This window comes from Diceros bicornis, assembly GCF_020826845.1.
Source record: "Diceros bicornis minor isolate mBicDic1 chromosome 21 unlocalized genomic scaffold, mDicBic1.mat.cur SUPER_21_unloc_1, whole genome shotgun sequence".
Classification (NCBI taxonomy): Eukaryota; Metazoa; Chordata; class Mammalia; order Perissodactyla; family Rhinocerotidae; genus Diceros; species Diceros bicornis.
Genome location: NW_026690885.1, coordinates 1,587,935 through 1,732,113, shown reverse-complemented (window position 1 = coordinate 1,732,113; position 144,179 = coordinate 1,587,935). Strand labels below are relative to the sequence as shown.

Below are 144,179 nucleotides of genomic sequence, written 5' to 3'. Positions count from 1 at the left end.
CAAACTCAGCCCTAATAGCAGATTCATTCATGAGCATAATGAATGATTACTATTTGCAACTAAATTTGCAGGTGGTCTGTTACCCAGCAACAGATAACTCGGACACTTGCAAAGCAAATTCTAGGAATTTACTCATTGAAGGACCCATGGAATCGTGCAGTCATGGAACCATGGGGTGGCTCTCCACAAATCTATTTCAACCCTGTTCTGACAAGTTACTCGAAATAAACCCTTGCTAGGTACTTGTTATAGAAGCACAACTTCAACACAAGTCTCCTATAGCTCCCTCCCAGATCACAGGGATGCTCATTCAGCTTTCTTTCAAGTTGTAAAACGTTAGAAAAACCTAAGTGCCTGCCAATAGAAGGATGACTCAATTTGGAGTTGACATAAAGAATAAGGTACATATTCCTTCATTCAACAAATACATATTAAATACTCACAATGTATCAGTCACCATACTGGGGGTCAAAGACATAGAGTAGACAAAATAGTTGCTGTAGTATCCATCATTTTCTATATGGTTAATATTGATTTCACCCCAAATTTAAACACCAGGGTTCGTCAGCACTACTGAGCTGACTGAATAACCCATGAACTGTAGCCCAAAGATAAAGAATGATGTTTGGGGATCCCTGGAAACTAACTGCAAAAGTGATAGAAATGCATCATCTTCTTCAGAGCTCAGCAAACTACATCCCATGGGTCAAATCCAGCCCACCATCTGTTTGTGTACATAAAGCTTTATTGGCACACAGACACATCCATTCATTTTTGTATCATCTCTGGCTGTGTTTGCACCACCACTGAGTGGTCATGACAGAGATCGTACGACTTGCAACTTCCAGAATGTTTACTCTGTGGCCCCTTACAGAAAAATTGCCAACCTATGGTCTTATTCAGAGGAATAATCAGATTTTTACTGTCAAGAGGAGAACTGGGGTTTAAATATAAGGAATGCTGACAGAGAACTTAGCTCCTTCTGGGAATTATGTTACTTTATATTATTTATATTAATATAGCTCTTAATACTGCACGTGTGCCTAGCACACTGCATACATTATTGCATTTAATCTTCCCAACTATCCTTGGAGTTGGATACTCTTATACGCCCGTTTTACAAATGGAACCATTGAGGCTTATAGAGATGAAATATATTTCACCAACATCTCTTAACTAGAGTGTGGCAGCTAAGTAACGTGGTTGAGACACCCTCAGTAGAGTCAGAAAGACCTGGGTTTGAATCCCAGTTCAACTGCATGACCCTAAAAAAGTCATTTCAGTTCTCCAAGCCTCAGTTTTCTCATCTGGACAATGGAGATCATCATAATGCCTATAGTCCATTTAATGTGACATTGCACATAAAGCACTTCGCACAGGACCTGGCACTCTATAAATATTGGAAATTCTAACTATCTCCATGGAAAGGCGACCAAACAGTGGGCCCTCACAATGAAATCAGTGGCTATTTCTGGATATTGACAGGGAGCATGATTTTAATTTTAATTTTCTTCCTAATGCTAGTCTATAATCATTGGAAATTTTAGTGGCCAGGAATAATTCTCATGATGAAAGAAATAGAAAGTAAGAGCGAGAGAGAGAGAAAGGAAGAATGCAAAGAAGAAAGAAAGAAAGGAAGGGAGGAGGGAGGGAGGGAGAGAGAGAGGGAGGGAGAAAGAGAGGGAGAGAGGGGGGAGAGGGGGAAAGGGGGAGAGGGGGAGGGAGGGAGGGAGAGAGGGAGGGAGAGAGAGAGAGGAGAGAGAGAGAGAGAGGAGAGAGAGAGAGAGAAAGAAAAGAAAGAAAGAAAGGGAAAGAGAGAAAGAAAGAAAGAGAGAGAAGGGAGGGAGGAAGGAAGGAAGGAGGAAGGAAAGCAGGAAGGAAGGAAGGAAATAAATAAATAATTAATATTTGGGGCAAAAACAAAAAGCATCTGTATCTGCTACCCAGCTAGATCCCACCTGCTTTTCCGACCACCTGTGAGGGGACGTGAACTCACCTTTGCATTCGACTCCTGGGCCCATGAACTGTGTCTCTCCCGTGCTGGACAGGAAGCCTTGTTTGCAAGTACAGTAGTAACTGTCCAAAGTGTTGGTGCAGGTTGCATAAGCTGGGCAGATGGTGGAACTTGCACACTCATTCACATCTAGGCAGCGTAGAAGGAAAAGGTTGAGTTAGCGCCCCAGAGCAGGGCTTCAAGAGAAGGCAGCATTTAAGAGTGAAGGAGACCACTGTGGGTTGAATTGTGTCCTCCAAAAAGAAATGTTGAGTTCCTAAACCTGGTCCCTTAGAAACCTTATTTGGAAATAGGGTCCTTGTAGATGCAATTAAGATGTAAGTTAATGTGGGATCCTGCTGGAGAAGGATGGTCCCTTAATCTGATATAATTGGTGTCCATATAAGAAGAGGACAAGAGGCACAGAGACAGGCTTGGGGAGAACACCATGTGATGACAGAGGCAGAGATGGGAGTGATGCATTTACAAGTCAAGGAACACCGAAGATTGCTGGCAACACCAGAAGCTAGGAGAGAGACACAGAGCAGATTCTCTCCCAGAGCCTTCAGAGAAAGCACGGCCCTGCTGACACCTTGATTCCAGACCTCTGGCCTTCAGAATGTGGGACAATAATTCTCTGTTATTTAAGGCCGCCAGTCTACAATATTCTGTTATGCAGCCCGAGCTTCCTAACACGATGGACAAGAGAATTCATCTCTGTGTGTCTCAACTTCCCCATCTGTCAGACGAGGATAATAATACCCACCCCACAAGGTCATTCAGAGGATTAAATAAGATGACCTCTGGAAAGCGCTCACCACAGAGCCTGGAACACAGTAAGTACTAGGCAAGCAAATCTTAACTAAAATAAAAATTAACCACTAACATGTCGAGCTTTCTTTGTGGCAGGTATTGCCGTAGATCCCTTACATGTGTTAGCTCCATGAATGCTCATAGCAGCCCTACGAGCTATAAACTAATATTTCCACTTTTCAGAGGAGGAAACTGAAACTCAAAAATTGTGCAACGTCGCATAGATTGTGAAAGGCACGAGGATTGGAATCCGGGTTCTGTCTGGCTCTGGAATATTTGCATGACAGCTTCTCAGGCTGTCTTGAGTGCCAGAGTCTGGAAATTTGGTGATTAAATCAATGTCTGTCCTACGCAAGCCCTCCTTGAGCTGCCAGAGGTTGCAGCCTCATTTGGAGGCAGAATGTCATGGTGGTTGTGAGCATGGGGTGTGAAGTCACTCTTGGGCACACTCAGATCCTGACTCTCCTACCTCCTATCTATTTGGCCATGGGAGGGTGATTCCACCACAGTGGAGGCTCACAGTCCTTGTCTGTGAAATGGGTGTAGAATATGACCAATACCGTCAGGTTGTTGGGAGGACTGAATGAGCACACGAGAGGGAGAGCTTAGCGCCTTGGCTGGGATCCTGCCTCCAGCCTTTTGTACCTGGTGTTCCCTCCTCCTGGAACATCCTTCCCCAGATACCCAATCTCTCACTCCCTCACTTCCTTCAGATCTTGTCTCAAATATCAACTTCTCAGCACGGCCTCTTCTTACCACCGTGTTAAAATTAGAAACCCACCTCCGGAACTTTATATCTACATTTCCTGCCTTATTTGTCTTCATCTCCTTTAGGTATCCCTAACACACAATATGTTCGTGCTTCTATTTTTTGTTATCTATCTCCCTGCAAACAAGATGATAATTTCCAGGGGGACAAATATTATTGCCTGTGTTATTCACTGCTGTATTCACCATTCCTAGAATAGAACCTGCTGTATTGTAGATGCTCAAGTAGTATTGCAGGAATGAATGAATGAATGAGTGAATGTATGAATGAATGATTATTAGCATCAGCTTTGCAGAAAAGTCTTTGAACTCAGCCGAGACATGCCCCTACTCATCACCCACCACTGCTGAATTTGCAAACAGAATGGGACCTGATTCCCCAACAGATCCCTCCACCTACTTTCACACGTCTCTCCTGGACCGCGGAATCTCATGTTTCCACTGCTAGAAACAAATCCTGGGTTGCAGACACAATAGTAGCTTCCAGGACTGTTGTGGCAAGTCGCAGGCTCTGGAATCCACACATTCATCCACATCTAGAGAGTGGAAGAAAAAACCCGGGTTGAGGCAGACGAGGAAATGAGAGCAGGAGACTGCAAGTTCAGACTTGCTCTACATGTTCTTATCTTGTGGCACACAGTGCTGAGGCTCCCCAATACCCACATTCTCCCCTTCTCCCTAACCTCCCTTGCTGTTAGGTGGGACCAAGAGAATAAATACTGGCCAATATTATGTAAGGAAAAGGGTGATGAATAATTTCAAAACGTAATGATCACAGATTGCACAAATGGCCGTAGTCTTTTTTTCTTGGCATAGAGAAAAAAGATATGTTGAAGTGCTAAACCGGGTCTCTGAGAATGTGACCTTATTTGGAAACAGGGTCTTTCTAGTTGCAATTAAGATGTAAGTTAACATGGGATCATGCTGGAGTAGGATGGTTAATCTTAATCTTATCTGATTGGTGTCTTTATAAGTAGAGGAGAAGGGGCACAGAGGCAGGCTTGGGGAGAACACGATGTGATGACAAAGGCAGAGATTGGAGTGATGCGTCTACAGCTCAAGGAATCCCAAGGATTGATGGCAACACCAGAAGCTGGGAGAGAGACACAGAGCAGATTCTCTCCTAGAGCCTTCAGAGAAACCACGGCCCTGCTGACATCTCGATTTCAGACCTCTGACCTCCAGAGATGTGAGAAAATAAATCTCTGCTGTTTAAGGCCGCCAGTCTATAATATTTGGTGATGCAGCCCAAGCTGCCTAACACAATGTGCAAGACAATTCATCTCTGTGTGTCTCAGTTTCCCCATCTATCAGATGAGGATAATAGTACCCACCCCATAGGGTCATTCAGAGGACTAAATAAGGTGACCTCTGTAAAGCACTCCACACAGAACCTGGAGCACAGTAAGTACTATGCAAGCAAACGTTAACTAAAATAAAAATTAACTACTAATATGTTGAGCTTTCTTTGTGGCAGGCATTGACAGAGATCTCTTACGTGCATTAGCTCCACGAATCCTCCTAGCACCCCTATGAGCTATAAACTAATATTTCCACTTTTCAGAGGAGGAAACTGGGGCTTCACAATTCTGCACTGTCACATAGCTTGTGAAAGGCACAACGAGGATTGGAATCCAGGTTCTGTCTTGCTCTGGAATGTTTGCATGACAGCTTCCCAGGCTGTCTTGAGTCTCAGAGTCTGTGAACTTGGGGATTAAATCGATGTGTGTCCTACGCCAGCCCACCTTGAGCTGCCAGAGGTTGCAGCCTCATTTGGAGGCAGAAGGGCATGGTGGTTGGGAGCATGGAGGGTGAAGTCACATCTAGGCACACTCAGATCCTGACTCTCCTACATCCTCTCTATTTGGCCTTGGGATCGTGATTCCACCACAATGGAGGCTCAGTTTTCTTGTCTGTGAAATTGCTGTAGAGTACAACCAATACCATCAGGTTGCTGGGAGGACTGAATGAGCACATGTATGAGAGAGCTTAACGCATTAGCTGGGATCCTGCCTCCAGGCCTTTGTACCTGCTGTTCCCTCCTCCTGGAACATCCTTCCCCAGACACCCAATCTCTCACTCCCTCACTCCTTCAATCTTATCTCAAATATCAACTTCTCAGCATGGCCTTTCCTTACCACTCTGTTAAAAGTGGTAGAATCCCATCCCTAGAACCCTTTATCTGCCTTTCCTGCCTTATTTGTCTTCATCTCCTTTAACTATTCCTAACACACAAGATGTTCATGCATCTATTTTTTGTTATCTATCTCCCTCCACACTAGATGATAAGTTCCAGGAGAACAAATATTATTGCCTGTGTTAGTCACTGCTGTGTCCGCCATCCCTAGAATAGAACCTGGTGTATTGTAGATGCTCAAGAAGTATTGGTCAAAGGGTGCATCAGTGAATGACTGTATGAATGAATGATTCAGCCAAGACCTCCCCCGACTCCTCTCCCACCACTGCTGTCTTTGCAAACAGAATTGGACCTGATTCCCCAGCAGATCCCTCCACCTACCTTCACATGTCCCTCCAGGACTGAGGAATCTCGTGTTTCCACTTCTAGAAACAAATCCTGGGTTGCAGACACAATAGTAGCTTCCAGGGCTGTTGTGGCAAGTCGCATGCTCTGGGCAGGCTCTGGGATCCACACATTCATCCACATCTAGAGAGTGGAAGAGAAAACCCAGATCAAGGCAGAGGAGGAAATGAAGACAGGAGACTGCAAGTGGAGATTCGCTCTACATGTTCTTAGCTCGTGGCACGCAGTGCTGAGGCTCCCCAATACCCACATTCTCCCCTTCTTCCTAACCTCCCTTGCAGGTAGGTGTCGTGGTTAAAATAAATTCTGGCCAGTGGTATGTAAGCAAAAGGATGACAATAATGTCAAACATAATGATCATAGCTTGCAGAAAGGCTGTAGTCTTTCTTTTTTAGCATAGACAAAAAAGTACACTGTTTATTTCTTTGTTGTTGTTCATTTGTTTGTGTCATACATCCGTCCGTCCATCCACCCACCCATCCACCCACCCATCCATCCATCCTTCCATCTATCCATCCATCCATCCATCCATCCACCCATCCATCCATCTATCCAAGCAGCTATCCATCTATCTATGCATCCAGCTTTCCATCTATTCATCCATCCAAAAGATATCTGCCACGAGTGTGATACTTCAGTGGCCCCATATATACCCCTGTATCCACACCTCAGGATGCAGGTTATGCAGTATGACGTAACTTTGACACTCCTCTCTTTAAATGTGGAGTTTGTTTCCCACCGCTGAATCCAGCTGGCCCTATGACTTCCATTGGCCAATTGAATGCAGCAGAAGTGATGTGGCACCAGTTCCTAACTTTGACCTCTAGAGGCTTCTTTGCTTCTGTTCATGCTTTGGGCCTCCTGATTCTGCCACATGAACAAGCCCTAAACTAGCCTAATGAAGGATGGAAGACATGGATCATCCCAGATGAGCCCTAGTCATGTGCGACAGCCCAGCCCAACCACAGCTGACCACAGACACACGAAGAATGTTTGAGACCCAAAGAACTGACCAGCAGAGCCCAACCTAAACCACCAATGCATGGAATCAAGAGCTAAATAAATGTTAGTTTTTTTCAGCCATTGTCATTCCGGGTGATTTGTTACTCAGCAATAGCTAACTGCTAAAAATGGACTAGACAAATCAGAGATGACTTCAAATATCTGTGACTCCAAGTCAAGGGGATGTGATGAGGGCTGGATCACTCCATGCCCTGCTGGATGGAGTCACCCTTCCTATAAATGAATGTGGAGAACAATAGAACCACACTAGACTCCGGAAGATGGAGCCTTGGTGTCTTGGTGAGAACATTCTGGCTGCAGTGTGGAGGATAGATAGAGGTGACAAGACTGCAGAAAGGGAGAGACCAGAGGGGATGCTGCTGCAATACGGATGAAGCCTGATCCAAGGATGGAGAAGAGTGGAGAGATTCAAGACATATTTAGCAGGTAGATACCCCAAGACATGATGACTGATTTAATATGGAAGGGGAAGGGGGGTGAGGGTAACTCGCAGGTCTTAATTCAAATATCTTTTAGGCAAAAGTGCTGAGGTTTGGATCTGAGCTCTCCCTAGGACAGAGTTTCTCTACCTCAGCACTACTGAAATTTGGGACTGGATCATTTTTATTTGCGGGGAGGCTGTTCTGTGCATTGTAGAGTATTTAACAGCATCTCTGGCTTCTACCCACTAGATGACAATAGCACACACAACCCCAACACCACCAGCAGCTGCAACAATCAAAAATGTCTCTAGATATTGCCAATGTCCCCTGAGGATAAAATCGCTGTAGGGACAGAGCCCCCTATTACTCTCAAGTACTGCCTGACCCACTGGTTAAGTCACAGTAGTGCCTCAACAGGAGTTCAAACCCTGGATCTTCCACTTAACAGCTGTGCATCCTTGGGCAAGTCACTTCACCTCTCTGAGCCTCAATTTTCTCATTCCTAAAGTGAGGATCATGATCCCTGCCTCAAAGGACCATCAAATGAGGTGATTCTTAATTAAGTAGGTAAATAAAGAAGGGCAGGCCCTCTGTGCCTTCACAGGCGGAGTTGTTAGAGAAGAGCCCATCATGACAGCTGCACCTGTAGCTTCCCAAGGAGTTGGAACACTCAGAATGCTCTGGGCAGATTCCACTGGAGAGGCAGTCATTGATGTCTGAGGAGCAGTGGAGGAGAGTGAGCAGACAAAAGATTGGGTGTCTACAGTGAGAAACACATGTACCCAACTCAGTGATAGCATTCCTCCAAAGACCATGCCTGAGATCCTGAGAGCATTACGTGTACAGGCAAAATGACCTGGCTTTCCAGGGTTCCAGTTGTTTCCAGTAGGAGAAGAAAAACCACGCAAACAGCTGCACTTGTACCTCCCTGGCAGGTTTTTGCAGATTGAGTTGTGACCACATTGTAGGGGATTTTGAGAACACTCATCTATATCTGGATAGAGAAAGAGTCAGAGTTACAAAGTTGCTTCATCTTGTGCTGCCGATTGTATTTTACAAAGATGGTTGAAACAATGTTTCCCTCCCATAAGCCCTTCTTTCAGTGAGACCTTGGTACTCCATCCATAAGCAGTGGGGTCTATATTCCCTCCCCTTGAATCTGAGCATGCTTGTGACTATGGTGGAAGTGACACCAGGTCATAAAAATACCATGCTGGGTCAGAAGAATGTCACGCTGGGTCATAAATATATAATGTACTTCGTTGTTCTCTTGAGTGGCTCATTCTTGGAAATGAGCTACCATACTTTGAGGAAGCCCAACAAGCCGTGAAAATGCAGCTCACATGGGGCAGAACTAAGACATCCAGCCCACAGCCCTGGGGGAGGAGCCAGTCAACAGCCAGCACCACCTCGCCAGCCTTGTGAGTAGACCCTCTTCAAAGTGGATCCTCTAGCCTCCAGTTGAGGCTCAACTGACACTGTATGGAAGAGAGACAAGCCATCCTCTCCAAACTCAGCCCTAATAGCAGATTCATTCATGAGCAAAATAAATGATTGTTGTTTGCAACTAAGTTTGCCGGTGGTCTGTTACCCAACAATACATAGGTTGAACACCTTGCAAAGCCAATTCTAGGAATTTACTTCCTGAAGCACTCACGGAATTGTGCAGTCATGGTACCATGGTGGGGGGACCCTCCCCTAATTTCCTTCAGCCCTGCTCTGCCAAGTCACCCCAAATAAACACTTGCTATGTACTTGTCATGCAAGCACACCTTCAAGACAAGTCTCCTATAGCTTGCTACCCATCATTGCACCTCTCCTAGAGAGATATCTGGAGCTGCCACTGTACATCAACATAAGATCACAGGGACGTTCATTCAGCTTTGTTTCAAGTTGTAAAACATTAGAAAAACCTAAGTGCCTGTCAATAGAAGGATGATTGGAGTTGACTAAAGATTAAAGTTCGTGTTCCTTCATTCAACAAATATCTATTTAACTCACAATGTATCAGGTACCATGCTGGGGGTCAAAGACATACAGTGGACAAAATCGTTGCTATAGTATCCATCACTTTCTAGATGGGGAACATTGATTTCACACCAAATTTAAACACCAGGGCCCACCAGCACTACTGAGCTGACTGAATAACCCATGATCTGTAGCTCAAAGATAAAGAAGGACATTTGGGGCTCCCTGGAAACCACAGTGATAGAAATGCATTCTCTTCTTCAGAGCTCAGCAAACTACATCCCATAGGTCAAATCCGGCCCATCACTTGTTCGTGTAAATAAAGTTTTATTGGCACACAGCCACATCCATTCATTTTTGTATCATCTATGGCTGCTTTTGCACCACAACTGGAGCACTGAGTAGTCATGACAGAGATCATAAGCCTTGCAGTCTCCAAAATATTTACTTTCTGTTCCCTTACAGAAAATTTTGCCAACGTCTGGTCTTATTCAGAGGCATAATCAGATCTTTACTATCAAGAGAATAAGGGTCTAAATATAAGGAATGCAGACAAAGAACTTAGCTCTTTCTGGGAATTATGTCAGTTTATATTATTTACGTTAATATAGCCCTTGATACTGCACATGTGCCTAGCACACTGCATACATTGTTGCATTTAATCTTCCCAACTATCCTTTGAGATACATACTTTTATACACCCATTTTACAGATGGAAACATTGAGGTTTAGAGTGATTAAACATGCTTCCCCAACACCCCTTAACTAGAGTGTGGCAACTAAGCCACGTGTTTGAGAGACCCTCAGTAAAGTCAGAAAGACCTGGGTTTGAATCCTAGTTCAACTGCATGACCCTAAACAAATCACTTCAGCTCTCCAAGCCTCAGATTTCTCATCTGGACATTGGAGATCATCACAATGCTTACAGTCAATTTTATGTGACGATGCACATAAAGCCTTTCTCACGCAGGCTGGCACTCAATAAATGTCAAAAATTCTTATTATCTACTGGAGAGGTGACTGAAGGCACACCCCAAAAATGAAATCAGTGATTATTTCTGGATATTGACAGATAGTAGGATTTTTATTTTCATTTTCATCCTAGTGCTAGCCTCTAACCATTGGAAATTTTTGTGACCAGGAATAATTCTCATGATGAAAGAAAGAAAGAAAAAGAGAGAGAGAGAGAGAAATGAAGAATGAAAAGAAAGAAAGAGAGAAAGAGGGGGGGAGGGAGGGGGGAGGGAGGGAGGGAGGAAGGGAGGAAGGAAGGAAGGAAAGAAAGAAAGAAGGAAGGAAGGAAAGAAAGAAAGAAGGAAGGAAGGAAGGAAGGAAGGAAGGAAAGAAGGAAGGAAGGAAGGAAAGAAGGAAGAAAGAGACAGAGGCAGGGAGGGATGGAGGAAATCATATTTGGGGAAAAAACAAAAAGCACCCACATCTACTACCCAGCTAGCTTCTATTTGATTTTCCTACCACCTTTGAGGGGGTATGAACTCACCTTTGCATTCCACACCTGAGCCCCTGAACTGTGTCTCTCCGGTGCTGGACAGGAAGCCTTGTTTGCAAGTGCAGTAGTAACTTTTTGGAGTGTCGGTGCAGGTTGCATAAGCTGGGCAGACGGTCGTATCCACACACTCATTCGTTTCTGGGCAGCACAGAAGGAAGAGTTCGGGTTAGTGCACCAGAGCGGGGCTGCAAGGGAAGCCAGCGTTCGAGAGTAAAGGTGACCGTTGTGGGTTGAATTGTGTCCTTCAAAAAGATATGTTGAGGCCCTAAACCTGGTCCCTGAGAATGTGACCTTATTTGGAAATAGGGTCCTTGTAGATGCAATTAAGATGTAAGTTAATGTGGGATCATGCTGGAGAAGGATGGTCCCTTAATCTGATATAATTAGCGTCCTTATGAGAAGAGGAGAAGAGGCACAGGGACAGGCTTGGGGAGAACACCATGTGATACCAGAGGCAGAGATGGGAGTGATGCATCTACAAGTCAAGAGACACCGAGAATTGCTGGCAACACCAGAAGCTGAGAGAGACACAGAGCAGATTCTCTCCTAGAGCCTTCAGAGAAAGCACGGCCCTGCTGACACCTTAATTTCAGACCTCTGGCCTCCAGAACTGTGAGAGAACAAATTTCTGTTGTCTTAAGCCACATGGTTTGTGATAACTTGTTACAGCAGCCCTAGGAAACTGGTTAGTCAAGGACCTTACAGACCCTAGACTTTGCCACTCAAAGTGTGGTCCGTGGGTGGGCAGCATCAGCATCGCCTGGCATTTTGATGGAAACAGAAAACCCCAGGCCCTGCCCCAGATCTGCTGAAAGAATCTGCATTTTAGCAAGATCCTCAGGTGATGTGTGTGCACAAGAAGTGTGAGAAGTACTGATCTGGACTCTTGCTTCTCCAAGTGTGGTCCGCAGACCAGCAGCATCTGCCTCACCTGGGATCCCCGAGAGACCTTGGAAAATCAGGTGCTGATTCAGCTGGTCTGGGGGACCTGAGTCTCTGCATTTCTAACAAGCCTGTGACTGATGCTGATGATGCCAGTCCATGGACCACTCTGTGAGCATCAGAGCTCCAGACAGAAGAGTATGCGAGTCAAAGCTGCAGCCTTTGGAGCAAGGACCACCTGGGTTAAAGCTCCCACAGGAAACATCAAAGCAGGGAATGGTGGCTACTCCCCCACACCCATCTCCCCCTCTTCCTTTTATTAAAATGACCACCCATTTAAGCTTCAATCCCAGCTTCTCTTGCAGCTACGTGTGGCCATGTGGCTAAGTTCCAGCCAATGGAAATGAGCAGAAGTGATATGTGCACCTTTTGGCCACACCCTTAAAAAGAAGGAGCATGGTCTTCACTTCTCCTTTCCCTTTCACCTGGGCTGGAACATGGACAGAATGAGGTGATCTGTCCATAACCGTGGGGATGATGCTTTGGAAAACCTCCACACCGAGGGACGGAGAAACAACAAGATGGGAGGCACCTGGGAGCTGAGAAGATCTCAGACGAGGTAGCCCTGTCACCTTGTTCCATCCTCAAAGTGGAGATTTATGAGAGGGTGAAGAATAAACTTCTAAGAGATAAACATTTTAAGTTGTTGTCATTTGGTTTCTACGGAAACAGTCAAAACTACATCCTAGCCACCCCAGCCCTGGGACAAGTGAAGTTCACATCTCTGTACCTCCGTTTACTTCTTTGGCCCTCAACTCATGTCCAGTGTGTTCCCAAGCCCCATTGATTCTTCCTCCCAAATATTCGACATCTACCCACATCTCTCCATTTCCATGGCTATGCTTGGTACAGATCTTCCCCTGGATGCTGCATCCCCTACATCCCCTACAGCCCCTACACCCTCCACTGTTCCCTGCAATCATTTCTGAATGCAAATCTGATCACCCACCCCCACCCCTGCCTACAACACTCCCTGTTGCACTCAGAATGAAAATGCAAGTTACTTAATATGACCTGGAAAGTCCCCAGTGACCAGACCGAACCACATCTCTCTTCACTCTCCATTTCTAGCCTCCCCCAGCACAGGGCCTTTGCACATGCTGTTCTGTTTTCCTCTGCTTTGCCTGGCCAGCTCCTATTCATTCTCCAGTTCTTGCTTAAATGTCACTTCCTCCAAGAAGCCTTCCCTGACTCCCCCATAGCTCCCTGTGCTCTCTGTTTATGGCACTTATCAAAATTATAATTGGTGGATTATTTGAGTGGTTAGCTTTTTAGTGATCATCTCCTCTACTACACTGTGAGTTCCAGGAGGACAAAGCCACAGGTGGGGGCAGGCTTCCAGGTGCTAGGGAAGGGACTCACTTGACACTGTCATTTCTGTGTTTGGCAGAATAATGGCCCCCCCAAAGATGACCACGTCCAAATCCCTGGAACCTGCAAATATGCTATGCTACATGGCACAGGGATATTAAGGTTGCAGATGGAATTAAGACTGTTAATCAGCTGACCCTGAGATGGAGAGATTAGCCTGGGTTATCCAGGTGGGACCAACACAATCACAAGCATCTTCATAAAAGACAGGTGAAACCAGGAGAGACAGAGTCAGAGTGAAGCAATGTGAGAAAAACTTGACCAGCCCCTGTTGGTTCTGGAGATGGAAAAAGAGGGACACGAATAAAGGGATACAGTTGGCTTCTAGAAGCCAGAAAAGGCAAGAAAACAGATTCTCCCCTAGAACTTCCAGCGAGGAATGCAGCACTGCTGACACCTGGATTTCAGCCCAGTGGGACCCGTTTCAAACTTCTGACCTCCAGAACTGTAAGAATACGCTTCTGTTGTTTCAAGCCACCAAGTTTTCGGTGACTTGTTACAGCAGCAATAGGAAACTAATACAACTTCCATTATATGGATGTGGAAAACTGAGGCTCAGAGAGGTTAAGTAACTTGCCCAAGGGCACACAGCCGGTGAATGGCAGCATCAGGCCGGTGAAAACCCTAAGTGCATGATTTTCATTACTTCTACACGACAAGAGGTAGGTCTGACTGGAAATGGAGTAAATTTTCAGGCAATATCTAAGATAATTCTACATAAAAACTTTTGTAATTGGTTGTTTAAAGTTTCTCTCCCTGATTGACTGTGAGCCCCCAGAAGACATGTGTGACCATCTTACTTACTACTGCATCCCAAGTGCATAGAATAGCGCCTGGTGCATAGTCGGTGCTCAATGATAAAGACCTCACTGAGAAGGTAACATTTGAGCAAAGATCTGAAGGAGGTGAGTGAGCTATGAAGCTAATTAAAGCAGAGGAGACAGCAAGTGCAAAGGCCCATTGGCAGGACCACACCTTGTGATTTTGGGGAACTACAAGGAGGCCGATGTCGTTGGAGTACAGTGGATAAATGGAGAGTGGGAGGAGGTGACATAGCAAGATCATGCAGGATCTGCTGGACCACTGTAAGACTTCAGCATTTTATCAGAGCAAAAGGGGAGCATGGGAGAGTTTTGAGCAGAGGAAGGACAGAGCATGACTTTAATGTGATCCTTCTGGCCAGTGGTTGGAAGATGCACTGTAGAGGGACAGAGGCCGGATGACCAGGGAGGAGGTGACCACACTTGTCGAGGCGAGCGATGATGGTGGATACAACCCAGGTGGGAGCTATGGAAAGCTAGGATTCTGGATTTATTTTGAAGGTAACGTTAACAGGATTTGCCAGTGGATGGGATGTGGGGTGTGAAATAAATAGAGGGGCACAGCGAGAATGCCAGCATCAATTGGTAGGATAGGACATCATAGGAAAACTCTTTATAAAGTGCCATGAAAACGTAAGAGATAGGGCCAGCCCTGTGGCTTAGCGGTTAAGTGGGCGCGCTCCGCTGCTGGCGGCCCGGGTTCGGATCCCGGGCGCACACCGACGCACCACTTCTCCGGCCATGCTGAGGCCGCATCCCACATACAGCAACTAGAAGGATATGCAGCTATGACATACAACTATCTACTGGGGCTTTAAGGGAAAAAAATAAATAAATAAAATCTTAAAAAAAAAAAAAGTATGAGATGGATTATCATTATTAGGGTCTTGAGACCCAAGCTCTTTGCTCCCTACAGCATGATTTGTTTATTTCCCTTCCCTGCATGATGCCTCAGATAACATCTTGCTTCTCATTTCCAGCTTCCTCTTTCAGCTACGAAGGCAACATTTCTCTCTTTGCAGACTTCCGGCACGTTATCACTTGTGGTCTCTCAACTCTGAGCTTCCCATTACTCACAACTCAAATCCACCCCAAACCAGACTAGCAACCCAGTCATGTCTGACTGGGCACTTGTCAACCTCTCCAGCTCGTCTCCTATCCTGCCCCATCAGCCATGCTCACTTTCACTCAGTTCTCCAAATTCCTTCCAGTCTCAGCCCGCAGATCTTGAGACTTGCCAGCCTCCATAATTGTGTGAGCCAATTCTCTATAATGAATCTTTACGTATGTGTGTGTGTGTGTGTATACAGATATATAGATATCCATCCTATTAGTTCTGTTTCTCTGAACAACCCTGACAAATACAAACACCTACTATACACCAGGCCCTATTCTAGGCACTGTGGATTCAGCGGCGGAACAAGACACACAAAATTCTCCACCTTCACAGAGCTGATAATCTGGAGATGTGGGGGTGAGGGATACAATGTCAAAAATAGAGAGGTCACTAAGAAGACGACACATGAGCTAAAACATAAAGAAGGTGAGGGAGGGAGCCACGTGTATATGTAGGGCAAGAGCTTTCCAGGCAGAAGGAACTGCGTGTGCAAAGACCCTGGGACAGGACTGTGCCTGGCATGTTGGAGGAAGAGTGAGGAGGCCCGCGTGGCTGGAGCAGAGGAAGCGAAGGGGAGAGAGGGAGGAGGGGAGGGCAGGAAGGGGATAGGGGAAGATTGTGCAGGGCCTTGTGAGCCACAAGGAGGACTTGAGAGTTTACCCAGAGGGAGGTGGGAGCCCTGAAGGGCTGTGGGCCAAGGAGGGATGGCCCCTGACTCAGGGGTTCACAGGTGCCCTCTGGCCGCTCTTGGAAGGGCAAGGAGTGGGGATACCAGGGCACAGGCCACTTCAACACCCCAACTGAGACACACACATGATCTTCAAAACAATTTAATGGTCATTTAACTGACCTAAGCAGAAAATGAGACTCAGAGAGACAAAGGAACTTATTAAAATACAAATAGAGCTTTCATTTCATAAGTGACTTCCGTGCAACAGGCCTCTTCCATGCATTTTCTGCAGTCCCCACTGTAATGCGTCGAGGTAGTTGACCAAGTCATCCTGGCTTTCCCAGGATTTTCCTGTTGTTAGCCCTCAAAGTCCAAATTCCTGGGATCCGCCCCCCCGATCCCAGTCTGGGGCAAGTCAGGATGGTCAGTCACCCTGCTTCAAGGTAAACGTTACAACTCCATTTTACAAATGTGGAAACGGATGCCCAAGAGAGTTCCCGTAGCCTGCCCCAGGCCACACCACAAGTCAGAACGCAAGAGGAGAGCAAAGTAGAGGGGATGAGTGCAGGGAGGGAGTCCAGGGGACCCGCCGTGGTCCTGGCTCTGCCCCTCACTGGCTCCCAGCTTCAGCCCAGCCGCAGCCCAGCCACTAACAACCAGATAATACGCGTTTCTCCAAGGAGGAGGAGGAGGAACAGAAGGAGGAGAGGAGGAGGGGGAGGAGGGGAAGAAGGGGAGGGGGAGGCTGAGGGGGTGGGGGAGGAGCAGAGGAGAAGGAGGAGGCAGAGGAGCAGGAGGAGAAGGAGGGGAAGGAGGGAGGAGTGGGAGGAGGGGGGAGGAGGAGGGGGAAGAAAAGGGAGAAGGAGGGGAGGAGGGAGAAGAGGAGGAGGGGGGAAGAGGAGGAAGAGAGGCAAGAGGAGTGGAAGAAGAGGAAGGGGGAGAGGGAGGAGGGAAGTCAGGGAAGAGGGGAGAGAGGAAGAGGGGGAGGAAGGGAGGAAGGGAGGGAGGAGGAGGGGGAGGAAGGGAGGGAGGAGAGGAGGGAGGGAGGAGGGGAGGGAAAAGGAGGGGGAGGAGGAGGGGGAGGGAGGGGAGGGAAGAGGAGAGGAGGGAGGAGGAGGGGAGGAGGGGAGGAGGGGAGGGAGGAGGAGGGGAGGGAGGAGGAGGGGAGAGACAAGGAGGGGGAGGGAGGAGGGGAGGGAGGAGGAGGGGAGGAGGGGAGGGAGGAGGAGGGGAGGAGGGGAGGGAGGAGGAGGGGAGGGAGGAGGAGGGGGAGTGTTAACATAATGGAGCGCTTACCATGTTCCACGTACCACTCTAAGCACTGCCCGTACACACCTCATTTAATCCTCATCAAAACCCTGTGGAATTAACTCCTCTTACCCTCATTTTCAAGGACACTGAAGTCGTGGGGATTTTATTGAAATGCCTGAGGTCCCCAAGGCAATGAGCACCAGAACCAAGATTTGAACCCAGGAAGAGTGACTCCAGAGCCCCCCTCTTAGCAACTCCACATGGAGGGGAGTCCTCACAACTATCCCATTAGGTAGGGGTCGTCCCAATACCCACTAATCAGATGATGACACCGGGAGATGGAAGTGCTTGCCCAAGGCCTGATTGCCTTCAATCTGGGGGAGTTTCTTACCAAAAGCCGTCCCTGTCAGATTCAGCAGCCGACCTGCAAGCAGAGGACAGAGAAGTTGTTAGCTGCCTTGGAGATCTGGCCATGAGCCACCCGCTCACCCAGCCAGGCTCCGTATTTCCCTGGGGGCCAAGGTCACGGTGGCAAGTTACGGAAGCAGGCATTGGTATGTGATGAAGAAAACCCAGTCTCTTCCTGGAGATTTACCTGCATCAGCTCATGAGTTCCTCACACCTTGCCAGGTGAGACGGGTGGGACAGTAGCCACTCTTGGCACCACCCCCATCCCCTGTACCAGGTTGGCACACTCGTCTGACAGCTGTTTCACTGCTCCAGAAGCGATGACAGACAGATGCAGGAGTGTAACAGCGCAGCCATCCCCTTGCCTCTGAGCAGGTGAACGTCTCGGGTGCAATTCACACTCTAGAGCTCCGGCGGGATGGGCTGTGGCTAAGCCTTTCCTGAAATGCCTTCTGAGTGGCTAGTTTCTCCCCCTGCCCTATCCTGCTTCCCTCACTCCTGCAAGTGTCTGCAAGTGCCTCCTGAGAGCCCTCTCTTCATGAATTACTCACACCAGAATCCTCATCTCAGGCTCTGCTTCGACGGAAACTAACCAAAAGCAGATGGTAATCCTTATTTTTGTTTCTTTTGTTTTTATCTTTTTTTAAGAAGGTAATAATCGCTTGTTGTAAAAAAAATTCGAACAATGCAGAAGTGTATAAAATTAAAAGTGAAGGTCTCCCCGTCCCCCATCCTCATACCCAGAGGTAACAATTGTCAAAAGCTTGAGTGAATCCTTCAAGGCTGGGTCCTATTCACAACTCAACTGTGCAAATATACTATCAAATAGAAATGAATTTATAAATTCACACAATTTTCTTAACACAAATAGGATCGTGCAATCTACAATCCGCTGTGCTCTCTAATACAGTAGCTACTATTTACACTTAAATCTATTAAAATTAAATAAAATGAAACATGCCATTCCTCAGTATATCAGCCATTTATCAGCTACTCAATAACCACATGTGACTAGTGGCTTCTGTGGATCCAGAACACTCCATCATCATGGAAAGTTCTGTTGGACAGCTCTGTTCTATTTCTACTTGCTTTTTCACTCAACAGTATGTCTTGCAAACCAAGAGGAGCAAAATTTGTCAGGCATTGAAGCTGTACAATGGGCACATGGGTGTTTGTTATACTTTCTTTGCTGCCTCTGAGTGTTTAAATATTTCTATAATAGAAATTTAAGAAAATAATACATTTTGGGCGACTTTCCATGTCAGTCCATATAGACCTAACTCATGCTTTTTAACAGCTGCATAGTATTCCATTGTATCCATGAGCTATAGCTGCGCCAGAAATAGCTAGGTAGCCAAAGATCAAACAAAAACTCCACACTCCCCTTTCCGTGGTGTGGAATTGTCACTAGGAGGCAGCCGCCCAACCATGGACTACATTTCCCAGCTCACCTTGCATCCAGGTATGGTCATGTGACCGTGAGCAGAAGTGACATGTGTCACGGCCAGGCCTAGGCTTTTATCAAGTGGGTGTGCCTTCTCCACTGTTTCTTTCCCCTTCTGCCACTGTCTGCAGAAGTCTCTGAGACCCTAGCTTGGCTGAGCCCCAATACAGAAGGATCTGGGTCCCTGAATCATCCCATGGAGGAAAGCCACTCACTAGCCAGAAATAACTGCGTTGGACTCTTAAACAAACAAGAATTAAATTTCTTTTTATTAAGCCACTGACAGTTTTGGGTTTATTTGTTACAGTAGCTGGAGTTACTCTAACAAACACAACAATTTACCCAATCAGTCCCTGAGTGCCCATTCTTGAGTATATAGCAAGGTATCTCTGTATGTTATATGACTATCTCTTTGGAGTAAATTTCTGGATGAGCGGTTGCTGTGTCAAGTGTATGTCCATTTTTATAACATTTTATTAAGTGTAATATATATAGAAAAGTGCAAGTATCATAAGTGTACACTTGGATGAACTCTCACAAAGTTAACACACCTGTGTTTATGCATTTTTAATCCTGATAGTACAGAATTTTCTCAAACGTTAAGCCTTTTGAATTCCCATTTATAAATTCCTTGTACAACCCTCTACCATACATTTCTCACACTCTCTATGTGGCGCACATATTCTTCGTTTATCCATCTAACTTGCCCACACTCTGCCAGGCTTGGACTGGGTCCCAGAGCTATGGAGATTAATACAATCTCTTTCTCACCAAGCAAAGGCTTTCTGGGCTCAGGTTTATTAAAAAATTTTATTAAAGATTTTTTATTATTTAAAAAACAATAGTTTTTTTAAATCAAGGATGACCTTTTTGGGCATATATTGATGTAACTTTCTCTTTTCCACTTATAGGGATGTGAACCCCCCCACCCCCGCTCAAACCCATCCTGCCAAAAGATTTCATCTCATTCAGGAAAATTTAAGATGTCTTAGCTGCAGACACACAATGACAGCCAAAGGTAATGTTCAGATTTTCATTATCAAATTGGGTTTTTGGGTTCCCAAGAAGACAGTAGTCTTGAAAGCAAAGCCTTACAAGATGCATATATTTTGGGAGTCTAATGTACAAAATGGTAACTATAGTTAACAATAGTGTACTATATACTTGAAAGTTGCTAAGAGTAGATCTTGAATGTTCTCACCACAAAAAAAAAAAAATGGTAGTTATGTGAGGTGATGAAGGTGTTAGCTAATGTTACGGTGGTAACCATTGTGCAATATATAAGTGTATCAAATCAACATGCTGCATGCCTTACACTTGCGCAATGTTATATCTCAATTCTATGTCAATAAATGTTTTTTTCAATAGCCAGGCTTGGAGGACTGGAAGATAGAGATTTCATTAAGCTGTGGCGTAGAGAGGACTCAGGATATGATGTAAGGGAAATACCTATTATATAGGAAGGGTGAAAACTGAAGGAAGCTAAAAGAGAACTAAGACGAAGAAGACTCACCAGGATTCCTGCTTCTCTGCCATCTCCCCTCAAGGCTAAATATAAGTGGTGATGGGTCACCTGAGAGATTTCCAGATAGGAGTGGGTGAATTTAGAGGCATCAAGGCTAAGGGTTAACTTCTCCCAACAAAAGCTTTCTTTCTGCTGTTGCCACATCCAACGCGGTGTGGGAGCCAAGGATTAGAACAAGCAGACGGAGAGAGCTGGTAGGTGACCCAAGAAAACTCTTATGGTTTCTGTAGCCTGGACATGGAAACCAGGAGCTACTGCATGGACCCCTTGGAGATGCTGAGCTTCTGAGAGGATTGATGGACAAGCAAGAACCAAGATGGGGCCATGCTCCATCTGTAGACAAAACACCGCACCTGGAGTCCACACTTCACAGCTACAAGATCCCATAAGCTGCCCCTATGCCAATACCCAGACACCATCTTGGGAGGAACAAGGGTAGGGTGAGAAATTTTGAAAGATTAAGTCTTCATACAATATAAACGGGGTTTCCCAAATAAGACTAAACCAAGAAACTGAGACACTGAGAACACTGAGAAAACTAACACTGTTTTCCTCCTCTATCCAGTAGGAGCTTATATGGAAGATGAGAATACTTAATGAAACATTAAAAAAAATGCATATTTTTTCCACATTGAGTTGTAGTTTGAGTAAATTTCATGCCCATTCCCACCACGCTACCATTTATGAAGCTCTTGTCACGCACACCAGGTGGTTTAGAAAGTTACCCCTTTTGACTCAAGCTTCACAACATCCCTGTGGGATAGGAACCTTGTTATCTGTACTTCATAGCTGAGGAAACTGAAGATCAGAGAGGTAATGTGACTTGCCTGAGGTCACACAGCAAGTCCAAGGCACAAAGGAAAGAGCCTGGAGTGGGAACCAGGAGACCTGGAAGTTATCCCTTGTTCTGCCACTAACTAGCTCTCAGCAAGTGACCAGCTGTCAGCCTCTGAACAAAAGAATCTCCTCTCCAGAAGACGTCCTCCCACCACATTGGACATATGGATTCTCTTGGACCAACTTACGCCATGCCACTGATTCCGGTGGGGTTAATGTGACTGTTTCGCAGCTACATATACCACAACACCCTGTGTAGAAAGAAAAGAAAAATACCGTGAAGCAGCAAGAAGCTTTTTGGGCTCAACCTTAAAAATTACTCCTGGCATGGCCTCAGGTTTGATGAGCTTACATGAGAGACCCAATTGAGTGAGAAACATACATTATTGCACATAATCTTCACAGCCACCATTCCTGCCTTTCTGCACTTTATTTTGGTTTTTCATTTTGATTGTATTCATTTTCTTCTCAATTACAAAAATAGCTCCAAGCGGTTTTCAAAGATGTACAATAAAACACACATTCTCAAAAGGAATGACATCTCCCCCAAAAGGGCAAAACTTGGTTCTTTTGGGAAAGATGAAAAAAATCTTACTCTTTTATGTATAATACACATATAGATATACATATAATACACAAATAGATGTACAGTCTGTGGTATTAAAATTTCATGAAATGGTAGGGCAATTAGTTTTTTTAAATATCTAAAAGGCAGTGTAGTCCTCCAGCATTTAGCTCTTCTCCAACATCATCATCATCATCATCATCATTATCCCTCACCACCATCATCATCGCTATCATCACCACCATCATCACCTTCATCACCACCACCATCATCATCTTCATCAGCACCACTGCCACCACCACCACTACCATCATCATCCTCTTCATCATCACCACCACCACCACCATCATCATCATCACCACCACCATCATCATCTTCATCATCACCATCACCATCATCACCACCACCACCACCACCACCATTATCATCACCCTCACCATCAACATCATCAAAGTCATCATAACTACTCTTTGCTGGTTGACTTCAGAGCATAACGAGGGGTGCTAATGGCTAATACCAGTGCTGACACCCCAAAGCAACAACTCTGCATTCCTGCATTTGGAGTCCATGACTTATCTGCTTCTTCTGATGAAGCCTTCCAGTCAACCAGTTCCACAGACCCAAACTCCCAACACTCCAACTCACCATCACTAACTGAAATCCTCTTGCTCATGAATTATCTTAGAGGCAACCGAGTATCGCATTTAAGCATACCAAATCTGGCATCAAAATATGCGGGTTTAAAAATCTGGCTTCACCAATTACAGACCATGTGGCCTCAGGGAAGTTATTTAATCTCATCATAGCTAAGTTTCCTCCTTCATAAAATAGGAGAAACTCTACAACAGCAGAGGAAACCCACACTTGTCACTTAGAAAAGATCCCTCATTCTTAGATTTGAACCCATGACCCAAACTCACAAGACATGTCAAAGAAACCACAACATAGAAGATAAACAATACCAAGAAAAACTGACGCCTAAAGAAGAAGCAATAAGAGGACAGACAGAAAGTCTCCATCTCATTGTTCTGATCTTAGCACAAATATCATCCCCTCAGAAATGTCTTTCCTGACTTCCGCCTTCAATACAACCCCTAGTCACACTCTATAACAACTTCTTTCATAGCACTTATTATTACCTGAAATGCTTTTGTTTATTATTTGTGGTAGCATAGTGTAGTGATAAAGCATACAGACTCTGGACCAGACTGCCTGGTTTTAAACCCTGACTCTACCCCTTACCAGCTAAGCTGTCTTGGGCAAGATATTTAATCTCTTTTGCCTCAGTTTTCTCCTTTGTAAAATGGAGCTATTGATGACCCAATATCAGAGAAATTCTGTGAAGGTTGAATGCATTCTATATTTGAGGAACTTAGAATGATGGTAAGTGGGTGGTTGCTGTTACTGTTAGTGGATTCTTTTCCACCCACCCCCTCCCACTAGGATGTTAGCCCCACGAGAGTAGGAACCTCGTCTGTTTATTCACTTCTCTATCCTCATTGCCTAGAACAGCTCCTGATACATAGTAGGTACTCAGGAAATACATGTCAAGTGAATGGCTATAAAGGAATTCTGCTCTGACGGATGGAATTCCCTGAGCTAGAGTGATTTTTGTTGAAGGTCCCCCAATAAAGGTGTTTGCAGTGTCCAACCTACATTTATGACCTCTTGGCTGGACGGTCCATGGCCCTCCCTTTTTCCTACAGCCTGTTTCCAGCCCAGGCTTCCCCGAGTGCCCCATTCAGCCTCACAGGCACCCCAGAAGAGGAGCAAGCTGAAGGTCCACATCGTGCTGCGTTTCTGTCACTCAAAGAGGGGAACCTTTTCTCTGTTCTCCGGGTTTTCAATTACAGAAAGTGTGGGAAGACGGCAGGGGTGGAGCTGGAATTGCTCAACACTGTGAGAATATCATGACCCTTTTTGCTGAGTTGCTCCCACTAAATGAGGACAGGGTGGCAAACCCCTTATTTTCTCCTCTCATCACCGTGAAGAAAAATTGGTCTGGCTGCTGTGTCACCATGTTCTCTCTCTCCCTCTCTCTCTCCTTCCCTCCTGCTCTCTTTTTTCTTTCCTCACCAACATCTACCTCCCATCTCTCATCACCTTCCTCCATTGCACCCAATAATAAATGGGCTTCCACCACTTGACCCCGATGAGGCAAGTCCCAACTCAAGGGTCTCTTCCCAGCCTGCTCCATAAAAATAAGCACCATAGCCATCATGTACCAGGCACTGTGTAGACACATTGCCAACAAAATTTAATTTCATCATCATGTCAACATTGTAAAGTAGGGATTCCCACCCCCACCTATTTTACCAAAAAATACAAAAGGAAACTGAGGCTTGGAGAAGAGATGTGACTTGTCCAAGATTACTTGGACCTGAAACTTGAATCCAGGACCCTCTGAATCCAAGGTCTAGAGTATAATCATTTTATCTGCCTTCAGCTCTCCACTATATCTGATCATATCCATCATCACCACAATGCACAGCAATACTCCCACCCCATTCCCAGCCCTCCAACCCAACCCAACACACACATGCACAATCTCATACATATGGAGGTCTAGTAATGCCTTAGTTGGGGTCCCCCAGAAGCAGATGCTGAGACAAGAATTCTGGTAAGAGTAGTTTATCAAGGAGGTTCCCAAAAACTCCAGCTAGCTAGAGGGGGAAGTGAGATAGGGAAGGGAAAGAGCCCACAGTGGGTGTGTTATCAATCAGGTTACATAGCGAGAAACTGGATCTTAATCTCCCTGGCACCTCTGGAAGGCAGCATAGAGTGCACTCTTCAGAGTTATCCCAACTGAGGGGCGAGGGAACTGGGGTGTTTATCCACCAGCTCCTGTCACTCACAGATTGAGGCTCCAGAGTGTAACCCTCTTGATAACAAAATGCAGTGGCTGGAAGATGTCAGTCTAGTGTGTCCTGAGGGGTTGAGGGTCACGGGAGTGGGCAGGCACCAAGAGTATCTGCTACAAGCTAAAAAGTGAGATGGAAAGACCAGCCCCAAGTTCTTGGGAAGAAAAGCCCCACTTGTCTTTGCATTCTCCCTTTTGATCTGTGCAAGGCAAGATACCCATCTTGGAGTTATGATCACTGAAGCAGATTCATCAAGGGACCCTGCCCCAGTGAGGCTGCAGTTAAGAGCCAGCATGAAAATGCAGCAAATTCCACTAATAAGGAGGATAAACAGAGCTGTGTTGTGTTTGAGAAGCACTGGAGGGTAAAAGCAGACTCTGGAACCAGCTTGCTGGGGGGTTCAAATCCCATTTCCACCGCTTGCCAGTCATGTGTTGTCCTGGGCAACTTCTCAATCTCTCTATGCCTCAACATTCCCATCCATAAGATGGGCCCAGTAATGGTAGGATCTACTCCGTGTGGCTGACATGAACATCCGAGGAGTGGTCATATGTGATGTGCCTGGAACAGAGCCTGGCACACAGGAAATCTCCAAGCGTTGGCTATCACAGTGAGAGGGTCTGAGGTCAGACAGACCTGGGATCAAATGATGACTCTGCAAGATATTCCCAAAGTGACCTTGGGAGATGACTTGCCTGTCTGGGCCTCAGTTTCTTCATCTGGAGAATAGGAATAACAATAGGTCCTGTCCCAAAGGATCGCTGTGGAAGGGATGCAGTAATGTCTGGTAACATTGCTACCTGGGAGGGGATGCTGGGACTTGCACTTTCTTCTATAATCCTTGTTCAATGCATCCAGGAGTGTGGACCCTAGAGGCAGAAAGACCAATGGGGTAGTTTTAACAGATGTCCACAAATTCTTTGATACTCCTGCGTTCAAGAGGGGGAGCCTAATTCCTCTCTCCTTGAGTGTGAGCTGGATTTAGTGACTTGCTTCTAATGAACAGGAAAAGGAGGATGTGACATTGTGTGACATCTGAGACACCTGAGGTTGTAAGAGTCATTGTGGCTTCCTCCGTGCTCTCTCTTTCCAGGATCACTCACTGAGGTGAAGCCAGTCACCATGCTGTTATGACACTCAAGCAGCGCAGTGGCGAAGCCCCTGTGAGGAGGAACTGAGATCTCCAGCCATCTGTTTGACTGCCACCTCATTAGAGACCCCAATCTAGAACCACCGAGCTAGGCCACCTCCAGATACCTGACCCCGATACAGTATAAGAAAATAAAAATATGTTGTTTAAAGTTGTTAAGTTTTGGAGTAATTTGTTACACAGCAAGAAGTAACTAACACACTGAGAAGCAACGTTTCCCCATCAGTAAAATGACGATAATAACTTCATAAGGTTTGAGGTTTCATGTGATAAAATCAAAAAATCCTGCATGACAGATTAAATGCTCAAGAGTATTAGTTACTGTTGTCAATATCATTATCCCACTATGCCAAATGGCTACAGCTACTCATAGGAGGCATGGTACCAGCCACAATTGAATTGAAGAGGTCGCCAAAGATCATTTCATCCAGTATCTTCTGAAGTGGGTGAAAGGGTTGAGGCTTTATCCTCAGGACAATTTAAGGAGGTTCAGGAAGGGAGTAATGGGCAGGTTGGTGTTTTACAACACTTGTTCTGTGTAGAGTGGGTGTTGCACAGGATGTGGTCATGGGTGGGGAGACAGGGAGAAAGTGAGGCTGATCCAAGAGAGAGAAAAGAGTGGTGATGGTCTGGTCTAGGACAGGGGCTGTGGAGATGGAGAGGAATTTGGGAAGTAGGAAGAGAATTGGGGTAACATCAGGATGTGGGTGGGGAGTCTGAGACAGAAGGAAGAGTTGACTTTTGGAGGTTGCATTAAGGAATTGGAAGGTTTTCTGATCAAGCCCAGATTCCTCCTGGGGATGGGAATGGGATGAGGTGATGAATGAGTCTTCTGCTGCTGCCATAATGAATCACCACAAACTTAGAGGCTTGACACAACACAAATTTATTATGTCACAGGGCTGGAAGTCAGAGTCCCACACGAGTCTTATGAGGCCGAAATCAAGATGGCAGCTGGTCTGTGCTCCTTCTGGAAGCTCCAGAGGAGAATCCATTCCTTGCCTTTTCCAGCTTCTGGAGGCCACCTGCATTCTTTGGCTCAAGACCCCTTCCTCCAGCTTCAAAGCCAGCAGTGTAGCCTCCTCAAATCTCTCGCTTCAAATCTCTCTCTCTCTCTTCTTCTTCTACCTTTTCCTCTTTCTCTCTCTCACCCTTTCGATAGATAGACAGATAGATAGATACACACATACATACATACATACATACGTGCATACATACATACATACATATATAGATACATAAATACATAGAAACATAGATACATATGTAGATACACAGACACATAGATCCCAATCTCTCTCTCTCTCTCTCTCTCTCCCCCTCCATCTCCTTCTCTTATTCTCTCTCTCTGACCCTTATGCCTCCCTCTTAAAAGGACCCTTGTGATTACATTGGACCCGCCTGGATAATCCAGAAAAATCTCCCCATCTCAAGATCCTTCACTTAATCACATCTGCAAAGTCCCTTTTTCTGTGTAAGGTCATATATTCACAGATTCTAGGGATTAGGATGTGGGCAACTTGGGGTGGGGAGCCACATTATTCTACCTACCACAGATGGGGTCTGGGGTCTTAGTGAGTGATTGAGCACACAAGATGCCATTCACCCTTCAAACCCAAAAGAGGTGACCAAGGCTATAATATCTGGACCACAGAGGTCCTGCAAGGATGAGGGAAGTTGTAAGGGGAGAAAAAGGGGAAAGATGGGATGGAGGAAATGAACCATTCTAGTCAAGCGATTGCAGAAACCTAACCCCTTGTGACTTTCCCAGCAAAGGGGAAATCTAAGGACACTCAAGACGGAAGAGGTCAGCCTGGAGGAGCCCCAGAGATGTCACTCATCCTCACACTGTGTGTGGGGGGCTCCAGGGAAGCCCTGCCCACCTTGACTATGCTCCTTCTGTGTTCTAAACCCTCCCATGGCTCCCTATTACCTTCAGGATGAAGTCCATGCTCATTAATATGGCACTCGAGACCCTCCCTCATCTTACACTGGTCTCCCCCTCTAGCCTCCCCACTCCCCCAAAACCCCAGTCATCCTAAACTAGTTGAAGCCCCCTGTAGCAGACACTGTTGATGCCTCCCTGTCCAGCCACCCTTGAGCAGCTGGTGCACCCATCCCCCAGCTTCCGGGGGTGTCGCCTGCTCAAAGCTCACAGCTTCCGCTTCCCCAGAGGACTGCTTTCCAGTCCAACAGCTGCACAAGCCCTCTGACCCAGCCCACAGCCAATAACTGGTCACAGAAGTACAAAAAGCCAGCCCTCGCCCCAAGGTGAGATCAATTCGGTGGTGTTGTTCAGGCTCCAGGGCTCCCCATGGGATTAGGCTGAGGCTAGATTCCAACTGAGACCACCTCCTTGCTCAGCTCCTCCCTCTGTCCTACCCTGCTCCCCTCACTCCTCCTCTGCTAAATGTCCTCCCTCAATAAACCCAGTGCACAAGAATCCTCATGGCAGGGTCCAAGTTCCCAGACCCCAACCAATGGCCAATTATGTTAATATTTTTCTGCACAGGTGATATTCAAAGTATAGGATTCCTGGTCTGGGCAGGGCACTGACCATACAGAACGGACACTGGCTCTGAGCCTCAGACAAGATCCTAGGGGCCACCCCTGGTGCCAGCCACTAACTCATCAGTAGCTGGATTGTGGGATATCTTATGGTAAAGGCTAGATATGCAGCTGGACTGAAGTCGTGATTTACCAACTAGAATGGAAATATATCCATACACTTTTTTAAGTTTAAGATGTACAATGGGTTGATTTGATATATTTACATATTGTAACATGATTACCACTGCAGCATCAGTTAACATCTCCATCATGTCACATGATTATCAATCCTTTTTTGTGGTGAGAACATTTAAAATCTAGTCTCTTTGCAACATTAAAGTAAACAATACGGTGTTGTTGACTATAATCACTATGCTGTGCTTGAGATCCCAAGAACTTATTCATCTTATAACTGCAAGTTTGTACCCTTTGGACAACATCTCCCCATTGCACCAACACCCCAGCACCTGGAAACCACCATTCTACTCTCTGTTTTTACAAGTTCAGCTTTTCTTAGATTCCACCTATAAGTGAGGTCATACAGTACTTGTCTTTCTCTGTCTGACTTATCTCACTTAGCATAATGCCCTCAAGGTCCATCCATATTGTCACAAATGGCAGGATTTCCTTCTTTCTCATGGCTGAATAATATTCCATCATATATATGTCACATCTGCCTTATCCATTCTTCTGTTGACAGACAGGTTGTCCCCACATCTTGGCTATTGCGAATAATGATGCAATAAACATGGGGGTGCAGATATCTTTTCAATATCCTGTTCTCATTTCCTTTGCATATGTACCCAGAAGTTGGATTACTGGATCATATGGTATTTATCCAAGAGAAATAAAAACATACCTCCACAGAATGACTCACACACAAATGTTCACAGCAGCTTTATTCACAATTACTGAACACTGGAAAGAACCCAAACGTCCATTGATAGGTGATATATCTACACTATGAAGCGCTGACTTGCTCAATGATGTGGATGAATCTCTAAGACATTATGCTGAGGAAAAGAAATCTGACATAAAAGACACAAAAGAGTAAATGCTGGAATAGTTCTGTACTAGTCAGGGTTCTCCAGAGAAACAAAACCAATAGAAGAGAGAGAGAGAGATCTTAAGGAATTGGCTCATGCAGTTGTGGGGGTTGGCAAGTCCAAAATCTGTAGGACAAGCCAGCAGGCTGGAGACTCGGGTGAGAGTTGATGCTCTAGTCTTGAGTCTGAAGGCCGGACACTCAGGCAGAATTTCTATATTTCTACATTACTGTCTGGAAGAAGAATTCCTTCCACTCTGGGAAACCTCAATCTTTGCTCTTAAGTCCTTCAACTGACTGGATGAGGCCCACCCACATTATGGAGGGCCATCTGGTTTTCTCAAAATCTACTGATTTAAGTGTTAATCACATCTGAAAGATACCTTCACGGCAACACCTAGACTGGTGTTTGACCAAACAACTAGTCCCCACAGTCTAGCCAAACTGACACATAAAGTTAGCCATCACACAGTCCAACAATAGGAAATTTTAGAGGTTGCAAACCACATATAGGGGAGAGAGGAGGAACAAATCAATGGTGGCCTAGGGTGAAGCAGAGGGAGGGATGTATCAGAAAAAGCCTCGAGGAAAGTGAGGGGGATGATGGAAATGTTCTTTATCTTGATTGTGACAGAGGTTGTCAAAACACAGCAAATTTTACATTGTGAAAGGAAGCCGTGTGTTGTATGTGAATCATCCCTCCAAAAGTTGATAAGATTGGCTCCAAAATAAAGAGTGCCCACCATTCTGCCAAGTTATTTTATTGCCCATTCTATATAAAGGGACAAAATTATTTTATGCTATACAAAGGGACCAAAAGACATGAGTTTTGAGTTTCTCCAGAGAATCGCGGTCTCTTAAATTTGTTTTCATATGGGGCTTGATCTCATTTCACAAAGATAAATACATTTGACCTTAGAAAGCTAAGATACAACCTCTAGCTATACTTCCTTAAAAATCAAGATAAAACAATAAAAATGTGTACAGTTTCTATTTCCTAATTGCACACTGACTGATAAGAAATATTTCTTGGAAACCCCTTCCTTAGCAATAATTAGAGCTCGGCCACCCTCTTTTCAATCTACATTGTGTGCTGTTCTGTGAATGTGTCACAATTTGCTTTCCCACCCCCTTGGAGCAGATTCCTGGTGTTTGCAAGCCCTGCTGGACACACACGCTCCCTCTGCAGATTACAGCAGAAACTCAGTTCCACGAATGCTCTTACTTATCATTCTATCTCAAAGGCAGAAGGAACAGCTAGAAGAACTGTCACCCTAGACCTTCAGACACTCCCAGAAGTAGAACCAGAGGAAGATGTGAAAGTGCAGAAGCTTGGAGAGGAAAATAATACATCATCACATTTGCTCCCCAAGCACAGGGCCCACGGGCCAGAATTTCAGGGAAGTGGATCTGCAAGAATCTAGAGAAGAAAAAACATGAGCCTCCAGGCCTAAGCCTCTGAGAAGGAAGAGGTTCTAGAAGGAGAGGGACGTCTGAAGGGTACAGCCCAAATCAGGGACAATAAATTCTGTGAGCTTAGAGGACTGGCTTTTCTGGCAGATAGCATGAGTTTCACAGGATTAGTTTGCTAGGGCTGCTGTAACAAAATATGACAGTCTACGTGGTTTAAACAACAGACATTTATTGTCTCACCGTGCTGGAGTCTGGAATTCTGAGATAAGGTGTCAGTGGGGTTGGTTTCTCCTGAGGCCTCTCTTCTTGGCTTACAGACGGTCACCTTCTCCCTGTGTCCTCATATGGTCTCCCTTCTGTGCATGTCTGTGTCCTAATCTCCTCTTCTTATGAGGACACCACTCATATTGGATTAGGACCCACCCTAATGACCTCATTTTACCTTAATCACCACTTTAAATGCCTTGTCTCCAAATACAGTCACATTCTAAGGTCCCAGGCGGTTAGGGTGGCAACATACCAATTTGGGGAGACGTAATTCAGCCATAACATCCGCATTCCAGATCCAACCATGTAATATGTGACCTTAACTATTGACAGTCTCTTTGACCCTCAGTTTTCCCATCTACTAAAAAATATTTGTCTACTTCACACAGTTATCTTGAGGACTAAATGAAACAATGCACGGAAAGCATTTGGCAGAGTAGGATGTACACAGTAAATATCTATCAGCTACTATCACTATTACTATACACTGCATACAAATATGTACATATATTATTTTTACAGGATATTACAATGAGGCTCTCTCTTAATTTGTCTGCAGCCCGCAAATGTGAGAGAACATAATAAGAGGAAACAAGAGAGCATTAATATTTCATCCAAGCAGAGCTTGCAAAGGAGATGACTAATAGTGAACCTTCTGATTCCTTCGCCGAAGGTTTAGGAACTGTTTCTGTAAAGGGCCAGGTAGTAAATATTTTCAACTTTGCAAGCCATAGGGTCACTGTTGCAACTCCAGTGTTATAATGTGAAAGCAGCCATAGATGTTGTGAATGGATGTGGCTGGGTGCCAATAAAACTTTATCTGTGGACAACAAAATTTGAATTTCATATACTTCTCATGTGTCATGGAATATTATTTTTCTTTTGACTTTCTTTCACCATTTAAAAATGTAAAAACCATTCACAGACGCACTATTCCCAATAGCCAAAAGGTAAACAGAGCCTAGATGTCTATCAATGGATGAATGAATAATCAAAATGTGACATAGCTATATATTGGAATATTATGCAGACATGGAAAGGAGTGAAGCAATCCACAAACAAAATAGAGGAAGATTGGCAACAGATGTTAGCTCAGGGTGAATCTTCCTCAGAAAATGAAAATATATATATATATATTTGTTAAATGCCCAATAATCTAAAACATTCTAGTTATTAGAAAATTAGTTAAAAGTCACAGCTGTTACCAACAGGTATCTGATTATCTCCAGACTTCATGCTCCTTATGCAGGGAGAATTGTAGTCCTGGATTTAGGAAGAGCCCTCAGGAGAGAGAGGCTTTCTGTTGTTTTCACTGCACTCCCTGCCCAGAGAATGAGATTTCCAATGAGACAGGTGAGTATATGCTTTACAGAGACTTTCTCTACCTCTCTGTTATGTCCGTTCTTCATCCAAGGAAATATTCTGGATGAGAACAGCAGAGTTGAAATGCTTCCTTAGTCAATTTAGTAATTGACTATTATAAGAGGCCACTCTCCTTCTTGAATTAAGTTCATGTACCCTAAATAAAAATCAAATCAGCATTCCAAATCCAGCTATATTTTATAAGAAGGCCATATCATGACTAAGCTTGGGTCATGCCATGTAATTCAGTACTCTAGTCCCTGAAAAGGGAGAAATAATAACCTCGATAACTGCAGAAAAGGACATTTAATTAAATTCAACACCATTTGTGTATTAAAAAATAAACAGCAACAACAAAAACAACTCTTACAAAATCAGGAATAGAAGGGAACTCTGTCAATCTCATAAAGAGTATTTACAGAGTCAAACTTTATGGTGCAGTGTTGAAATCAAGGATAAGAGAAGAACGTTCATTATCATTGCTTCTACGAAACACACACTGGAGGCCCTGCTTGATGCAATATTGGCAGGAAATGATACAAAAGGAATGATTTATTGGAAAGGATGAAATAAAACTGACATTATCTTCAGCCGCTCCTCGGCTCAGCGGTTCGGGTTCGTCTCTCTCCGATTTCGCGGCCACAGTTCGGCTCTTTCCGTCTCTCCCCGCCAGGTCCCGGGCTCCGCCCACAGCCTGGTCCCCGCCCACAGCCCCGCCTCTAGAGCTGGTTTCCACCCACAGCCCCGCCCCTAGACCTGGTCCCTGTCCCTGGTGCTGACCCAGCCCGCGGACCGGTCTCACATTAACTCTAGAAACTAGACACCTCCCCCGAGGCTGGGGTGCGCGGCCCCGCCCTGCCCCGCCCCCCACGCCGCCTCAACCCAGAGCCCCCAAACGTCCGTCCTCCCAGAACGCCCGCCCGAGACCGGAAGCGGAAGCGCGGGCGGCGCCCTGGATGGAGCGGGAGGTCTGCGCAGTGTGTCCAGTCTTCTCGGCGCGGACGGGATTCCCGTGGACCTTCGGCCGAAGGGGCGACGCGCGGTAAGCGGCGGGCGGTCCCGGCTCCGGTCGCGGTCCAGGGAGGGGCCTGGGCCGCGGGCAGCCCCGTCACGGCCCGGCGTCCCTCCGTCCCCCCGGAGCCCCGTGTACCCCGGGCTGTTCGCTCAGGGCGCCCGAGGCTGCTGTTCCTCCCGGCTCCGGGCGCCGCCGGCCCCTCCTCAGAGTCCCCGTCACCGTCCTCCGTGTGATTTTGTCCCCAGGGGGCTTATCCGCGTCTGGAGGCGGTGTTTGGGTTGTTACTAATGGGGGCGCTCCTGGCATCTAGAGGGGGAGGCAGGGAAGCTGCTCAGCGTCCTCCAGGGCCCAGGACGGCCTGACAGAGAATCATCCGGCCCCACATGTCAGTGGTGCCGAGGTTGGGAAACCTGCTCCAGGGCCTGAAAATCTCCCGAGCCCTGAATGAAGTGTGGGAATTGTTTACAAGTCAGTGAGTCACTTACAGGGGCCCTAATTGACAAGCTTGTTTAAAGGGTCCAGAGTCAGCAAAAAGTCTCTGTCCAGCCAAGTGAGTTGAGCGACACAAGTGCACACAGCACGAAGCTGCTTCCTCCCATCTTGGGGAGCAGGTGACTGCATAGGAATCGGGAAAATCCCGTTTCAGCCAACAGTTACAGTTACATCAGTAAATACAAAAAAGAAAAGTGAATTGGGTGGCCTTTCCATCCAACACCCTAGAAAAGGCCTCAAAAGCTTGTTTGCGCTTTTCTTCCCCCCTCAGACACAAAAAGCATCCGTGGAGCTCAAGTTTGAGGTGAAAGCAGGCTCAGAGTCCACCTGTCCTCACTGATCCATGGATTTCTGTGTGACCAGGTGAGTACCCTGTGGACCTGGTACCAGCAGGTTCCGGCAGCCTCCGCTGTGCAGAAGACCTGCTAGTGGGCTTTCCTGGGCTCAGGTTGTCACCACATGGACACTGAGAGTGAGGGTATCTTGAGAAAAATTATTGATGTTTCATGGATTATATTCAAGGGAAAGATGGTAAGCTGTGGGTGGTTCTGTGTGGTAAATATTTCAGTAAGTACAGTTATATGCAAATAAGAACACATAAAACAAATGTAAGTAACTGCAAATGTGTATTATAGTAGAAAATATAGATTTACTTGCATTGCATAATACTCAAAAGTCAGGATTTATATATAATATAAATACAGAAATGTTTTGCGTGTGTATGTAGTATTAGAAGACATCCCATTAAATATTAGCAGGGATACTCAGCAACATTCCTTAGACCCATTCAACTTGACTTCTAAAGTCCTATAAATCCTCCACAAAAATTTGAAATAAAGGAACATTCAGGGAAAAAGATGATTGGAACTTCTTTGTATTAATAACAAATTTGACATTGAATTTGCCAGTAGCCAGATTTATTTTGAGCATTTTTTTCTTTATGACATTTCAAATCATTTGGAGGAGTACTAAGCAACACTGTAGATTGCAGGGCAGGGCACTAGTCTCTAAAAAACCTGTCCTCACCACCTTGCCTTCTAAAGGGAATTAACTTTGTTTCTTGAAACTTTTCTGAAATAACGGTCTGGTGATTCACGTTGCAGAGAATCTTGTTAAGTAATTTTGTATTTAGTTGTTGGCCTCTACTAATTGTGTGTGTATGTGTGTGTGCCTTTTTCATTCTAGCTTTCCTGTGAGGTTCTTGAGGGGAATGTGTGCTTGTCATGCAATAGATAGTCTTTGAGTTTATAATTTATGGTGACCCACCATCCTCGTTTATTCAGGACAGAGGGGTTTTCCAGGACACAGGACTTTTAGTATTCAAACCAGGGCAGTCCTAGACAAACTGGGATGGTTCCTCATCTGATGAGCCAGGCCCTGGGCCACATGCATGGGGACCTGGAGAACCAGAGAGACCTTGTCCCACCTCCGTGGAATTTATATTGTATTTGGGAATTTGGATTTTAGACAGTTAATGATGAGAGTGATGTGGGAGTTTGGCACAAGGGGACTCAACCTGAGGGGGCAGGGAAGCCCTCTTGAGAAGGACTGATATTTAGCTTGAGAGCTAGAGTTTGGACAGGATTTAGCTAGTTGGAGGGTTAGACTGGAGTGAGGGTGTGGGAGTGTGTTCAAGAGAGCGTTTCAGACAGAGGGACCCGCATGAGGACACCCCTGAAGCAGAGAGCCTGGTGTGTCCATGAACTGAGAAGAGGGATGGCTGAGCCGAGTCAACACAGGGGGAGGGGTGTGAGCCACGCCGGCGAGGGGGGACAGGCAGGACCAGATCAGGGGTAACTTGGGACTCTGTTCTAAGACCAGTGGGAAGACTCTGGAGAGATGCGAGTAGAAGGATGATGTGATTAGCGTTTGGTCTAAGCACGTTGGTTCAAATGGATTTCATGGTTAAGAATGTAGACTTAAGAGGCAAGATGGGAGGTGCTGGGAATAAGATTAGGAATAAGATGATTGTTCCCTAGGCCTGGGTGATGGCTGTGGAGTATTACAGAAATAGAAAGAAAAGACCTTGGAGTGTAGAACCGAGAGAACTTTCTTGCCTGCATGTGTCAGATGTCACAGGGCAGAGACTGTTCTCCTCGCTGCTGTCCGTGCAGAGCTGCAGGCACCCCCTCACCCAGGTCTGTGTGTTCACCCCTCTTTGTCACTCACAGGCCCCCCTCCACATCCTACAGGAAGTCAGGCCTTACTTGTGAGGGGGTTGTCTCACATGGGAGACACCGAGGAGAGCCTCTCCAGACATCAGAGCAGCCCGTTCAGCCTCTCCCTCAGACTCCTCCCTTCCACTCTCTCGCTTTCCACACCCAGAAGGACCCCTGCTCAGTATTCCATGTCCCCAGGTTCTCCCTCCCCCAGGCTTGAGAAGGGTGGGGCAGCCACTGGGGTGGACATCATCTGCACCTTCCACTCTGACCCCCGCAGGTCCCGGGCTGGACAGAGAGTGACTCTACTGGGAGCCGTGCCATGAGACCCAGGGCGTCACCCACCTGGGCTCCCTCACCCTGGACGGGGACAGCCTCTACGTCAGTGGTGAGCGGCTGTGCTACAGCCACACTCTCTCTCCCAGTCAGAGTTCTGTGTTGCCTCCGTTGCTCTAAAGTGAGCTATGATCCATCTCTCTATGCTTCTGGTCTGGGATCAGTCTTCTCATCACTGTGTGATCACTGGGTCCAGCCACCTTCCATCTTGTTGCCTCCCCCCTGAACACCCCTCCCCTCTTCCCCTCCCCTCTTCCCCTCTGCTTTCCCCACCAAGCTCCCTACATCCTCCCTCTCCCTTAATCCTTTATGTTCACCCCAACTCTTGCGCAGCTCCTCTCGCCTTCTCTCCACAGATTACACCTATGGAGCCGCAGCGCCGACTACCACCAGTGAGTGAGTGAGTATTCCTGGTCCTGATCTCCTGGGTCCCGTCCACCTTTGGGGTTGGGGAGCACTTGTTCTCCTTCACCCGCTGTCCTTGGTGAGGGAAGCACCTGGAAGGGCCCTAATTCATCCCTTCTCTCCCTCCCGGGTTCTGGTGGAGAGTCCCAGCCCAGTGTGAGAAAGCCTTAGACACAGACGTGTTCTCCACCACATTCTGACCCCACGTGGTTTTCACTTTAATTCTCCTAAAGCCTCGCCCTTGGTCCTCCTTTTCCAGGTATCCCATCCGTCTGTCCAGTTTTCTGCCCGTCCATCTGTCTCTCCTCCGAGTTCAGTCTCTCTTGTTCACCTATCTCTCTCTCTCGGGCTCCTCTCATCCACAGGCTTGCTCATCCCTCTACTCACACACTCACCCCTCCCCTCACTCTCATGTATGCTTCACCTGTGAATGGTGGTCCTGGCACAGCCACTGCTGGAGCCCAGGTGAGCCTGGGGGCTCCTCCCACTCTGTCCCTCCCTGAGACAGCCCTCGAGGCCAGCTCCCGAGCCAGCCACCACGTCCCTGCATACTTCATCATCACCTGTGCCACCAGAAGCCACCACAGGTATCTGGGGGCCCCTTTTCCTTCCCAAGAGAAGCTCTCCGGCCCCACTCCTCCACCAGCCAGTTGTGATCCAGGAGCTGGGAAGCCAGGGTGTGAAATTCTGGTTTTAGGGCAATCATGCTGATCACAAAGATTATACTGATGATTCAGTCTAAGGCCAGCCCTCAGAGAGCCCCTAATATTGTGAAATTAACACACCATTATAGTACAATGTGGGAGGTTTCGGGGAGAGGCGCCTGGCATAATTTGGAGGGGAAGAGCTTGCTAGAGAAAGTTTCACCAGAATGGAGTCTTTGAGAATAAGTAGGAGGGACCCTGGAAACTAGAGGATGAAGGGTTTTCCTGGCAGAGAGGATTCCAGGATCAAAGGCTCCGGCCAGAAACAACATGCTGTATGGGGAGAATTGAAATGAATTTGGGTTGCGTGAAGCATGAAGTTTAACCCGCAGTACATGGATAAAATGAGACTGAAAGGTGAGCAGGAGCCAGATTGAGTAGAGCCTTGAGTGCCAGGTCAAGAAGGTTGAACTAACACTGAAGGCCATAGGGAGCCACGGGTGGTACTAGAGCAGTGGTGGCCCTAGTGAGGTATTCATTTCAGAAAGATTCTTCTAGTGGTCCATGTAGAACATCCTTTAGACAGAGCATCCAGTGAGCCTGCTGGGGTGTTGGTCCGGGTGAAGGAAGTTAACACCTAAGCTGGGACAGGGATGGAGAGGGAGTGTATGTGAGGACCAGTGTGCAACTGGAATTTGTGTTACTGGGAGGGAGGAGGAGCTGAGCAGATGTGCTGGTTCTGACTTGGGTGACCACACGGGTGGGTGGTGGTGCCACTGGGAGAGAAGATGACAGATGATAATGAGTGCAGGACTCTGGTCTGGTCTCAGGCCAGCTCTCAGTGATGGCCGTTGCTCTCCCTCTCGTCTTGCAGCTTTGGGGCACAACCTGAAGACCCTCACAGTCACCTTCCCCATCTCCACCCTCCAGTATTCATCAGACAGAAGCAACGGCTCAGCCATGTTCAACTCCACTGAGAGGGTCCTGCAGAGCCTGGTGAGACCCTGGTCCCTGCAGCTCCTGGTGGTTTAAATCCCACCCAGCCCCTCCCCCAATCCCTGTCCCTCCTGCTCCTCCTCCTCCTCCTTCCTCCCCAGCTGGATCCTTGTTCAAGAAGAGCAGCCTGGGCCTCTTCTCCTTGAGTTGCAGACTGTTCTCCCTCAGGTGAGACCCTCCCCTGATTAGTTGCCCCTAATGACCACTTTTGTCACCACCCCTCTCTGTCTCGCCCCTGTCCTCCCATTTCCTCCTTCCTGTTCTGACCCCCACCCCAGAGGTTTCAGGACCTCTCTCTAGAGTCCCCACGTCCCTCTCTCCCCAGGCCTGAAAAGGATGGGGAAGCCAGCAGTGTGGACGCTGTCTGCACCCACCATCCTGACCCCGTGGGCCACCATGCCTGTGTGCTGGGAGCGGAGAGTCTCCACCTGTCTGCTCTTCCTCTCGGTGGCTGCAGGCTCTGCAGCACAGAGTTTATCCATCCAGAGAGAGCACCAGCTACATTTCCACATCATCAGCTGGAACCTCAGCAACCCGGAGCCCACATCCTCGGAATACACCGCCCTGCTGAGGGACACCCAGGGCCAGGTGGGTTCTCCCCTGTCCCGTCTCTCCTTGCCCTGAGGGCACCGTCATTCCTCCGTCTGACTTACATCTGTTACGTGATTGTTTCAACCCTTCACTTTCCCTGCGTGCCTGGGTTCTCTCAGTGTCCAGAGGTGATGTCCTAGCTGCCTTCCCCATTTCTCACGTGGGTAAACTGAAGCTCAGAAAGGGGATTATTGTGCCTAAGGTCACACAGTGAGTTAGGAGCAGAGCCAGGATTTGAAGTCAGGTCTCCCTTGCCCCAAGGTCTGTGATCTTTCACTGGCTCCAGTGGCCCCCTGCATCTCCAGGAGACCTCCATCTTCTCACCCACTCTCCCTTGTGTTTGTTCTAGGTCACCAAGCTTTACATGAAATTACATGAGAAATTCAGTTCCTCACTCACACACACTAGCCACATTTTAAGTGCTTGATAACAACATGGGGCTAATAATGAGTGTATTTGGTAGTGCAGGCAAATGTTGACATTATTGCTGAAAGTTCTCTTGGACAGGACCCAGAAGCAGGGAATCTAGAATCAGGGTAGAATTCCAGACACCCTTGTTCATCCCTTGTGTCCTTCCATGTCGGTCTCCCATGGTAACCACACTGGGTGGACTCACTGTGTACCCAGCCGCCTTGGCACAGAGACTGGATAGAGTTCCCATCTATGAGGAATTCCTGCGGCTGACCAGAAGGGTACCCAGCTGCAGAACTTTACCCTGGACGGAAAGAATGCCCTTGGGGATGGTAAGGCTCCCTGGTCATTGGGGAAGAAAATGAGGCCTTTCTAGGGACTCTGGAGGCCTGGGGCTAAGAGAACACTGAACTTGCTCAGCCTGGCAGGAGGTGGCATAGTCCCCCAGTCTTTACCCACCATTGAGAGAGAGAAAAGGACACCAGTGTAGTGTGGGAGGCCCTCACCTTCTCCTAGACAGCTCTGTGACCTCAAGCTAGTCACCTCCCCTCTACGGACTTTTGTTTCCTTATCTCTGCACTGAGAGCCACTGGGCCAGATGGTCAATGAGGGCCTCCAGCTGTGTGTGAAGCAGACTTACAGGTTTGGGGGTGGATGTGGTTTCTGATCCACAGGCTATAGTTTGCCAAGTCCCGCTCTAGGTGAGCACCAACGCACTAGAACTTTCTGCAGTGGTGGAATGTTCTATATCTTTGCTGTCCAGTGAGTGCATAGCTGCATGTGGCTGTTGAGTGCTCGAAAGATGGTATTGTGACTGGTCTTTATTGTTACTGATTTTTAATGTTACTGAGGTTAGAATTTTTATTTTATTTAACTAAAATTAATTTTAATTCAAAAAGAGACTTGTTGCTGCTGCATATCAGACAGCACACCTCTAAGAGGTTGTCTGGGTAGAGGCACAAGTAGGGTGACCTGCACCCCTCCCCCCATGCCCACTCCCTCCTGGAGTTTATGTTGTAGCTGGCAATAACAAGAATAGAGAATTGAAACTTATCAATTATTTGATCTGAACAAACTCATATTTTTAGGGGGTAACCAGAGAAGACTTCCTGCAGGAAATTACATTGTAGGTTAATCCTAGGAAATGAATATTAAGCAAATAGATAAAGGAGAAGGGGATGATGTGTTTCTAGGCACGGAAGAACAATTTTGAGTGGGAATTTACGAATTTAGAGAGATCACATAGGCTTGCCAACTGTGATGACCCATTCTCCCCCCGGCCGTCATAAGATAGTCCACCCCAAATTCAGTCCTCTGTGCCCAGAGGTATTAATTTGGTTTAATTTATTACACTTTTGTTCTGTGATAATGGCCTTGGATTTTGTAGCAAAGTGTGCTCACTTTTTAGAGATGGAAAGTAAAATGAGGTGAAACATCATGATGTATACTTGACTTTAATATTTCATTGAAAACATGGGATGAATCAAGGGTGGCAAGTGTTAATAATTTATACATTGATGAAATATTGTTTTAATTGGATGGAATGTACATTGTTAAATCTAGATGATGGATGTTTATGAGACTGTTCCCTTTATTTTTCTGTGTCTAAAAAGTTTTATTAAAAAGAGTGAAACACACTCACATGCATTCTCCATTTCATTCACTTCCAGAATATTCTCCCAACAGAGATGACACCTTGACTGAGAAGCATGGTAAACCTGCAGGAAACCCCAGCCCATGGTAGGGGGCGAGTATCTTGATGCTGTGCCTCATTGAAGAGAACCATGCGCACAGGGTCTTGGATGATGAGGAAAGTTGGCCAACCCTTGTCAAGGACGGTTGAGGCACAGTGGGGTCAGCAGGAGCCCTGGGGCGATGACAGGAGGTGGCTCACCCCACCACTTGTCTCCCCAGACCTCCCCTTCTGGACCCTCATCCTCATCTGCTTGGCAGGCCTCCTGGTGCTCATCACAGGCCTGATCTGCTGTCTCCTGGTAAGCCATGACGTGTTGATTGTCTTCTTACCATTGGGTTGTAATCGCTCTTTATATATTATAAGTACACGTCCTTTTCTAGGGATATGTTTTGCAGATGTTTTCTCCCAGTCTGTGCGTGGCTTGCCTTCTCCTTCACAACATGAGTCATTGGGGAAATGTAAGTGACAGTCATCATGAGATTCTACCACACTTGAGAATGGCTAAAATTAAAAAGACTGACTATAGCAAGTGTTGTTGAAGATGTCAAGTCACTGAAACTCTCATCGAGTGCTGGTGAAAAATAGCTTGGATGCGTCTTTAATAATTACATACGTCTATCCAGCCATTCCTCTCCTAGGAATCCATCCAAGGGAAATAAACCCATATGTCTATACACAGACTTGTACACACATGTTGATAACAACCTATTTATTCTAGACAAAAACGGAAAACAACCAAAATGTCCATCTACTGGTGAACAGATACACAAAGTGTGGTATATCCCCACGATGGAATACTATTCAACCATAAAAAAGAATGAATTATTTTTTTTCTTTTTTAATTATTTTATTGAAATTATACAGGGTGTTAACATTGTGTAATTTCGGGTGTTCATTATTATTTGTGAATTTCTGTATAGACTGCATCATGCTCACCACCAGTAGTCTAACTATTATCCATCACCATGCATATGTGCCCCTTTAACTCTTTCACTCAATGCCCAGCCCCCGTCCCCTCTGGTAACCACTAATCTGTTCTCTTTATCCCTGTGTATGTTTATCTTCTGCGTATGAGTGAAATCATGCATATTTGATTTTGTCTGGCTTATTTCATTTAACATCCTACCCTCAAGGTCCATCCAGGTTGTTGCAAACATGATGATCTTGTCTTTTTTTTCTGGCTGAGTAGTATTCCATTGTATATAATACATACTACGTCTTCTTTAAGCATTCATCCGTAGCAGGGCGCTTGGATTGCTTCCATGTTTTGGCTATTGTGAATAATGCCGCAGTGAACACAGGGGTGCATAAATCTCTTTGAATTGTTGATTTCAATTTCTTTGGATAAATACCCAGTAGTGGGATAACTGGAAGGTATGCTATTTCTATTTTTAATTTTTTGAGAAATCTCCATAGTGTTTTCCCTGGTGGCTGCGCCAGTTTGCATTCCCACCAGCAATGTGTGAGCGTGCCCTTTTCTCCTTATCCTCTCCAACATTTGGTACTTTTTGTCTTGGGAATTTTAGTTATTGTGACAGGTATAAGGTGATCTCTCATTGTAGTTTTGATTTGAATATCCCTAATAATTAGTGATGTTTTACATCTTTTCATTTGTCTGTTGGCCTTCTGTATATCTTCTTTGGAAAAGTATCTGTTCATATCCTCTGCCCATTTTTAGATTGGATTATCTGTTTTTTTGTTGTTGGGTTGTATGAGTTGTTTATATATTTTGGAGATTAACCCCTTGTCAGATATATGATTTGCAAATATTTTCTCCCAGTTGGTGGGTTGTCTTTCCTTTTTCTTTTTTTTTTTTTTTGGTGAAGAAGATCAGCCCTGAGCTAACATCCATGGTAATCCTCCTCTTTTTTTCTGAGGAAGACTGGCTCTGAGCTAACATCTATTGCCAATCCTCCTCCTTTTTTTTTTCCCCCAAAGTACCAGTTGACAGTTGTATGTCATAGTTGCACATCCTTCTAGTTGCTGTATGTGGGACGCGGCCGCAGCATGGTGGGAAAATTGGTGCGTTTGTGCGCGTCTGGGATCCGAACCTGGGCCGCCAGTAGCAGAGTGCGCACACTTAACCACTAAGGCTCGGGGCCGGCCCTGTCTTTTCGTTTTATTCATCGTTTCCTTTGCCTTGCAGAAGCCTTTTAGTCTCATGTAGTCCCATTTGTATATTTTTTCTTTTCTTTCCCTTGCGTGAGTAGACATGGTATTGGAAAAGATGCTGCTAAGATCGATGTCAAAGACTGTACTGTGTATATTTTCTTCTAGGAGTTTTATGGTTTCAAGTGTTAGATTCAAGTCTTTTATCCATTTCGAGTTAATTTTTGTGTATGGTGGAAGATAACGATCTACTTTCATTCTTTTGCATGTGGCTGTCCAGTTTTCCCAACAGCATTTATTGAAGAGACTTTCCTTTCTCCATTGTATGATCTTGGCTCCTTCGTCAGAGATTAACTGACCAGAGATGTGTAGTTTTCTTTCTGGGCTTTCAGTTCTGCTCCATTGATCTATGAGTCTGCTTTTGTGCCAGTACCATGCCATTTTGATTACTATAGCTATGTAATATATTTTCAAGTTAGGATTGTGATGCCTCCAGCTTTGTTCTTTCTTCTCAGGATTGCTTTGGCTGTTCGAGGTCTTTTGTTATTCCATATATATTTTAGGATTCTGTGTTCTATTTCTGTGAAGAATGTCCTTGGAATTCTGATTGGCATTGCATTGAATCTCTAGATTACTTTAGGTAATATGGACTTTTTAACTGTGTTTATTCTTCCAATCCATGTGCATGGAATATCTTCCCATTACTTCAGGTCATCAGTGATTTCTTTCAATAATGTCTTATAGTTTTCATTGTATAGGTCTTTAACCTTTTTGGTTAAATTTATCCCTAGAGACTTTTTTCTTTTTGTTGCAATTGTAAATGGGATTGTTTTCTTGAGTTCTCTTTCTGTTAGTTCATTATTAGAGTAGAAATGCAACTGATGGTGGTAAGTTGATTTTGTACGCTGCAACTTTGCTGTAGTAGTTGATTATTTCTAATAGTTTTCTGATGGATTCTTTATGGTTTTTTCTATTTACAATCATGTCATCTGCAAACAGCAAGAGTTTCATTTCTTCCTTTCCAATTTGGATTCCTTTTATTTCTTTTTCCAGCCTAATTGCTCTGGACAAAACCTCCAGTACTATGTTGAATGGGATATGTCCTCTTGGTGGAAAGTCCCCTTTATCATTATATACTGCCCCTCTTTGTCTCTCATAGTCTTTTTTATCTTGAAGTCTGCTTTGTCTGATCTGAGTATGGCAACACCTACTTTCTTTTATTTGCCATTTTCTTGGAGTATTGTCTCCCATCCATTCATTCTGAGCCTGTTTGTTTTTAGAGCTGATATGTGTTTCCTGGCGGCAGCATATCATTGGGTCTTCTTTTCTAATCCACCCCACCAGACTGTGTCTGTTGATTGGAGAATTCAGTCGATTTACATTTAGAGTGATTATTGATACATGGGGGCTTAATCCCACCTAATCTATATTTCCATTGTTCCTCTTCCTTTGTGTTTCTGACTACTATTTCATTTTGGGGGTTTTCTGTGGCAGTTTTCTCTATTTTTATGATCTATGGCTCTGCTCTGATTTTTTGTTTGCTGGTTACTCTGAGGTTTGTATGAAGATCTCATAGATGAGACAGTCCATCTTCTGATAGCCTCTTATCTCCATTAGCCTAAGCAGATTCCATCCCTTTCCTCTTCTCCTTCTGAGTTATTGTTGTCACAACTTATTCATTTTTGTGTTGTGCGTTTGTGACTAAGTTGAAGTGTTTATAGTTACTTTTGATGCCTTCCTTCCCTTCTTCTTTTAAGTTATAATTAAGTATTTGCTAGCCTGTCGTGAAACAGAGCTGTAGCTTTCTGATTTTGTCTATTTATCTCTTTGATCAAAGCTTTGTAGACATTTTCCTTCTTTTTGTTTCAGGTGTGAGGGCGTTCTTGATCATTGCTTGTATGGGAGATCTTGTAGCGATGAATTCCCTCAGCCTTTGTTTATCTGGGAAAACGTTTATTTCTCCATTGTATCATAAGGATCATTTCACTGGATAGAGTATTCTTGGCTGAAAGTTTTTTTCTTTCAGTATTTTTAATATATCATTCCATTCTTTCCTTGCCTGTAAAGTTTCTGCCAAGAAATATGCTGAAACCTGATAGGGATTCCTTTGTAGGTTATTTTCTTCTGTCTTACTTCCCTTCACATTTTTTCTTTGTCATTGTCTTTTGCCAATGTTACTATTATACGCCTTGGAGAAGGTCTTTAAGCATTGATGTAATTAGGTGTTCTGTTGGCTTCATGTATTTGTAAGTCCGGTTCTTGCCCAGGGTTGGGAAGTTCTCAGCTATTATTTCTTTGAACAAGCTCTCTGCTCCTTTCTCCCTCTTTTCTCCCTCTGGAATACGTATAATTCTTAGGTTGCTTTTATAATTGCGTCCTATATTTCTGCAAGAATTCCTTCATTTTCTAAAAATCTGAGTCCTTTCTCCTCGTCCACTGGAAGCATTTCTATATTTCTATCCTCTAAATCACTTATTCTTTCAACCATGATATCAGCTCTATTTTGTAAGGATTCCAGATTCTTTTTTATCTCATTAATTATGTTCTTTATATCCAGAATTTCTGCTTGTTTTTTTTTAATAGTTTCAGTCTCTTTGATGAAGTCTTCCTTTTCCTCATTAATTTTATTCCTGAGTTCATCGAACTGTCTGAACATTCTTGTAACTTGGTGAGTTTCCTTATGACCGTTATTTTGAATTCTCTGTCATTTAGATTGTAAATTTCTGTGACTTCAAGGTTGGTTTCTGGAGATTTGTCATTTCCTTCTGCTCTGAATTGTTACTGTAGTTTCTTATGGTATTTGATGAACTTATCTTTTGCCTGCGTATTTGTGGTAGTATCAGGTCGCAGACTGGTGAGGGTGGGCCTCTTTACATAGTCTATGGAATTGAATGCTAATCTCTTCCACAAACAGCCGTGTGAACACATCCAGAAATAATGCTTAACTAGCTTTCTGGGCATCCCTTAGCTCTGTCAAGTTGACACCTGAAATTAACCAAAAAGGGTCAAGTTACAGAAGTGAGATGGGGGGATCTTTCACTGGGTCAGGAAGGAAAAGGACTGAGGTGGTTTTGGAAGGATCTGGAATTTTCTGGACTTTCTCGAAGAGCTTTGATAGAGCAGTCTTAGCAGTCACGGGGAAGGAAGCCTATTTCAGAGGGTCAAAGAGTGACTGAGAAACAGAAGGGCAGAGAGGGAGTGGAGGTGGACGGCTGTGCCTTGTGCCTCCTGACAATGGCCTCTGGATTTAACACAGTGATGGCTCCATCCCAGAGCCCACAGCTTTGGTGTGGGGCTGACTCCTCACTAGGACTAGGGTGTTCTAATTCCTCTGTGTGAGCTAATCTGCATATTCCAAATCCCCACTGTCCTAGCAATGGGGTGTCAAATGGCCCTCTCTGGTCCAGCAGGATCCAGGCACAGGACCCTTTATGGGACAGGAGGAGGAGCCGGGTATACACGGGGTTCTTACCTGCCAGACCTGGAGTTCTGGGGAGTGGAGCTGAGTGAGGCCACAGTGTAGAGCCGCTGACTGGGTTTGAGGCCACCTGGGAGGAGAGCAGAGGAGGGGTGGGCATCAGGGACGGTCAGGACAAGACCTGCCCCCTCATTTGTATGCTGCATCTCTGTGCCTGGACACAATCTGCTCCTCAAGTCTCGTTACCAAGAGCTGATTTCTTCCCTCATCGACTCTTTTCTTCCTTCTTCTTATATTGTTAAATTATTTTAAGTTAAATTTCGCTGGGTTTTCTCTCCCATACATTTAAAATTATTCCTTACTGATTCTTAGATGGAGACTGTGATTTCAGTGAGTTACAATGAGAAATGAAGGAGTTCAGGGGTGATAACTGTGGACCTGAGAAATTTAAATGATGGCATCGGGCATGGTCCATGATCTTCAGGACAGCCGTATGATAAGCCACATGATAATCAGAATTTTTAAGACAAGGTACTGTTAGGTTTTATGGTTTGAGTGAGAACAGAGGGAGAGGCCTACAATTGACACACAGTTTACCAACAGCAGAGAATCCTCCCTCACCTCTTCCAGCTCCTGGTGGTTCCTGCTTCCCTGCCTTGTGGCAGCAGATCTCCAATCTCTGCCTACGTCTTTCACATGATCTTTTTCCCTCCATGTCTCTGTGTCCTCATCTCTTCTTATAAGGATGCCAGTCACTGGATTGAGGGCCCACTCATTTAATCTTCTCAGCAATCCTGGAGGTAGATACTGTTGTTATCTTCATTTTCTAGGGAGGCTCAGAGGGGTAAGTTAACTTGTCTAAGACTGTACAGCTAGGCAGAGGCAAAAATCAAACCCTGACCGTTTGGCCTCAGCAGCCATACTGTTAGCCATCTTGCTGCACTGCCTTATAAGTGGGCATGGGTGAAAGGCTCTTCAAATGTTGGGAGGAATTCCTGATCAGATAAAAACATCCTAGCTACATCATGTGAAATATTTCAATTATTTATTTAGATTCTGCATTTTTATCTAACTCTGGGAGCTAGTGAAATGGTCTCCCTTAGTGCTGTAATATTCCAGCTGAATCAGGTGAGCCATGAAAAGCAGAGTGCCCATCTCTAAACTGCTCACATTTCCAATAAAAGGAGCATCCATTTGAGTTGGCTTTTTTGGAGAGAAGAAATACCTTCAAGCTCCACTGAAGAAAATTTCAAGCAAGAAGACAGATGTGTGCCTAGTGTGCAGTGGCTTTGGCTGTGGATTTGAGCCATGTCAGGAGAGGTGGTGGAGCTGTGAGTGGAAGAAGCCCCACAGCAGGAGAGGCACCAGACGAAGACACCCCAGTGTTACACGGTGGGAAGAGTTCCATCCTGAGAGGGCAGCCTGCAGCTCCCAGGATCTGAGTAGTGTTCATAAGACCAAGGCAGCCACTGTAGAGCCCAGGCTTATCTCCAAGGGGTGAAGTGACCCGTGTTCTGGAGGGGACACCTGGTTAAAATAAACATCCTGGCAAGGGGAAAGGAGTCATAAGACTATCCTGAAGTGCCCATATTTAAAGAGGAAATGACTTAGGTTGGAGTTGCTGGGAAGCAGATCCTGAGACAAGGATTTGAGTATAAGTAGTTTATGTAGGAGGTGGTCCCAAAAATCCCAGATAGAGGAGAGAGGAAAGTGACAGGGCCGATAAAGAGTGTGACTGAGTAGGTTACCTCTGTGAGCAGCTGGAGCTCAGTCCCCTTGGAAGACTGTAGAACATGCCTCAGAGTTATTGCACACAGGGGTGGGAAAGGGAGGCGTTTACCGTTCCCCTCCCGTCTGTCACTGACTGACTGTTGTGCCTGGCTCCACTTCTGGCAGCTGCACAGCAGCGAGGGAAGTGCTCAGGCCAGGAGGCATGGGTGCTTGTAGGAGGACACTGTGGGCATGTACTGGGGTGGTGAGGGCCCCAGGGATATGGGCCTGGCCCTGTCATACTCGCTACAGGAAAGAACAGTAGGGGAAGGGGGTGAAGGAGTTGGGTTCTTACTTAAAGTTGTCTGTATAAGCCTCAGTTTCTTATCCTTGCTAGCCCACAGTGCTTCCTTCACCAACAGTCCCCTTGAATCACTGCTCAGTTATACACAGTGCACAAGAATCTCCCTAATGTGGGGCTCTGAGCGGTTGCCCAGGTTTCTAATACCAAGCCATTGTGCCTTCATGGGGATGGTGACCCCTCAGCTCTGCCATCCTCAAAGATGTGACTTCATTTGACCCAGAGCGATGACAAGTCGAAAGGTAGTCTCTCTGTGTTCAGCTGGACCTCTTTTGTCTTAATAGCTTTTAATTCATGTGTGTTTCTATTCAGAAAACAATTAGAAATTAAACTGAATACACAAACAGTTTTTGAAGTCCTGGCCCTAAAACTAGATCTGCAGGCCTGTTTTCAGGAGAGGGTAGTAACTGCTCTTCTCTCCAGGCTCGCTAGACCATGAGCTCCCGTGGGGCAGGGCCCAGGGCCCCTTCCCCTGCTACACCTGGTGAGTGAGAATGGCCCGCTGACTTCAAAGAGGGAGAGGAGACAGCTGTTCTCTTTGAGCCAGGTGTGCATGCCTCCCATTTCACATGGAGTTAGAGGGCAAATGAAGTTTGAACTCTCCACATCCTGCTTCCTTTTAGGGGTGCCTTCCAGGTGGGTAGTGGGGAATGTGGCTCAGATTTACAGCTAACACTTACATTGGTCTTACTGTGTTTCAGATACTAAGGTCTTTATATATGTGTGTATATAAATATTTATAAATATACACACAAACATAAACATATACACACTCTCATTGCAACAACCTTACAAAGTAAGAACTATTTTTGTACCCATTTTACAGATTAAGAAACAGAGGCCAAAGAAGTTAGGTAACTTGTTCCCAGGTCACACAACTGGTCGGTAGAAGAGCAAATCTCAGCAGACGGGTTCAGAGCCTTAATTAATAAGTATATCTACTCACTTTTCAGTTACTGGAAGAAAGATTTCACTTAGGAAAATGATGAGAGGGAGCCTTTCTTTAAGGGATTTAGCTTCTCTCGTAGTCAAGAAAGAAAATAACAATAAAGTCTTACCTTTTGTGGAAATGTTTGGCTACCCAACTATCGTTCCTTTCGCCTTCTCTGTGGTGAAATTATGGGACAAGTGTGTTAGGTGTCAAGGCTCTTACAAGTGAGAAAGCTGTGTTCATACATATAGGTGCACATCTTACAGTGGAGTGATGGGGAAGAGAGGAAAAGTGAACAAGAATGGGAAAAGGAAACATAAGTCGATTTTGCATGAGGCAGATAAATTTTGTGAGTAACAGTTTCTTTTCTCCTTTTGATAGTAAAAGGGATTACAGAAGCCTCCACAGGAGAACAAATATTGATTTCTTGTTCTTTAGAAGACTTTCCAAACTTTGTGTACTTATAGTCTATGAAATACTGTATTAGTAGAAAAGGACAGCCTGCTTCATATAGCCTGAAAAAAAATGTTAGTGCCTAGAACTTTTTTTGGAAAGGAATCTAGCAATAACCATCACAGTTAATAGCCATATATACTTTATCCCAGCAATCCAACTTTTGGTAATCTATGCTCTAGGAATAGAAGCTCTAGTTAATTTAATAATGTTAATATAGTGAAAAAAAATTAAATATATGAGGAAGGAATGGACAGGTGGTTAATCCATTTTAGGAAAAAGGAGCCTGCCTGTGGATGAGATTGCTTTTTTAATTGTGGTAGAGTATGAGTTGCTTTTATCTTTACTCAGGTCTCTCAGAATTAGTAAAAGGAGTTGGTGTTCTGTCTCTCTGTGGTAATTCTTTAGTGAACAGGGAACTCTAAGAGACATAGTTATATCCTGAGTCACCCTATTTGGGAATTTCCGAGCAGATACAGGGCATATTAAATTGTATTATAAAAGAATGAGCAGTTGCCTTGATATTCGCAGACACTTGTTAAGCTTCTGTTCTTTACTTGAAACCAAGACTTAACTTGTATTGTTTTGGTGAAGGCAGTTGCTTTGGCCTAGAGGTATTGGGGAAAATGTTGAACAAAAAATGTTCCATCATTTTTTGAAAATCACCTACTGGTACAATTTAGGAATGCTGAATTTCTCCTGAAGCTTCTGTCTGCTTTTCTACTCTTCCCATTTACCCTACAGGGACTTGGTTTTATTTATCAGGTACAAGTTCCATTTAGAGTCTATTTTAGTAGATCTGGTTTTGTACTGGTTGTATTTAGTAAGAAATTAGACATAGACTTCAGATTAATTATTAGGGATTTTTATTTATTTTTTCAAAAAAGCTATGGTTCAGTAACACAATTTGAGTTTAAATGATTCAGTTTTGAGAATTGTAGCATAAGAAATGGGCACTGGAGTGCTTGTGTCTGGGTTTGAATCCTGTGACAGAGAGCAAATTGTTGAACCTTGCTAAATCTTGTAAGAGTGGGGATAATAATAATGGTTGTTTTGAAGATTAAAAAAGGTAATAGATATCTGCTTGACATCTGGTAAGTGCTTGACAAATGTTCACTGATCTTGTCACCACCACTCTTACCACTGTCACCATCATCACCATCTTTGTTCTCCACTAGGTCAGCCATACTTTGGTCCTGGCTTCTTGTCGCTGATCTAGGATAGTGGAGAGGCCAGCTATGGGGATAGAGAGGCTAGCTATGAATTAAAGAAATGGGAGGTAAAGCCCCCTGGTGGTAACAACTCGTAAAATATTGATTTTATAGTGATTTATCCTACAAAATAACTTAGAATACATCCTTTGAAGCCTAAATTTAGTGGATTCATTTTAAAATTTAGATAGTTCCAATGACTATTGGATTTAATGGCCAGAGACATCTCTTTGTGGCCTCAGTTGAGAAAATTTGGTTGTGTCTATAATCTATCACAGTGGCAAAAAGGAAAGAACAGTTACAAATCACATTGGTGTGGTGTCTTAGTTGTGTCAGGCTGCCATAACAAAATACTACAAACTGGGTGGCTTAAACAACAGAAATGTATTTTCTCCCTCTTCTGGAGGCTGGAAGTCCAAGAGCACGGTGCCAGCAGGGTTGGTTTCTGGTGAGGCCTCTCTCCTTGTGTTGCATGTGGCCACCCTCCTCTGTGTCCTCATATGGCCTCTCCTCTGTGCCTGTGCGTGGAGAGAGAGCGATCTCTGCTGTCTCTTCCTCTTCTAAGGACACCAGTCCTATCAGATTAGGGCTCTACCCTTATGACCTCATTTAACCTTAATTACCTCCCTAAAGGCCCTGTCACATTGGGGATTGGAGCTTCAACATAAGAATTTGGGGCCAGCACAATTCAGTTTATAACACATGGTAAAGTAAAATAATTCCTTCAGGATTGTTATATGTAAGTTTTTATTAAGGGATATTTTTGAAATCTTAATGTAATTTAAGGACTTGTTTATGTGGAAACTAAAAAGTGATAATTATACTGTGTGAAAAGCTGAAAATTTAGTCTGACAGCTCTGTTTCCATTCTACATTCACCTTGATGCTTCCCAATTCCCTTGTCTGGGGAAAAAATATACAAAGAAAAAATTAAAATTTCCTCAGCATATTGTAAAACGAAGTATAACAAATATTTTTTCAAAGTACAGTAGTGGTCAAGATCCTCTTGCTTTGAAAATTCCAGTTAGTAATTATTAACCGAGACATCATTACAATAATTCTAAACTTGCTGATATCTCCTTATATATGTCCCCTCTTTTCCTCCAGCAAAGAGGAATGCCTGATTGAAGAAGTTACCTTCTGTTCCTTAATAAGTATTTTCAGTTGTGTTTGTTTGCTTTGCTATCACTTTCCCCAGCTCTCAATATTTTTTAAGAAATTGCAGATGGGTAACTGTGACAGGAAAAGGAAGAACTGAACTAAAATCTTTGATTATAGATTTACCTCAAGCACTCAACTACAGAAAGTAATAGGAAGGCGTAAAAAAGTTGACCATTATGTCAGATCCTTAAATTCTGATACACGGTCCTTCTTTCGGCAATAACATCTGTCTCTCAAAAACCTGTCAATTCCTACTGTTATTCTAGTGTCAACAATAATGTGAAACGCGACATTCTCTCTTCAGCTTCCCTGGTTCAGAAACTGCTTTGAGAAGACACATAATTATGTTCAGAATTTTAAGATTCAAGACCACCCTATTTCCTGTTGCTAAGCACACAAACTGACAGACTATTTTAAAAAAGAAAAGAGACGCCTGTCTTTGTGCCTGTTCTCGGCAAGTGGGAAATCTGCCAACCTGCAAAAGCCCAGCTTGTATTTTGCTAGAGCCAATATTTTACTTTGCGAATGTTGAGCCCGTTCAAATGTAGCATTACCTTATGGTGAGCAGGAGTTAATTTTTGCAGATTTCTTGTACATTTTTTGTTATAAAAGTTTAAACTGTTGCTGGTGGGAATGTAAAATGGTACAGCCACTTTGGAAAACAGTTTGGCAGTTTCTCAGAATGTTCAACATAGTTACCATGTGACCCAGCAACTCCACATCTAGGTATATACTCAAGAGAGGTAAAAACATATGCACACAAAATCTTATGTGCAAATTTCCAAGCAGCAGTATTCATAACAGCCAAAAAGTGGAAACAACTCAAATGTCCATCATCTGATAAATGGATAAACAAAATGTGGTATATCCATGCAATGGAATATTATTTGGCCGTTAAACGGAAGTACTTATAACTGCTACAGCATGGATAAACCTTGAAAACGTTATGCTGAGTGAAAAAAGCCAGTCAGGGGCTGGCCCAGTGGTGTAGCGCTTAAGTACACGCGCTCTGCTTTGGCGGCGCCGGGTTCGCAGGTTTGGATCCCAGGCACAGACCTACGCACTGCTCATCAAGCCATGCTATGGTGGCATCCCATATAGAAAACAGAGGAAGATGGGGACAGATATTAACTCAGGGCTAATCTTCCTCAGCAAAAAGAGGAAGATTGGCAACAGATGTTAGCTCAGGGCCGATCTTCCTCACCAAAAAAAAAGAAAAAGAAAAAAGCCACTCAAAAAAGACCACCTATTACACCTATTGTATAATTTTATTGATATGAAATGTCCAGAAGAGGCAAATCTTTAGAGACAGAAGGTAAGTGGTTGCTAGGGCTGGAGGTTGGGGCGGATGGGGAGTGATTGCTAAAGGGTATGGAGTTTCTTTCTGGAATGATGAAAATGTTCTAAAATTGATTGTGGTGATAGTGGCACAGCTTTGTGAATAAACTAAAAAACTGCTAAACTATATAGTTTAAAAAGATGAATTATATGATCTGTGAATTATGTCTCAATAAAACTGTTTTTAACAGTTTAAATTAAGTTAAATTTGTTAAATTGGAAAAAAAAAGCCAAGAAGACAATGTTCATTTTCCTGGCATAATCCTGTACAAACAGATTTTGGGTAATTTCTTTTTCCTGTGTTTAGATTGATCTTTACATAGGTATAAGCATACTGAATATATAATTTTTTTTTCATTTACCATATTTAAGCATTTCCCTTGATGTGACATAGTCTTCATTTGCCTCGTTTTTATGACTTCCTAATCTTGCCTATTTTGTTGTCATATAGGTCGCTTCCAACTTTTCATGATTATAAGTAATGCTGCAAATGAACTTGTTTGTCCACGTAGCTTTTTTTTCTGTTAGGTTTATTTCCTTAACAATGTTTCCATGTAGAATTATAGAATCAAAGGCAACAAGGATATTTAGGACCCTTAATGTCTGACTCTTTTCCAAGAGGATTCTGCCTGTTTATTCTGCTACCAAGAATGCAAGAGCTTCTGTTTTACCTATCCTTCATCAATACTGGGGGTTATAATTTTTTAAGTGAACTTTTCATTCTAGAATAATTTTAGGTTTGCAGAAAAGCTGCAAAGATAATATCAAGATTTCCCTTGAATCCCTTACTCAGTGTCCACCATTGTTAACCTCTTACATTATAGTGCCACACTTGTCAAATCTAAGAAACCAACATAGGTACATCACTATTGACTAAACTCCAGACTTTATTCAGATTTCACCAGTTTTTCTATTAATGCCTCTTTGCTGTTCCAGGACCCAGTCCAGGAGTGAGTGTTATAGTTTTAATTTTAAAAAATTTAATGTAATGGGTATAAAATGATATTACATTGTTGTCAGTCTTGTTTTTTGTTTTTTTAAGCCAAGTTTTTAAGGGAATATTTCTAACTATTTTGTTTGATAGGAGAAAGATTGGAAGTTAATTTCCCTCCCAATAAACTTAGTTTATCAGGGCTGGCCCGGTGGCACAAGCGGTTAAGTGCGCGCGCTCCGCTGCAGTGGCCCGGGGTTCGCTGGTTCGGACCCCGGGCGCGCACCGACGCACAGCTTCTCAAGCCGTGCTGTGGCAGCGTCCCATATAAAGTGGAGGAGGATGGGCATGGACGTTAGCCCAGGGCCAGTCTTCCTCAGCAAAAAGAGGAGGATTGGCAGACGTTAACTCAGGGCCCATCTTCCTCACAAAAGAAAAAAAAAACTTACTTTATGAAAGTATTATTCCTGTCACTTGAAAACTAGAAACACACTTCTGTGGTCTTCCTGCCAAAAATGCATAACCAGAATGTAACCATGAGGAAACATCAGTCAAACACATATTGAGAGACAGTCTACAAAGTAGCCAGCCTATATTCTTAAAAAGATGTCAAGGTCAAGAATGACAAAGACAGACTGAGGAGCTGTTCCAGATTAAAAGAAATTTAAGAGACATGACCCTAGATTGGATCCTGAACCTGGAAAAAAGTTGGCTACAAAGGAGATTATTGGGCCAATTGACAAAATCTGAATGTGGACTGTGGAATGAAAAATAAGATTGTATCAATGTAAAATTTCCTGATTTTAATCATTGAACTCTGCTCATGAAAGAGAATGTCCCTGTGGACATTTGGAAATACATACTGAACTGTTTAGGGGGAGAGAGGGAAGATGTCTGTAACTTACCTTCAAATGGTTCAGGAAAAAATAGTATGCATATATATAAACATACTCACATGCATGTATGTAGAGGGAGAGAGAATGATAAAACAAATGGGGCAAAACATAAACAATTGTTAAATCCAGCTAAAGAGTATTAGGGAAGTTTCTTGTATGATTCTTGCAACTTTTCTGTAAGTTTGAAGTTATATCAAAATAAAAAGTTACCCCTCTCCCCCTCCAAAAAAGTAGAACTTTTTTCCCTATTGAGTCTCCTAAATAATTTTCTATTTATTCCTATTGGGTCTCAGCAGATCCTCAAATACAAGTTGCCTCCTTTGATCCTTATAGGGGAATAATGCACCAGACTGATTTTTATGCATAATTAAGGGTAATCTTTTTATAACGCCTGATTTATTACATGCCACTAAAATATAATGTTCTCACTAATTAGTGTATTACTAGAGTTTGTTGAGGACCCAGAGTTCCATATTCTAAAAAGTCTGGAATTCTTGGCAAAATGGCACTTAATAACTACTTGCTATCACAGAGAATTGTAACTTCTCCTGTTTTTAGGAAGTACCCACTGTTAACAGTGCTTTTTTGAATTGGTCATTGTTTTCAGTTCCTGTGGTTACGGAAGCGTTTACTGTAAGTTAAATCATGGTTTTGTGCTACTTTTGTTGATCGCACAGGTTACCATTTAGACTCCTGTTGTTTCTCTCCGCTTCTTGGCTCTCGGCCTTCTTTGTCCAGTGGAAATGGGCCTGGAGTCTTCTGTCTCTCTTAGTGGGTCAGAGGAGTTTGAGAACTACTGGTTGCAAGGAGTAACTCAAGGCACTTCCTTTGGCCCTCCCAGGTGGCTTTCTCATCTCTGAGACAGGCCTACACCTTTGCTTTATGTCTTGGCCTTTAACAGACCAACAAAGAGGGAGGGACTGCTGTGTACTCCCTGAGCTGGGTTAGTAATTTCTCTGGTATTGGTTCATCAACACTCCCTAAATGGGTCTTGAAAGTGAAATATCAAAGGCCTTCCAAACTCACAAGTCTGGTCACTGATTTGCCTCAGGTCTTCACTAAATGACCGCTATTGTGTACCTACTCTGAGTCCTCACGTGCAGCCAGCTGAAGCTCAAGCACAGTAGCACATCACTTGGAGCCATCTTTATAAATAACTTATTTTGAGAACAGGAAAAATGAAAGTAGTTGTTACATTAGGGTACTGGTAATAGGTGATTTTTGCCTGTTTTAAAATTTGTCTTTGTTATTATATCAGCTTTTCAATTACAAAAGGAATAGAAGACACATTGTATCACAAATACTGTTCATATTGATAAATCAGAATGTTGATTAATATAATTTTGCTAATTAAACCATATGGTATAATGGAAAACTCTTAGGAATGACGTAATGGCCTCTTTGGATGGTGAAATTGCAATATCCTCTAAGGCAATCTTGACCCAACAATTTTATTTCTAGGAAACTGTCCCACTAGTATTGTCACGTTTGCAGATAGACATACACTCAAGGATATTGTTGCAGCATGGTTTGCAGTGGTAGATGGTGGGAAACAAACCAAGGTCCATCAAAATGAGACTGGTTAAATAAATTATGGTGCATCTATAGAACAGGATAATATGCAGCTGTTAAAATTGCAATATAGTCTCTTTGCCAGTCCAACAAGTAAGAAACTTAGAAGTCACCACTCCATCCTAACAAGTAAAAACACAAACAAACCAAAAAATCAGCAACTCTTCTTCAGTCTGTCAGAGAAGTGAGATCATAGGGCAGTCCACTGCTCCTAAAATTGGAGGGACCGCCAGGTGCATAGAGAAATCACAACTTACCAGAACAGAGCTGAAACCTCTACAATAACCAGTGCTGAGGGAGAGAAACCTCAACTGTAACTGACAAATTGCTGGAGGCTCAGTGTAAATAGGTTCAAGAGATTAAAAACTCCAGGGGGACTAGTCATAGGGAGACTCCCCTCTTTTGTGAGTTTACAGGTCCTCACAGTGAACATCGGAGAAAAATTCCCTCATAATTCAGGTAGAGGAATGGGGAAAAGGAACCATTTTTGAAATGCACTAGAGCATTCTGTCCTTAGCAGTATCTGCCCTCAGGAGAAGCTATTTAACCAGAGCCTAACTGATCTAGGGAAAGGGAAATACCCAACTCCAGAAGGCCCTAGGCTTCTATGTGGAGAAAAGGAAATAACCAATTCCAGCCCCTTCTAGCCTTGAACCTAAAATTGCTCTAAAAAGATGATGTCTTAAAAATCAATTGACTTAGATGCATGGATTTATTTCTGGACTCTCAGTTCTGTTTCATTCATCTGTATGTCTGTCCTTATACCAGTACAGACTAGAATTACTCTAGTTTTGTAGTAAGTTTTGAAATTGGGAAGTGTGAGTCCTCCAACTTTGCACTTCTGTGGAAGATTTTTTTGGCTATTCTAGGTCCCTTGTATTTCCATATGAATTTTAGTATCAGCTTGTCAATTTCTGAAAAAATGCCAGCTGGGATTTTGATAGAGATTGCTTTGAATCTGTAGATCAGTTTAGGAGTATTGTTGTCTTATCAACATTAAGTCTTACATTGCTTGTACACAGAATGTGTTTCCATTTGTTTAGGTCTTCTTTAATTTCTTTCTTCAATGTTTTATAGTTTTCAGTGTATTTGTCTTGCACTTCTTTGTTAAATTTATTCTGTTGTATTTTATTCTTTTTGATGCTATTGTAAATGGAATTGTTTTCTGATGTCAATTTCAGATTGTTTATTGCTAATGTATAGAAGTACATTATTTCTATTTATATATTGATCTTGTATCCTACAACCTTGCAGAACTTGTTTATTAGCTCTGTTTGTTCCTTGTGGAGTCCTTTATATAAGATCACATTATCTTCAAATAGAGATAGATTTACAGTGATACATCACTTAATGATGGGGATATGTTTTGAGGAATGCATTGTTAGGCAATTTCACTGTTGTGCAAACATCATAGAGTGTACTTACACAAATCTGGATGGTATAGCCTACTACACACCTAGGCTATATGATACTAGTCTTTTGGAACTACCGTCGTATGTGCAGTCCGTCATTGACTGAAACATCATTATTCAGCACGTGACTACTTTTTCTTTTGCAGTTTAGATGCCTTTCGTTTCTTTTTCTTGTCATACTTCCTGGCTAGAATCTGCAGTACAGTGTTAAATAGAAGTGATGAGAGCAGACATTCTTGTGTTAATCTGAATCATAGGGAGAGAGCTTTCAATCTTTCACTGTTGACTATGATGTTAGCTGTGGGTTTTTCTTAGATGCATTTTATCAAGTTGAGGGAGTTCCCTTCTATTCCTAGTTTGTTGAGTGTTTTTTTCTTATCATGAACACGTTGGATTTTGTCAAATGCTTTTTCTGTGTCTATGGAGATAATTATTCAGAGGGATTGTCTTTTATTCTATTAATATGGTATATTACATTACTTGATTGTCATATGTTGAACCGACTTTGCATTGCTAGGATAAATCCTCCTTGATCATGGTGTATAATCCCTTTTATATGTTGCTGAATTTGGTTTGCTAGTATTTTATTGAAAATTTTTACATCTATATTCATAAGAAATATTGGTCTGTAATTTTCTTTTCTTGTGACATCTTTGTCTAGTTTCAGTGTTAGGGACTGGCCTCATAGAATGAGTTGAGAAGTATTTCTTCCTCACCTGTTTTTGGAAGAGTTGATGAAGGATTAGTGTTAATTATTCTTTAAATGTCTGGTAGAATTCACCAGTGAAGCCTTTGGTCCTGGACTTTTCTTTAGGGGAAGTTTTTTGATTACTAATTCAATTGCTTAACTTGTTATAAGCCTATTTAGATTTTCTATTTCTTCTTGAGTAGGTTTTGTTAGTGTGTGTCCATCTAAGAGTTTGTCCAATTCATCTAGGTTATCTAATTTGTTGGCATACAATTATTTTTAGTATGCCTTTATAATCTTTTTTATATCTGTAAGGTAGGTAACATAGTACCCATTTTCATTTCTGATTTACTTAGTAATTTAAATCTTCTCTCTATTTTTTTTTTTTTTTTGGTCAGTCTATCTAAAGGTATCTCAATTTGTTGATCTTTTCAAAGAATCAACTTTTGGTTTTGTTGATTTTCTGTATTGCTTTTCTCTTCTCTAATTCATTTATTTCTGCCCTAATCTTTATAATTTTCTTCCTTCTGCTTGCTTTGGATTTAATTTGCTCTTCTTTTTCTAATTTCTTAACATGGAAGTTTAGGTTACTGATTTGAGTTCTTTCTTCTTTTTTGATATAGACACATACAGCTATGAATTTCCCTAGTCTAAGCACTGCTTCTGATAGGTTTTGGTATGTTGTGTTTTCTTTTTCATTCATCTCAAACTATCTTCTAATTTCCCTTGTGATTTTTTCTTTGACCCATTAATTATTTGAGTGTGTTTTTAAATTCCCACATATTTTTGAATTTGCCAAATTTCCTTCCTTTATTGATTTCTAATTTCATTCTATTGTCAGCAGAGTTCATACTTTCAATCCCTTTAAATTTATTGAGACTTCATTTATGGCCTAACATATAGAATGTTCCATGTGCAGTTGAGAAGAATATGTACTCTGCTGTTGGGTGGGTTGAGTCTTCTGTATATGTCTATTGGGTCTCATTGGTTTATAGTTGTTCAAGACCTCTGTTTCCTTATTGATCTTCTATCCAGTTGTTCTATCCATTATTGAATGTGGGGTATTGAAGTCTCCAACTACTATTGTTGAATTGTCTATTTCTCCTTTTAATTCTCTCAGTTTTCGATGCAGGTATTTTAGGGCTTTGTTGTTAAGATATGTGTAGATATATAGATATAGGTATAGATATCTGTTTCTCATTGTTATAAATTTGTCATAAACTGATCCTTTTATCATTATAAAATGTCCTTTGTCTCAAGTAACAATTTTGTGTCTTAAAGTCTATTTTGTCTGATATTAATATAGCCGCTCTAGCTTTCTTTTGGTTACTGTTTGCATAGTATATTTTTTCCATGAGGCTTTGTTCATATACCCTTTTCTGTCTCTTTGCTTGGAACCTCTTTGTGTCTTTGAATCTAAAATGAGTCTCTTTAGACAGCATATAGTTGGATCATGTTTTTTATCCATTCTACCAATCTCTTACCTTAATGGTAGTATTTATTCCATTTAAACTTAATGTCATTATCGAAAAAGTAGGATTTCCATTTGCCATTTTGCTCTTTGTTTTCTATATATCTTTTTTTGTTCCTTTAATCCTCCATGCTGCCTTCTTTTGCACTAAATATATATTTTCTAGTATACCATTTTAAATCTCTGTCATTTATTTTGCTGTGGGTACCCTACTGTCATAATTAATATCTTAGCTTATAATAATCTAGTTTGGATTAATACCAATTTAATTTAAATAGCATACAAAAACTTTGCTCCTGTATAGCTCCATTCTTTTCCCACTCCCTTGTGATGTTATTGTAATACAAACTATATCTTTATATCTTATATGCTACTCATCAACATAGATTTATAATTACTGCTTGATGCACTTGTCTTTTAAATTATATAGGAGAAGAAGAAGAGTTACAAACAAAAAATATATTTATGCTTTGTTTTATATTTCCCAATGTAGTTACCCTTACTAGTGCTATTTATTTCTTACTGTGAATGTGAGTTACTGTGTAGTGTCCTTTCATTTCAGCCTGAGGGATTCCCTGTAGTATTTCTTGTAGGGCGGGTATGGTAATGACAAATTTTCTCTGTTTTTGTTTAGCAAGGGATACCTCAATTTCTCCTTCATTTTTGAAGGAAAGTTTTGGTAGATATAGAATTCTTGATTGACAGTCTTTTTCTTTCAGCACTTTGAGTATGTTATCCTACTGCCTGCTGGCTTCCATGGTTTCTGATGAGACATCAACTGCTAATCTTATTGAGGATCCCTTATATATGAGGAGTCACTCCTCTGTTTTCACTTTCAAGATTCTCTCTTTTTCTTTGGCTTTCAATAGTTTGATTATGATGTATCTAGGTAAGGATCTCTGAGTTTATCATACTTGGACTTTGTTGAGTTTCTTTAAAGTGTAGATTAATGTTTTTCGTCAAATTTGGGAAGTTTTTGCCATTATTTCTTCAGAATTTCTTTCTGCACCTTTTTCTTTCTCTTCTCCTTCTGGGACTTTCATTGTGCCTATGCTGGTATGCTTGATGGTGTCCCACAGATCTCTCTCTGTTCATTTTCCTTCGTTCTTTTTTGTTTCTTTTCCTCAGTCTGATAATCTCAATTGACTTATATTCAAGTTTGTTGATACTTTCTTCTGCCTATTTATATCTGCTGCTGAACCCTTCTAGTGAATTTTTTATTCTGGTGATTGTACTTTTCAACTGCAGAATTTCTATTTGGTTCTTTTTTTTTTTTTTTAATAATTTCTATCTCTTTATTGATAATCTCTTTTTGGACATTGTTCTCATACTTTCCTTTATTTTTTTAGACATGATTTCCCTTAGTTCTTTGAACGTATTTAAAATAGCTAATTTAAAGCCTTTTTCTAGTAAGTCCAACATCTGGGCTTCCTCAGGGATAGTTTCTTTTGACTGCTTTTTTTTTTTTTCCTGTGTATGGGCTTTATTGTCTTGTTTTTTTTCATGTCTCATAATTTTTTGTTACAATTTGGACATTTGAAAATAATAAAATATGACAACTCTGAACATCTGATTCTCTTCCTCTCAGAGTTTGTTGTTGCTGTTTGTTTACTGACTTTCTGGACTAATTATGTAAAGTATTTTTTTGTCATGTGTGGTCACTGAAGGTTCTATTCACTTATTAGTGATCAGCTAATGATTAGACAGAGTTTTTTGAAATGCCTAAAACCAGTAAGTTTCACAGTCTTTGCCAAGGGGCTTTGAGTGTGTCTTCGGGCACACCTTCAGCCCTCATCCAGGCAGTTTACAATTCCACCTTGACCTTTGCTAAGTGCTTGCGCAGAGCCTCCGGGCAAGCCTGAGGTGAGAGCTTAGGCCCTTCTCAGGACTTTTCCTGAGCATGCCCAAGGCCTGAGCGTGCAGGTGGCCATCTGGATTTCCAGGAGTGTGTTGGAGCTTTTCAAAGCCCCCTATGGACATCTTGTTAACCAGCTTTTCCTTTTAAGGTTTTTGGTTAGCCTGTTGTTTGCCCAACTGTTATCTACTGCCCAGCTTTTATATACAGCCTTGATGTTAAACAATTGTCTCTGATTTTTTTTTTTTTTTTGTGAGGGAGATCAGCCCTGAGCTAACATCTGATGCCAATCCTCCTCTTTTTTCTGAGGAAGACTGGCCCTGAGCTAACATCCATGCTCATCTTCCTCCACTTTATATGGGACGCCGCCACAGCATGGCTCGACAAACAGTGCGTCAGTGCATGCTGGGGATCCGAACCGGCGAACCCCGGGCTGCCGCAGCAGAGTGCGTGCACTTAACTGCCTGCGCCACTGGGCCGGCCCCTGTCTCTGATTATTTTTGACAAATACCCCCAAGGAGAAGGCTTTTTGCACTGTGTGAGCTCCAAGTTAAGTCAAATAAAGACAGTCTTGTGAGTGTAGCCTTCCAGGAAACCACCAGATAAGTCACGTAATGACAGTTCTCTGAGCATGGGGCGTTGAAGGAATTCCATCTCTTTTCCACTCCTTCCAGTAGCTGTTAGACTGCTGGGTTACAGGCTGTGGATTTTCAAAGTTACCGCAGACCTGAAGAGTGGGAAATGAGAATAGGACAAGTTAAAGCACCATAAAGTGTACTGTTCCTACCAAGATTCAGTTGTTTTTCTTGAGTAAATGCTCCCCTGATTGCTGCAAGCCTGTGGTTAATCTCCGGAATTCTAAGTTATTTTCCAGTGTCGAAGATGTTTTCCGGTGTCACTGTTTCTTTTATGAAACATAGAATTTTGAGAGGTTCTTATTCTACCATTTTCTCTGACATCTCTGTTCATTTGTTTTTAACATCAAAGTTGTTTCTTTTATTTTTTGGAATAGAAGAGATGGTATATTTGAAGAGAAGCAACACCTGATTCTGTTTCAGCTGTGTTTATGGCATTTTCTGTCTGAACATTTGGGCCTCAGTTTTTCCATATGCAGAAAAGGGGTGCAAATACGTCTCCCCATCTATTCTGTAGGGCTCTGTGAACTAAATGCTACTGTATATGTGGAGATGCTTTGGTCTCTTTGGAAGAAAAGCACTTAAATTCCTCAAGGCTTCAGGGTTGTTACTTCCAGTTCTGCTTCCCACTGCGCGTCCTTGATCAAGCCACTGAACCAATTGCTTCTGTTTCTTTTTCCACCTCTCCCCTCCCCTCTCTCTTTTCAAGGAAGAGACAATGTTCATTCTCCTGATAGACATGCCAGTAAATTTAAATTGCTTTAAATGTATTTAAAATTATTTGAAGATGTTCAGGAAAAACTGTTGTTGTTATTTGAGGTTGACTAGAAATTATGGCTGTTTGCACATATGCAGAATATTATAATGCAATCTTGAATGTGATTATTGGAGGGTTTTTTATATTACACATAATACCAGAAATAGAGTTTTGAAACCTCTGGTAGTCCTTTGTATGCATCTCTCTCTCTCCCTCTCCCTTTTTTTTTTTGCCATCAGGTACCTTCCTAGCTCCATCAAATCTGAGCATCTCTGAGGAAAGTGGCTAGAACTCACAGCTTTTTTTTTTGGCTTGTGCTAAAATATACATAACATAAAATTTACCATTTTAACCACATTTAAGTGTACAATTCAGTGGCGTTAAGTACATTCACATAGTTGTGCAATGTATGCATTTCTTTTTGAAAAATATAGATTCCATAGTTCCTTGACAATATTTGCTTTGTGAACCAACACTGTTTTTAAAATTAAAGAGTATGGACTATACCAGTTTTTTGCTCATTCATTTTGTAGGAAGCCATGAGTTTTATAAACATGGTAGCTGTTGATTTCAATGGTCATGCTTCCTTTACCTCATTTCATTTCTGAAAACAACCTAAACAACCTAATTGTTCATACACAATACATTTAACTCACGTCTCTTTTGGTGCTGCAGGTTGCAATGCAGGCAGGGATTAACTTGGGGACAGCTGTGTCAAGAGGATTGTATCAACCAGCAACAATCTTTATGGGCCGCCAAATGTCAGCCATCCCAAGCGCTGGAGATGTTAGTACAGAGCAGAAATCTCCCCAACCCACGAAGAACTTCAGAACAATTCCTGACCCACGTTCACAGCGACAGACAGCCAGAGCAGTGATGTGACAGACAGCTATGTAGTCTGCACTAATAGTGGCACACAGTGCTTAAATAAGTCTGACAAAATAGATGGAAGGACATCTCTTCAGATTGATGAGAAAACGCCAGTCACAGCCAGCCCATTGTCTGAGGAGGAACAGACTCATTGCTTGGAGATAGGAAGCAACTCACGTCACGGCAAGAGTAATTTATCTGAAAGCAGAAAGTCTGCTGAACTCCATTCCCTGTTACGGGGAAGATTACGTGCAGGGAGCAGAACCACTGATTTAAAGTGTGACAGTTCCAGCAGATCAGGGGCATCAGAGGGAGAAATACTGACACGGGAACATATTGAAGTCAAGGAAGACAGTGCCAGACTACCAGTCGCTCCAATATCAGTCTCAGAATACTGTGCATCTGAAAGTAAGTGTTCTCAAGAGAAACATTCTGCTCAGGAAGGATTCTCAGGTGGGGTGAGAGGCTGAGGTTGTTTGCTGATTTTTGTTGGTATTTAGTTTTTCTGGGTGGTAGTGGTCTTATGTAAGAACAAAGTGTACTCTCTAATTTTATCTTTTGTCAAAAAACAAAGTACAGTGGTGACTTTGCCAACAAATTCCAGTCTAATGAATTCTTAAATATGTATGTGGAAATATTCTTACAAGCGAATTCTCTGATTTTTAAACTCATTGTTATATTTTTAATATATTTAATAAAATATTTTTAATGAGTTTTTAAATACTGTAATTAATCATGGATTGTTTCTACATGTTTTAACTGATGAATAATCCCACTCCGTGAGGTGGAACGTCTTACCTCGCTTCTCCCTGCACTTAGTGATCAGTAGTCTCTTCATATCCCCTCTTCCAGATCATCCTCCTCACGGGGACCCCGAGGCACAGAAGCCCTTCAGGAAAATGCAGCAACAGCAGGAAGAGGAAAGTCTGAGCAGCAGCAGTGACCTCACAGTTGCCGTAAGTGAAGATGGTCTGATTTTAGAGAGTCCAGAACCACAGCCAAATCTGAGTGACAAGATGGAGGGAGAAGATGGAATAGAGGCCTTAAAATTAATCCACTCTGAGCAAGAAAGAGGTGCCCTATCCACCGAAAAACATAATTGTATTTTGCAAACTCTAAGCTCTCCTGATTCAAAAAAGGAATCCTCCACTAACTCACCAACAAGAGAGTAAGCCATTGAATTTTTTTTTACTATTCTATAAATAATTATAGACATTTTTAGAGATCATTCTACTGGGAATGTATTGTCGAGCACTCAGTCATGAATGTATAAGTTCCTTACTCATAAATAATCTCTTAGCAAAGGTCTAATTTGCTTTCTTTTCTTTTTTTATAAAATAGCTTTAAAAGTCTGAATATCATTGAAATCATGGTGATTTGCAGTTTATAATTATATCCAAACAATCCCTGGTTAATTCATAAGTCATTCCCCCCACCCCTACCCTCCAGCCTTTTAAGAAAACAAATCATTTTGAAGTTGTGGTAACACAGAAGGTGACAAACGGTTAAACTTACTAGGAATTCAGCTTTAGAGGCTAGGAACTTTGTATCTAATTAATTTGCTTAATCCTAATATCCCTTGCCATGGTGTCATTTTTGTCATACGATTAAATATGAGTTAATAAGTTCTTCTAAGTGTATATCTAAGCCAGCTTTCCTTTTCTGAATGTAAATATGAGGACACTGGAATCTTTAATGTTAAATAGGAACAACATCAGTGTTATACATTTTGAGCACTTATTATAATATCCAACTCATGAAAGCTCATGTATAATTTTTTATTATTGATTGGAGGTACTAGGTGGAATTGTGTAGAAAACATGGAAACTGTTGAAAACCAATTCTGCAATGAAAAATAACTCTAATAGCATCAAATCTCTTTTAGGAGTGGAAGGAACCTACGTAACAAACTAAGGTAGATCTCGCCTTTTAAAAATGAGGAAATCAAGGCTAGGGGCATAGGAATGACACATAGGCCGTTGGGGCAGACCTTCCATACAGCTTGCCTCCCCAACCCACATGGCACCACTAGAATTTTCTGTTACACTGTGATGCCGTCACTCTTTCTTTTCAACAGTCCCAGCAACAGTGAAAAGCCAAGTGGGCATCCTTGTATATGAGGGGATATGTTCTCTTTTAGAGCAGCGTTGCATCTTTAATGTATTGCCTCTTACCATTCATTATCTACTTATGGTGAAAATTTTAATTTATAGTCTGATTGACTTTAAAGTGATGTTCAAGAAATATTTATTAATAGCACATCCAAGTACAAAGTACTTGTACTGTGGATGGAAGAACCAACATGATTCCTGTCATTGGGAAACTTGATTTATTAGAGTGGCAAGCCAAATGGATGTTTTTGTGTGTGTGTGAGGAAGATCGGCCCTGAGGTAACATCTGCCAATCCTCCTCTTTTTGCTGAGGAAGACTGGCCCTGGGCTAACATCCATGGCCATCTTCCTCCACTTTATATGGGACGCCGCCACAGCATGGCTTGACAAGTGGTGCGTCAGTGCGCGCCTGGGATCCAAAGCAGCGAACCCCGGGCCGCCGCAGCGGAGCACACGCACTTAACCGCTTGCGCCACCGGGCTGGCCCCCCAGTGGATTTTTCTAGTAAGAATACTTCTCTCATCAGGTATTATATACTACATCATCAGAAACTTTATTACTAGAGATAGAATGTATCTGTTTTGGGTTTCGTATTTGTAGGCTTCTTTTTATAGCAATTCATTGGACAAGTAAGTAGTTTGGTGGATTAACTGGGGGACTAGCGTACTTACCCAGGACTCAGGCTTTTTCTGAGATGAAAAAAGTTGGGTATGTGTATAGAATTAAGAATGTTCTCTCTCTCCTTCTCCTATATGACTGACTTTTTCCTATGATCTTAAAGCCAAGTTCCTCAGAATTTTGGGATATAGTTTTCCAAAATTTGTTAGAAAATATGGGCATTTGGGGAATTTTTGAATAGTTTGTCCTAATGGAATGGTCCCAGAATGAAAGGTCAGTCAGCAATGGTTGTTTTCTGTCTGTTACCAAATGTGAGCCCATTGATTTTCTGTGGTAAAAGTACTACCCAGGGGCCGGCCCTGTGGCTTAGCGGTTAAGTGCGCGCGCTCCACTGCTGGCGGCCCAGGTTCGGATCCCAGGCGCACACTGACGCACCGCTTCTCGGGCCATGCTGAGGCCGTGTCCCACGTACAGCAACTAGAAGGATTTGCATCTATGACATGCAGCTACCTACTGGGGCTTTGGGGGAAAAAAATAAATAAATAAATAAACATTTAAAAAAAAAAAAAAGGACTACCCAGGAATATGTTAAAGGTGGTTTAAATGATTCTGGTTAATCTGCTGACGTCCTCACCGCTTTTGAGGCGCTGCGTTCTCTTATTTCCTCTTTAGCATGAGCTCTTCTCCTTTTCTCTGAGGGTTAATTATTCATCTGAGACTGTAGTGTCATATTTACAGAGCTAATACTATGATCTCAAATGTTCATTATCTCAGTTTACTTTAGGGTCCGTTGGGGGTCTGGAGAAAAGTCACTTGAATGAATTTTAGTTAACAAAGATCAAGAGATGGGACAAAGGAAGACACATAGAAGGATCTGAACAGGAAACCGGAACCTCTGATTTGATGAGAATGATGATAGATACTATGTTTGAGCACATCTATGTGCCAGCTGAGTTGCTGACCTTGAACATAAAACTTGGTCTTAAGCTTCCTGGCAGTGAAGGGGAAATAGATGTGCGGTATGCAGCGTAGTTTCCATCTGAGGAGAAAAGTGAAATCAAGGGTGACTTTTGGTGGTGTTGTCTCTTGTTTTTTGTTTGTTTTATTTAAAAAAACTTTTTAACAGCTTTATTGAGATATAATTCACGTACCATACAATCCACCCATTTAAAGTGTATAATTCAAGAGTTTTTGGCATATTATATTATTAATATTTAAATGCTGTGTTAAAATGTATATAACATAAAATTTGCCATTTTTAAGTGTACAATTTAGTGACGTTAATTATGTTCATGATATTGTACGACCATCACCACTACCTATTTCCAAAACTTTTTTGTCCCCCTTATATATTTGTCCTTTTGGTCTATTTCAATTCACATAACATTTTCAAGATTCATCCATGTTGTAGCAGGTATCAGAACTTCATTCCTTTTTAGGCTAAATAATCTTCCAGTGTATGGATATACCACATTTTGTTTATCCATTCATCTGTTGATGGACATATGGATTGCTTCTCTGTTTAAAAGCCAAGCATCTTTGAGAAGGTTCATGACCCACCCCCATGGATATTTCCAGATAATTGAAGACCAGCTTGTGCTTCCTGCACAGTTCCTTCATTGCAAGCTATAATTAACATTTCTTACAAGGAAGCATATTAGAATGAAGCTGAGTAAAAGCAATGTTGTTAAAAAGGAGGACCTTGAATCTCATTCTTAAAGAGTAGTTTGCTGCAAACATTGGTACAAAGCTCCATGACCTAAAACACCAGACATTTATTATTTTTCAGGTGCCAGGTGGTTGGCCCAGTGTCATTTGGGGCTACAAGAATTATTTGGCCAGGTGTCCCTCATCGTCCAGTAGAGTAGTCCAACCTCAGTCACCTGGTGGTGGTAGCAGGGTTCCCAGCACAGCAAGAGGGCAAGCCCCAGTGCACAAATGCTTTAAAGTGTCTGCTTGTGTCAGGTTTGCTCATGTCCCATTGGCTAAAGAAAGTCACAGGACCCAGCCTAGAGTCAAGAGGTGAAAAAATATAATCCACCTCTTGATGGGATGAGTGGCAAAGTCACATTGCAAATGATTGCACACAGGAATGAGAAGATTACGGTTGCTTTTTGCAATCCACCACAGTACTTGAGGACAAATTCAAATGAAGATAACCTCAGTGTGAGTCAAAAGCGTCAGGAAAGGTTTTATCCCGGTGTTGATGCAGCATCTTGAAGGCTGTAAAGGCTTGAATAAGAAGGAGCAGGGAAAGGAGTGAATGAGGTCTGGAGGAAGAGTGCAAGAAGGAATGCAGATACAGAGAACACAAAGGGCGTGGGAGGGCAGAGCAAAGCATGTGACTAAGGGCTCACTGAGCAGGGCTTCTTGGAGTAAAGGTTTAAAATGTTGCCTGGGTCATGTTTGAGAAAGACCTTGAATATCAGGGTAAAGAATTTAAAGTTCCTTCTCTGTGTTTTCCAGAACTATTGAAGGTTATTTTAAGAGAAGAGTGGTATGGTGAGTAACTTGATTTAGGAGAATTAATCTGACATCATTAGTTTCATCAGGATTAATTGTATACACTGGTGGGCAGAATTCTGAGATGGCCCCTGAGGTTCCTGCCCCCTGATGTACACTCTGTATAATCCCCTCACTTTGCGTGCGGGCAGGACTGTGAGTTTGAAGGATTTCCTTTCTGTGATTAGGCTATGTTATGTGACAGAGATGAAGAATTTTGCAAACATAATGAAAGTCCCCAAATCAGTTGACTTTGAGGTAATCAAAAAGGAATTGTTCGGGGTGGGCCAGACCTAAACATATCAACCTTTAAAAGGGACTGGGCACTTACTGAAATCAGATTCAAAGCAGCTGAGATACTCTCCTGTTCACCTGAAGAAGCAAACTTGCCATCTTGTGACGAAGGCCACGTGGCAGACGATGGTATGTGCCCTGTGGGAGCTGAGGGCCTCAGTCCTATAGCCACGAGGACCTGAATTCTGCCAACAACCAGTGAACTTGGAAGAGGACCCTGAGCTTTAAATGAGATTGCCTGTGAGGAGATGATAAAGATTAAATGAGATCATAAGGGTGAAGCCGTTATCCAATAGGGCTGATCTCTTAAAAGAAGAGGAAGAGACACCAGAGCTTTCTTTCTCTGCCATGTGAGGACACAGTGAGAGGTGGCCATCTGCAAGTCTCACTAGGAACCAAATCAGCTGACACCTTGATCTTGGACTTCCCTGCCTCTAGAATTGCAAAAAATAAATTTTTGTTGTCTAAATCACCCAATTTGTGATATTTTGTTATGGCAACCTGAGCAGACTAATAAACCTGGCTAGAGGTTTATCCATTTTGTTGGGTTTTTCCCCAAAGAACCAGCTTTTTGTCTTTTGATTTTCTTTATTGTTTGCCTATTTTCAATTTCATTGGTTTCTGCTCTAAATTTTATTACTTCTTTTCTTCTGCTCACTTTGAATTTAATTTGCTCTTCTCTTTTCTAGTTTCCTAAGGTGGGAGCTTAGATTATTGACTTTTAGAGCTTTCTTCTTTTCTAATGTGTGCATTCAGTGCTATAAATTTCCCTGGAAGCACTGCTTTCACTGCATCCCACAAATTTTGATAAGTTGTATTTTCATTTTCGTTCAGTTCAAAATATTTTTAAATTTCTTTTGAGACTTCCTCTTTTACCCATGTGTTTAGGACTGTGTTGTTTAATCTCCAAATATTTTGAGATTTCCTAGCTATATTTCTGTTATTGATCTCAGTTTAATTCTGTTGTGGTCTGAGAACATACTTTCTATGCCTTCTGTTCTTGTAACTTTGTTGAGGTGTGTTTTATGGCCCAGAATGTGGTTTGTCTTAGCAAACGTTCCATGTGACCATGTGTATTTTGCTGTTGTTGGATGAAGTATCTTATAAATGTCGATTAGATCCAATTTAATGGTGCTATTCAGTTGAGCTATATCCTTGCTGCTTTTTACCTGCTGGATATGTTAGTCACCGACAGAGGTGACTAAATATTCAACTATAATAGTGGCTTTATCTATTTCTCCTTGCAGTTCTATCACTTTTTGCCTGTGTATTTCAATGCTCTGTTGTTAGGTGCATACACTTTAAGGATTTTTGTGATATTCCTAGGTGTAGATTTTTTGGGTAATTATCCTACTTGGTGTTCTCTGAGCTTCCTGGATCTGTAGTTTGGTGGTATATGTTGTTAACTTCGGAAAATTCTTAGCCATTATTACTTCAAATATTCCTTCTGCTCCTTTCTCTCTTTCTCCTCCTTCTGGTATTCCCATTACTTGTATGTTACACCCTTTGTAATTATCCTACAATTCTTGGATGTTCTGTCCCATTTTTTTTTCATTCTTCCTTCTCTTTGCATTTCAGTTTGGGAAATTTGTACTGACATATCCTCAAGCTCACTGATTCTTTCCTCAGCTATGTCCAGTGTATTGGTGAGCCCCTCATAGATGGTCTGTTTTGAGTTTGATGTTTAGTTTTTTGGTTTTGAAATTATGTAAACCATTTAAAATTAATTATTTTTTATAAACCCCTGTATTAAAGAACCAAACTGTTCTCTCTTCTAGTTATAGTACCTTAGTTGAAAATCCCATTTTATAATTCCATTTTGAGTCAACCAAAATTTCCTGAATACCTAGTAGGCCCAAAGCTCTGTACTGTGAGGTATGGGGTTGTAGCAATCTGAAATATGGCTGCAAATTCTTCAACACTCCTCTTATTAAAAGATGGGATCTCTCTCCCCTTCCCTTGAATATGGATGGGCTTATGACTGCTTTAACCAAATAGAGCATGGTAGAATTGATCCTCTATGACTTCCAAAGTTGAGTTATAAAAGGCCGTGCAGTTGCCACTCTTTTTGCTGGAACATGTGTTCGTGGAACCCTGAACCACCATGTAAGAAGTCTGACTATTCTGAGACTGCCGTGGTAAAGAAATTATGTGTAGGTGCTCTAGACTGTGGTCCCAGCTGTGCCCATCCTTGGAGCTATCCCCTCCAAAGTACCAGACATGTAGGCGAAGCCTTCTTGGACCCTCTACCAAGTGCATCCACCAGCTGATATCACTGAATAACCTCTCTCAATAATACCTAAAACAGAAGAATCCACTCAGCCAAGCCCTGACTGATTTTCTGATCCACAAAGTCATTAGATATAATAAAATGGTGGTGGTTTTTTTCTTTTTATTATTGTTTTGTGTGTGTGTGTGTGTGTGTGTAAGGAAGATCAGCCCTGAGCTAACATCCATGCCAATCCTCCTCTTTTTGCTGAGGAAGACTGGCCCTGAGCTAACATGCATGCCCATCTTCCTCTACTTTATATGGGATGCCACCACAGCATGGCCTGACAAGTGGTGCGTGGTGCGCGCCCGGGATCCAAACCCAGGCTGCCAGCAGTGGAGAGCGCACGATTAACCACTACACCACGGGGCCGGCCCCAAAATGGTTGTTGTTTTAAGCTACAAAGCTTTGGGGTAGTTTGTTACGAGTCTATAGATAGCTAGTATAGGACTTTGTTCATTTAACATTAAATATTTACTGAGTGCCTACTCTGTCCCAGGCACTACTCTTGCTCTTATGGTGTTTATGATCATGCGTGTGGAGGGGAGGAAGAAAACAGAAACCAATAAACAATCTGTGTGAAAATATTATGACAAAGAACGAGCAGGTTAAGTGCATAGAGAATGCATAGATGCAATTTAGTGTAGGATACTCAGGGAAAGTCTCTGTGGTGATTTGACATTTGAGAGGAGATCTAAAGTGAGTGAGAGTAAGCCACATTAAATTGTACCCATGCCTTCTCTGTCTATTTAACCTGCTTTATTCTTTGTTACCTTAATTTTCACCCTGGTATATTTGTTTGTTTATCAATTTATGTTTCATTTCTCTCCTTCAGTGTCTTGGAGATGAGTGGGATATATCTTGAGGAAGAGAATACCATGCAGCAGGAACAGCAAGTACAGAGGCCCTCTAGTGGGAGCATACGTGGTGTTTCTAGGAACAGCAAAGAAGCCAGTGCAGCTGGACCACAACAGGTGAGTGAGGAAGGTAGGAGATGGAGTGAGAGAAATATCAGTGGGCCACATCACAAAGGGTCTTGTAGGCTGTAGGAAGAACTTTGGATTGTGCTTCAAGGGAGGTGAAGAACCACTCTGGCTGCTTAATGGAAAATGAACTGTAGGGGACAGGGTGGGAGCAAGGAGACCTGTTTAGAGAATATTACAGTAATCTAGGGAGTAGGTGGTGGTGCCTTGGGCCAGAGTGGCAGCAGTGAGAAGTGTCAAATTCTGGATATACATATATTTTTTGTGTTTAAAAAAAAATTCAGGGCCGGCCCCGTGGCTTAGCGGTTAAGTGCGCGCGCTCCGCTGCTGGCGGCCCAGGTTCAGATCCCGGGCGCGCACCGACGCACTGCTTCTCCAGCCATGCTGAGGCCGCGTCCCACGTACAGCAACTAGAAGGATGTGCAACTATGACATACAACTATCTACTGGGGCTTAGGGGGGGAAAAATAAATAAATAAAATAAAATAAAATAATACATAACATGAGATCTATCCTCTTAACATTTTTTAAGACTTTATTTTTTGGAACAGTTTTAGGTTCACAATAAAATTAAGAATTAGGTACAGAGATTTCCTATATACCGCCTGCCCCTACACATACATAGCCTCCCCCATTATCAATATCCCACACCAGAGTGGTACATTTGTTACAACTGAGGAACCTGCATTGACACATCATAATCACCCAAAGTCCACAATTTATATTACAATTCACCCTTGGTATTGTACATTCTATGAGTTTGAACAATGTATAATGACATGTATCCATCATTATAGTATCATAAAGAGTATTTTCAGTACCCTAAAAATCCTGTGTGCTCTACCTATTCATACCCCCACCCCCACCCCCTGCTAACTACTGATCCTTTTACAGTTTATAGTTTTGGCTTTTCCAGAATGTCATATTCTTGAAATCATACGGTATGTAGCCTTTTCAGATTGGGTTCTTTCACTTAGTAATATGCCTTTGAGGTTCCTCCATGTCTTTTTGTGGCTTGATAGATCATTTCTTTTTAGTGCTGAATAATATTATGTTGTCTTGATGTACTGCAGTTTATCCATTCAGCTACTGAAGGACATCTTTGTGACTTCCACATTGTTGGCAATTGTGAATAAAGCTGCTGTAGACATCCATGTGCAGGTTTTTGTGTGGACGTAAGTTTTCAGTTCATTTGGGTAAATACCGAAGAGTGCAATTGCTGGATTGTTTGGTAAGACTATGTTTAGTTTTATAAGAGGCTCCCAAACTGTCTCCCAAAGTGGCTGTACCATTTTGCATTCCCATCAGCAATAAATGAGTGTTCTTGTTTCTATAATCCTTGTTAGCATTTGTTATTGTCAGTTTTTTTGGATTTTAGCCACTCTAATAGGTATGTAATGATATCTTCTTGTTTTAATTTGCAGTTCCCTAATGACATATGATGTTGAGTATCTTTTCATATGCTTATTTACCATCTGTATATCTTCTTTGGTGAGGTGTCTGTTCAGATCTTTTCCCATTTTTTACTTGGGTTATTTGTTTTCTTATTGTTGAGTTTTAAAGAGCTCTTTGTATATTTTGGATATAAGTCCTTTATCAGGTGTGTCTTTTGCAAATATTTTCTCCCAGTCTGTGGCTTGTCTTCTCATTCTCTTGATGTTATCTTTTGCAGAGCATAAGTTTTTTAATTTTAATGAAGTCTAGCTTATTAGTTATTTTGTTCGTGGATCATGTCTTTAGTGTTGTATCTAAAAAGTCATCACCAGGGCCGGCCCCGTGGCTTAGCGGTTAAGTGCGTGCACTCCGCTACCGGCGGCCCGGGTTCAGATCCCGGGCGTGCACTGATGCACTGCTTCTCTGGCCATGCTGAGGCTGCGTCCCACATACAGCAACTAGAAGGATGTGCAACTATAACGTACAACTATCTACTGGGGCTTTGGGGAAAAAAAAAAAAAGAAGGAGGATTGGCAATGGATGTTAGCTCAGAGCTGGTCATCCTCAGCAAAAAGAGGAGGATTAGCGTGGATGTTAGCTCAGGGTTGATCTTCCTCACAAAAAAATAAAAAATAAATAAACACATAAAAAGTTATCACCATAGCCAAAGTCATCTAGGCTTTCTGCTGTGTTATCTTCTAGGAGTTTTATAGTTTTATATTTTACCTTTAGGTCTGTGATCCATTTTGAGTTAATTTTTGTGAAGGGTATAAGATCTGTGTCTAGATTCATTTTTGTTCATGTGGATATCCCGTTCCAGCACCATTTATTGAAAAGTTAACATTTTTACATGTACAGTACAATATTGTTAACTGTAAGCACACTGTCGTATACCATATCCCTAGAACTTTTTCATCTTGAACGACTGAAACTTCATACTCATTGAACAGTAAATCCTCATTTCCCTCTTCCCCCAGCCCCTGGCAACTGCCATTCTACTTTCTACTTCTATGAATTTGACTACTTCACATATCTCATATAAGTGGAAGCAACCAGTGTTTGTCCTTCTGTGACTGACTTCTTTCGTGTAGCATGATGTCCTCAATGTTCATCCATGTTGTAGCATCTGACAGGATTTCCTTCTTTTTATGGCTAAATAATATTCCATTGCATTTATATACTACATTTTCTTTATCCATTCATCTGTCGATGACATTTAGTTTGTTTCCCCCTCTTGGCTATTGTGAATAATGCTGCAGTGAACATGGGAGTGAGGCTATGTCTCTGAGATCCTGATTTCAGTTCTTTTGGATAAATACCCAGAGTGAGATTGCTGGATCATATGGTAGTTCTATTTTTAATTTTTTGAGGAACTTCCATGCTGTTTTCCATAGCGGCTGCAACATTTTACACTCCCACTAATAGTGCACAGGGTTCCAGTTTTTCCACATCCTCAACAATACTTGTTCTTTTCTTTCTTTTTTTTTTTAATAATGGCCATCCTAAGAAGTATGAAGTGATATCTCATTGTGGTTTTGATTTGCATTTCCCCGATAATAAGTAATGTTAAGCATCTTTTCATATACCTGTTGGCCATTTATATATCGTCTTTTGAGAAATATCTATTCAAATCCTTTCTCCATTTTTTAATCAGGTTATTTGGTTTTTTGCAATTGAGTTGTTAGAGTTCCTTTTGTATTTTGGATGTTAACCTCTTATCAGATATATGGTTTGCAGATATTTTTCCCATTCTGTAGGTTGCCTTTTCACTCTGTTGATTGTTTCCTTTGCTGTGTAGAAATTTTCTAGTTTGATGTAGGCCCACTTATCTATTTTTGCTTTTGTTGCCTGTGCTTTTGCTGTCATATTTAAGAAGTCATTGCTAAGACCAATGTCAGGCAGCTTTTCCCCTATGTTTTCTTCTAGGAGTTTTACAGTTTCAGGTCTTACGTTTAAGTTGATTTTTAAGTCTATTTTGAGTTGATTTTTGTGTATAGTGTAAGATAAGGGTCCAGTTTTATTCTTTTGCACGTGAATAACAGCACCGTTTGTTGAAGAGACTATCTTTTCCCCATTGTGCCTCCTTGATGCCCTTGTCAAAGATTAGTTGACTATATATATGTGGATTTATTTCTGGGTTTCTATTCTGTTCCATTTGTCTGTGTGTCTGTGTTTATGCCAGTACCATACTGTTTTGATTATTGTAGCTTTGTAATATGTTTTGCAATCAGTAGATGTGACTTCTCCAGCTTTGTTCATTTTCTCCATGTTATTTTGGCTATTCAGAGTCCTTTGTGGTTCCATATGAATTTTAGGATTGGTTTTTCTATTTCTGTGAAAAATGCCATTGGGATTTTGATAGGGATTGCATTGAATGTGTAGCTCACTTTGGATAGTGTGAACATTTTAACAATATTAAATCTTTCAATCCATGAATATGAGATATCTTTCCATTTGTCTGTGTCTTCTTTAATTTCTTTCAGCTATGTTTTGTAGTTTTTAATGTACAAGTCTTTTGCCTCCTTGGTTAAATTTATTCCTAAGTATTTTATTCTTTTTGATACTATTGTAAATGGGATTGTTTTCTTTGGATTGTTATATAGAAATGCAACTGATTTTTGTATGTTGATTTTGTATCCTGCAACTTTACTGAATCATCAGAGTATAAATGCACTTTAAAGCCGTGGACCCTGAGAAGAACATTAGGCAATGAGTGTGAATAGGAAAGCAGCCCAAGGCCTGGCTCCACATTCAAGGTCAGGAAAATGAGAAGGAAACAGCAAAGGAGTTTGAGGCGAAGCTGCAGGGAAGAATCAAGAGAACCAAGAAGTTGTGCTGCAGATGCCAAGTGGAGTATTTCAAGTGAGGTTTAGAAGGATTAAATAACCTTAGAGGTGCAGCTAGCATTCGAACTGACAGCCGGATGCCAGAATTCATGCTCTTAATTTCTGTGCTCTACCATGCAAATCACAATCATAATGGTGATATACCCTTCAATAGCACCCACTCTGTGCCAGGCACTGTTGTGAAGAGCTTTGTTTATAATAATCCATTTATTCCTATCATCATTACCCTTTTACAAAGGAGAAAACTGAGACACAGAGAAGTTATGTTCAAAGTCACAAAGTGGCTCAGTGTACTTTGAGCTCGGCCGTCTGGGTCCAGAGTCTGTATTCTTAACTGATACCCTGGGCTGGTTCCCAGTAACTCTCTACTGCCTAAAAAACTGGAATATCAGAGATAATATTTCATTAGGTTGAATAAGGAAGCTCCAGAAGCAAATGAGATTATTTAATTAGGAAAAGAAAAGAAAACTAAGCGGTGGCAATTTGACCTTTTGCTCTGTCCGTATTGATTTTTGTGCCTTCCAGCCTCAAATAAGCTGAGGAAGTGCTGTGTGCCCTTCTTCAAGCTGAGCAAAGCACTCGCAGAGTTGCTTTGTTCCTTCCCCCCTTGGAGTATGGCTGACAGCAAAACGTAATGCTGCCTTTTACACTAAATAAATGAAAGCCTTGGTTTCTCAGGGTCATAAAAATGTGATCACATGAAGTGAATCTCCTCTAGTGATTTTAATTTAGCCCCTCTTCAAAGTTAAATATGGGAAGGAAGTTCTTGCATCTGAAATTCTTGCATAAAACTGTGTTTCTTGTAGAATTTACCCGCAAGTCACTCTAAGCGGAGCTGGCAGCATGTTTATGGATTCAGTGTTCCTTCAGATGTGATGATGCCTTCAGGTGTCTGCTTCACTTGCTTTTTTTCTTCACCACTGTCTCTTGTTTTTCCTGGACCTGACCTCTGCCCCTCAACAAGTGGCCCCCTGAGCTTTTTCTTGCTGCCCCACAAATGATCGCTTTTGTTCCCAAAGTAAGGTTGTGCATTACACTTTTGAAAAGATAACCTGGTGCCAGCAGGTGGGGCTGTCAGTGTATCCCCTTCCTGTTCTGCCTGGCACTTCATTCCCCAGTCTTGCCTGTGCCTCTCCTGTTAGCTCACCTACTTTGATCTGAAAAATCTAAGACTTTCCTTATCTTTATTTTGGTTTAAATTTTTACAAGTCCAGAACCAGGCTTCCAAGAGGGCAGCAGTCCTCAGACCAGATGGTCAGCAAAGTAGGCATTAACTGTCTGTACGGGAGATGTTAAAAGAAGTCTCCATTGACCGACCTGAACCTGGTTCCCCAGCCTTTCCCACCCTTCTCACCATAGGCTTCTGGCCTCAGTCAGAAGAGGTGGGTGCCCTAGAGCAAAGGCAGGAGTCGGGGATACTGAGAACACCTGCAGAGGTTAAACCAGAGGAACTTTTAACATTTCTTGCAAGACAGGTGCACTGATGAAAATTCTCTCAATTTTTGTCTACTTTTTCTGTTTCTTAAATGCTTATATGTATATTGATGTTTTCATTCATCTTGAGTCAATTTTGAAAATGTAGAGTGTACTAGAAAAATTTTCTAGTTTCTTAATACTTTTCTAAGTTTTCAAATTTGTGGGCAGCCAAAATTTTACAATTTTTTTTCTTTTTTTCTTTTTTTTTTTTTCTGAGGAAGATCATCCCTGAGCTAACATCTGTTGCCAGTCTTCCTGTATCTTGGGTGTGGGTCACCACCACAGCATGGCTGCCGACAAGTGGTGTAGGTCCACGCCCGGGAACTGAACCTGGGCCGCCAAAGCAGAGCATGCCAAACTTAACCACTAGGGCACGGGGCTGGACCCTATATTTTAGAATTTTTACCGTGTCAATAATTATGTTTCTTTTTCATTCATAATTTTATGTCTGCCCAACTTTTTTCATCAATCAATCCTGCATGAGATTTGTCTATTTTATTAATTTCTGCAAATAATCAGATTTCATCCCATCTGTTGCTTTTCAAAAATCTCGTTTGTTTCTGTTATTATCTTTATTATTCCCTTTTTACTTTGCTTGGTTTTACCAGGTGGTTTTTTCTAACTGAGTTGAATGCCTAATTTTCAATCTTTCCCATTTTAGAACATATACTTTTGAGGCTTTAAATTTCCATGTAAGTACTGCTTGACTTGCACCCCACTGGTTTTGACAAATAATGCTATCACTCCCATTCAGTTTTAAGTATTTTAATTTAATTATCTAAATGTTTATAATTATTATATCTTTTTCTTTGACATAGGTATTATGTAAAATGATTTTTGGTTGTTTCTAAACATATTAGGGGAAAAGAGGATTCTCTTTTCATTATAGATTTCCAATTTTATCACATTGTTGGCAGAAAATGTGTTCTGAACAACATCTGTGCTTTGGTCTTTGTTGATTGGCCATAGTAATGGCCAATGTTTATAAATGCCCATAATGCTTGAAAACATGTATATTCACTCTTCATTGGGTAGGGTGCTGTATGTTTCCGTTAGCTCGAGCTTAATAATTACATGATTCTAATCACCTATATATTTACTAATTTTTGTTTCATCTCTAAGTTTCTGACCTTTCAAAATCTATTGTTAATTAATATTTTTACTTTCTTTCCAGACAGTATAAGTACCTTAGAGACTGGATCTCCATTTCTTCCCCATGGGTCTGCTTCTGTTTTCTTTTCTTTCTCTCGCTTTTTAATCACTCTTGTCTTGTTTTTCTCAAATCTCTGGCAATTTTTGAATGGATATTGTGTAGGAGCATTTTGGGAGTGATTTGAGGACAAGGAAGTTTTCCTCCTCTAAAGAGGATTTGCATTTGCTTCTGGCAGGCGCCTGGGGCAGAAGTGATCCTGGGTCCCTTTCATCCAGGTTGAAGAATTGAGACAGTGTGAAGCCAGGCCTTGGTCCCTTTGAGGGCCAGACTCAGTTTCACCATTATCCACAGGAAGCAGCCCTTTGAAGTTCCAGTTCAAAGTGTGGGTGATTTATTAGGGTTCCCCTTCGTTGGTAGACCTGGACTTCAGTTTTTATTCTCCCACTCTGTGGGATTGCCTGGAGCTCCACTCAGCTTCTCAGACTCTCAGCTGCCTTTTCTGGAATTGGCACATGCCCTTCAAAGAAAAATTGCCCCAGATGTTAGGCTTATCTCTCTGAATTTCCTTTTTTTCTAGGTTTTGATCCTGTAATTCATCACTGCCTTATCTCTCTAAGCTATCAAAGAGATATTTTTTATACTTTTTTTTGTTCTTAGTGCAAGGATTGGCCTGCATTACCTAGGATGCCTTTACAAGAAGCAGAAGTCCTTGTCATGTGCTCTTTTTAAAATGAATTTTATTATTGAAGTATAGCCTACATACTAGTGAACAAATCATGAGTGTACTGCTCCATTAATTATCACAGAGTGAACACAGCTGGTAACCCCCACCCAGTCAAGAAATAGTATCAGCACCCTGAAGCCTACCTGGTGTCTCTTCTTCCCTTCTCCCTCATAGTCGCTTCCACTTGGCTGCTGCTTCCTTTCTGAAGGCCGGGGAAACCAGATATTGTTTGGCCACTTTCAGTTTTCGTTATGAAATGCATAGCTTTGACAAAGTCATTTCTAATTTAGTTTGTCTTTTACCTTTTAAATCTATTGGTGGAACAGTTTTCTCCCCTTCCATTTCATCTTTCTTTCCTTGTGATGAGCCCTCCCAAGTCTTTTAACAATTTGTCCTTTTAGATTATACACAGTACTTTCTTATTTTATTATGTGTGGTTACTAGAAAGCCTTCCAAACTCATAACCGTCTGCTGACATGGAGAATATGTGATTTCAGAATATTATGTTTTGTACACATTTATGAAAAATTATCCAGAATATGAACCTGTTCCCTTTTATTTCTCCTGTCAGGCTAGCCCTGTCCCTAATTCCCTTTCTTTAACTAGAGATGATCACAAGAAACAAATCAGGAACTTACTGATTTGTTTGGAATGTTCTCTTTCTCTTTCCCTGCTCTAGACCACAGGAAGACTGGCAGAGCCATGACCTTTTGTGATTATAGTCTTGGATCTCCTTTTGACCAGTATCATCTTTTGACTAATTAAATTTGACTTCAAAGTTCTAGTTTACTATCTTCATCAGATTGATTTTTTCAGCTAAAGCACCTGGTACAGTGGCTGGCACATGTTGGCATTTGATAGTTAATGGTAATCTGATAGTGTGGTTCTGGAAGTCAAGATGCAGGGACATACATGACATATAAAGGGAATGGCCAACCTCTTTTTTTTTTTAAGTCAGAAATGAACTTGGCTTCTGTCTCTCCTACTCTGACTCTTAGCAATTTGATAAATTTAATTTCTAGCATCAATGAATCAGAATCCTGACAAAATGGACAGTTTGTTTTATTTAGCCCTTTTCACTGAGAAGTGTTGGGTATGATGCACCGTAAGTAGAGCTTGTGCTTAGCATCAGTACATGAGGTCACCAGCGAGGCTCTAGAAGTCTGCGAGTTCAACCAGGAAATCATCATCCAATTGGGTGTGATCAGAAGTTTTCCTAAAACCTGAGCTACCTTCCAGAAACAAGATAATCAGGGCGGAAAATTGATCATAAAGGAAAATCGTAGACCAGGGAGCTGTAAGAGGCTCTCTGAAGCAAGGATGTGTGAGCAGCTGGAAAAGGGTCAGCCTGCAGCTGGGCAAAGGGAAGGCGAGAGGCAGAATTGAGCAATTATGTACTGGGTAGTACTGTTCTGCGGAGGAGGGTGCTGAGTCCGGGGTGGACAACTTGGGAAATGTCCTCTGGAGTGGGACAGTGGTGTTTTACCACACTTCACTGTGGCCTAACTGAAATCTTTAATCTTTTGTTAGAGTTAGGCTTAAGGTTGTTATATAAACTTGATATGCTAATGTTTATAATAATGGTAATAATTTCGATCATCTTTGAGTGCTTACTGTGTACCCGATGCTGTGCCAGCTGCTTTACATACATTATCTCATCTGCTGCCGCAGCCCTATGCAGTGGAGGTGTCGTTACCTGCGCTTTACTGATAAAGAGACCTGGAATCTTTTCTGGGCCTATGTCTGGTGAGAGGAGTTCTCCTGCACTCAGGAGGGGCAGGTGGGCCAGGCTGGCTTTCCTAGTTTTATGGCTCCAGAGCTCCCTCTTCTGTTGTTCTCCCAGAATGTTTGTATGTGGCCTCTTACTTTCTTAGATCCCTTGGCTCTTTTCCCCTCCTCCACTTGAAATGGGAAGATTCTTCCTCTGCCGTTATTGTCCCAGTTAAGTTCAATTTCGAGTTCACTCCCAGCAGCTTCTCCTCAGTGCAGAGCTCTGCTGAAAGGGCACTTAGACTGGTAAGGTTCTGGAGTGGTAGGGCCCGGATTGCTCCTGCACCTACCGCAGTCCCTCTGTTCTAACCCTTGAAATGGACCTGCAGCCCCCTTCCAGATGGGCTGCCCTTCTCACCTCAGCCTGCCAGTGAGTACCGCTTGACGATGTGGAGGTTCTTGCATTCTCAGGAACGTCATTCATACTTTTGCTGTCCCTCCACTTCCTTCTGTACAATTGCAGATATAATGGGAGTTTAGTTGCTATCAGTAGTTTGTTCCACTCACTCATATTTTGTCACATAATTTTGTCATAGATATTATGCATGAATTTTTGGTTTGCTCTCCTAGTTGTTCTATCTTTTTTTTATATTTATATAAGGGAATTCAGGGAGATTTTTAAAAATAAAGGCTGTGCTGCCACTGTTTTCCTAGAATCCCTCTTATCATTTGATGTTTAAGTGAGTTACAACATTTTTGGGGAGATGTCTCAATGGAGTGTTAAGAGGCCCTATCCCAGCACTCCGGGAGCCAAATAAGAGATGTAGAGGGAGGGGAGGGAGGAGGCGATTGGGGAGAGGGAGAAAGGGAGGGCAGGGGGAAAGAGAGACTAGGGAGGCTGATGAGAGAATATAGCAGGCCTGCATCTCTGCTAGGGAGGGAACCAGCAGCCCAAATTCCACGAGGGCTGCAGAAAAATGAGACCTCTTTCAATACAAATTTGAGATCTAAAAGTAGTTTATTCTGAGTGGAACAAGTTTACCTATGGTTTCAAAAGTTGGAGAGGAGACCCTAGGGGTCAAGTCTTGGTTGTTTAAGATTCAAATAAGGTAGGAGAGACTGGAATATGGCCAGGTTTCCAAGAAAGTGGGGCTAACAGCAAACAAGCCTCAGGGAGAGGCCGTGTGTCAGTGTTGCAGTCAGCAGGCCCAGCTGAGCCTGAATTTAGTCCAGCCCAGGCTCCAGATGTGAGTGTAGAAGCCTCCAGATAATTCCAGTCATCTGTGTTCCACATCACCCCATGATATTCAGACTGAGGTCCCTGACATTGCAGAGCAGAGACAAGCCACCTGCCCTGTGCCCTGTCCAAATTCCTGACCTGCAGAAGCCATGAGCATAACAAAAAGTTGTCGATTGTTGTTTTACACCACTAAATTCAGGTTAGCTATTACAAGCAATAGAAAACCAGAATAGCCATGGTGATTGGTTTGGCTGATGAAAGGAGATTAGCCATTCCAGATTTTAAGAGAGGAATGGCTGGAGCACAGGCCTGAAGACAGACCAGCATGGCCCATGTCTAGGGAACTGTTGGTCACTCCAGCTGAAGGAGTGGCTCATGTGGCAGAGTATAGCACCACTGCAGGCCAGGGGAACACATTCAGGGGCTACAGGGGTCTTTTTCTTATCCCTCCACACCCAGCACATGAACAGCCCCTCGATCCTGCTTTGTGCTGGCCCAGCCACACCAAGAGCAAAGATTCTGCTGTTACTGGTATTTATAAAAAGGAGACATGGTAGGGGAGCAGAGTGACAGGGGTAGGATCGTCATTTTAAGATACTTCCCTTAAATTCTTTTCAATGAAATGTAAATTTGAATTATGGAAAAGCCATCCATCAAGTTTTTCAACTTGGCTTTCTGGCCTTGTTGAACATTTACCTATTAATTATCTTGATAATTAATCAAGGGGGAACACTGTCTCGAACTGCCTTAAACAATAAACACATTTTTGTTTATTTCTGGAAGTCCGGGAGTAAAGCAGGCCCTGGGATTGGTTGATACTGCCCTTCACTTTTGTCATCAAAGACCCAGGTCCTTTCCGTTTCCCTGCTCTGTCATCCTCAGTGCTGACCTCATCCTTAGGCCAGGAACAAGATGGTGGCAGCGGTGTTCTTATGGACTGAGTTATGTCCCTGCAGAATTCATATGTTGAAGCCTGAACCCCCAATGTGATGGTATTTGGAGATGGGCCCTTAGTGGGTAATTAAGGTTAGATGAGGTTATGAGGGTCAGGCCCTCGTGATGGGATTAGTGCCCTTATGAGAAGAGACCTGAGAGAGCTCTCCTCCTCTCTCTGCCCTGTGAGGACACAACAAGAAGGCAGCCGTCTGCAAGCTAGGAAGTGGGCCCTCACCAGGAACCAAGCCAGCCAGCACCTTGATCTTAGACTTGATCAGTTCCTTATGGCTCATCTTCCCTTTTATTCTCTTAAACTTGTATTTCTCACCTTTTGAAGAGCAGTTGTTGAGCTATTGGTGATAGGCTTCTAGAAAAACGAAACTTATTTTAAGGTGGGATTTGATAAGGAACATTTGAGCTTGATAACTGAGTGGGAAAGCTTCCATTCAGTGATGGCTTTTGTGAGGGAATCTGTGCAGATAGGCCAAGCAGATAAGAAAAACTGAAAAAGCAATAAGTGAGACCTTGATATGTTTTCTTGTGCTTTTGTACTGAATCTCACTGTTTTGAGTCCCAGTTAGGAGACTTACAGTATTACTTTAACCTACAAGAGAGATGTGAGGAGCACTTCTGAATACCTTGTGTTTAATGGCCTTCAACTAGTTGTCTAACTTTTTTCTATTTTCCTTTGTCAGCGTAAATTCATTTTAATTTGCTTGTCATTTTTGTGGACTGGAAGTGTGTTTGAATCTGCTGCTTAAAACAATGCTAGATTCGTTTTCTTTAGTGCAGTGATTCTCAGATATATTCCAGTAGAATTCTCCTGCTATTGAGTCAAGTGGTCTTTTCCAATTTTTAGGAAAATAAATCTTTGTAATTTTGAGAACTTCCTCAAAATTATTTTAATAAAACTTTGGTTACCTGCTATAGCTTGCCTACTGGAAGAGAAAATGAATGAGAGTACCAAATGAATAATAATGAAAAATGTGAAATCAGCTGATCCTGTTAGGTTTGATAGATTGGTTTTTCATCATGGGTATTTGTGTTAGTGGTTTGATTTTTATATTGTATATTCATTGTCCGCTAGTAAAAATGTTCCTAATTTGTGTGATGAAATGACGTATATCAGTACTTCATGATATTTTACAGAAAGTTCTAAGAATTCCAGGTGTTCTGCCACCTTAAACATTGAAAAGCACTACTTTCTAGGATAATTGAATCCCTAAAAGAATTTCCAGTGCTGGGTCTGGGATTGATGGTGCTTGCTGATCAGATGTTATATATTACATGGATGTATGCTGGACATGGTTGTTTTGGAGCATTATTACATCTGTAATCATGGGCACAGCTGAAACTGGTTTCTGCTGTTTTGAAAGGTGTACTTACCTGGAATTGGGGATGTGCTTGTCTTACATCCCCTGAACTTTCACACTGACGAGAAGCCTTTTCACCTGGCTCCCAGGGTCTACCCAGGAGGGCATTATTTCCTAGCTTGCATCCCGCCTGCCTTTCCTCCCGGTTAATCCCCTTTATTCATTCATAATGATGGTTTGTTATCATTCACTTTCTTGTTTCTTTTGGCTTCCTTTTAGCAGCTTCTTAGGTGAATGAGCATTTGAATAATAAATTGATTCAGCTTCTTCATTTTAATACAGTATTGGCCCTCTGAAGGAGCCAGCAGAAAACCAGCACAATTTTGTCAGTAATTCTGTCTTTGATTTCTACCATACTCACATAGCAGGAGGCAATCATTAATAGCCAAGTGTTCAGTCTCCTTCCTGCTGGTGCCCTCCCAGGGTGCTGCCACTCCCATCTCATTGTCATCATGGAGGTGGGCCCCGAACACTGAGTCAGAACCCAGGGAGGGACCTGCCCTACAGGTCTGAGCTCTCCCTCAGTGGAGGGTGACTGCCCTAGACCCCATTCCCATTCATCAGAGTTAATTGGCTTCTAAGGAGACTCACTTATCCCAGAGAAGTGACATACTAACTTATTTCAGAGTCTGAACGTTGCCTGAGCCCTCAGTAAGCCCATCCACCATCCCATCATGCCTTCTGATTTGCCTTCTCCCTGGATCCCCTCACGTAGCATAATCTTTGCCAGCCCAGTCTGGTCCTCCTTGTCTCTTCTCTTACAGACGCACGTACACCCGCACCGGCACATACACACATGTGGAGACAGACGGAGAGCCGTGTGACAGCAAAAGTCTGGTGTTTTGTTTTATGATCCTCTGTTAGTCCTTAAGCTCCAGCAAAGATGATTCTACCCTGAAAATATCAGATGCCCTTTTACAAAAAGCGCCCTCTAGAGTTTAATTATAGAACCAATTATGATAATGTCTAATAAAAAAATTTATTATGTTCATAGTATTCTTTAAATTTAGTCAAAATACAAGGCCTGATTGTATTACATTTCTGAAAGGTGTCGGGGGAAGAGGGGGAATCTCCCTCTGTCCTTTTCCTTAAGGTTCTTATGGCTGGCCAAATAACAAGACAGGTTAGCAGGAGAAAATAATACCAAGTTTAATAACATGTATACATGGGAGAAAGCAGGGACACTGCGTTTATCAACACAGTAGCAGAGATTCTCGTCTTAAATACCATGTCCAACCAAAGACAAGGAGGATGTTGGGGGTGGGGGTGTTAGTTACAGGAGATTATCACTAAAGCACTATAAACAAGAGTAAGGTTTATTATGCAGTTTTAAGGCCTCACCTTCTACATTGATAAGTCTCTAGAAATGAGGTCATCCCCTCTCTTCCCAATACAGAGAGGGAGATACCTTTACAAATGGAGACTTCCCTTGTAAATGATTGTCTGGTAACTCCTCGCAGGGCTATCTAGAGCATGTGGCCAGAGAGACAGAGCTTCCGATAAGATGGGCTTGTTGGTGCCTTTTCTATTGTAACCTCTATCCTACATTATCTTTATAGCAGTCATGATAATAACTCCTTCCTGAAACAGATCTTTTGTTTTAAATTCTTTAGGCAGTTTGGGAGGGGAAACTCAAATATTCTTCCTGAGTTCTCTGAGTCCTTATTGTCTTCAGCTCGAAATAATCCGCATACCAGAGTGGTGCTTCCTGGGGTAGCTTGCCCTGAGCACCATCAAAGGCATAAAGTTGTACGATAAGACATTTACCCTCCATGTTCTTTTTTGCAGCAGATATTTAAAGCTAGGTCACTTTAGGTGACTGGCTCCATAAATCCGTTGTGTGCACCTCAGATTGGAGGGTGCAGCCAGCACCCTAATGACAACACCCCACTGGCGACACATCTGTGCTGATTTAAAGGAAATCCAGGGAGCAAGAGTAAATGTTTCCAGTGTTCACCTTCCCAGCAAAGAGGATTTTTATCAACTCAGGTGTTGTTTGGGATCCACAGACCTATCAAAGAGCAAATTAAGAACACATCCATTTCAGGGCCGGCCCCGTGGCTTGGCGGTTAAGTGCTCACGCTCCGCTGCTGGTGGCCTGGGTTCGGATCCCGGTTGCGCACCGACGCACCGCTTCTCTGGCCATGCTGAGGCCGTGTCCCACGTACAGCAACTAGAGGGATGTGCATCTATGACGTGCAACTATCTACTGGGGCTTTGGGGTAAAAAATAAATAATAAAAAAAAAAAAGAACACATCCATTTCATAAAGGAACCATCCTTTATGCAGCCATCGCTAATGACTCGGCTGCTAAAATCTCATTATGGGTTCAGGCTGGTTATCTCTGTTTAAGGGTAGAGGGAAACACCCTATTATAAATTCTCTCAGGCCTCCCAGCACCTCAGTAAGCAACTTAAAAAAAAAAAAAAGGAAAGGTGATATGGGAGAAGGAGTAGTTTTGAAAATTAAAATGGAACAGAATGATGTTTTGAAGCCAAAGAGGGGGAAAAGGCAAGGGTTTTGCTTGTGAGGCCTCTGCTACAATAAAGAGGACCTTAACGCAGACGGACCGTACCCTACAAAATGCAGCCCATAATTCAAGCTGTCAGCTTAATCACGCTGTTTCCAGGTATAGAGAAGGAGCCCTTGTTTCCAGGGCTAAACAGAGAGCCTTGTTTGCTGACCCCTAGTCTGCAGCCTGCCGCTGCAGACCGCCCAGCTCTGTTGGCCTTTGTGTTGCTGTCCCCTCCTTCCCTCATTTTTGGCATTGTGTTCCCTTCAAGTGGCCCCCTGGAAGGGACCACCCAGGGGGCTGCACAATGGGGACCAAGGGAGCCACCAAAACATAGGTTTTGTAAGACAGCCCGTTAAAAGAAAAATACTCTTTAACTATGTATGTGTTTGTCCTTTCTACAACTGTTTTGTGTGGCAAACAAAACCCCGTATACAGACTTCACTGTGGCCGCACATACAGCTGTTCCAGCCATCGGGTGTCAGGCTTGAGATAGTTCCTCCCAGTTTATTTTCCCAGGGCACTAATTCTCGATGTGGTTTATATTTACATGTTTGGATTTATGGTCAGGAAACTTGATATCAGAGTAAACAAATTGCACTGGCTTTATGAAACTATTTTATCAATAGTCTTCAGAATTGGTGGCATTGCTCTTGGGTGAAACTTGTCTGTAATGCTACTTAACAAAAGCTAGCAGCCGGAATTCAGTTCTCAATAGCCATTTACACCTCTGTAAAAGGATTAGCTCTCGCCAATTGTTACACTGTTTAAATCTTAATTTGCATCTTTATGGAGGTAGGGCTTCTACAGACCTCTCTGGTTCTCTGTTGTATTTGTGTACCTGTGGGTGGGAGGTCACTGGAGGTTTTCTCTTATTGGTGAAGGTGCTAAATTGCTTCAGGATGACCAGTAAGCTACACAAATTGAATTAGCATATCAGGGTTTGACTGACAACAGCCCGCTTTGGTTCGTTAGTTATATTTTGTAGCAGTTGTGGTCTTTAAGTGTTGGGTGCATGAATGCATTCTGTTACTTCTGTTTAAACTTAACAATTCTCATGGGTCTTAGGAGGATTTTAAATGTTGTTGATTGTAATCAACAAATTTCCTTGGGAATTAAATGTGAAAAACAGAACCAGAACATGATCAAGTGATGGTTTTATTTATTTATTTTTTTAATAGAGATAAAATATGCAACTAAGACTTTATTTATTTATTTATTTATTTATTGGTGAGGAAGATTGTTCCTGAGCTAACATCTGTGCCAGTCTTCGTCTGTGTTGTATGTGGGATTGGTGAGCGGTGTGTAGGTCCGTACCCGGGATCAGAACCTGAGAACCCTGGGCTGCCGAAGCAGAGCGCTCCAACTTAACTACTATGCCACCGGGCCAGCCCCAAAGTGATGGTTTTAAAAGTAATCTTTTCTATCCAGGCCATGTGTTCTTAGTTTAAAGATCAAAACCTTCTTATGTTTTGGAAGGAGTGTAGGGTCAAACCCATGAGAAGGAAGAAGTTGAGTGTGCAGGCCAGTGTTCTGCAGGCACTGGAATGGGAAGCAAAGGCCGGTCGTGTTGCCCTTTGCCCACTGTTCTGTATATGGGATGTTCCTAAACCCCACACTCAGAACTACAGACCACCTCTGCAGATGATGCCTTTTTGTTGTTGCTCATTTAGCAATACAATTTCCTTCCCCAAAACGTTGTTCTGGATGTGACCAACTATGGTGCTTTATTATTCTTCAGTCTCATTAAAAATACAGTAAATGTATAAAACTTTTTAAAAGTAACATTATATTATGTAAATTATGAAGTAAACTCATTACTAGTTATGGGCAATGATTACCACACCATTTTGAGACTGTTGTTCCCTAGAGAAAATAAAACCTGAAAGTCATGCCTTTAGTGCTGCAACTGAAACATGTCCACTCTGATAGAACACCCACGGGAATGTGTGGAAGTTACCTGGTGGGGTTAAGGAAAAGTTTATTTTCTACAGCCCTAATACAGGGTCATTTTTGCCAAAATGTAATTCTCAGTTTGCAGTACTGAAAGGAAAAGCATGGCACTTTTTCTCTCTTCCTTGCTTCCAAAAAAAATTGTACCTTCCTTTGAGTGTTCCCATTAGCCTGGAGTGGAGTTGTTTTCTTTTAAATTCTCTCTTAAATTCTGTATGACTGAAAGATGAAAATGAAGCTAGAAAGCAATTACTTTAAATTTGGCCAAAAAAATTTATTTATTATCTGCCTGCACTGTTGGGTAAAATAAAATATACCTCTTTAAAGTGCCTTTTGTGCTTCTAGAGATTACTTGTCATCCATCACGTTTGTCCACTTGCTGGAGTTCACAGAGACAAACTGATGGTAAGGCCCAGTGTGTTAGTGCCAGGCCCGTCTACATATTCCCCAGGAAGGACTGGGCATGGGCTGGTCAGACTGATGCCCCTCCAGCTGGAATTATTTTGATGGGAATGCAAATAGAAGACATGAAAGAAATTGAGGTCTTGAATTCTAGGATAGTGTTTTTTATAACACATAGTCTTTAATCTTTAGCTCCATAGTGTTTGAATTCTTTAATAGAGGTTTTTTCAGCAAAGGACTGATGAATATTTTGTAAGCTAAAGTCAGGTATCACGTGGAGAAATAACTACTAGAAACCCTCAGCACAGACCAACTTGTCTTTTAGCCAGAGAAGGTTCTGAATTAATCTAGAGTAGACCATAAGCTCTGTGCAGACAGTACTTGTGGCCGTCTTATTGATCGCTCCTTGCCAAGCCATGGACGCCATGGAAGCCCTGGACTGGTCTAACAGCAACCGTATAAAAACATACTGTAAAAATAGGTGTCATGGATTTCTCTAATCTAGGTTTAAATCTTGGCCTGTCATTCAACTCGTGGTGTTAAGTATGTCTTCAGTATTGTGCTGAGTGCAACATGAAACTTCAAGTAAGATAAAAATTCAGAAGTCCAATTGTTGTTCTCAACAAGCTTTTGGTCTTGTTGAGAAGACTAGACAGACATGACATAACTAGAGAACAGTACAATGTAGGATGTGGTCTGTATTGTGCTAAAGGAATTCAGGGATAAGAAAGATCCCTGTGAATGAGGTAGTCAGAGAAGCTCCTAGACAAGTATGAGAAGAGCTAGTCTAAGTAAGCCTGATATTTGGATTGATCAAATTGGAAAAGAACAAAGGTTATCTGGCATCTGTCCTGACTGGACAATCAGGTATTATTTAGCACTGGCATACCATGGTGGGGGGGTGGGGGATACAGGCAACAAAGGGTGCATTGTCTGTAGAGCATTTATAAACAGTAATAAAACCACTAAAACTGTTTTCTCTTATCACCATTCCTAAGAATGGCAGAGATAAAATACGCCTCCTTGGAGGGAGGCTGCTGCCACCCGAACACCCTGCCTATACCCCACTGTGGTACCCCAGCATTGGTGAGCGTCTGCTAACTTCCGCCATTGTACCAGCATTTCAGAGGAGGTGCAAAAACATCAAGCCCTGGTCCTTGCTCAGGGTCTACCACCTGGGGTGGGAGGTGAGACTAGAGGCAGTCTAAGCTGGAGACCCCAAGCCTGCAGACCAGCTCTGTTTGTCCAGCATAGTATTTAACCTCCTTTTGAATTAGCTGCCAGATTTTTAAATTTGGGAGATGTCACGTAAAAATAAAACTAGCAATTGTGAATTTCCAGCTTCTCTTGAAAACTAGGAAGATCGACGTCACTGAGACACATTCCACTGCGGGAGCTGGGAGTGACTGGCCCTTTGAGTGAGGCACACACCCCAGTTTTTCGCGAGCCCACCCCACCAGCTGTAGGCGCTTGACTTCGCCCCAGCTGAGCCGTGAATGACTGTTCTCCCTCTCTGCCACCCCCACCACTGCTCTCCCACTTACACACTCTTCCCCTGCCATCTAGAGCACAAGTTCAGTCTCCTGGCTGTGGTCTGGGTCTCGTGTCTGTCCCCTCACCAACTGCATCTGTGCACGGCTGCCAGGCTAACCCTCTCAAAAACACTGCTTTCAAGAAACCAGCCATAGCTCAGAAATCCGCAAGATTTATTACTATTTTCTCACCTGAGTTTCATATTGAATTTTATTTCCCATTACTATCTTATCACCACAAACAGCAACCCCCACCTGGCCAGACTTGTGTCCTTGCTGGTCCCGACACCCCTCCTACCATGGCATTTCCTCTCACCTTTGCCTGTGCCGCCCCTTAGCTTAAAGGGTCATCTCCCCTTCTGTCTAAATCTTGCCCAGCTGAAGTTCCTCCTCCATAGTCAAGCCCTTGTGATGCCAAGGAGCTCTCTGTCTCTCTACTGCCTCACAACTCCTGATTGCCTTCCCAGTGATTATGTGCTCTCCTTTGCTGCTCTGAAATTGGCTTACCTCCGATGGGCCTGTCTTCCTTTTCTTAAGGGCAGGTGTTATTTTGTGAATTGAGTGGTGACGAGATAAAGCCTTCCAGGAAGAATTAGGAACCAGATTTTGCCAAAGGAAAAAGAAGTATTATAGGTACTGTAAGTCATATAGGCCAGGAGTCTGGAAGGATTTTTGTTTGTTTGTTTTTTAATTTATTTTTTAAATTATTTTATTGAGGTCATATTGGCATATAACATTGTATAAATTTCAGGTACACAATATCATATATCAGTTTCTGTATAGATTGCTTTGTGTTCACCACCAATAGTCTAGTTTTTATCTGTGACCATACATATGTGTCCCTTTACTCCTTTCACTCTCCGCCTACTCCCTTCCCCTCTGGTAACCAGTAATCTGTTCTCCGTATCCACGTGTTTATCTTCCACATATGAGTGAAATCATACGGTGTTTATCTTTCTCTGTCTGGCTTATTTTGCCTGGTATAATACCCTCAAGGTCCATCTATTTTGTCACAAATGGCATGATTTTGTCTTTTTTTATGGCTGAGTAGTATTCCACTGTATCTATATACCATGTCTTCTTTATCCATTCATCCGTTGATGGGCACTTGGGTTGCTTCCATGTCTTGGCTGTTGTGAATATTGCTGTGATGAACATAGGGATGCATAAATCTCTTTGAATTGTTGCTTTCATGTTTTTGGATGAACACTCAGTAGTGGGATATATGGATCATATGGTATTTCTATTTTTAATTTTATAAGAAATCTCCATACTGTTTTCCATAGTGGCTGCACCAGTTTGCATTTGCACCAGTTATGTATGAGGGTTCCCTTTTCTCCACATCCTCTCCAATATTTGTTATTTCTTGTCTTGTTAATTATAGCCATTCTGATGGATGTAAGGTGAAATCGCATTGTAGTTTTGATTTGCATTTCCCTGATAATTAGTGATGTTGAACATCTTGTCATATGCCTGTTGGCCATTCATGAACAAAATGAAAAAACAACCCACCAACTAGGAGAAAATATTTGCAAATCATATATCCAACAGGGGGTTAATTTCCAAAATATATAAAGAACTCATACAACTCAACAACAAAAAACAAAACAACCCGATCAAAAAATGGAAGGTTTTTGGCAGCAGAGCTCAGAGGTGAAGGATCCAACACAGGATGTGGCCCAGAAGGACTAAGAATCTTAGGCTTAGAGTTTAGACAAGAGCTTGAGACACGGCAAGGAACTGGAGCGCCCATAGGGTGGCCTAGGGTCCAGAATAGGGCTTGAATGGGGGGTGGGGGGGGGTGGGGGTGGGGGACGGACATGACACGACATTTGTATTTCCTGCCCAGGATAAAAGCCTGCTTCAGAGTGAGGGTGCCTGAGCCTACACTTGTCACTCACCCTCTAATAGACAAACAGAGCACATCTCTTTCATCCTTTTGATATTAGGCACATGGCCATCAAGTGGATCCAGTAACTTAACCCACTGTTGTACTAACTACAAGTTAGTAAGATGTTGCTAATTAACACATTGCTTTACAAGTTGCTTCATTTTCTTTTTGGAGTACATGTTGAATATTCCCAACTACGTATGTCATCAGCTTCTTTAAAGTAGAAATACTGTTTTGTCTTTGATGTCTTCTCCTATAGCTTTTTAGAATCATGCTTTCCCCCAAATAGACATGTTTTTAAAGGAAGTTTCTAATCAGTCTCTTTGGAAGCTACTATGATACCGTGACAGACCTAACCTAAAACAGTGGCCAAATTGTTAGACTAGACCAGTCCCCCAGTAGACTGGAAATAGATAATGAAGGCTAAATCCCTCTTTCCCTCCCTTCCTCTTCTTACTAAAAATAAAGAAAATTGTATTGCAGTGGGATCTGAATGGAGAAATAATAGTCATTTTTCTGCGTTCAGAAATAGAGGACATAACCAGTATCCAGCCAGCAGTTTTCAATTTCTTAGCAGTGACGATTTAAGTAAATTTCACATGAGTTGTGGAGATCTAACTTTGTTATGATTGACAATAGAAAATTAGCCTTTTCTGCTGTTAAGATTATCTAGCATTCTTATCAGTCAGGTGGAATGTGGAATGAGATTGCATAGCTGTCGATTTGAAGGTCATTAAAGTCTTCAAAGGGTTAAAAGTTACTTCCACTGATGGATTTAAAACTGCCACATACACACAAACAAGGTTTTCAAAATGCCCCATTTTACATCTTTGTCGAGAGATAGTCTGGTTGCTGCATTTTTGTGTCTAGATTATATTACAGATATGTCAATAAACCACGAAGAACCTCCATAGATTCTAGAAGCTGGGCCATCTGTGCTTAAATAAACATCTCATGCAGCACCTGTTTTATTTTATAGGCTCTATAATCACAGTGACATTCTGAAAGAAGACCTTGAAGCCTGTGGAACAGCTGTCCTTCACCAGCCTCCGAGACTCTTACCTGGAGGTGGCAGCCATGAAAAGCAAGTCAGGTATTATTGGGATGAAATTGCTGCTGTGGAAGGATGGCCATTCTTGTTCCCAGATGCTTCCAAATGAAAACAAAACACTAGTCCACACGGTCACCACTGGGATAGACACTTGTAGTTGTCAGTTTAACTGTTTTATGGACTTGACCATTAACTTCTTTGTAAATGTATTTGTTTCTAATTGTTAATTGGATATATCCACTCAATCCCTACTCATAACAACGTTTTAAGGGCTTACTTGGGGGGAGGGAGCACAGGTAGCCTTCATCTGGTATATTAGCATACCTTCGTGAACAACCCAGGATATAATCTAGTCTAGCCACCACCCTAGAGGGATGTCATTGGCAAGTCCAAACCCCAGATGGATTCCTCAATTTCCAAGGTCATGCTGGTGATACAGGCCCCCAATCTAGAAGATACAGGCCCCCAATCTGCAAGTATGGTCTCTGGACCAGCAGCATCAACAAGACCTGGGAACACGTTTTCCCCACCCAGGCCTCACTGAATCAGGAATCTGGGGGTAAGACCCAGCCATCTGGGTTTTAATGAGCCCTTAAGGGAACTACCCTCACTCAGGTTTGAGAGCCACCACTTCAAGGATATCCCTTAAAGGCCATAAAGCTAGGATGAGAGAGAGAGGGGGTTAATTATTTGCAGGGTAGTTGGCACATGTGAACCATGATTCTTGTACATCCTTCCTGAGTCAATCAGAAATCTGTTCTCTACCCTCTACCCACCTTTTAGGTAGTGTGGGTTTCTTTTCATGGCCTCAGAAGCTTTGTGGCATCTGAGTGACTTATTGAGGTCATAGAATTACATATGTGTAATTTGTGTAATGGTTTGTCCAGCGTTGGCACCTGGTCGGTGCCTAATTCATGTTGCATAATTGTTGCCAGTGACCTAACTCTGATTTTTATTTTGGGGACTGACTATATTTCCTTTTATTAAAATATATCCCCACTATTTACTAGCAGAGAACAAATTATTTCTCGAGCATGGTCAGCAGATGAGTGTCTGTGAAAGCCCACCTGAAAGGACCTTGTTTCGCTGAGAGTGAGAGGGGCTTTGGGTCTGGTTATCTTATATCTAACATCATTTTCTCTACCTTCAGTGTGCCACATAGGCTGTTTTATGTTAATGATTTTCTTCAGAGTAGAATTCAGCATAAATCCCATGAAGGCGTGAGAAGTCAAGATGATGGTTTCTAAAAGGGCCTTGTCACAAGAAGACTTGGCCAATCATATGTTCCATTTAACAGAGCACAAGATGAGGTTCACAAGTCCTGAATGTGTATACATTACCTTCTGCATCTGTACTAGTGATCTCCAAACTGTGAAAAATGCTGGAAATGACCTTCCTGGTCAGTAACTTTTCAACCTGAAGCAGTAAAGGGCAATGCAAGAAAATCCTCTTTCCTGTTTTTTTTTTTTTTTTTTTTTTTTTGTGAGGAAGATCAGCCCTGAGCTAACATTCATGCCAATCCTCCTCTTTTTGCTGAGGAAGACCAGCTCTGAGCTAACATGTATTGCCAATCCTCCTCCTTTTTTTCCCCAAAGCCCCAGTAGATAGTTGTATGTCATAGTTGCACATCCTTCTAGTTGCTGTATGTGGGACAAGGCCTCAGCATGGCTGTTCAAGCGGTACGTCAGTGGGCGCCGGGATCCGAACCTGGGCCGCCAGTAGCGGAGCGCGCGCACTTAACCACTAACCCAGGGGGCCGGCTCCCCCTCTTTCCTGTTGTTTTATCATGCAAAATAAAAAACAGCAGTCTCAAATACTCCTTTACAAGGCGGTGGAAGAAGCTGTCTGGGGCGGAGTCTTTCTGCACTCTGTAGGTCATTTGGTGATTATGTGTTGTGAGGCTCTGTAACCAGGCCCCTGTTTCTTTCTCACTGCTTTTTGTATCTGTTGATATACTATTTTGCATAAACCACAGTTGTGGTATGTGGCGTAGAAAGCATATATGCATTTGTAATTCTCTGTGCAAACTGACTTGTTAGACTAAATGATTCATTGTGTGACTCTCTTAACCTACGCTGCCAAACTGTGATTGTGGGTGATGAGATAAAATATCTACATCTACTAGACTAGACATTTGTATAGTTTCTCAACATGCATAAGAGAGCATTGATTTCCATTATGAAAGATTGCATTTTGCATGACTGTTGGTCTACAGTTATGTATAAATCAGCTTTCCCTAAGAAATGATCCTTCTTTATGACCAACACAAATTTTAAAATTAATATCTGGAGGCTGCAAGACTGCTTCTTTACCACAATCATTTTTTTAAGCCAGATAAAGAAGTCAGGAATGGTTACTAATGTCAGTGTTATGTTCTGTTACGATTAGGATTGCCCTTTTATGCTGCATTGTGTGTTGTGACTGGGGGTGCTGTTTAATGCACACTGATTGTCACTGGTTCACTGTCTAGCCTTGGAAAAAGTGCCAAGTGTTTATATGACCTTTGAGAGATAAGCAGTCAGGTCTTTAAATACAGATTCTTTCTAACGAGTTTTATTTATTTATTTATTTTTGCTGAAGAAGATTAGCCCTGAGCTAACATCTGTTGCCAGTCTTCCTCTTTTTTTGCTTGAGGAAGTTTAGCCCTGAGCTAACATCTGTGCTAATCCTCCTCTATTTTGTATGTGGGTCACTGCCACAGCATGGCTGATGAGTGAGTGGTGTGGATTCACACCTGGGATCCGAACCCGTGAAGCAGGGCTGCCAAAGTGGAGCATGCCAAACTCAACCACTAGGTCACCAGGCCAGCCCCTCTAACAAGTTTTAATCATGGCATCGGGCTCCTTGCTGCTCTTCTTGCTCTAGCCACCCTCTGTGCCCCTCAGCACCCAGGAATTATTTTGGGCACTCCCCTAAGTGATATATTCCCATCTGCTTTGAGATCTCCCCTGGACCAAAGCAGTCAACTGGTCAACTTGATAAACTATTTCAGAAACACAGATTTGGAGAGAATGATCTACTTTTGTTCCTTAATTGTTAATGACACTGATGTCATTAGAATTCTAAGCCAGGCAGAGTAGGAAGGCTCTAGTGGGTTATGAACTCCTTAAAGCCTGTTGAAGAGAACTGTGTTTGGTGTGGCGGCAGCCCTGCTTGTGCCCCTGACCCAACCATGGCTGTCGAGGTCTATCTCTTTACTATAATCTCATCTGCAAAATGGGATACCTGCCCCACAGCGTACTCTAAAAGATAGTGAGAAGACTTCTGAATTCCTGCTCACAAAGTGAAGCATCTTAAAAGGAAAAAGAACAAAACCGTTCCTATCATCATTATTGATTTTTGTTATATCAGGGATTAAGTGTTCAAAGACCTTCATATGAAAAGTTTACTGTTATTAGGTGGAAGACCAAGTTGTTATTTTAGACAATCATGAATTATTAAAATATAATTCATGTCATTTGGGGTAATTGATAAAAAATTTGTTCATTATTGCCTTCTGGAAAACATATTTTAACATAAAAATGATTACTTAAGTAATTTTATCGTATATGAAATCCATATTGAGAGTACTCATTATTTTATTTTTTTTCCAGGTGCAACTAATTAATTGTCTCTTGTTAGTGGCTACTTTCAGATACAGTTGCCCAATTGTGCTCTCAAACTCATGCTGAAAAATTGAGTCAGCTTTATATTATTTGGATTACAGTATGTAAAAACCTCTTTATTTTATTCTGCCTATTATGTTCAGAATAAAATTCAGGGTACTTACTATTTTGTCTGCATTTAAAACTTTGGTCAAGTTACCAATCTGTTGTAAATCAGTTGTAATTAGGAAATGTTGGTACATTTACTTAAATTGCAGTTTTCTGATTGGAAGCCATTCCAAGTGTATGAAGTTAATTATAGACTGTTTAAAGTCTATTCTTTTATTATCTTTTTAATTAAAGGAGTATATCATTTAGCTGACATTGAACTTTGTTTTTTCTCTGTGGCATTGATGTTATAAATTTTCCAATGTAAAGTAGACAAAAGAGAAAAAAAAAACTCCTTTAAATCCTTTGTACCTTGGGCCGGCCCAGTGGCACAAGCGGTTAAGTGCTCGCGCTCCTCTGTGGCAGCCCGGGGTTCGCTGGCCAGGATCCCGGGCGCACACCAGCGCACCGCTTGTCGGGCCATGCTGTGGCGGCGTCCCATATAAAGTAGAGGAAGATGGGCACGGGTGTTAGCCCAGGGCCAGTCTTCCTCAGCAAAAAAGAGGAGGATTGGCATTGGATGTTAGCTCAGGGCTGGTCTTCCTCACACACACACAAAAAAATCCTTTGTACCACTTTGCAAATTTTCTGATTTGGTGTGTTTATGTAGAAACATGGGCAAGACTCCATGCAAGGAGAGCCATGGCTGTTGTACTCCTCACCCAATTTGTCCTGAAATCAATCTGCACGAAAGCCTGGTTTTGTGCTGTAAGTGTTGGCTTAACTGTTCAGAAGTCACAGACTCTAGATGCTGTACCTCCTTCCATAGCTCATTTGCTATTTGACCCCATGCAAGTCAATTAATGGGTTTTGTCCTTTTGTGAGGTATGTATAATAATTATAGGAAACCTTAGCTAGTTCTTTCATACCAGAGCCCAAAGTATGGTTACAGTTGGTGGGGACATTAGTAGCCTCTTGCCTTGGCTTTGCCTCTGCAGAAGTCACGTGTATCAGTCACCAGCGAGACGGTCTCTGATAATTCAGTCCATCCCAACTACTTGAACTAACTTAATTCACCCTACTTCAACTTGTTTCCAAGTTTAACTCAACCTAAGTAAGCATCTTTTCAGACCAGAAGCACAATTGATTTACTCATTATGAGAAATGTAACGGCTGAATGGACTAGAATTTGCTGGTAGCCTGTGATTGCATTTTCCCGGTAGGGAAATCTCTTGTGAAACCAAATGTAGAAAAAGGTTGCTTCATTTACATAGAAACAGAACAAAGGAATTGGGTGGCATTATGACATTGGTGAGGTCTAGACAGAACCAAGAAAGGCAAGTTGCTGAAGGGGCTTTCTACCAAACCAGCCAGAAACCTTAGAATCATTCTGGGAAGTTTTTAAATAAGTTCAAGGATTCCGATGACCCATCCCACTTTATTCAACTCTTGGGAAAAACTAGAGTTAGGTCAGGCAAAGATTATAACAATTAAGATTTATTAAAGAAGGTTCTGAATTGTACCTAGACTTACTTTTTTTCCAAATATTTTCTTATGAAAATTCCAAACATACAGAAAAGTAAAAGGAACTGTGTAATGAGCATCCATATACCCACCACCCAGAATCTACCATTGACATTTGATTGCACTCCCATATGTCTGTCTCTTCATATTTCCATCCATCCATCAGTCACAATCTCTTATTTTTATGCATTTCCAAGTAAGTTGCAGACATTAGTACACTGTTTTTTAACTTTTTACTTTGAAATTTTTAAAACATTCACAAAAGCCACTATAATAACATAATGAAGTCCCATGTACCCCTCACCCAGATCCACCAGTTGTCAACATTTTGCTAGTCTTGTTTTATCTTTCCCTCATCCACACTTTTTTCTTTGAGTAGTTTAAAAGAGACAACATATTTTACTTATAAATACTCACAAATACTTATATCTCTAACATATAAGGATATAATACTTTACCATTTAACAAGATTCTTTACTTTATCTGATACCTATTTCTTGTGAGTTTGTCTTGATTATCTCAAAAAAGTCATTTTACATTTGCTTTGTTTGTATCAGGATCGAAATGCTATCACCTGTAAACTGCTGGTTCAATCCAGATACATGATTATACTCCAGCCCAGTTATTTTGGCAAGACAACGTCATAGGTGGTGCTTGTACTTCTTCTTTTTTTTTTTTTGTGAGGAAGATCAGCCCTGAGCTAACATCCGATGCCAATCCTCCTCCTTTTTTTTTTTTTTTTTTTTGCTGAGGAAGATTGGCCTTGAGCTAACATCCATGCCCATCTTCCTCTACTTTATATGGGATGCCGCCACAGCATGGCTTGACAAGCGGTGCGTTGGTGCACGCTCGGGATCCGAACCTGCGAACCCCAGGCCACCAAAGCGGAGTGCGCGCATTTAACTGCTGCGCCACCGGGCTGCCCCAGTGCTTGTACTTCTTATTACACCCCCTCAGGCCGCATGTGATATCTGGTTGTCATGTTGTTAGGAAGACTGCTCTGTGGGTTTGAACATTGATAGACTGATGCTTCAGTATAAAGTTTACTGTTATGCAGTTTCCACAAAATTATGATCATTTCCTAGATGCATTCATTAATTTGGACTTACAAAATGGTGACTTTTCTAATTTGTTAATTTCTTCTGCATTTATTAGTTGGAAGAACTTTTCCCATCAACTACTTGTTAACTGTAAAATGCATTTTTTGACCACAAAGGCAGGATAAATGCTTGATTCTATCCCTTTACTTACCAATTTTCAGAATATCAAGTTGTTGCCCTAGCAGCCTCCAAAGGTTTGTTTATTTGTTTATATTTTTAATTTTGGTGAAACACACATAACATAAAATTTACCATCTTAACCATTTTTGAGTGTACAGCTCAGTACTGTTAAGTACATTCACATTGTTCTGCAACAGATCTCTAGAACTTTTTCATCTTACAAAACTGAAACTCTGTATCCATTAAATAGCTCTCCATTTCTCCCTCTCCCAGCACCTAGCATCACCATTCTGCTTTCTGTTTCTGTGAATGTGACTGCTCTAGGTGTCTTATGTAAGTGGAATCATAAAGTATTTGTCTTTTTGTGACTAGCTTATTTTACTTAGCATAGTGTCCTTAAGAGTCATCCATGTTGTAGAATGTGACGGGATTTCCTTCCTTTTTGAGGCTGAATCCAAAGACTTTTTATTATTTTTAAAACTTTTTATTATTTATTTTTTAAATGAACTTGTAGATTTTTATATATTTGCTGTGTTTAAGTCCATTGCACTCATTGTTCTTTTTGGTGCTCAAATTGTCCCATCTTTGGCCAGCAGGAACCCTTTCAAGATGGCCTCTGAGGCCTTTTGACATGACTCAGTAGTCTTTGATAGCTTCCATGCTTTCTGGTATGACAAGGTTTTCCAGGCTCATCTTGTACATTTCCTGCCCCAGAACTAGAACAGGGCATTTCCCTAAGGGAACCTGGTTCCTTTTAGTATCTAAATACCGTAGTCTAGGCAGCAATATAGGCTTCCTTTTAACTCTTTCCTAATAATATCTTAATTTTTAAAAAATTTCATAGTAAGTATATAACAGGAATCAACTGTTGTTGAGATGGAAATGTGATTTGTTTCTCTTAACTACACTTAAGAGGAGGCTGACTATCTGTGCAGTGATTTGAAACCATGGCCGCGCATTAGAATCGCTCTGTGAGCCTTAAAGAATCCCAATGGCTGGACCACACCTCAGGCCAATTTTACTAGACTCTGTAGGGGTGGTATTAGGCACCTGAATTTTGCAAACCTCCCCAGGTAGTTCCAGTATGCAGCCAAAGTTGAGAATGCTCATCTAGCAATGAAATCATAACCAAAATAAAATTAAAAAAGAAATACCAAGACTCTGGAAATTCCCTTAGTCCAGAATATATTAGGTTCTAGACTTTTCTGGATGAACTGTCTTTTACCAACTTGATTAAGGGGCCTTTGAAAATATGGGAATCTCATAAGTAACCCAGTACTACAAATTTCTAATGTGTCTCCTATTTCTGTGTTACAGATCTGAACAAGCGTCAGCCTCAGGCTTGTTGAGGGCACACTTGGGTCAGCACATGGCCACCTTGAAAGAACGTGATAATTCTATCACAGAAGAGGTAGCTAAGAAGTCTGAAGTTTTCCTAGTCAAAAACGTGGACCAGAGGACAGGGGTTAGTAATTTTTATTTTTTTTAATAAGTTTCAAGATGTACAAATTATTCATTTAAGGAAATAGTCATGTTCTTAACAATGGTTAACATAGTTGAAAAAAGATTAAATAATAGTGAGGGTTTATGGTTGGTTTTAACTTTCTGCTCTCAGGCCTTTTGCATAGTGTTTTATGTAGGAATCTCAACTCCTTACATAAAGTTGATTCAGGTTTTGGAGCTAACCTAATTAAGCATATCTACCCCAGCATTTTCCAAGGAACTTAGAAGCCTCTTGTGGCGTCCTGGTTTTCTTCCTCCACTCCATCGAGACCCGGGAAACAGAGCCGTCTTCCGTGGCTGGGGTGTGGGCTGGGGCGAGAAGGTCCGAGGGAGTGGAGCCTTGCTGTGCCGGGTCCAGCCTAGGCTGAGGAGTTGGTGTTTATTGAGTAGATTCTGAAAAGCCGGTAGAGCTTTGCGAGCGGGGCTGTCATGAGGTCTCTGCTGCGCCTTGGGGAGTTCTGTCTGCTTGGAGTGGGACTGAGACGGGGAGGAGCGAGCCCTGCTGTGGGCCAGACAAGACAGCAAGGGGCCTGACTCAGGAGCTGGCACAGAGGGGAGTGTGAGCTGCTGAAGAGACAAGGGAACCGATGGAGCAGATTCCCAAGGAAGGCAGGAGGGGCTCCAGCCCAGGAGCCAGATTTAGAGCGTTCCCGTCATGGTCCTCGTCATTCCCTGGAGAAGCCATACACTCAGAGAGATGGCCTTTCCTTTCCTGAATTTAATGTCTTGTGCACGTGTCTAGTTTCATGTATGTTTTCTCCTCCTTATATGTAATATAGGGTTTTCTGGCTTTGATCCTTTTCATTTTTATCATGCACAAAGTTCGAGGATTCTGCATGTGCCCCTCCCGGAGGCGCGGCTTGCCATCTCTGCACTGAAGTGACACACCTGTGTGGCTGTGCGGTCCAGAGCCTCGGCCATCACCCCTCAAGCCTCTCAGAGCACCTTCAGTCCTTCTCAAGCCCCCCTTTCTTTGCCCCTTTGATTAAAAGAGAGTAGAAGTACTTTTTTTAAGCATTTCAAACATACAAACAGAGAGTGATAAAATGAACCCAGGAATCCCACGCCTCCCAGCCCAGACTCGCATGTGTCGTTACCATTGCACCCTATTTATCTCAGACCTGCTCCTCATCTTCCTTCTCCTCATCTTCCTACCCCTCCTCCTTTTCCCCCTCCCCCTTGGCTTCTCTCTCTCCCCCTTTCACGCACCTTCCCTCCCTTCTGCTCTTTCTCTCCTCTTCTTCTCCCCTCCTTTTCTCCTTCTCCTCCTCTCCCTCCTCTAACCTCCTTCCTCCCCAATTTCTTTCTCCTGAAATAAATTATTACGGAGATACAGCCCCTGTGCGCTTCTCCTCAAGCCCATGCCCCTTTTCAGAGGTAATCTTGTGCTATCCTTCCCACACATATTTTCATTTCACTGCACTTCCTGTGACTCAATAAATAACCTATAGTTTTGTTTTGTTTGAGGTATGATACCACTTGTGTGAATGTTCTTTGAGAAAGAACCATGTTCTTGAGGAAAAACAGAACCTGTGTTTTTTAGATCCGTTCCACACCTATTGATAAATGTAGATCTTTTTTTTTTTTAGGTCAGGAAGGTTAGCCCTGAGTTAACATCTGTTGCCAATCCTCCTCTTTTTACTGAGGAAGATTGGCCCTGGGCTAACATCCATGCCCATCTTCCTCTACTTTATATGTGGGATGCCTGCCACAGTATGGCTTGATGCACCTGCCATGCATCTGTCCACGCCTGGGATCCCAACTTGTGAACCCTGGGCCGCTGAAGCGGAGCAGGGAAACTTAACCACTATGCCACTGGGCTGGCCCAATAAATGTAGATCTGAAGAAGGATTTGTTTTCCGGTTTTGTTGTCCATTTTATCTAGTACCATTTTGTAACAACATTGTATTCCATTCTTGTTCACTCAAGTAGGTCACATCTCAGCCGTGTCAAGGCTGAAATAAGCAGTGGTCTACTGCCCTTTCCTATCTAGTCATCTTTTTTTAAAAAGGTGTTGTTTATATTAGAAAACGTATTCCCAGTTCCAGACAACCAATCCACTCATAATTTTTCAAATAATAACTCCATTATTTTTTTTTTTAAAGGATCTCTCAGTGTTGCTTGGTTTTTGTTTTTTTTTTTTAATTTTATTTATTTATTTTTTCCCCCAAAGCCCCAGTAGATAGTTGTGTCATAGTTGCACATCCTTCTAGTTGCTGTATGTGGGATGCAGCCTCAGCGTGGCTGGAGAAGCAGTGCGTCGGTGCGCGCCCGGGATCTGAACCCGGGCCGCCAGCAGCGGAGCGCGCGCACCCAACCGCCAAGCCACGGGGCTGGCCCAATAACTCCATTATTAATGAGAAGGGGCTGCCCAATTAATAACTTATGAATCAAGTGCTATTCTGCCTCCCCTCGTAGGTTTTTTGTTCCCTTTTAAATCATCCTGATCTCATCTTAGTGACAATCATAAAAATTACCAATAAATTAATCACAAAATCTGTCCTTAAAAATCGAAGTAAGCAGGCAGTTTCTGAAACGGTTAGGTTGTGACTGAAGAAATGCACAGCCGTAAAGAACAATGTTACCAAAATGACGTGGGCAGGGCAAGCCTTGCAAACTTTAGAACAAAATGCTTTTGTGAGTTCTAGGACTGTTTTGATTTACATGTCATGCTTTTACTATTAGCAAAATCAAGTATCTTTGGTTGTTTCCCTGTATTGAAACAATATACACCTTTAGTAAATAGCATGAGTTACATATTTCTCTGTAGATAAAAATCTTAAAAATAAGAGATTTTCAAAATTTAAGAAAGTTCTACTAAAAATTACTTGGCTAAGAGTCTAATGAAGCTCAGAAATATTTACTTTGATCTCTTGGGTAAATGGCTAAGTAAACAGTCACATGTAAATGATGTTTACCTGTGGGTCCCCTTGCTGTCAGCTAGAGTCAATCCTGTCTCTTGAGTAAATACATCATTAAAGCCGCTGCAACTCGGATTATGTCCCCTTGAGACCAGATAAGATCCACAGCACCCGCATACCCTATTAGGCAATTACATAATTGAGCTGCAGGCTTTTAAATCAGAAAAATTTATAATTACTTGATGTGGGAAAAAAAATGAGTTGGGTGCTTCATTAAAACACAAAGTGACTTAATACTCCTTCTCTCCTAAGTGATGTCTGTTTCCACCCAGGAGAACTTCTCCAGGGAAAGCAGAGTGGCTTACTGGTGGCACTCATAGAGTGCCCCCACCACACATACCAGAAAGACACATGACTAGTCACAGAAATCCCTTCATCTCTCCCTAAGGATCGACTGTTCTCTTGATCTTCTCTCTTGAATACTCATTTGCTGGCTCATATGAATACTTTCCCCTTTCTTTTAATTGCTGCACAGATAAAATCCCCTTCCTATAACTTAGACATACCTTAGGTGATGATGCTTGCATTTCTCTTTAAACATTGAAAAATTACTTCTGGTGTGCAAGAGGAAGGTTCTTGAGGAAAAAGTCAGTTAAATCTGTGTATTAGGGGAAATTGTCATCTACTGTCTACATCCGTGGTTTTTAATTCTCTTGCTTTTCTGTATCTGCATTAATAGCACTGATTTACATATAGAAGGAAATGTAATTTTATTAAATGCTTTCACATTCGCTTTCTGTTTGTATTTGTACCATGCATCGCAGAAATCAGATTCCTTTGGAGCTAGCATGTGTTTTTCTTAAAAAACTAGCAGGAAAAAAAGAAAACCAAACTTGGAATATTAAGGTAAACAAAAAGGAGAAAATAAAATTGCCCGTTGACGTTGTGGTGTATGGTTTTTAATATTTAATATATTGGCAAACATGGGTTGTACTGTTTGTGTCCATAGCTTCTTTTTTTCCCACTTGTCACAAGTGAACTTCCTTTCATACCCATCACATGTTCTTCTACATCATTTCCAACAGCTGTGCAGAAACCCCTGCGTGGATATTCCACTGTCCCTTTAACCAGCCTCTTGTTCAACATTTAAGTTGTTTTTAATTTTTCCTGTAGTAAAAAAATTTCAAAGAACATCTGAGCAATTCAGTTTGTACAAATATCCATGCTATTTCCTTAGAATGAATTCCTAGATGTAGAGTTGTTAGGTCAAAGGGAATGTGTGTCTTTCAGCCTTTTGCTCTGCACTGCCAGATCTCACTCTGGAGGGGTCATCAAAGTCACAAGGAATGGAGGAAAATATATATATATATAATCTGAGCTCTTTATGAAACTGGGTGCTATCAACTTTTTTTTTTGGAGCACCAAATTGAGAAGTGCAAATGACATCCAATTTTTTTGTTCATTTGACCTTTATATTACCATTGAGGTCAAACTTTTCCCCTACCTGTTTGTGAGCCATTTGTGTTTCTTCTTTTATAATTTGCCAGTTCATGTCCTTTGCTCATTTTTCTATTAGGTTAGTAATGTTTTTTCTTGTTGACTCGTAAGAATTGTTTTTATATAAATTCGTACAATTTGTTGCAATATTTTGAGCAGTTTGATTTTTGCCTTTCATTTTTCTTAATGATATTTTGGACACAAAGTCTTTTCCGTTATTATCTTCATCTGTCTATTTATGCATTTGAATATCACAGTTAAGTTTCTGGATATAAATTAAGAGGCAGCCTAGATGACTCTTGGGGTTCTAGACCTAGCAGGAACCGTAACGGACCTTTGAGAAAAATTCTGGTAGAACTGAGCCAGTAATTCTAAGTGTCCTGCTAAGTGTAAATCATAGGACGATTTGTCTTTCTAAGATGTGAAATATGACCATCAGTCATTCTACAAATAGTGTGTGCCTTGGCATTGAATTTCTAAGCCTTTTCTCCTGGCTTCTGGGAAGGCAGAAAAGTGAGGAACTAGTTTGTTCTATTGACTTAGGCTTCAGACTGCTGAGAACAGTGAGACAGTCCCCAGTCTCCCTCCTGGGCTCCAAATGTATGAAATCAAAGAGAGCCTTTATTAGCTAACAGATAAGTTGAAACCCAAGCATAGTCTATTCATAAGCACCATCAGGAGGCCCATGGTAAAACTGTTGTCTGGTGGCATTTTTCAGATAGAGAGCTCCAATTTGCAGAGCCCATTCAGTCCCAGCATGAGCTGTGTAAAGCAGCTTGTTTCCTCTTCTCTGGGCTTTTGTTTCTTTGTAGGTATGGGTTAGTGTTGTCAGTTTCAGATTGCAAGCTCCTTCAAATTGGGGGCTTCCTTAGAAATATGCCTGGCTAAAGCATCTGCAAACAGTACATCCTGAGAATGTATTACAGATGTTTTTCCTGACTCTGCAGAAGTTGTTTTTGACTAGAAACCTCTAACCATTCCTTGTCTGAGATTGACTTTTGTTTCTGTCCCTGCTTATCATTATTACCTGCTTATTAGGGATTTATATTGTGGGTTCCCTTATGAATGACCCATTGGGCAGATCTGCTGCTCTCTTTCTTGGCTCTGTGGTCCAGTAAAGTGAAGCCAACCATTCTCATGTAATTTGACCATCCATCAAAATCCTTATAAAATAAAAGACTCATCTTTGAGAAATTATCTCTAGGATTATCTTAAAAGATGAGTCCTTTTATAAACATCTCTATCAAAAAAGTAAGAGAAATCCTAGAGATAAGAGTATTGAGTAGTGAAGATAAATGGGATAAAATATATGAAATAAATGAAAACCTGCAGTATGCCCACTACTTTATTTACCTCACCATGGTAAAAAAAAAAAAAAGAGGGCAGAGTGTAGAACTAGTAGCAGTGGTGGTATTCTTATCAAGCATACAAGGACTTATTAGAAAGACATTTGCAGGATTATTATAGCATTTTATTCTGTGTTCTTTTGAAACCCAGTTGGAACCCAGCTAAAGCAAAAGAGGGTCTTAATATGAAAGGGGTGCACAAAACAGTGAGATAAATTGTGTGTCATCATTGAGGGCCCAGTTACAAGTAATCTGAGTCATTGACAATCCAAAACAGTTTCCATTATCTGCAAATTCTACAGTAAAAAGTGTAGAAAGTCCTTTAACAATTTTATTCTTAAAATAGGTGTTAAAACAGTGGCTATTATGAAGTCATGCCAAGAAATTATTAGTTACAGCTATTGCATAAGGTAATACGACGAAGAAATGCATATTTGAGGCTCTCTCAGAATGTTTGAATTATTTTAGGAAAAGAAAATTATAACTTTCACTTCAGAATTTGGGTCAGTTCTTTTTGTTCATATTCTAAAATGCTTTTCATAGATCCAGGATGATTGGGCACACAAAATAGGAGCTTTTCTCTCTGTGGAAACAGACAGACTAGAGCAGGAGAGGTGGAGATCTGGAAATGAGACAGGCCACAGTGGTCCAGCTTGCGTACTGACAACTGAGAGATGGCAGGTCAAGGAGGTGACACTCTTCTTCACACCTGTCTTCCTGGACAGATTCTGGAAGCAGATGTAGTACAGTGGTCCATGTAGGCAGCTGGAATTGAGGCATTATGGCAGCCAGTGATGGGAACCAGCCCTGGCCTGAGCTTCGAGGGCAGGACTCTACACCTGAACCCCAGTGTGCAGAAACAGGGATACAATGCAGGTCATCCCAACAGAGAATTATCACAACTCGAGTAAAAGTCAGGGACTACTTTATGTAAATAGAGGAAGAGCTCCTGGTTACTAGAACTGGACCACAGACAGGTGCTGGCTACAAGGCTAACTTGACACCAAGTCCTTCGGCCGAGGAGACTAGAATTCCTTAAATCCCCTGAAATCAGCTGCTCCGGCCCCTAGGATAGGCCGTGGATCCAGGTGGCCAGCTGGTCCAGGGGAGGGCAGAGGGCAGGAGCCTTGCAGGGATATCAAGGCCGATGGCAGTGGCCTTGAATGTTCAAAGCCAAACTTACAAGGCAAGATCTTCCATATTCTGCCTCTGTGATTCTTCCTGTCAGGGCATCTTCATGAGGAGAGATGATTAATCTTCCCCCTTGTTCACTAGAGAATTATGTTGTTACCCCTTCGCTCTCAAACTAAAGATGACCTATGAGGCTTTGTCCAGTTTTGCTCTTCATATTAACTTGTAGAGTCTCGTGTCCATTCTACAGGTTGAGTTGGACATTTCCTTGTATTTACTACTGTTGCCAGAGACCAGGGAAAGGTCAGCACCACCACCGCGATTTCCTCTCCCAGCTGCCTGGGCAAATCACCACTTCCAAGTAGGAAATGAGAGAGAAACACACTCTGGCAGTGGGACAATGTCATCATTGGTTGTTTAACTCTTGTTACCAGTACAGTTTTATTTCTTGGGGGAAGAGTGTTGACCTAGAAATTAAGAGACATGGGTATTTACCTGTCCTGTTAATTTTTACTTTTTCTCTGCCTCTCAAGTTGGCTGTGATAAAATCTGTGCCCACCTCCCTGCCCAGGACACATGAGGCGATATGGGTAAGACAGTTTGGTGCCCTTTGAAAACAGATAGGCAGTGTGGCTAGTAAGTTTCCTGAGCTCCCCAGCAGACTTAGCAGCAAAGTGCAGAGTGTGTTTATCCTTGATTGACAATTATGCTTTAAAATAAGGGCAATTCTCTTTTTGCTTAGTGTCTCCTTCTCAGCCACCAAGTTTTTCTACAGTCTTCTCATTTGGGGGAAGTTCAGGGGTCATTTCTGGAAGGATGGGGATACTGCAAGGTCACATTTTTCCACATCTCTTTCTCAATCCAAACCAACAGCATTCATGCAATGAGAGAGTCGATCTTGGATAAACCAGCCCAGGTTCACAAGAGTGGTCACATTTCACATACGTACTTCACAAGTAGAACACTTCAGCATGACATAAGATTCAGGCCACAAAAAAATGTATTATTACAAGTGTAAGTTGTTGTAAAGAATTAAATTATGCTGCAAAATAATCAGATGTTATTTTATCTTGAAGACATTTTAATTTCAGTTAAATGTCAGGAAGCAAATTAAATCCAAAGTAAAGCTTAACCTAAAGTTATGTCTGAAGGCTGGGTCTTTGAGACCAACGGGAATGTGGCTAGAGTTTATTTTTATTTCTTTTAAACACTGTAGGCAGCAGCGTTATTGAAAAAAGCCCCTACAGAAGAGTGTGACGATAGTTCGGCCGTTCTGAATCATCTTGCAGCTTGCCATCTATTCTGAATGACAGTAGTGGAATAAAGGAAGCGAAACCCACTCTATGGCTCAACAGTGTTCTTACAAGGGAACAAGGTAACTGTTGTTAAAGGGTCTGTCCACAGCAAAAACGCATTCAGAGTCAACGCAAACACCCTTTCTCAAGGTGTACCTATAAAATAAAGCAGACTCAAGAACACTTCTAATTTTAATATGTATAATATGTTATTTGTTTTATACCACCTTCCAATAAATATGTTTTCATTTAGTCTGACAGGAATAGGAAACCTAATTGTAGATCTGCTGTCCTGCTGAATTTCCAATAAAATAAGTTTTTATAAATTGAAATCTTAACAGAACTAACAGCACTTGGCAGTAGATAATTATTAGCATCCCACAAAGATGAAGATGATTCTATGAAAATGAGTCCATCAAGTACTTCACATAGAGTACTGTGATGTTTTTGATATCACTTAATAGAATTTACTCATAATTGGTAAACATTCTTTTTAATTATATTAGAACCTTTTACAAGTTTAAACAGATGATCAAGAATCAGAGTTTATGCCCCCCAAAACTTAATAACCAATTTTTAGTATCCAGAAATTGTGATGATTATTTTTTTTTAAAGATTTTATTTATTTATTTTCTTCCCCCCAAAGCCCCAGTAGATAGTTGTCTGTCATAGCTGCACATCCTTCTAGTTGCTGTATGTGGGACGCGGCCTCAGCATGGCCGGAGAAGCGGTGCGTCGGTGCGCGCCCAGAATCCGAACCCGGGCCGCCAGCAGCGGAGCGCGCGCACTTAACCGCTAAGCCACCAGGCCGGCCCGAAAATTGTGATTATTTTAACGTTATTGTTAAGACATGCCAATAAACCGCTATAATGTATTCCCAGGAGAGCTATGAGTTGCTCAGGATATTCAGAAGTTAATACACATGCACAGGATTTGAGGCTCGCTTGTTTTAAGCCCCAGTCAAATTTGGTAGATGTCAGGCTAAATCATTTTGCATGAAAGCAACATAGAGATACCTTAGTTTTAGAATAGGTTTCTTTTTAGGAACAGTACTATTTCAGACAAGAAATAAACTAAGCAAAGAAAGGAGGTGGGGAAGCAGTGAAAATAAAAGGAATGGCAGTTAAGAAAAAAAAAAAGCAAAGGCCTATTCCGTAAATATAACCTTGAAATACACTTTTATTATCGTGTGTTTGATTTTTAGACGTTTCAAGTGGCTGCGGAGACGAGAGCAAGGAAGAGAGCATGGCAGCAAAGATTCCAATCACAGGTAAAGTTATGGTTGCCTAAGAGTTTCAAACACAGGATTCAACCTTGTTTTATAATCAGAACATTCTAGGTTAGTGGTGTGTGGACTCTGCTAAGAGCAAGTATATTCAACTACTACGTGCTGGAGGGGACGATTAATTGTAAGAGCATGACATGTGCGCTTACATTAACATAAACTGAGGTGGAAAATAACCATGCCTATTGAATTCTTCAGATCATGTTACACAGTTACACGTGTGAACACCCCATCACATAGCCTTTCAGCACCTGCGTCTGTGTGACAAGGTCAGTCTCCATGGGGAACACCAGTCATTGTGTGGCCAACTACAGCTGTTTCTGATTTTACTCTTTTCTTTCCTGTGATAATTGAATGTGTCTCATTAAAATAAGAGCAGGAAAAAAAAAAATGCCAGACAAGAAGCTTGCTTGTGCCTCAGTTACAAAGCCCATGTGATAATTTAAAAATTTTAGCAGTAACGTTTCATCAAGACCTATTAAGATTTCTGCACATGTATTACGCTTGTTTAGCTGGAATCTGAATATCATTACGTTTTTAGTTTTAGAATATCAACAGCAGCAATGAGTATTCTGAACAGAGTTCTATTTGTCATACATCTAAATTTACTAGGATCTCATTTTGTAAAGTGGTACACTACTTCATTATAAATTCAAAGGTCTGACTTTAAATATTTATACAAGTAACCGCACCACTGCAGTGCGGTACTGAGGCACGCATCTGCACATGTGGTCGTTTTGTTGTTTATAAGCGGAAAAGAATGGCTTTCTTTTATGACAATACAATTCATAGCCTGATGATTAATTTTTTAAACTCATGTTTCTGTGATGAACTCTGGTTTTGAAAAAAGAGTTTATAGTAGAGCAATTATTGTATATATTCTGCATCAGATAATATTTCATTCCGAAATACAGAGGTTTTCTTTTCTTTTAAACATTTTCCCAGTGATATGTTTATTGCATTTTTATTCTTCATTTTGAGAAAACTCTGGTAGCGTTCCCTCTTTATTTTTTTGTTAGTAGAAGTGTAGATGATCCCAAATTGCAGATAATCAAGAAGTCATTTGGAGACTTTTCTCTTGCATTTACCTTTGAATGCAGAAGTATCTAATGACCTCTGAATTTATTTCAGTTAAAATTATAAAGACTTATTGGAGAGAAACCAGGAAGTGATCTCGTTGCCCATTCTTGCTTCTCTTTTCAGTATTCTTTCCAGTCATTCCTTGCTGTGAGCAGATGACTGCCCTCAAAATTAGTGCAAACGTTATTTTCTCATAGACTTTCTTTATAAGAGAAGAGACAGTCAAGTACTGGAGTTTCAAATCTTTCTTTTTTTCTTGCAGAAAGAGGTGTGATGTGCCTAGAAATAATAAGGGGTATTTACCATTAAGATTTTTAAAGAAATTTTAATTCCAACAACCTGCCATCAGTCAATTAATAGTTGGCAGTTTTAAAAAAATGCTTTGTGGGGCCAGCTCGGTGGCGTAGTGGTTAAGTTTGCACACTCTGCTTTGACAGCCCGGGGTTCATGGGTTCAGATCCTGGGCGCGGACCTACACCCTGCTCATCAAGCCATGCTATGGAGGCATCCTACATACAAAATAGAGGAAGATTGAGAAAGATGTTAGCTCAGAGACAATCTTCCTCAAACAAAAAGAGGAAGATTGGCAACAGATGTTAGCTCAGGGCCAATCTTCCTCACCAAAAAAAAAAGAAAAGAAATAAAGAAAAAAATGCTTTGTGCCTGTTGCATGCCAAAGTTTTAGACATATAAAATAACTTGGGAGATATAAGAATAAACTTTCAAAGCCATTTACTTTGAGCATTTCCATTCTGTCCTCGCCACCATACTCTCTTTCTTCTTTGCTCCCCACCCACGGGACTTCCCATGAAATTAATGTTTGAGGGCCTCATGTGCCTTGACTCTTTAATGCTGTTGTCATGTCTGTCATTGAAACTACTTTGATCTCTAAGTTCTTTTTTCCCCAGTTTTTTAAATTGAGATATAATTGACATATAACATTGTATTAGTTTAATCTCTAAGTTCTTGACCATTATCTCTTTATTAAATCTTTGTGTCTTTGGCATAATTATTTGGAGATTTGGCCTTGGTAGAGTAAAGCAGGTATATAGTTTGATTTAAGATAGAGTCTGGGGCCAGCCCGGTGGCGCAAGTGGTTAAGTATGCGCGCTCCGCTGTGGCAGCCCAGGGTTCTCAGGTTCAGATCCCGGGAGTGTACCGATGCACTGCTTGTCAAGCCATGCTGTGGCAGCATCCCATATAAAGTAGAGGAAGATGGGCACGGATGTTAGCTCAGGGCCAATCTTCCTCAGCAAAAAAAAGAGGAGGATTGGCATGGGATGTTAGCTCAGGGCTGAGCTTCCTCACAAAGAAAAAAAAAAGGGATAGACTCTGCCTCCCCCTTTATAATAGTTTTATTGAGACTTTCCTGTTTTATGGGCTGCATTCCTTCTAGAATATTCCAAAGAAAAGGAATATTCCAGAGGCTGTTCTCAGGGTTGAGGGGATGTTGCAATTGAGCCTGGGCTTTGGCATCAGCCGTCAGTGTCAGCATTTTACTCCCTGCTCTATTTCTCCACCTCTCTGAGCCTCTGTACTGGGAAAGCAGACATACCACCTGGCAAGATGGTCTTAAAGTTTACATGAGATCGTGTGTGTGCAAGTGCCAGGCGTGTACTAGACACTCAATACATGTAAGCTGCGATTCATAATAATAATATTCATGTGAATGTTAGTAGTAGTATTGATCTTCTGCACTGGCCCCACAGTCCCCAGTTTTTCAAGCCAATGCCATCTAGTTAAAAGGAATCTCACAAAGCAAACTCAAAGAGGAAAAGAAGCAGGGGGCTGGGGGTGCAGTGCCATAGAAAGCATAATCCTGAGACGAGTCTTGGAAAGGCATCTGAACACCACCTCCTGAATTGCGGTAGCCACTTGGGACCAAGACTCGCCCAAGCCCTGTGCTGCCATAATTCCTCCTAGACAGTGCTTCCCAGTGGTACCGCTAAATTAGTTTCTGCAAGAAATTTCCGCTTAAGAACTCAATTGATGATTTGAATCCAGAAGGATATTTACCCCATCAAAAAGGAATCTTGAGGAGAGTTGCATGATATTTTTGGAACTTCTAATTAGTCCCGTGGAGAAACCCTTAGAGAAGAATCACAACAACGTGGTGCAGTGGCTCCTGGGGATCTCACTGGTCAAGGCCCAGCATCTCTGCCTGTGAGTGACTATATGCCATAACTCTTACAGGCTCACAGGTGAGGGCATTGCAGGGCACATGGTTCCCAGGCGACAGTCCTCCCCTGCTGTGCCGCCTCACCGTGTGGATGGGCGGATGCAGCGTTTCCCCAAGCGTGTTCTGTGCAGGCTCCACCCCGAAAATGCTTCAGGGAATACACATTCTCTGACCAAATCCCGCATAATCGCTCTCTCCCTCTGCAACATGCACAGTGCAGGGAGCACGTTGAAAACTTTTAGACTTTCAGTAAATGACCCATTTAAAGGTGGGAACTTAAAGTTTCAAATAATTATCTTCTATTTGAAAATGGAATCCTTCCTATGAACAGCCAACAGAATTAATATTCTGTGGAACGTGTTTTGGGAAATATACACAGATATACACAGAATGTTTTTTAAAACCTTGAGTCTAATGAGGGCACCAGTATTCTTAATACACTAAAATTATCGTCAACATTTTCCCATGAGTCCTTTTTGTGGGAATCTCCCTTGTGGATGAGATTGCTTTATAATGAAGCTTTGGCTACTTTAGTGTAACTAAACCCAGTTGATGTTATGATTGAAAGTTATTTGTTAAAGCTGCTTTCTGAATTGATGTATTGACGACCAGCATGTTCCAGTAGTGAGTTTGGACAGTCCAGAAGTGCTCTTCTTTAGTGTGGGTCCTTCTGCGTGACTATTTGCTTTACAGCCGTCTCAGAGGAGATGTAGTAGAGAAAGACACCGAAGTGAACCCAGGCAGGCACCAGGAGTTTGGGCAGAATGGAGGGGAAGCTCTGAAGTTAGACTACTTTCAGAATGATGAGGGCCCTGGGGAAGTTTAACCTGAGAAGGGTACAAAAGCTATCTTTAAATATTTGCGAGGCCTCCACGTACAAGACAGAACGTTGATCAAGCGTAATTTTAGATTCTAACTCAGGGGGCTCTGTGTGTGAGTGGTGCAGGGAAAGAATTCACAGCTCAGTAATGGAAGAACTTTCTAGCTCTTCTTTGAGGCAAAACCAAGCTGAGTGTCTTCCAGGTATAAGATTCTGTGCTGGGTGCTTGAACCATGGCAGGAACCTACTCTCTAGAGGGACACTGTGGAAAGAATTCTTGTTTCTGGAACTGACATTCCTTCTAATGCTAAGAGACTGTGATTCTCATTCCATATGAAAGAAATCAAATGTGCCAATATTCTCATTTCTTTATTTCCCTTTCTTATTTGCTTATCACTTCCAAATATAGGTCTCCTTGGCAGAGGGGCTCATCCTTAAAGAGTTTGCTGTCACTCTGAAGGCATCTGCTTTGTTAATCATTTGCAGAGTGTTGGTTTCATAAGTTGAGCTCCTGCAGTCTGTGCTAAGATTTACATAGAAACCCTCCCGTACACAGACCCACACACACAACCAGAATAAGTATTCCCACAGCCTGTATGATCTGTTGTTGTTAACACAATCTACCCCTTTTATTAGTCTGGTTGTTCACACTGAAGAATTAAGGTAGAAATGAAAGAATAATTTTGATGTCTATGAATGTGTGGTTTTCTCCCTATAATAGATAGTATATCATTTGCATGTATATTACACCTTTACTTTGGCTAAGTCCTGGGAATAAGACTGGGTCCTTGCCCCTCCTAAGTCTTCATCATCTCTGATCCTCACAACAGTCCTGTGGGGTAAACATTAGGGACCCATTCTACAGTCAGTCCAACAGAAACTTAGGAAGGTTGAGTCCTGCTCAAGGCCATATAGCTAGTGTGTTGGATCTTGAATCGAACTCAAACTTCAGGATTTAATCCCTGAACTCCTTCTGTTCCACCAGCCTGCTGCTTTCGTTTTACGAGAGGCGACTGCATCAAGGTGTCTGGATTAATTAAACATCAGTGTATATCATCACAAAAGATGAGCTCCACAAGGATGCTTTGCGAGTGACGATGAGCGAAGCTATACCTTTCCTTCCTCTTGTGTTAGGCCTAGAGAGGTGGGCACTTGCAAGGATTTCCGAGTATGGATTTTGCCAAGAGGTGTGTGTGCCCTTTATAAAGCGGGGCGAGCCTGAGAACACGCGCAGGACTAGAATACTCAGGCCAGTGCTTCCCTGGAACACTTAGACCAGGATTAAAGCCATGCTTGTCTAGACTATGAGAGAAAATCTCATCTGAACTACTTATACCCCCAAGTGAAATTTCCCACGTTGGCAATTTTATTTGTATTCATACTGAGTTTACCTCTGAGAGTGAAGTGAGTTTTAGTTTTAGCAAGTGACACAGGTTATGCTAAATGTCATAGAAACCCATCACCTGACACGGTATCTGGCACACAACACAGTGGGCACTCAGTTTGTCAAACGAATGAGTAAAAACGAGTTGGAATCCAAAGATTAAGGAGTTTCCTTAAATGCTTGTTGATTCAGGCCAGAACGCTGTCTCTTTCACTCAGTCACTCTACCAATGCTTTCCCCACCCCACGTGCCCATCCTGGCAAAACTCATCTCCTTAAGCTCCATGTGAAAAGGGCTCTCAGCTTTTATCTGAAGAGGATTAAGCCTCTAAGAATGTCCATTCAGCCTCTCATTCTTTTGACTCCTATTCTCTCGGTCAAGCTGTGTTGAAAGTGGTTGCCTGACAGTGCCATTTCTCACTGATATTCTTTGGCAAGCTGAAATATTCAATGTCATACTAAGGTATGTCCATTTAGAAGCTGTGAGGGAGGTCAGCCACTTGGGGTTCTGGGCAGTGCTTCTCAAAACGTTATTGCTTGAGTTTTACATCAAATTGGAAAAGGCTGGGAACATACAATAGCCAGGTTGTCATTGGTGACTGGATTTACCCTGGGAGAGAAGACTGTGGTGACAACGTTGGACGCCAGAGTACCGTGGCGTAACACTGCACTAAGGAGACTTTACTAAGAATGGGTCTCACCTGTCCTGTCCCAGAAATGCATGAGAATCAGGAAAGACGTGTTACCTGCCAAGCCTGGGAGCCCCAACTCGTGCAAAACCAGGGGAACCATCTCATGCTGCTGGATTGTCCACTGCAGTCCCTGTGGCCCTGTCTCTGTGGTAGATGTCAGGCTGCTGGGGCTTCCCCTTTGCTGCTACAGCAAAGCGTCTTCACTCATGACATTGCAGGGCGGTGGTGTTTGTTTAACATGGTCAGTAAAGAATGAAAGGCACCTTTCTGAAGAGTGTTTTCGATTGGTTGCTCCTGCATTCAAGGAAATTAATTCATAAACGACTAGAGAAATTCTCCTTGGTCGTTGACAGTAGAATCCTGGGTGGATACCTATGCCCCAGCCACACCCTTGACCAGTTACATCAGAACCTCTAGGGGTGGGGCTCAGGCATCAGTCTTTTATAACACCCCCAGGTGACTCCCCAGGTTTGAGAACCATGGAGCAGGGGGTCTCAAAGCTGAAAGAGCCTTTGTAGGTCATGTTGTGAAACACCTTCATTTTATACAAGAGACTCAAGTGGGGAGAGAAGAGGTTGGGCTTCAGATATTTTAATAAAATCGAGGATCAGGAAGTGTATTATTTTCCTAGGGCTGTTGTAACAAAGTACCACAAACTTAAAACAACAGAAATGTATTCTCTCCCAGTTCTGGATGCCAGAAGTCTAAACCAAAGGCCAGCAGTGCCGTGCTCCTGAAGGCTCTAGGGGAGAAGCCTTCCTTGCCTGTTCCAGCTTCTGGTGGCTCTCAGTTTGTGAGAGCTTGACTTCAGTCTCTGCCTCCATCTTCACATCACCTTCTTTCCTGTCTCTGTGTCCACTCTTCCTGTCAGGATACCTGTCATTGGATTTAGGGCCCACCACAAATCTAGGATGATTTCATCTTGAGATCCTTAACTAATTACATCTGCAAAGAACCTATTTCCAAATAAGGTCACATTCTGAGGTTCTGAGTGGACATGAATTTTAGGGGAGACATCATTCAACCCACTGTAGGGGGTGAAGAGAGATTTCTTCATATTTTACATTTCTAACATCTAGTTCATCTTATACATTGATTATTCCTGACCCTACTATAATGCTAATGATAATATTATTGTCTTTATTTCTGATTCTTCTCATTATATAAATCATTGAATGCAAATTGCTAAAAATATTGTTTTTAAAAATATTTAATTATGCCAATAAAATATAGCTTCCTGATCAAGATTACTCAGTCTTTGAAAAGTTCAAGATTGCATGACTTGGAGAGTTAAAAATTCCCCTCCCATGGCTGAACAATGTTAAGTGGCAGGCACTATGGTTATAAATTTACATATGAAGTAATACCGGCAGGACTGTTCAGTTCAGTTTTGGAACATTCGTTAAAGTTCAGTTACAAGCCTGACATTTATCTTCAAGTGTAATTGTTGAATTACTCCGTAGAAATTAAGAATGTGATGTAAATATTTTTTTTTTAACTGAGGAAGATTCACCCTGAGCTAACATCTGTGCCAATCTTCCTCTTGTTTTTGCTTGAGGAAGGCTAGCCCTAGGCTAACATCTGTGCCAGTCTTCCTCTATTTTGCATGTGGGTCGCCGCCACAGCATGGCTGACAAGTTGTATAGGTTGGTACCCAGGATCCGAGCCTGCGAACCCAGGCTGCCGAAGCGGAGCATGCCGAACTTAACCACTATGCCATAGGGCTGGCCCCTAAATATTTATTTTCTGAAGCAGCTCCAGGCAACTCATGTGAAGTAGGAGTTTCTCTTCTCTGTACATCAGCAATCTCTGAGAGCACAGAGAAACCTTGGCAATAGATTTACAGGCCCACGACACTGGGGGAGTGGAGTTTATTGCAGAAAGTCTGGACATGAAAAGTGATTCTGGTCATGGATCCAACCTATGTATCTCAGGTTCACATTGACTTATGGCCTTTGAAAAAAATCCTAAATATAGATGAGTTTTCTGTATTTTCAGAATTGTGAAGGCACCCATATCCTAATATTTTCTTGTTTTCATTTGAGCAGATTACTAGACAAATGACTTCTGGATTTTCAGTGATAATATTTATCTTTAGAATTAATTTTAGAAATATATGTCACAATTTTTATTTTATTTTACAAAAATGACTATGTTTGCTGCATCAGCAACACATCTAGTAACAGTGTGGAAAAAAATTTGCATGGGTGTAGAAATATGTGAAAAGTAACAGCACTGGGAAACTCAGTGGACAGAAAATACTTTTCAAATTTAATTTTTAAATTTCTACATACTTCCTATAGGAATAGTAATTCCCCTTCCTTACTCAAAGATGCCCAGTTCTTTGTTGGTTCAAGGTTGTTTTTCTATTTGTAGTGATGGTATTGTTTGCATCTCCCTTTGTTACTCCTTTTCCGGGCCCAACTTTTCTTTCTTTCATTAGGGATTTCTGCGCAAGCCAGGGGCAGATTCTCTGCCTGGAGACACCCCTAGGGGCTGGTGAACCCTGTCTCTCTCTGGTTCTTGTAATGAGTTGTTAAAAGCACTTGTTCATCAGATATTTTCTTTTTCTTTTTATTTCTAGATTTAGAAGTATTTTAGCAGGTGTACATTTGCATATAAAAGAGAATAAAAGATAAGAAGTTGAGGCTTTTTCTTTCTTCCCTCCTCAACATCATCTCTCTCCTACCTCCCTTTATTCAGCATGTTTTCACTTTCCTTCTCTGGCTGTTTCCGTTTTCTAGACACGAAATGCATATCAAAAAAAAAAAAAAAAACAATCTCAGTGATTCTTCACCACTTTGTAGGAAGATAGATGATTGGGTTTGGCTGGCTTATGTAACAAAGTAGGGAAAAACATATTTATCTCTTTGTGTCATCAGTCTGGAATTAATAGCCAAGGATGGATTTTAACCCCCTGGACTCCTTTATTTTATGTTTTAAATTGCAATATTTTCTACTTTTTAAATTAAATCTTGACACAGATTTGAGTGTATAATAGATGCTTGACTGAGAGATCCAGAACTGAAAGCTTGAGCATGCAGATATATTTGTTTCTGTGTGTACCAGAACATTCTAATTGACAATGATTGTATTCTTTAGAAATATTTGTTTTATCTAATTATATGCACTTCTCAATAATTTTCTGGGAGTTTGACATGACTAATGAGCGGAAATGTTGCTCTGGAGTTCTCAGTCACAGGCTGGAAAGTAAAGCCTTAAGGGGCTACCTAGTCCTCGAATTTGCAGACTTAGGGTTTACTTGCAGTTGAGAAGACTCAAGTCTTTTCTCCTTGGAACTGGAGGAACTCGGCCCCCACTTGTCTATAGCAGGCTGATTTGAACTCTAGACTTGTTACTTTTGCTCTTTTGTTCGTTCATTCATTTCGTAACTATAAATCTGCAGGGCAATACAGTGCAGCTTTGAACTGCGTGATTCTTCACTATCCTTCTTCCTTCTAGGAAAGCCTGGGCCTGAGTTACCAGAAACTTCACGCCCATAGCTTTGCCTCCTTGACTTATGAAGTTGGCGTCCTGGCCAAGACCTCTAGGCTTTTCCAGGAGGAGGTCTGAATTGTTTGAGTGCCCCTAGCAAGACGTAGACTCTTGCCTCCAAAGAGTCTGAAACCTGGTCTATTTGATACAAACAGCTGCTTAAAAACCTCCACACAGCTGTTGCAGCCTGCCTTAGATAGTGTGTTCCCGGGTCTCTCAGCTCTGTCAACTACGAAAGCTTTTGCTAACATCTAGCTTCTAGCCCTTGGCTGAAGTTTTTCTCCGAGTGTTCTTGTGCCACTTTTAGGGAACACAGAAAAAATTGCTCACCACCATCTAGTTTCGAGGTTTCCAGTGTGTTCTGTTTGGCCTGTGCAGTGTTGTATTTTTTTTTTTAAGAAAGGCAGGAGTCTGGCAAGACTAGGCCCACTTTCCCACCTGGCAGCAGTTGGCTGTAGCCGGAGAACAGCTGTCCCCCTGGCCAGGCATGTGCTCTCCAGCTGGCCAGACTCACTTCTCTCTGCTACCTGCTTGGCCCCAGAGCATCTGCATTTATAATCCTGCCTTGTCCAATCTATGCAATTTCTGTTCTTAAACCCTCTTCCCTTGTTTCTACGCAGGCTATGTAGCCTTTATCCTCTCATTGTTATTTTTTAACCAAACCTTAATTTTGTTTTTCCTTTTTGGGTTGTTTCCCAGTCCTTCAAATGTTTTGTGCAGCTCTTCTGACTAAAACAGGGGTGACTGAGGGTGTGATACATGCCATGGGAGAATGACCACAGCTCTGAGCATCTGCTGCCCGACACAGACCTCCTGTTAGACAGCAGCACCTGCCGCCTGCTCCAACCCCTCTGGCTGGTTTGGTGTCTTGGTCCTGCCTCAGTTAGTGTTTCTTCCTCCAAGTGAATACACTTAATCCTTTCACCTTTTAAACTTCACTTTGCCCTTAAACCACACGAGGAAGCATGCATCGGGGATGGGAGCAGGCCATGTGCCCAGCAGTCCTCAGCTTGATTTTGCCAACCCTCTATTACTTAGGTCAGGGCGGCTATGTCCCAGATAAAAATTGTCCAGGTGAGCTTCACTGACTTTCCGCTTAGAGAAGGGCTACAGAAGGTTTAAAGATCAAATACCAGTAAGGAGCTATGGCTGGGAAGCGGGGTGGGCTCTGGGAGAACGAGACTGGAGAGACAAGCTACATCCCTCCAAAACTGTGTACGGTTGAAAGCAGACTCAGGGCAGCCTTGAAGGGAAAGGCCAGTTACAGAGTCCAAGTCCTTCAAGAAGCAAGGGAAGGGTAGATCCTACAATTCCTCACCCACAAGAAAAGAAACTTTGTAACTATGTATGGTGACTGATGTTAACTAACTGTGGTGATCATTTCACAATATGTACAAATATTGGATCATTATGTTGCATACCTGAAACTAATATAATGCTGTATGTCGATTATACTTCAATTAAAAAAAAAGAATAAGAGGAAGGAAGAGAAGGAAACCAGAATGGAAAGTGTGTGGAACATGGAAACGGCCTTTCTTTTCCAGAGTGGTAAAATGGTCCCTTGCTGCTAATGTGAATTCACTTCACATTCCTCCCTTGCTAGACTCAGACCAGTGATAATATCCGTACTGTCCTATATTTGGACAGAATACTTAATCTTCCCAAATGTGAAATTAACTCACAACTACTAGCTTTATATTTTTCACGAAAATCTTCTCCTAAAAATAAAAGGCACGTGTTTTCTGAGGAGCAGGAGAGCCAGCTCACTGGAGTCAGATGATTTACCTCACAACAATAGATGAGAGGAAAGCCTAACTCCAGCTTCCAGCTGCCAGGAGCCTTTGTTTACCAAGAAGCTACTCTTTTTTTCTTTTCCTATTCTTTTTTTTTTTTAACTTTTATCTTTGCTCTCTTTTCCTTGACCAAGTCAGTATAATTGAGTGCAGAAATAGCATATGGTCATTATGATCTGGACTTGTATCCTAAAAGCTGAAAAACTTTTTGGTTGATCTTTTAGAATAAAAACAAAACAGAATATTTTTACCTCTTTTACAGTGATTCCTTACCTTTTTAGAATTCTTTGATTTTATTGATACTTCTCCTCTCCCAAAAGTACCTTACCACAAATCTGAAGTAATATAGGTAGTAGGACTGACAGGAGAGTGTTATGATGCTGTCCTAGGACAGTGGGACTAATCTACAGCAAGAAACACTTTCTGTCCCAGGCCAGTACCCAACACATTTACAGAAGTTATGCAAAACAGTACTTTCCCCTTCTGCATGCATGACATCTGGTGTTTTCTTTATTAAATTTGTCAAAATACTAGTTCAGGTTTGCCCAACTAATATCACAATCCAGCAATGTTAAAAAGTGTTGCCTTAGGATTTATTATTTTCAGAGTTGAGTCCCTGATCTGTACATATTTTAACTATATAGCATTTAATATTTCAAAATATGATGCTCATTTTAAGTACTTATTTTTATCTCGATTGATTCTCAGTAGGGCAAGATAAGTTACATTTTTATTCGTCAGCGTGACGGTAGTTTTAATCCAGTAATAAGGGGCTCATGGTTAAGTTCTTAAATTGAACCAGCAAAAGCAGGAAAGCAGTGATTGCCAGCCTCTGGTGCTGACAGCAGGAGTCCTTTTGTTTGTGGCCACGTTGGAGATGTGGACGTGGATGCTGTTTTGTTATGTCTGTGCTAAAACTCTATTTCTCCAGCCTCTGTTTCATCCAGGCATCCTTGAGACTTGAGGTAATGGGAAAGTTGTGTCTCTCAGGTTCTTTACGTGATCATTATTTATTGTTTTTCCCAACAGTCTTCCCCACTTTAACTTACAGCAGACACTGTTAACAGTCCTGCAGGGTAAGGGTGTCCTGTGGGTGCCCAGGCTGCTGCTGACCCCTCTGGGGCACCTGGCTTTGCTCCCTGCAGATGCTCTTCTCTGTCCCTACCATGAGCCTGGTTAGATTTTCTCAGCGGTGGGTCCCCCAGCTCATCCTGCTGCCGCCTCCCCTTCCTGACCTTCCCGCCCCTCACTCAGCCCAGAGACCCCACACTCAAATGTGCAAGCCTGAGGGCCAGGGCAGCGCGTGCTGCAGAGGAGCAGCTGAGCAACCAAGGCAGTCAGTTACGTGTCCTCTGATTCATTCCTGTAGCCGCTTCTGCAAGGCCTGGACTGGAGAGAAACCATTTTACTGTGAGGTGAACCTATCCACAGACCCACTCAAAATAATGACTGGAATTTGGCCACCTCAAATAAATTCATACAACTTGACTTCGAGTCTTGAAACCTGGGTTCAACTAAATTGTTTTTTGTTTGTTTGTTTTCAGAGTTTCTAAAAAGGGACAGTTCAAAAAACTAATTTGCATGCATTTGAAAAGTGTTAACGTCGTAGGAGGAATTCAAGAAACTTGTTTCTAGGTAGTAGAAAATTCAGTATTTCTGTGTATTTTTTTCACACCTAAAGCAGTTAATAACAATTTAGCAATATCATATATCCAATCAGTGTTCAGTCAGGAGCCAAGCAAATATCTTTTCAGTTGATTTTTTTTGATGAGTAGCCCAACTGTGCCATTGCATTGCATTTGCTTCATATGTCTCTTAAGTAGCGTCACCATATAATTTATTGTCTAAATTAGGAAACTTTTGATTAACAAAAGACAACTCTATTAATTATTATGCTGGGACAACAGGCAGAAACCTGAATTGTCATGGACAAATTCTACTTTTTATTTTAATTGTGGTAAAAAAATACATAACTTTAAATTTACCATCTTAACTGTTTTTAAGTGTGCAGCTCAGTAGTGTTAAGTATATTCACATTGTTGTGCAACAGATCTCTAGAACTTTTTCATCTTGCAGTACTGAAACACTATACCCACTAAACACTAATACTCCCTCCCCCTTCTTCCCAGCCCTTAATAACCACCTTTCCACTTTCTGTTTCTATGATTTTGACCACTTTTGTTACTTCATATGAGTGGAATCATACAGTACTTGGCCTCTTGTGACTGGCTTATTTCGCTTAGTATAAGGTCCTCAGGGTTCATCCACACTGTAGTAGGTGACAGGATTTCCTTCTTTTTAAAGGCTGCATAATATTCCATTGTATGTACATGCCACATTTTCTTTATCCATTCAACTATTGATGGACATTTGGGTTGCTTCCATCTCTTGGCCATTGTGGAAAATGCTGTGATGAACAAAGGTGTGCCAATAACTCTTTGAGATCCTGTTTTTAGTTCTTTTGGATATATACCCAGAGTAGATTGCTGGATCATATAGTAATTCTATTTTTAATTTGTTGAGGAAGCTCCATACTGTTTTCCCTAATAGCTACACCCACCAGCAGTGCACAAGAGTTCTGATTTGTCCACATCCTCCACAACGCTGATTTTCTGTTCTTTTGATAGTGGTCATCCTGATGGGTGTGAGGTGATATCTCATTGTGGTTTTGATTTACATTTCCCTGGTGATTAGTGATTTTGAGCATCTTTTCATGTGCTTATTGACCATTTGTATATGGAGAAATGTCTATTCAAGCACTTTGCCCATTTTTAATTGGGTTATTTGATTTTTGTTATTGTTGTCAAGTGGTAGAAGTTCCTTATATATTCTGGATATTAACCCCTTTTCCAAATATATGATTTCAGTTATTTTCTCCCATTGTGTAGGTTGCCTTTTCACTCTGTTGATTGTTTCCTTTGACATGCAAAAGTTAAGTTTGAGATAGTCCTGTGTGTCTATTTTTAATTTTGTTGACTGTGCTTTTGGTGTCATATCCAAGAAATCGTTGCCAAAACCAATGTCCTGAAGCTTTTCTCCTATGTTTTCTTCTGGGAATTTAATAGTTTTCAGTCTTATGTTTAAGTCTTTAACCCTTTTTGAGTTGATTTTGTGTATGGTATAAGGTAAGGGTCCAACTTCATTCTTTTGCATGTGGATATCCAGTTATCTGTGCCTTTTTTTAAATCTGTAGAAACAAAAGCCTACCAGTTGCTGAAGTGGTCTACCCTTCAGGATAATACAAATCAAACTGAAGACAGGTTCCAAAAGGCAGATGCTTCTGCATCACAACTGTCAGGTAAGTGAGCAGATTCAGCACTCACAGCCAGTGTCTAGGTGATCCAAGGCAGCAGCTAGTGCTGTGCTCAGGGAAGGGTGGTCATTCTTTGAAAGTTTCTGGAGTTTGCTTATTCTGGAGATAGCTTATTACAAAGCTATCACTGGATCAGAATCAGCCAGTACTTTTTCAGTCCTTAACAAACAAGAGTTTGGAAGAGTCTTCCCTCCGGGATATGTGCCAGCCCTGGCATGGCGATGGTCCTTACAGGCCCTTGGATTATACCTGGCATGTCATGATAGTAACTTGTCGCTAAGTACCACAGGAGACACCCCAAGTTCTTTCTTTGCCCACATCTTCCAGTTTCTTAATCATCAATGGGGAACATCATCCTGGGCTATTTTCCCTCACCAGAATGTTGGAAAACTTTGGGTTTTTTAAATGAAAAGACTGTAAATCCCAGTAAAGCTAAATTTTAAGCTTAAGTGTAGTTCCTTCAATCTAGGATTTTTGTTTTAATTGTAATTTTCTTTGTTTTCGTATACTTTATTGCATTTTTATTATTTTCATTGGTTTTTATTTTATTACACCTTTTTTTAGTATGTCACTTCAGCTCCCTTTGTGAAAGTAAATGGATTCATACAGAAGGAAGTACACCTTAGTCACTTCCTTATCCTTACATAAACCACCATTCCATAATTTCACCCATCAGAATGAACAGTGATCTCTTAACATCACATAATTCCCAGGCCATATCCAGATTTCCCAATTGTCTCAAAGATGTCTATATCAGACAGGCATTTTTTCGAGGGACATGTGGTGCATTAGACTTAGCTGTCTGTCTTCAGAGAGCTATTTCCTAGATAATATTAGTGTTAGAATTGGTTGCTGCAAAATTCTGTTATTTTGGTTGTTTTGAGGATTCAGTGAGCCACTGCAGGCGAAATGCCCAGCACAGGGCCTGTTAGAGAGCAGCCCTCGGCAACTGCTGGCCGCGGTGGTGCTGGGTGTTATGTGAACTCCGCAAATGTGAGACATTGTAGTTGGCTGAGGTATGAAGCCGGGCCTCTGCCCCAATGGAGGGCTTCATCACTTTGGAAAGATGCAGCACTCGTGAGCCCTTAACCGTTTGCTTTTCACCACTTTCTTCACATTTGAGTCACAGAATTAGAATCCAGAGAGATTTAGAAAGTATTTATCCAACCCCCTCATTTTACAAAAGGAGGCGACAAGAGAGTAGCACCTCCCTCGGAGCCTTACAGCCAGTTAGCAGACACACGTGGTTGGAAGGTGACTCCACAAATCTGTGTTTGGTAAGTTTATTTTATATGGATAGTTAATTGGACAAGTTCAAAGGATGAGTAAATTTGACATAAGTTGTAGTCCCTTGGATGTATATCAAAAATGTTGGGGGCCAGCCTCATGGCTTAGCGGTTAAGTGCGCGCGCTCCGCTACTGACGGCCTGGTTCGCATCCCGGGCACACACCGACGCACAACTTCTCCAGCCATGCTGAGGCCGCATCCCACATACAGCAACTAGAAGGATGCGCAACTATGACATACAACTATCTACTGGGGCTTTGGGGAAAAAAAAAGGAGGAGGATTGGCAATAGATGTTAGCTCAGAGCTGGTTTTCCTCAGCAAAAAGAGGAGGATTAGCATGGATGTTAGCTCAGGGCTCATCTTCCTCACAAAAAAAAAAAAAAATGGTACTATTAATATACTAATGATTAATGTATTTGTTTATTAATTTATTCATAAGTGAAGTGATACTTTATAGGTTGTATAATCAAGCACCCCTAGATTCAGTTCCCTCACTCCACACTCAAATTTACACTATGTGCTTTGCAAGATTCCACATTTTCCTGCGTTGGGATCACAGAAGTCCTTCTGGTGGTGTCAGCCATCTCTGAGGTCAGATACGGCCTCTGGCGTTTAGTTTACGTGTGGTCACACAATACTTTTCACTCTCACTCTCACTCTCTCGCTCTCACTCTGATCCTGGGGACTTCTCTGAGCTCCAAAGAGAAGCAGGAGGCAGGCTGGCAGGGTGGAGGGAAATGGAAGCCACGTACCCTGTGGTTAGCGTACCCCGCTACTGCTGTTACAGGTAGTGGTGAGGATGGGCACCCTGAACTCAGGAGCCACCCCAAATCTGACTATTGAAGAAGCAGTGCATGTTTCAGTTACTTTCTGCATCAGATGTGTTAGGTCTCTGCCTCTGGACCTGTCACTAAGGAAAGCCACTGCCACCTTGCGCCTTCCTTTCCATGTCTGAAAAGGCCTTATGCTGTTAAGCACATGGAAGCCCTCTTCAGGCTGAGCACGGACACATTGTTAAGAGAATGGCTTGGCTGCAGAGGTTACATGCAGGCAAGCAGGTTACAGGATAGAAACTCAGCAAATGCCTTTTGCAGAGACACCCATGCACTCTCTATCCGTGATCTCAGGTGAATGCCAGTTAAGAATCAGACTTGAAGCAGAAACATCCAAGGCTGAAGTCACCCAGCAGGCAGAGGTCAAGGATTGCCCTGCACGCTGATAGCATCATGGGAACAGTCTGGTTCCCCTGGCTCCAGGAAAGAGGTGGATTGTGCATCTTCCCCATCAACTTTTTCAGGCTGGTTAAAGAGTGGCCTTGATGGTTTTCAATGGAGATTCAGTCTCTCCTGGGAGATGGAAAAACAGGATTTGGCAGAGGGCTTAAGAGTGGGTGGGGTGGGTAACTGTCATCCAGCGGTGTCAGTTATTTCTGAGACCTGGTTCCCAGCACCCATTACTTTGATGATCCCTTGCTGCCCATGTGTTATAACAAGGTGAATTATCCAGTGCATGGTGCTGTAGTAGAGACCCATGTGCTCACATGTGCATCGTGGTCATTTGGAATAGAGCTCTTCGAATGATTTTATTTTTTATTTTTTGTGGCTTCTAAGTATCACCGGAAAACACTCCACTTCCTTTCAGAGTTCTATCAACATGTTCCTTGCCTCAGAAGCTCCCTGCCTTCTGTGGCTTGAGCAGCATCTTCTCCTGTTGACATTTGTTTCACCAAAGTTATTGTGAGCCCTCTTCTTCACTCGTTGCTGCGTGGTGGCTGACACTCTCCATGTTTGTGCTTCTCACAGGTTTGAATATTGGCAGCGGTACATTCAAGACAAAGACAACTAACAAAATCGCTTCGGAAGCTAGTTTTTCATCTAGTGAAGGAAGTCGTTTGTCAAGGTAAAGTCGTGAAAGCCTGTCAAAATAGTGGCAACAAGATGAGAAATGTCGCTACGCAATGAATTAAACTCCGGCCGCGTGTTCTTTTGTTTTGTGACTTGATGGAAGGTTATGGTTTGGGGTTTTGTTTATCTAAAATAACAGTTGAAACTTTAGTCTACCTTTGAAAATATTTGCACCAGAGCCAAGTATTGTTTTGCAGCTGTTGTTTCCTTGGTTTAAGACTCAATTGACACCTCAGTGAACCACGAATTAGCGTCTACAGCTGCTCGCAGTAGGGCTGCTTAGAGACCACACAATGGAGGGTGTCGGAAAAGGGCAGAGAGAAAAATGTCAGGCCTTAAAGGAAATAAAGTGGCCTGTTTCTTCTTTCTGAAGTGGCTGATACATATACTAGCAATTTCTGGTTATTTGTTTTTGTATTCCTGTTTCTTACCGAGTATTTGGCCTAAATTATTCTTTCCTTTCCTGATACTTTCTTCTTTATTTTCCATAAAGGACAAAATGTATTTTTTCAGTTTTGTTAAACAGTAGCACTTCTTGTAAGTTTTTCAAGCAATGATAAGTGAGTTGTGTGCGAGATTTGTCATCAACATAAAATACTGATCAGGCAAGGGCACTGAGTCACTGGGGAAGAATTTATAGATGGGAATGGAAGCAGTCACCTGCTGAAATACCTCCCTTGTTGCTTTGGGCTAAATATCATTTAAAACAGCCCAAGTCTCCTTTAGTAATAGCATTGCTCATTAAAAAGATGTCCTTTAGATGACTGCATTCCATTTGAATTAGTTGCTTGCCCCTGATGAAATTTTAAAGCAGGAACTTTACATTTCTCATATTCCTTAATTTTGATGATGAAGTTTAACTTATTTATTCATTTATTTAGTTGCTTCTGCTTTTGGTGTCAGATCTGAGTCCATTGCCAAATACAAGGTCATGAAGATTTATGCCTGTGTGTTCTTCTAAGTGTTTTATAGTTCTAGCTCTTAAATTTAAGTGTATGATCCATTTTGAGTAAACTTTTGCTTATGGGATAAGGTTAGGGTCTAACTTCATTCTTTTGCATATAGCTATTCAATTGTCACAGCACCATTGGCACCCTTGTGCAAAATCAGTTGACCATAGGTGTATAGGTTTATTTCTGGTCTTTCAGTTCCGTTCCATTGATCTGTATGTTTGTCCTTGTACTAGTACCACACTGTCTTGACAACTGTTGCTTTGTAGTAACTTTTGAAATTGGGAAGTATGAGTCTTACACTATTTATTCTTCTTTTTCAGAATTGTTTTGTTAGCTGTAGCTTGTTGCCTTAGAATTCCGTATGAATTTAGAATCAACTTCAGAGTATGAGTTTTGCATTTCTTTGGTTAATTTATTCCTGGTTTTGGATACTATTGTGAATGGAATTGTTTTCTTAATTTTACTTTTGGGTTTTTCAATGCAAATGTATAGAAATTAAATTGGGTTTTGTATATTGATCTTGTATCCTGCAACCTTGCTGAACTCATTTATTACTTCTAATAGTTTTTTGGTAGATTCCTTAGGATTTTCTATATACAGGATCACTTCATGCAAATAGAGATAGTTTTACCTCCTCCTTTCCGATATAGATGCCTTTTATTTCTTTTTCTTGCCTAATTGCCCTGGTTAGAACCTCCGCTACAATTTAGAATAGAAATGGCAAGAGTGGAAATCTTTGTCTTGTTCCTAATCTTAAAGGGAAACCATTCAGTATGTCACCATTAAGTATGATGTTAACTGGAGATTTTTTGTAGATGGCCTTTATATTGAGGAACTTCCCTTCTGTTCCTAGTTTATTGAGTTTTTTTTTAAATCATGAAAGCGTGTTAGATTTTGTCAAATGCTTTTTCCTACATCTGCTGAGATGGTCTTGTGATTTTTTGTTTTTCATTCTATTTGTATGATGTATTACATTAATTATTTTTGGATGTTAAACCAACTTTGCATCCCTAGGATAAATCCCACTTGGTCATGGTGTATAATTCTTTTTATATCTTGCTAGATTCAGTTTGCTAGTATTTTGTTGAGGACTTTTACATCCATGTTCGTAAGAGATATTAGTCTGTAGTTTTGTTTTCTTTTTTTTTTGGTGAGGAAGATTAGCCCTGAGCTAACATCCGTTGCCAATCTTCCTCTTCTTGCGGAGGAAGATTGGCCCTGGGGTAACATCCGTGCCCATCTTCCTCTATTTATTTTTTTTTATATGGGACACCGCCATAGCATGGCTTGACAAGCGGTACATCAGTCCATACCCGGGATCCAAACCTGTGAACCCTGGGCCGCCACAGTGGAGCGTGCAAACTTAATCTCTACGCCACCAGGCTGACCCCTGTAGTTTTGCTTTCTTGTGACATCTTTGTCTGATTTTGGTATCGGGGTAATATTAGCCCCATAAAATGTGTTGGAAAGTGTTTCTTCCTCTTCTTTTTTTTTTTGGAAGAATTGGTATTAATTCTTCCGTTAGTGTTTGGCAGATTTCAGCAGTGAAACCATTTAGGCCTGGGCTTTTCTTTGTGCATAGTTTGTGGATTACTGATTCAATCTCTTCACTTATTATAGGTTTATTCAGATTATCTTGAGTCATTTTTGTAGTTTGTGTTTTTCTAGTAATTTGTGTATTTCATCTAAGTTATCTAATTTGTGTACTATTATTCATAGTATTTGTTTACAATCCTTTTTGTTTCTGTAAGGTTGGTAATCTTGTCCTCTCTTTTTTTTTTTTTCCCCTCCAGTTTTGTCTTTTTATTTTATTGATGTTTTAATAGTTTTTAACATTGTGAAATTTTGGGTTGTACGTTTTTGTTTGTCCATCACCATATATATGTCTCCCTTCACCCCTTGTGCCCACCCCCCACCCCCATTGCCCCTGGTAACCACAATACAGTTTTCTCTGTCCATGTGTTGGTTTATATTCCACATATGAGTGAGATCACACAGTGTTTGTCTTTCTCTTTCTGGCTTCCTTCATTTAACATAATACCCTCCAGGCCCATCCATGTTGTTGCAAACGGGACGATTTTGTCTTTTTTTATGGCTGAGTAGTATTCCATTGTATATATATACCACCTTTTCTTGATCCAGTCATCAGTCGAGGGACACTTAGGTTGCTTCCACTTCTTGGCTATGGTGAATAATGCTGCAATGAACATAGGGGTGCATAAGGCCCTTTGGATTGTTGATTTCAGGTTTGTTGGATAGATTCCCAGTAGTGGGACAGCTGGATCATAGGGCATCTCTATTTTTAATTCTTTGAGGAATCTCCATACCGTTTTCCATAGAGGCTGCACCAGTTTGCATTCCCACCAGCTGTGTACGAGGGTTCCTGTTTCTCCACATCCTCTCCAGTGTTGGTTGTTTTTTGGCTTGGTGATTATAGCCATTCTAATGGGCGTGAGGTGATATCTTAGTGTTGTTTTCTCTCTTTTGTTTTTGATTCAAGTAATTTGAATCTTCTCTCTTTTTCTTGGTCAGACTGGACAGAGGTTTGTCAATTGTGTTGATCTCTTCAAAGAACCAGCGTTTTCTGATTTCCCTTTAGATTTCTTCTTCGACTCGTTGGTTATTCATGAATGTGTTGTTTAATTCCCACATATTTATGAATTTGCCAAATTTATTCCTACTATTGATTTCTAATTTTATTTTATTATGGTTGGAGAACATACTTTGTATTATTTTTATGCTTTTAAATTTATTGGGGTTTGTTCTATAGCCCAACATTTGATCTGTTCTGGAGAATGTTCCCTGTGTACTTGAGAATGTATATTCTGTTGTTGGATGGAGTGCTCTGTAGAAGTCTGTTAGATCTGGTTGGTTTGTAGTGTTGTTCAAGTCGTCTATTTCCGTGTTGATCTTCTGTCTAATTGTTCTATACATTATTGAAAGTGGGGTATTGAAGTCTCCAACTATTGTTGAATTGTCTGTTTTCATTTCTATTAAAAGTTTCATGTATTTCAATGCTCCATTAATAGATGCATATATGTTTTTAATTGTTATGTCTTGAACTATTGACCATTTCATCATTATAAAATATCACTGTCTCTAGTATTCTTGTTTTAAAGTCTGTGTTGTCTGATGTTAGTGCAGCCACTCCAGCTTTCTTGTGGTTGCTGTTTGCATGATATTCTTCCCCATCCATTTACTTTCAGTGTTTTTGTCTCTGTGACTCTCGTGTGTCTCCTGTAGACAACATATAGTTGGATCATGTTTTTTTTAAATCCAATCTAACAATCTTTCCCTTTTGATTGTTCAATCTATTCACATTTAATGTTACTGATAGAGTTGGATTTACATCTGCCATTTTAGTTTTTGTTTTCTATATGTATTTTCTAATGTAGCATTTTAATTTCATTAGTGATCTGTTTTTTAGTTTTTTTTTTTTTGAATTTTTTTAAGTAATTGCTCTAGGGTTTACTATACACGTCTTATCAGCTTTAGATTTGTACTAGCTGAATTTCGGTAATATGTAGAACCTTTACTGCTATGCAGCTTGATTCCCATTTTCCCTTTTTTTTTTTTTGGTATTGTTGTTATATGTATTATATCTGTTAATGTTACAAACTCAACATTGCATTGTTATAATTATCATTTTACCATCTGCAGTCATTTCCTTAGCTCATTGCAACTTTGCTTCCATCCACCTCCTTTTGGGCTGTTACTAGGAAATATATTACACTTATATTAAATTGTGCGTTTGAAGCCATGATACGTTGTGTGATATTATTTTATACAATTGGTTTTTAAATCAGTTAAGAATAGAAAGGATAAAAAATATGTATAATTACCTTTACTGGGGTCACTTGTTTTCAGCCTGAAGAACTTTCTTTAGTATTTCTTGTAAATCAGGTCTACTAGCAATGAATTCTCTTAATTTTTGTTTATCTGGCAAAGTCTTTATTTTTTCTTCATTTTTGAACAGTACCTTTCCTGAATATAGAATTCTTAGTTAACAGTTTTTTCCTTCAGCACTTTATATGTGCTATCCCACTGCCTTCTGGCCTCCATTGTTTTGTCCCAAACTAGCGTGGGACAAAAGGAGAATTTACTGGCTCATAGAATTAAAGAATAGGTTTACCAACCAAACTGCAGGAAGAGGGATTTAGCTGTACTCAAAAACCACTGGAACCAGGGACTTAAATCTGCTTCTCTCATTGCGGACTGGCAGCAAGTCCCATTCTCTTTCAGCTTTCAGCTATCTGGGAGGGACTGCCTTACCACCTTCCTATGGTTCTCAGTTCAAAAATGCTGGGCAAGGACTCTCAATGGCCCAATTTGCCCAGCTGTTCAATCACCTACCTTGTGTGTGGTCTTACAAGAACACAGCACCTCCTAGGGGAACCAAATACTTGATGAGGAGGGCCTGTTTCCAGAAGAAATGAGGGACTTCACAATAGACACAATACTCCGGAATAGTTCTGGCTGTCCTTAAGTAAAACATGGGCTAACCATTTCTCTTAATTTCCACACCAGCAGTTTAAACAGTTTAAAGAAGTTTAAAGTGGCATCAGACCACAGAGGAAGGGGCAGTAAATATTTGCACACCAGGTAGCACAGAGAAATACTTTCATAAAGGCCTCTTGAGGTGAGCCTTTAGGACTGAGCGTGATTTGTCAAGCCAAGAGGGGATTCCATGGAGAAACGCTTCCAGGCTTGAACAAATGGACATAAATCTCTCTTCTTCCAGATCTCTTTGTATATGCTTAACAAAAGGATTTGAAGCCATCAGAAAATAAAGGATAAAAGCATCCTGTTAGTGTAAGGACAGAGCATTAAATGATCTTTACTTGGACTAAAACACAGCAGTATGAATAAGCAAGTAACTTAACCCCTTTACAGCTCGGCTTTCTCATCTGTTCCATGAAGATGATAATATGTAACACTCTCAGAAGGTTCACGTGACAATTAAATGAGATAATCCCTTAGCCAAAGCTTTAGTATGTGGTAAGCGCTCAAGTAAATGCTGGAGAGTGATATCAGCAATTATTTTATACTCATAAACGTAGCTGGAAGGTTCAATTAGATGCTAAATGCCGGCTAGATCCCATTTTATAACTAAAGGGAGTTCCGCAAACCAGCCATCATTGGTGTAAAATACCTAAAAATATTCCTTTTCATAGTCCAAGTACGTACTGTGGCACAAAACCGGGAGAAACCAGGACATAGAAATAATGAGTGTGTTTAGATGCTTTGATTCTACTCTGAATTGAGATGGGTGAGAAAAAGGAGGTGATCAAACCGGCAAGGAAGACCTACCTCCCCGGGCGCCTGTGGAGCACGGGGATCCCGGCCCAGTGGAACCCGAGGGCTGGGGAAGCAAGACGCCGGCGCAGCCCGGGATTCCCCGCGACTCACATGAGGTCGACCTCGGGCTTCAGGGCTGGCACCACTGAAAGCTAACGCCGCAAGCGAGGCCAGCCGCAGCCCCCACCACCCGGTCAGCCGTAGAACCCGGAATCCGACAACCAGCCCGGCCCGGAGCCTCCTTCCCGGCTTCCCCTGCGGCGGCGGCGCCGTGACATCACTTCCCATTGACGGCGCGCACGTGGGAGGAAGTCCCGGTGCCGCGGCTGCCGCTCCCGCCTGTCTGTCTGGTTACGTTCGTCGGGGGCCGCGCCGCTGCTATAGGAGGCCCGGCTTTCTCTCGCTGGCTCAGCCGCAGGTCCCCGTCCATCATTGTCGACTGCGTGGAAGAGAAGGTGAGGAGGTGCGTGGCGGCAAGCCTGGAGCCCCAGCGCGTCTCGGCCGCGGCCCTCGGGACCCGCCGCCTGTCCCCGGGGTGCCGCGCCGGGGCCCGCGCTGCTCTGTCTGCCCCGCGGGCGGCCGCGGCCCGACACGCGGTTGGTCGCCGACACTCGTTGTCGGGGCCCTGGCAGAGCGGCCTCGGCGGGGCGAGGGCCCAGCGGGGTCTGTGCTCGCTGGAGGGCGGCTCCTCCCCTGCCCGCTTTTTCCGGCCCGGAAGGCCCCGCCCACGGCTGTGTTTCCTCTCGGCACAGCGCGTTTCGGGTTTCAGAACAGTCTCGAAGGCATTGGGCTGCACACGCCTGGCACGCTGAGTTAGCTGGGGAGCGAGGCGCACGTGTTGATCCCAGCCTCTCACAACCTTGTAAAGTAACCCCCCGCGGCGAGCTTTTTGTTGTTTACTGCCCGTGCTCGAAAGGTTTTCTCCTGGTGTGAAAGGACTGTTGTTGCTGTTTTAGATCCTACGGTGAAAGCAGCATCTTAGAAACGTCTAGGACGAGACAGAAGTCTCATAAGTGCCCCCTTCTCTAGGTGCCCCGACTGCTGGCCAGAAGGCTTGTTGAAATTTTCAGAATTCCTGGATGCACTTAAATACTTGGTTGTTTGTTTGTTAATGTATGTGTCGACTTCTGGCCATGATTGAGTTTTCTCTTTATCGTTCCCGTGATCCCGTCCGAGTTCGATTTTGTGCTTGGAATTTCTGGATTGGGAAGGTTCAGCGGCGCTTCATGCCCCTCGCCCCTTCGTTTTTGAAGGAAGTGCCCGTCAGTCACAGTGAACTGCATTCTTTTGCTGAGGTTGGTGAGATCTTGATTTTTACTTAGCTCCTATCCAGGAGGAACCGAAAGCCTTGTTTTGACGGCAGTTTCAGTATTCCTTGTGTTTTTCCCAAAGAGAAACTGTTAAACTGAATGCTGGTTTCCTTTGTTTTTAAAACTTCCATCAAACTTGACTTGCATCTCATCCCATTTCTACTCTGTAGAGATAACCATTTTTAACTGTTTTGGTTCTGTCCCTAGATATCATGATTATGGCTGATTTATTGGTTTTGGATCTATCTATTGAATTCTAGCTATGATAGAAGAGGATTTCGTCACTTATGCGGCATCCCCTGCCCCATTCCTAATAGTAAATCACTGTCTTTATTTCTTCTCTTGGTAAGCTTTATAACTTTGAGTAATGTGTCTTTTTTATTACATCTTCTATTTAAAGTATCCCTTGACTTCTCACTTTCTAAGGTTAGGTATTAGCTTTTCTACCTCTGCTGCTCTTACTCTTCACCCCAAACTTGCCAGCTGTACTTTTGCCTTGTTGGCATCCCAAATTAAATTGTCAGGGCTTTGGCTATATATGGGATTGTTTTAAAAGCTGAAAAATCAAATAGTATTGTAAATTCTTGTCACTTTCCAGATTCAAGTTATGCTGTGATACTGTTTCTTTTCTTGTGCTACTTTTGTCTTTTTCTTGGTGTTCTCTTTCTGTTTTCCTCTTTATATGGTTCCACATCCAAACTCCCTGTTTTATTAGGTATTCTATCAAGTCCTCTTTCTTCTTGGAGACTCCTTCTTGAGGTCTTTATTTCTGTTGCTGTCACACCTGGTTCTTTAGGCTTGCTGGAAAGCTGCTTCCTGAGATTTTTAAAAATTCCTTTCTTCAGTTGAGGGTACTATTTTCTGATCATCTTTCTTGGCCTAAATCCTTCCTTGGTTTTTATTCTCAATTGAATTCTTAAGAAATGCCGTGTGGGGTGTGAGTTTTCTGAATCTGTTCTACCCTTGTACACATGACTGGTCATTAGCTAGGCATCAAGTTCGAGTTTGCAAATTAGTTTCCCTCAAATCTTTGAAAGTGCTGTTCTTTTGACTTACGTCATCCAGTATTTTTGATGAGTTTTTTTTTTTTTTGGTGAGGAAGATCGGCCCTGAGCTAACATCTGCCAATCCTCCCCTTTTTGCTAAGAAAGACTGGCCCTGGGCTAACATCCGTGCCCATCTTCCTCCACTTTATATGGGACGCTGCCACAGCATGGCTTGCCAAGCGGTGCGTTGGTGCCCGCCCGGGATCCAAACCGGCGAACCCCGGGCCGCCGCAGCGGAGTGCTAGCACTTAACTGGTTGCACCACCGGGCCGGCCCTTTGATGAGAAGTTGAATGTTAATGTGATTTATTTATTTAACCGATACTTATGTAGTATTTAACACATACCAGGCACTGTTCTAGGCACTTTATAGATTAATTTATTAAATTCTCATAACAACCACATGACTGTTACTCCTTACTATTATTACTATTACAGATGAGAAAACTGAAGCACAGAGGGGTTAAGTAATGTACTCAGGGTCACTTGGCTAATACATGGCAGAGCCATTGTCAAAATCAGGAAGGTCATGCGCTTAATTTTTATGTTCTGCTTTCGTTCTTTTGTAGTTGATCTATTTTTCTTTCTGAATTTTTTCAAGATCTTTATCCTTGGTAGTGTAAGTGTTCATGATTATGTACTTAGGTATAGATTCTTTTAAAATTTCAGTTTATTTTGATCGGTGCTTGGCTGACTCTGAGGCTGAGGACTTGTGTTCTTCAGTTCTAGGGAATGCTCCTTGATTGTTTCTTGACCTCTTTTTTCACTGCCCTCTCTGAACTCTGGATCCTGGTCCTCCTAGACTGATTTATTTTTCTTTTGTCTCTCTGTTCTCCCCCTCCTCTCGCAGCTTTATTGAGGTATTATTGACCTACAACAAACTGCACATATTTAAAGTGTACAGTTTAATACATTTTGAGATATGTGTACATCCATGAAACCGTCACCATAATCAAGATAATGAGCGTCACCTCTAAAACATTCCTTCTGGCCCTTTGTTATTCCTCCCTGCAACTGTGTGCTGCCTGTCGTTAGTCAACCACTGATTTGTTTCTGACTCTGTAGATAAGTTTTCATTTTCTACAATTTTATATACATGGAATTATATAATATGTACTCTTTGTTTTACCTGGCTCAGTTACTTTCATTCAGAATAATTATTTTGAAATTCGCCCATGTTCTTACATATATCAATAGTTCATTTCTTGTTATTTTTGAGTAGTATTCTGTGTTGTGCATGTATCACATTTTGTTTGTTCCTTCACCTGATTGAGGAACATTTGGATTGTTTCCAGTTTTGGGCTATTAAACAAAACACTTCTGTGAACATTGGTGTACAAGTCTTTGTGTGGACATGTGCTTTCATTTCTTTAGAGAAAATACTCAGGAGTGAAATGGTTGAATTGTGTGGTAGGTGTGTGATTATTTAAAAACTTGCCAAGCTGTTTTCCAAAGTGGTTGTACGATTTTACATTGCCGCCAGCATGTGTGCAGGTTCTGGTTGCTCCACTCCCTCTCCAGCACTTAGTCTGGTTAGTCTTTTTTAGTTTTAGCCGTTCTAGTCTAGTGTTATCTCGTTGTCGTTTTAATTTTCATTTGCCTGATGACAGATGATGTTGACCATCTTTTCAGGTGCTTATTTGCGTGCTGTATATCTTCTCGAGCAAGGTGTCTATTCAGATCTTTTGCTCATTTTTAAGTTGGGTTGTTTGTCTTATTGAATTGTAGAGTTTCTTACGTGTTGATATATCTTTTGCAGGTATTTTCTCCTACTCTGTGGCTTACCTTTTTACTTCTTACCAGTGCAAAGAACAGAAGTTTTTAATTTTAATGAAGTCTGTTTTCTATATATTTTTTTATATTTCCTCTCTTTGTATTGTATTTAACAATCTTTGCCAAAGCCAAGGTCACTAAGATTCTAATCTCTTGTGTTTTCTTAGAGATGTTTTATAGTTTTAATTCATCCCATGGTTTCTGTTTTTAGTTTTTTAATATGATGAATTACATTGATTTTGAAATGTTAAACTCGCCTTGCATTCCTTGGGTAAATCCCACTTGGTCATGGTATATTATTTTTATATACTGTTGGATTCAATTTGCTAAAGATTTCTTCATTTACATTTTTACATTTATGTTCAAAAAGGATATTTGTCTGTAGTGTTCTTGAAATGTCTTTGTCTAGTTTTAGTTTTTGAGTAACCTTGGCCTCAGATTGAGCTGCGCGGTATATACCCTCCCCAGTTTTCTGGAAGGGTGTGTCTAGAATTGGTGTTATTTCTTGCTTAAATATTTGGTAGAATTCACCAGTGAAGCTTTCTGGGCCTGAAGTTTTGGGGGAAGGTTTTTGTCTACAAATTCAATTTCTTTAGTAGATATAGAGCTATTCAGATTATCTATTTCTTTTTGAATGAGCTGTTGTAATTTTTAACTTTCACAGGTTTTGTCCATTTCATCTGAGTAGTCAAATGTGTTGACAAAAGTTGTTCATAGTATTCCTTATTATCCTTTTACTATTGATAGAAAATGTGGTGATGTCACCTCTCTTATTTCTGATACTAATTTTGTCTTTTCTCTTTTGTTCCATTAATAGTCTGGTTAGACTGATCTCAGAGAACTATCTTTTGGTTTCATTGATTTTTCTCTGTTGTTTCTCTGTTTTCTTTTTCATCACCTTCTGCTCTTATTTGTTTCTTATGCTCACTTTGTGTTTAGCTTGCGTTTCTTGTCCTTATTTCTTAAGGTGGAAACTTAGGTCATTGCTTTGGTACATTGCATTTTCTATAATAAAGGTGTTGAGTGCCATAAACAGCCTTCTAGATACTGTTTCAACTCTATGCCACAAATAATGACATGTTGTGTTTTCATTTTCATTCAGTAACCAATATTTTCTGATATCCTCTTTGACTTCTTCTTTGGCCCATTGCTTATTTAGAAGAGTATTATTTAATTTTCAAATATTTGGGGGATTTTCCAGACTTTTTTTCTGTTATTGATTTCTAGTTTAGTTCCCCTGTCAGAGAACATGCTTTGCATAATTTGAATCTTTTAAAAGCTTATCTGATTTGTTGTATGTCCCAGGATATGGTCTCGGTAGATGTTTCATTTTGACTTTAAAAAGATATATGTGCTGCTGGTATTGGGTGGAGTGTTCTATAAATGTTATCACGTTTGTTGATAGGATATGAAAGACTTGAACAACATTTACTGATTTTCTGTCTCCTTGTTCTGTCAATTATTGGTAGGGGTGTGGAAATCTCCTATTATAATTTTTTGGATTTGTCTGTTTCTTCTTTTAGTTCCATTGTTTTTTGCTCCTTGCATTTTGAAGCTCTTTTATTAGGTACATAAATGCTTAGGATTGTTATGTCTTCTTGATGAATGTACTCCTTTATCGTTATAAAGTGGCCCTCTTTATCCCTGGTAATATTCTTTGCTCTGAAGTCTACTTTGTCCAATATTAATGTAGCCAGATCTTTTGACTAGTGCTAGCGTGGTCTATTTCCATCCTTTTACTTTTAGCCTGTTTGTGTCTTTATACTTAAAGTGTTTGTTTTTGTAGGCAAAATACACTTGGGTCCTGCTTTTTTATAGTTTGATGATCTCTGCCCTTTTTTTTTTATTGTGGCAAAATATACGCAACATAAAAATTGCCATTTTAACCATTATAAGGTTTAGAATTCAGTGACATTAAGTACATTTACAATATTGTGAAACCATTGTGACTCTTCATTTCTGTAAGTTTTTCATCATCCTAAACAGAAACTCTATACCCATTACACAATAATTCCCCGTTCTCCCTTCTCCCCTACCTTCTGTCTTATGAATTTGCCTATTCTAGGTACCTGAGATGAGTGGAGTCATATAGTATTTGGCATTTTGTGTCTGGCTTATTTCACTTAGCATATTTTCTAGTTTCATCCATGTTTAGCATATATCAGAGTTTCATTCATCTTTAAGGTTGACTAATATACCATTGTATGTGTTTATCACATTTTGTTTGGACACTTGGGTTATTTTTACCTTTTGACTATTGTGAATAATGCTGCTGTGATCATTGGTGGACAAGTATCTGTATGCCACATCAATGCTTTGGGTGTATACCT

General features: G+C 42.0%; 3 protein-coding genes and 1 long non-coding RNA gene across 4 annotated transcripts in view; 2 read left to right on the top strand and 2 right to left on the bottom strand.

Moving 5' to 3' along the window:
• Nucleotides 1-4,083, bottom strand: part of LOC131401852 (adhesion G protein-coupled receptor E1-like) — a 10,948-nt gene extending 6,865 nt beyond the window's left edge. The window contains exons 1-2 of the mRNA XM_058536950.1: nucleotides 3,975-4,083; nucleotides 1,997-2,143 (exon numbers count right to left, since the gene is read on the bottom strand). Coding sequence (XP_058392933.1) covers nucleotides 1,997-2,143; nucleotides 3,975-4,008 — 181 coding nt within the window. The 5' untranslated portion in view covers nucleotides 4,009-4,083. The remainder of the gene's footprint in view (nucleotides 1-1,996; nucleotides 2,144-3,974) is intronic.
• Nucleotides 4,084-7,868: 3,785 nt separating this feature from the next.
• LOC131401851 (adhesion G protein-coupled receptor E1-like) lies at nucleotides 7,869-23,800 on the bottom strand. The gene is made up of 6 exons (XM_058536949.1): nucleotides 23,745-23,800; nucleotides 21,611-21,673; nucleotides 17,600-17,632; nucleotides 11,028-11,174; nucleotides 8,400-8,555; nucleotides 7,869-7,888 (listed from the first exon to the last, which is right to left on the bottom strand). Exons 1-6 carry the CDS (start codon nucleotides 23,773-23,775, stop codon nucleotides 7,869-7,871), a joined length of 450 nt encoding a protein of 149 aa, XP_058392932.1. The 5' UTR covers nucleotides 23,776-23,800.
• Nucleotides 23,801-33,601: 9,801 nt separating this feature from the next.
• Nucleotides 33,602-37,015, top strand: LOC131401836 (uncharacterized). The gene is made up of 4 exons (XR_009218040.1): nucleotides 33,602-33,677; nucleotides 34,414-34,505; nucleotides 36,582-36,689; nucleotides 36,994-37,015. It is a non-coding gene; the product is annotated as an uncharacterized LOC131401836 (long non-coding RNA).
• A 20,275-nt stretch (nucleotides 37,016-57,290) lies between these two features.
• On the top strand, nucleotides 57,291-131,478 carry LOC131401849 (centrosomal protein kizuna-like). Its single transcript, XM_058536948.1, is given in 12 exon segments — nucleotides 57,291-57,329; nucleotides 64,964-65,150; nucleotides 65,153-65,566; nucleotides 66,011-66,326; nucleotides 96,097-96,210; nucleotides 103,922-104,069; nucleotides 111,476-111,532; nucleotides 112,159-112,210; nucleotides 112,213-112,317; nucleotides 113,442-113,507; nucleotides 128,158-128,262; nucleotides 131,369-131,478. Coding segments are annotated over 12 exon segments (1,704 nt in total). The 3' UTR covers nucleotides 131,470-131,478.
• The last annotated feature ends 12,701 nt before the right edge of the window (nucleotides 131,479-144,179 follow it).

Bases quoted from the DNA above. Each gene is read 5' to 3' on its own strand.
- LOC131401851 (XM_058536949.1), bottom strand. From the start codon at position 23,775: ATGTGGACCTTCAGCTTGCTCCTCTTCTGGG. The intron at 11,175-17,599 runs GTAAGAAACTCC...TGTGCTGCCCAG, and splicing joins TCTGACAGGGACGGCTTTTG to AAACGAATGAGTGTGTGGAT. The intron at 7,889-8,399 runs GTAATGCTCTCA...TTTTATCCTCAG, and splicing joins AGGTCATTTTGCCTGTACAC to GGGACATTGGCAATATCTAG.